At 52.2% G+C, this 141,307-nt stretch overlaps 4 protein-coding genes across 4 annotated transcripts; 1 reads left to right on the top strand and 3 right to left on the bottom strand.

The window, feature by feature from the left end:
* Positions 1 to 3,150: 3,150 nt before the first annotated feature.
* UBE2O (ubiquitin conjugating enzyme E2 O) lies at positions 3,151 to 63,742 on the bottom strand. Its single transcript, XM_054278982.1, has 18 exons — positions 63,360 to 63,742; positions 29,793 to 29,852; positions 24,636 to 24,746; positions 23,875 to 23,972; positions 22,370 to 22,433; positions 20,561 to 20,704; positions 19,837 to 19,946; positions 18,880 to 19,030; positions 17,640 to 18,145; positions 14,776 to 14,930; positions 13,786 to 13,898; positions 12,624 to 12,749; positions 11,541 to 11,630; positions 8,609 to 9,266; positions 7,635 to 7,771; positions 6,937 to 7,140; positions 6,227 to 6,284; positions 3,151 to 4,851 (listed from the first exon to the last, which is right to left on the bottom strand). The coding sequence occupies exons 1-18, from the start codon at positions 63,732 to 63,734 to the stop codon at positions 4,145 to 4,147; spliced, it is 3,867 nt and encodes a 1,288-aa protein (XP_054134957.1). The 5' UTR covers positions 63,735 to 63,742; the 3' UTR covers positions 3,151 to 4,144.
* A 12,203-nt stretch (positions 63,743 to 75,945) lies between these two features.
* Positions 75,946 to 78,285, top strand: AANAT (aralkylamine N-acetyltransferase). Its single transcript, XM_054278968.1, has 3 exons — positions 75,946 to 76,102; positions 76,876 to 77,030; positions 77,980 to 78,285. The coding sequence occupies exons 1-3, from the start codon at positions 75,946 to 75,948 to the stop codon at positions 78,283 to 78,285; spliced, it is 618 nt and encodes a 205-aa protein (XP_054134943.1).
* A 2,504-nt stretch (positions 78,286 to 80,789) lies between these two features.
* On the bottom strand, positions 80,790 to 90,122 carry RHBDF2 (rhomboid 5 homolog 2). The gene is given in 17 exon segments (XM_054278825.1): positions 80,790 to 81,209; positions 82,205 to 82,358; positions 82,959 to 83,059; positions 83,989 to 84,064; positions 84,269 to 84,363; positions 84,489 to 84,552; positions 84,970 to 85,070; positions 85,658 to 85,819; positions 86,139 to 86,213; positions 86,568 to 86,679; positions 86,805 to 87,008; positions 87,223 to 87,356; positions 87,677 to 87,802; positions 88,353 to 88,565; positions 88,637 to 88,829; positions 89,796 to 89,927; positions 89,929 to 90,122. Coding segments are annotated over 17 exon segments (2,556 nt in total).
* A 28,211-nt stretch (positions 90,123 to 118,333) lies between these two features.
* CYGB (cytoglobin) lies at positions 118,334 to 133,774 on the bottom strand. Its single transcript, XM_054278925.1, has 3 exons — positions 133,264 to 133,774; positions 121,875 to 122,106; positions 118,334 to 120,168 (listed from the first exon to the last, which is right to left on the bottom strand). Exons 1-3 carry the CDS (start codon positions 133,404 to 133,406, stop codon positions 120,004 to 120,006), a joined length of 540 nt encoding a protein of 179 aa, XP_054134900.1. The 5' UTR covers positions 133,407 to 133,774; the 3' UTR covers positions 118,334 to 120,003.
* Positions 133,775 to 141,307: the final 7,533 nt, after the last annotated feature.

Here is a 141,307-nt window from a genome sequence, read left to right on the forward strand (position 1 = left end):
CTCATTTTCAGCGCTCAAGTACAAAGCAGAAGAGTAAACAGTGGTGGCTGTTTGCATTTATTCAACTGCAAACGATGCAATTAGGATGGCAGATCGGGGAAAGAAGAGCGCGATTGTCCTTCCCCCATGGCCTCACTTGCTCATGCAGAGGAGCCCTGTTCCCGAGCCAGCAGGGCAGGCGGCAGCTGGGAACCACCTCCCAAAACGAAGTTATTTCTTATTTCCCCCGTGGCATGGGGCCAGGTGTAGGAACAGGCTGAGCAGTAACTCTGTAACGCTGCTGGAGGCAGAGCCGCGGCAGGGGATGCGCTCGGAGCTGTCGCTGTCGCTGTCACCGCGCACGGAGCAGCGGAGCGGAGCCGTTCGGGCTCACAGCCCCTGAAAGGCTCCCCGCAGGCTCCCCCGCGATCCGTGTGCCTCTGCAGCCGCGGGCTGGCCGGGATCGCCCTCGCCCTCCCTTTCCTGGGTTTCGCAGCCATCACCCATCTGCTTCCAAACCCTGCTGGACGGCAGGAACGGGCTCCTAGCGGGGACCCCGGCCCTCCTCCCGCACAGCCCCGCGCTCCCGGACCGAGGGAGGGGGCAGAGGGTGCTGAGAACAACCCCAGCACATCGGGGCACTGCCCGAGCCGGGCACTGGCACCTCGAGCTGCCCCTGCAGGGAGGGCACCCAGGGGGACAAAACCTAAGTCAGGATCCCGACTCCACATCTGCTCCAGATTCCAGCAGCACCCGGCAGTGCTGCGTCCAGCCCCATCCATCACAGCCTCACCTGTGTGCTGAGGTGAGGGCAGGGCAGGGCACAGCTCCCAGGGGCCCACAAAAGGTTTTCTTTTTGTCTGAGTCTGGCCATGAACACCGGGGGTACCAGAGCTGTGCTGGGACAGGCACTGAGCCACCAGCAGGCACCAGGCACCAGCAAGGAGCACAGAAAGAAAAAATCCCAGCCTGACAGATGTCCTCTGTACATCAGGGGCTTGGGGAGCATTTTATGGAGAGCCACAGAGCAGCCCCTCCCTGGCAGACCTGCCTGGATCCCTCTGGACTCACCGGCCTTGGCTTCAGCCAGCGGGATCCTGTCCAGCCCCGAGGCTGGCACAGGATGAGCCAGAGAGGGGCAAGTGCCAGGAGAGTGGCAGGGGGTGGTGGGGAAAGAAAGAGACAACTCACAGGTCTACTCACAGAGGCAAAATTTAATGGCAAGTCATCTTCCCTCCTTTATTACACCTTGGTTAGCCAAACAAAAAAAATCTGCAGGTAAAAAAAGTTTTAATGGTCACACAGCACTTTATACATATATCATAAGCAACCAAGCATCCACATCTGCACGTGAACGACACACCTCTAAGCATGGCCTCAATAGTCAGGTTTGTTTTTTTTATTCATTAAATACTGTACAGAATCAAGGCTACAAACTGATTTTGTAATGCTTCTTCCCCCTCCCCAGCACTTAAAACAGTTACAGGCTGCTCTCATTTGTACATCACACAGTCGTGTAGCCAGTTTTAAGGCTAACAATATGCATCATGCTTTGGCTTTTTTTGTGTGTTTTTAAATTTTTTTTTTAAGGTTTTAGCCTTTTAAATTTTGTTACCCTTAAATATTACATACATACACAAAAAATTACATAGCTGCAGTGTGCTCACCACCAACCTCATCACCCAGGAGCTTCACATTATCAAAAGCTTTAGAAAATTTGTAAACCTCTGTGCACGCTTGGGTTTAGGACAGCTGCAGAGAGCGAGCGGTGCCGGGGGGAGCAGTGTCCCCTTCCAAAGGCCAACATCCACCCCCTCAGAGGGAGCCCAGCCTGTGCAAAAGCTCTTGTGCAGGGTCAGAGACTTTTTGGGCAAAGGGGAGGACGTGGTGCCTGCCCTGTGAGATGAGAGCTGCAAAGTAAAGGAGGGGAAAAGGGGAACTCAACAGCTCCTCCATCCCCAGCGGGTTTCTCCCTCCCTCCATCCCTGGTGCTGTGGGTCACGGGGCAGCCACAGCCTGGCTCTGGGGACAGAGGGTGTCATTGTCTGGATCACAAACTGTGCTTGTGCCTGGAATCAGCCTCTGCCTGTTCTTCCCCTGCCCTGGAGCAGTGGCCTCCCCTCTTGCCCCCAGCCCTCCGAGACACAGTGCTCTGTTCAAAGGGATCCATTCACTCCCATCCTGGCTGCGGGCACAGCTCCAGCCTGCCCTGCCCCACCCACAGCTCCCAGCACCTCTCTGCTCCCCAAATCGGCACCTGCCCGACTTCCCACCAGCCAGGAGGGCTTGGGGAGCAGGGCTGGAGCTGCTGCAGATGATGCACCCACAGAGCAGTGGCTGGAGAGCTCTGCAGCCCAGGCCTTCATCACAGCCAAGCCCTGCATCCTCTGGAGCACCGGGAGAAGGACATGTCTTCCAAAACCCCAGTGGTGGATGGGGACACGAGAAGGGCTTTGTGCAACCAGCCCCTGGCTCAGGAGCACCATGGGGGCAGCAGGAAAGCACAGGGAGCTGGGGGTGGAGGGAGAGGGGTGGATTTGGGCTGTTGGGTGCAGCCCTTGGTGTTTCTGGGAGCAACAACACGTTTGGATTCTCCTGCTGTTCTCAGTTTCTAACCGCAGCCACAGTGAGCAAGAGCAAAAGCAAAGGAGAGCTTTGGCTCCATCCTTACCTCTGGCAGAGCCACAGCTCGGCCTGACTCCTCCCTGGGCAGCTGCAAGGACTCTCCCTGACACACCGTGCTCCCCATGGATGCTCCGTGGGTGCCTCTCCAGTGCCTGAGCACTGGGCAAAGGCAGCAGGGCTGGCGTGTGAGCACCCAGCTGCAAGGGAGGGTGTGTGCAGGCTGCACCAGAGGCCTCAGGAAGGGGACTTGAGCAGGGGACAGGCAAAACACACAGTCTCAAAGTGCTCATGGGCACCAGCTCAGGCTGCCAAACACAGGCTGCCCTCAGCAGAACACAGGCTGCCCTCAGCAGGTGTTTCCCTGAGTGTCCAGCAGCACCGTGGCTGGGAGTAGGGATGGGAAGTGCTGTGCCCACAGTGCTGCTGGCCACAACCAGGCCACCATGGGAAACAGCTGGCAAGGGAAGGAGCTGATAGCAGCCCAAAAGAGCTGCTGTAACAGCACAGGAACCAGCACAAACTGGTGCTGCCACAACAGGGCCTGGGGTGACCCTGAGCACCCGTGTGCAGCTGGAGAGGGAGCAGCAGCCACACCAGGCTCATCCAGATCTACAAGAGGCCCCAGGGTCACTCAGTGCTGCCTGCCCGCGTGAGGCCGGGATCCAGGGTGGGTGTAGTGCTGTGTGACAGCCGGGATGGCTGGAACAAAAGATACCTAAGCAATAACAAGGGCAGAACCCTGAATCCCATGTATTTCTAGAAGACAGGCATGCATGGTGGGGAAAGGGAAGTTTGCCTCACTCTGGAGAAAAAGAAGTGGGGATGGCTAGACTTGCCTCCAGGAGACTGACCTGGAAGTTGCAGAACTGCATGGAAATCTGCAGCATTCCCAGGGCAGCACAAGTGCCAGTGCAGAGCTCTGGCCCTGCCTACCAATCCCGACTGGAAGAACCTTGTAGCTATGGGTGAACAACTAAGACTAGAGCAACTCCGTATGGTGTAGACAACTCCAATGCAAACACAATCCAATGTCTAAGTACAGATAAGCTGGGGTAGACTTCATAGAACCCATGGGAACGCTGAGAAAAAGAAAAGACTGGGAGGGCATTGCCCTTCATTTCCAGAAACTACAGCAATCCCTTCTCCTGGCTGGAACCCCACCAGAACAAACTGCTGGGTGTAGCGCTGGGTGGGAAGAGTCCTTGTGTGGAAAGGTGCCCCAAGATGAAAGTGCAGAGGGAACGTGGCTGCAAGACTTGCTTCTGTGCAGGTCTCAAATCTTACCATTGCAGGGTCAAACTCGCAAGAAGAGCACGTACATGGGACAGGGGAAAGGAAGAGGGGTTGGGGGAAAAGAGTTATTCATGCTTAAACAACCTTTCCTCAGAGGAGCAGTCAGGCCTACCACCTTCTTTGGAACAAACCAAGCTGAGGAAGAAAAGCTGGAAGGAGAAGCCAGTTGATTGATAACAGCATTTGCCAATTTACTTTCTGCTGCTTTCCCTTCTCCCCTGCACCTGCCTGTCCCTAACCTGATGGTTTATTTGTCCTCTGTCCACTCTGGGATGTTGGCCCCTGCTAAGGCAGCCCGGTACTGCTGCAAGACACCGCGGATGCTTTTAATGAACCCCTTGGACAAAGGGAAGAGGGGAAACCCGATATCGGGGTAACCGCTCTTCTCCGGCAGGAAACTCCTGTAGCTCTTTCTCCTTTTCTTTGGTTTCACGCTGGGCTGCGAGGCCGAGTCCTGGGCAGCCTTCCCCTCGTCCGTTCGGTCTCTGGCCAGGTCCCTCCTGGCTTGGCCCGCGCTCTCCGAGTCTGACAACTGTTGGAGGTCGCCGGCGTCGGGCGTCTCGTCCGGCTCCTCCTTCGCGTCCGGCGCCGAGTCGGACAGTTCGGCGGCGCCGCCCTCGGCCAGCGCCCCCGCCGCGTCCCCGGGGCTCTCGGCGCTCGGCAGCGAGGCGCAATCCGCCCCGTTGGCCCGTTCGTGGCTGCGCTCCACCAGCTCGTTGGTCTCCAGCCAGGACTCGATGCGGGACACCAGGCGCCAGCCGTGGCAGCGGAAATGCTCGCGGATCTCGTGCTCGAAGACCTCGACGGGCCGGCGCAGCAGCTGCATCATGGACTGCACCACGCGGATCAGCGTCATCTCGTTGTAGCAGCGGCTGTTCTCGTAGCCCTCCTGCAGCCCCCGGTCGCTGTCGAAGCCGGCCTCGTTGTAGTAGGGCTCGTTCACCAGGATGAGACCTGCGGGAGAGCGGACGGCAAGGGGTTAAAGCGGGGACAGCATCGCCGTCCCCTGCCAGGCCTCTCCTGCCAAGGGGGTCAGGCACAGGCCAGGCTGAGCCCCCAGAAGGTGCAGGATGCAAAGGTCTGGTGTGATGTGGTAGGGAGTGGCATCTGTGTTCCTTGGCACAATGCAGAGGGCACACAACAGCTGAGGAGTTCAAAAGGGCAGGAAGGGAGAGGTTTCACAGCTCCTTTCACTTCCCTCCTGCAGAAAACCCCACAAACACAACAAAAGCTTTTATTTTCCTCCTCCTCTAAATCAGAACAAAGGCCAGACTGCATCAACAGGATTTGAGCTGGCCACGTTCTGCTCTGTCCAGCAAAGTCCCACCAGACATTACAGTTCTGAGACACAGAAGACTGTGACAAGCCACCTTTACCAAGATTTCTCCTGCTTACTTCTGGTCTAATGAAATTACAGGTATGTGGCAATAGCCCCAGCACTGCCAGGCTGCTGGCAGCCTGCCACAAGTTGCATTAGAGCCGGGGAGATCATGTGTCTCTCAAAACCCAGGCAGCAGGAAAGGAGATTTTCCCCTAACACCAAGTTGCTCCAGTAAAACATTTAGTATTTCATTTTCTAAATTTGGATCCTTGGCTTCGGAAACCAGAAAAGGCTTTTATTGTGGTGTCCTTCCCCCACAGGAGGATACAGGTGGACTGTGGGAGTTCAGAGGAGCAGGAGCAGCCTCCAGTCAGCAGGAACCCTTGCTCTGTGTCAAAGGTTTCTCATCACATGCCTGAGCTCCCTGCACAGAAAGTCACCCAGGAGGAATTTATGTGATTTAGTGTGTCTGCTCCCAAACTGGATGGGGCAGAGCAAAGCCCCATGGCAGGAAGCCCTGGGGCTCGTCTAGGCACACCCCTGATTATTCTCTGCTTTGGTAGGAGCATAAACACCAGCATCATGTGCAAAACATGTCCCAAGTAGGATGGGTGGTGACTCAGTGGGGATAAAAAAAAGTCCTGCAAAGGAGGCCCAGTTTGGCAACTTCAACTAACTTTGGTAACAGGCTGAGGACACGGTGGTTCACCTCCGTCAGCTCAGAGTAACAAAGCAGACAACTCTGTGCCTGGCTGCTGCAGTGAGAAAAGGGAAAGCATTGTGTCAGAGCCCTGGGATGCAGCCAGAGCTCTGGGCATGAGAAGAGCTGGCACCTGCTTCCACTGCTCAAGCAGAGAGATAAGGACACTGCTTTGTCCAGCAAGGTGAGACCAAAAGGCAGCACTGACCCAGCTGGGGTGGCAGATCCCAATTGTGTGCCCCCCATAAATCAACATCCCTTCCTCCCTCTGCCTTTTCCTGCCCCACAGGCTTGGCAGGAGTATTTACCTTGGATGGAGATGAGCACTTGAAGGAGACTGGATTTACTGGTCCACCTTTCTGTCCCCTGAAATGCAAACACAAATATGTTAAAGGACTGAAGCACCATCAGCTTGCTCTGTGACTACTGTCAGATGAAGTGAGGCCCCAGCTCTGCATTCCTGTTGCTGACATCCTGTGGCTCACAGCAGGAACAGGGAACTGACTCCATGAGCACGTGATGTGCTGCTGTCCCATCTCAACAACACATCTCCCCGTTATTTTTTTACCAGCACCACACCCCCTCAGGCCAGTTCTGTCTGGAACTGTGTAAACTTGCACACCAACCATCAGTTCCAACCCCTTCCCAGCTGCCCTGTCCTGCTCAAAACCTATTTCCCTGGCTCTGCTTATTCAAAGTCTCCAGCTGGACTTTGTACCGCATGATTTGTCCACAGTGTGGAAGACAGAGCCCCAACCCACAGGCACACCCCATGCTGGTGCTGGCATCTCTGCTATGGCTGGACTGACCACAGACTTCTCATTGAGGAGAGACAGTTGAGCCAAATACAGACCCAGAAAAAGCCAAACAACACCAGTTATCTGCTCCAGACACCTAAACCAGTGCCCAAAGCCCAGGCCACTCCAGCTCAAGCACCACCCAAGAGAGAAGTCTGGTAGGAAGTGACTTGCTCCAAAAGCAGCCCAGCACAAGCCCTGCTCCTCAGGGCCAGCATTACCTTGCCAATCCAGGTGCCCAGGAGGCTGACACACACTTTGCCATTGTCGTACAGGTTGGGGTTCAGCCTCCCACTGCACTGGGAGAGGTAGCGGAACAGGGGCGGCACGGCGGGGTAGATGTTGGGGAGCTGGATGTCGAACAGGAAGAGTCCATCTTCATAGGGTGTGCGTGTGGGCCCTTTGATAAGTGCTGAGAAGAGATCCTGTGGGGAGAGGCAGGAGGTCAGGCACTGGGAAACACCCTCTTACCCTGGCAGAGCTGTATTTACACACAGGGAGAGTGGGGATGTGATTGACTTGGCCCTTTCGAGTGTCAGGTCAAGCAACACATCTCAGGCACCTTCCCAGAAGTTGCACCCTGAGAGCAAAGTGAGCTTTGCAACTGAAACAGGGCTTCGAGGAGGGCCAAAAATGCCAAATTTACTCCCTGCTGACACAGCCCCTTGCTGGTTGCCTTCCCACTCAGCACCCAGAACAGGCTCCCTGCAATCAGCAGCTCCTTTTTTGCCACCCCGACTCAGGGAATGCAAAAGCAGCAAAAGCAGCCATTTTGGGTAATTACAGCCCTACTTCACATAATGCACACATTCCTGCAGCTCTAATGCAAAGGATTAGGGCTAAGCAGGCAATTCCAAAGACAGGGATCTGGATGCTGAGCCCAGCACCAGCACAGAGGCATCTGAGAGCTGGCACTTGCCATTCGATCCTCGAAGGTTTTCACCATGATGCCATCGGGCAGGGAGGTGGCCAGCAGAGCCATCTCCTTCCGCACCGTGCTGAAGAACTTCTTGGCTTCTGGGGGCTGGAACTCCATTTTCTTGAAGGCATGGGAGTCTGTGGGACAAAGAAGACAACAATTACAGCCTGACTTTGGAAACTGCCACAGGTTCCTCATGAAGGCAAATCTACCCATGTGTAATATGCATCAAGTGGAAGAGAGGAGTTCACTTGCTTTGGTGCTGAGCCAGGAGAGATGATTTCCCACACAGTGCAGCAACCACAACCTGCATCTCCTGTTCTCACTGTCCCACACAACACTGTCCCCTGTGCTCCGGCGAGGAAACCTGTCCCACAGCTGGGACAATCCCACAGAACAACGGCCCTGCCAAACCTAACACAGCTCCCCACTTTCCCTTGCCCACACCTGCAGCTTCACAACAGTCTGCTCACCTTTCCCACCCAGGCTGGAGCACCTTGGGTTCCACTGTCACCAATGTTTCACTCAGCCAGGTGCTTTTTTTAAAACTGGTGCCAGTGAATAAGGACACTCACTCACCAAGGACACCAGCTGGTTTTGTTCTGCTTCTCAACCAATTCAGTCTTGAAAAAAAAAGCCTGAACAAACCCTGCAACTTGCAAGGAAATGTCTGCAATGGAAAGCAACTGATGTCTGCAGCCCTCCAATGTTAGTCACCACCCTGGGAAAGAGGGAAGCACACTTCTGAGGCTTGGGAAGGTGCAGGAGTGCCTAGAGATGCTATCTAAAAGCCATGCTGAGGTCCCAGAACACACTGTGCAACAGCAGTTGGCTTAATTTCTCTTCTCTAGTTAATGAGCTATGAAAAGGACTAAGAAGAAGAGAGGATACAGAACCCAAAAGGTTTGAGGCAAAGGTTTTGGATAAAGAAACACTGCAGGAGAGCAGTGAAGGACTGAGTGTCCCACACCCACCTGGAGCATACTCCAACACAGAGAACACTTCTCCCTTGGCACTGGTGAAGGTGACTCCAGGCTTCCCTCCACTCTGCTGGCAGAGCACTGGGGTCTCACTGGGCCACTCTGACCTCACTGGTGTCTGTGCCTCTGCTTTTTCTTCCTTCTTCTCCGTCTCTACCATGGCTTCCATCTTTTCCTCCTCAGCAATAGCCACATTATCCAAGGTTTTCTTTAGATTTTCCTGCAGCTTTTTAATATCGTCCAAGAACTTCTTCTCTCGAGTGGGTTTCTCCAGTTCCACAGTTGGGGAGGTGGGAGAGCCAGTCAGCAGCTGCTCCACAGTCATATTTTTCAGGCTTTCCAAGATCTTGATGGCCTCCTTTAGTTCCCTGAAGCTCTTTGGGGCTCCATCCTTGCCAGCTTTTTCTGTAGCAAGATCTGCAACTGCCATAGCCACAGCTCCCTGGACTTGCTCTTCTACTTTTTTCACCTCCTCTGCTGCTGGTTCCTCAGGCTCAAAGTCCTCAATTTTTGGGTGGTCATCTTCCATGAGGCCATTATCTGTCTCCCAGCTGTCACTTTCATCCTCCCACTCTGAGGATGCCCCGCTGGTGCTGCCATCAACAGAATCATAGTCTGACTCCTCAATTTCTGATTCAATATTGTACAAGTGCTAAAGGAGAACAGAGTAACACGAGACTTAGGCTGAAGCACAGTTTTAGTTGTTTTTAAAATAAGTCATGAAAAAGGAGTTTCCATTTGGAATTGTTTGGGCTGTTTAAACCCATTCCATCTATACTGGCACAGATTATGAAACCACACAGTCCTATCCTCCACTTTTCCAACTATGCCATTGGGGGTAAAACTAGGGCAAGTTCTAGATGGGCTGCAGTCCTCCCACTGTCTGGGATCCTGCCCTGGAGAGCAGGCAGGTGCCCCACAGCTCCCTGGGTGCCCCAGGGTTTCAGAACACAGAGCTCAGAAGGTATTTGGTATCATGTGAGGAGTTGGTATTTCTGGTCCTGCTTCTGCACCAGCAACTGTGCTTGGCACAGAGCCCTGGTTTGGCTGCCTCCACACTCTGCCCTTCCACAGAGACAATGCTGGAACCAGGAACACATTCCTGTAGCAGCTCTCCCCTCCTGTAGCACACAATATTTGCCAAGAGAGCCTTGCTAGACTGCTTTAGCTGTTATATGTGGCTACTGCTTAAAATTCAGCTGGGACAATGGAGCCTCACCCAAGCTGCTGAATAAGCTCTTACATAAAATGCTCTCTTCCCTCTCACTACTGGAAGCTGAACACATCCCCACTCCATCCAGCCTCACCTCCTACAACTTGCTTTTGCACATGCTACGTCTCAGGAGGTCTCTCTGCAGAGGTTTACAGAGCTCCTCCAGCTTAAAGCACCAACACAGAACCAGGGGAGCAAGAACACTTTTACAGGGCTGTGCTTGCAGTGACAAGATAGAAGCATTTTATCCACAAGCTCCTGATACTTGAGTGACAGCCCAAGAATCCTCTTAATCTTGCAGCACACAACCCCAGAGGCTGAAGCACAGGGACCCTCAGTCATCCTGTCAAAGCCTTCAAGTGAACCAGCACTGTTGAGCCAGTCCTGTGCCACCCAGAGCCAGGCAGCCAGCAGAGGTTAGCTGGGTTCAACACAAGTGACTGCAGGCACCAAAAGCCATCAAAACTCACTGCCCTCAAAGCTAATCCAAATCTGAGTTGGAAAGTTAATTAGTCTGTTATGCCATCTTTATTTTTAGAGCTGTGAAAAAGCACCCAGACAGCTCGTCTCTGGGCACATGGTCAGGCATTGATAAATCATGGTTTTACCAACTGATAATTCACGCTCCTGACATTTCCCTAACTCCCATCATTACGCAGAGGAGCAGAATCGAAGGGACTGGCGTGACACAGCAGGAGCTGCTGCAGAGCACACTGCAGTGTGAGAACAGCCCTTTGTGGAGCAGGCATCAGACCTCTGATTGTGCCTGTGATCCAAGCACATGTGACAACGGGGAAGGGAGACAGCAGCCTGCTTTGTACGCCCCAGTCCCCTGCCACAGTGCAGGCATTGACTGTTCTACTGTAATTAATGCAGAGCTGCTTGCTTTAGAAAGGGATCTTGGTCAAGTGCATTGTACTTGCTAAGGCATCTCTGCAGTGGAGGCAGCGGCTGCTCTGGCAGGGACAGAATGGACTCTACAGATGTAGGTTGTCTTGTATTTTTAGGCTGTCTGCCTTCATTCCAGGCAACAAGGAGAGAAGACATGGGATGAAACTGTATGGGGAGTAGCAAGTACGAGTACAGGACATTACAACAAAAGCCTTAAAAGAACCCCAGACAAATGAGCAGGGAGCAGTGGATTAGCAGTGTGGCTGTATCTGTATTTTTCAGCTTGCATTCAACCCTTTCCCTCCCTGTCTGGGAGAAGATTTGAGTCTGATCCCTAGGTTAGCTAAGGTGACAATTTGTGGCTCTGGCCCAGCCTCTGGAGGAGTTTCTTTAGTGAAAACCCCACTATGGTGGTGTTTCACAAGAGAGACAGAACATGCAATCGTCTTTTGGCAGTGCCTTGGTTGGGCAATGCACAAACCTGGGCTCCAGTCAGAACCAATGATCCCTGAGCTCTGCCAAGCCCCAGGTGCCTGAGGCCAGGAGCAGGGCAGTGGGCAGAGCTTGTGAAGGCAAAGAGAGCCTGTCCAGGCTTTCCTAACCACTAGATTAGAGAGCACTTATGACCAACTGTCTGCCTCCTGATAAAAGGATTTTCCTGTGATAACAGAATTGGAAAGCCACCCTATCACATGGGACTGCACCAATCAGCAGAGCAAGAGTCCCTAACCCAGTGAATCTCTCTACACACAGCATTTAAATCTACATCTCATCACTCAGCTAAGAGTTACAGTGACACTGGGAGCTGGAACAGGACCTCACCTGAGGCAGAATGATAGTCTTGGAATTGTCAGCCCACACCACTTCCACCTTGCTGCTGACATCCACACGAGCCACCTGTCCGACAGAGGGCTGTGGAGACAAGAGTGCTTTGTCAGTCCCTTTTCCTCCCCAGGCACTTCAGTGCAAAGCAGGAAGGATTTGAGAAATACATTCCCCAGCTGGAGAACCACCTAGAGCAACACCTGCATCCTCCATACAGAAACCACACAACTCTGCCATGGACAGGGCTCCACAAGGAGCAGGAGTGCTGGTCTGGCAGGAGATCCTGGTATTTGACAGGACCAGCAGCCTTTCAGTGCCAGCAAGGAACAGGTCCTCCTTGGGATGGGGGTGCCCTCTAGTGGGGTGCCCTCAGCTCCCCCAACACCCAGCAGCAGGGGCTCCTCAGAGAGAGAGCACAGGCATGAACAAACAAGCCACAGTCTTGCAGGGCGTGCAGGCAAGGGACACCTCGCCCTGCAGCAGGTTATTTAGGTCAGCTGAGCAGGCTGGGATGTGTTTCATGCTGTAACAGCCGCACTACACTTTTTAACACGTTTTTAGGGCAGCAGGCTCAAAACACTCCAGAGGTGTTTTGTCTACAATATAAATTGTTCTTTCCTCCCCCAAGGAAATCAATCAGCTCAACAAAATTAACATGAACATAGCTCAGTCACCATAGCTGAACCCCAGTCTTCTGTTGCCAAGTGAAACAGGTTTCATGACAAATCCACCTCATGGTTGCTCAGGAGCCCACAGAATATCCTTTTATTACAAGTTACTCTGAAATCCTAAGCACGAGTTCTATGAAAAGCCCTCAGGCATATGTTCAGTCCTTGTCTCAGCTTCACTCTTGCTCTGCTGCAGAGTGCCATCAAGGCCAAAGCATTTCAAGGTTGCATCTCCACCAGCCAGAGCTCTGATGTGTTACTCATGACAGCAGGGGACACCAATACAAAATCAGGAAGCTAGGGAGGTTATTTAGGATGCCAACGCGGGGTCTAACACCTTCCTATCCACCTTTCCAAGTGTCCCCACCAGCACTGGTGACACAGTGGGCACAGCCCCGTGCCCAGGACCCACCTCGTCCTCCTTGGCGGCGGCGCCGTCGGAGTTGCCGATGCGGATGACGATGTCGGTGGTGCGGAAGCGGAAGTCGGGGTGGTCGGCGATGTCGTAGACGCTCACGTCCTCCTCCTCCCCGATCAGCTGCACCCACACACAGGGACAGGTCAGCCCCACAGGCTGCACTGACCCCCAGAGCACACCCTCAGCCCTGCAAAGCACTTGGTGGTTTGTTTGATCCCTTTTCGGCCTGCAAGGGGCTGCTGCTGCTGTCCTGCTTTGTCACCTCGTCCAGTGGATCAAGGCGCAACAATGAAAGGAAGCAGATATTCTCTCTCATCTGCTCACCCTCACTTTTACCTCAGGGTTCATGCCACCATGACAAGGAGATGTGCAACCACAGTGCTTTATTCCCTTCTCAACATCCAGATTTCTCAAAGCAGTTCTCAAGGGCCCAAAGGGCAAGAGCTTACTTTTGAAATTATCCAATGCAACAGGAAGTATATGACAAAAAACCCTGTCATTTAATGGGAAACATCTTTCCTTTGATTTCTCCTGGAGAAAGAGAGCTAGGAGCTCATGAATTATGAGATATAAGTGAAGCACAACCCTAGGCCAGACACATGTTCTGCTTCTGCATGTGAAGGGCCCTGCTCAGTTATGACAATGTGCTCTGGCAGGCCAAGACAAAGCAGTGTCGAGGCCCCCTCTGCATCTTGATAGACTACAGTCTGTCAAGACTCTGAAAAATACATTGCAGCATTCCTAAAAATCCCAGGAAAAAGGTTAACTGTGGGCAACAGTATCTGGCAGATGCAAACACAACAATGTGCAACAGATTGATCCTATTTTTATGAACCATGCAAAGACATGGGGAGGAAAAATTCTCATAGTGAACTCAAGAAATCAATTGTCTGTGACAACTTAAGCAAAAATATTCATCAATACCAGAACTTGATGATGCCATGGGATGTAAATTATCTGCCTGATCTTTGCCACCTCACAGGCATGTACAAATATGAAGTGACATCACCTCTAGCTAAGTCTCTCAGGTCCATAAGCATTGTTCCCTTCCTCAAGGACACACAATCAATGCAGAGCTGATTTCCAGGCTTATCTGTGTTTATCTGTGAGGCATGTGTTATTTTGTGGCTGCTTTCTCTTGGCTAGTTGCACTTACCTCCACATCATCTCCACTGGGTTTCAGCTTGAACCACTTCACCACACAGGTACGGCCGATGTGGTCCCCAGACTGCACCACTCCATACAAGCCAGGGTCCTGGGAGCTCTGAGCTTTTGGTCACAATGGCAGGGAAGAAAACAGACAAATCAGACAAAGGAGCACAGACTTTGCTCAGTGACTGAGGCTGTCAGCTCCTGGGCTCTCATGGCTAAAGCCTTCCACTTGTGAATGGCATGAGGAAAAACACTTCTTCCTACACAGTGAGAATTGTTGCCAAACTAGAATGGTAGAGCTGGAGCTGATGGGTAAGTTTAGTTTCCACAGACTACGTGCAACCCAGAAGACCAGTCAGACATTACTCATCAGAAATGGCCACATAAAACAGCCTCTATTTATGCTAAGCCAGATTTCCTGCTTCCCAACCTAAGTGTCTTCTGGTCCCCACTGCTGAGGGTCTACCCTTGCTAGAAAAGGAGCTGAGAGCCAGATGGTTTCATCAATATTTCATATCCAAAAGCTCCAAGTCTCCTTGAACTTGTCCTGTGGCCCTCACTAGCATCAGCAATTGGTTTGGTGAAGAAAAGGGATACAAGAAGAGGCCTCTGGATCCCAAAACTCAATGAAAAAAACATGAGGGTCATGATAAATCAGTCATACAGAGATAACAGCCTGAGGTAAGCTGCTTGTTTCTCCCCTCACTGTGGGACAGAGCTCAGAGCTGTTGGCCCTTTAAAGGTAGGCAACTCCTGCTCTGCAGAAATACTGAAAATCTTAGTTTGGATCCTTGGTATTTATTCTTTCCACATCCTTCCTGTTGTCATAGCTCAACTTTGGTATGTCAATAATGGTTCTCTGTTGCCATTCCCACCAAGTCAGCTGAGTCACTGCTGTCCCTGTCAGGTGCCCACCTAACAGCTACAGAGCAAATTAGGGGATCCAAACTGAACAATACTTTGTAATTAAGAGCATTGCTCTGACACCCAATACCTCTTTTGTCCACCACAAAATCTCCAGGGCAGAACTCGTTGTTGTCCAGGTGGTGGACAGGGATCAGCTCGTTGGAGCGGATGTTTGTCTCCACGGTGCCATCCTGCCACATCACATCAGCTGAAGTCATCGTGGTCACCACCTCCACAGCAACCCTGGCAGCACAAAAAGGCAATGAATTGGCAAAGGGAACATCAAGGATCAAGATGGACCTCAGCAACACAAAGGAACACAGATCAGCAGGCTGGGAAGGCAGTCAGAAAACCCTATGCAGGGCACATGGACACAGCTGCACAGCAGGCTTTGTTTTGATGGGCTCTCAACCCCTGCAGGAGTTACATTGCTGAAGGAGCACTGACTTTCCAGGGAGCTCCTGCTGAGTTCATTTTTATTCCTAAGGAGGCAAATTAACATCTACTAGCACCCACTTTCTGCCCCTGACAGGAGATTCAAATAGTTTGAAGCTTGAGATCTTCTCCACTGGAGCACCTTCTAGCTCTGAGGAGTCTTTGAAAGTAGAAGAATACATGAGTGGAAAGATAAATCATCACAGCCCTTCCAGAGAGGAAAAAAAAAACCAAAACAAAGGAAAGAGGCTACACATTGAATGTGAGTAAAGCAAAAGGATTTTGTTTAAAAGAGAAAAATGTCCTCCCCAGCTGTTCAAACACACATGTGTCTCTGCAGCTCAGAAATTAAACCCAAACACACCACAATGGACCACATGCTGGTTCTCTGCTGTGGGGCTTCACAGGGATGCTTGACAAGGCAAAGTGCTTGGGGCAGGAGGGGCAGCCTAGCTGGACACTCTTCTAATGAGCCCTCCACTAATTTCATGTCTCCTACAGAACAGAACAAACCAAACCTCATACTGGCTTTTAAATCTTCCCTTTACTTTGCTGGCCAGCCCTTCCAGAATAACACAAGTGCTGGATTTATGTTAGTTTCAGAACCAAATCAGAATGAAGATACAATAGGCAAATACAGCTGTTTGTCCCCAGCCCTGTTTTTATCAATGTCAGAGAAATATTTTTAAGTGGAAACAAGATGAAGTTTTAGCAGGGCCAGCACTTAACAACAGAAATTATCAGAGAAGGGTCTGTAACAGGCCAAGTGTGTGTGTGATACACAACAAGATGGTTTCTGTGTGACAGAGGACACGTCTGGGGGACAGAGGATGGCATGTGCAGCTGAGGATGGGAGTGGAAAGGCTGTGCAAGGAAATGAGGCACTCTTGTCTGCAATGGTGGCTCCAAACAAAAATCAAGACTTGGTGTTAATAAAAATCCTTATATATCCTCACTGAAAGATATCCAGCTGTCTGTGTGCTGCACAGAGAGCTGCAGCAGGTCACTCACTGATGGCAAAGCCACATGCTGAGCTGGCCCCTGCAGCCACACTGCCCAGGAGCTGCCACATCCCATGTGCATCACTGAGCGCAGGCAGCCCAGGCATTTCTCAGCAGTGCCTGGCAGAACATCTCTGATGACCAGAGAAACATGTCTGATTCCTCAGCACCCCAGAGGAACATTCAACAGCACTGGCCTCTCACACTGAGCTGTGCCCAGCTGCCCCATGTACCCATCACAGCATCAGCTGGGGGCTCTCAGTCTGTGCTCCTCTGACTCCTACTCTGTGCCATGGTTGTCTCTGCATCTCCTTGTGTTGAGCTGCCCTGATCAGCACTGGAATTTCCTGGGGTTGACACAGGGATTTCTCCCCTCTGCCTGGATGGTACAGGGAGCCACCAGGTGCCCTAGCTGAGCTCTCCTTAGAAAAACCTTGAATAAAACAGAGACACTAAGCGGGGGAGTGAGACATGAAGAGTGAACCGAGGATCTGTTCCCAGGAACTCTATCACACACTCCTGTTTTTTCTCACACTTGGATGCTGCTCTGCTGGGCTTTGTGACCTTCAAATCTAATTTCTCCAGAACTTACAAGGACTACAAGAAACACTCACAGGCAAGGCTAAATACCTACAAAAAATGCCAATGAAGTTCGTGACATTCTCAAACTAGTGAATCTCGTGAATAATCTCTGATAATGTCACTTTCCTGAGAGAATTCTCCCATGTTCTCTTGCATCAGTTGATGCAGAATCTGTACACAACTAAGCAGCCCAGGGAAGACAGGCAGACCACTTGTCAGATGTCCTTCCATCCCATGAAAACAGTTTAAACATTCTAAGTTAAAGGTAAAAGCTGCTGACATCCATTTTTGTCTAGAAATGGGCAGATATATGCAGTGCCCCCTCCCTCAAGCTACTGAAATAAATTCCTCCAAGGCTCTCAAGGAGTGAGTGCAATTTATTCATTAAACAATTCTAACATTGAGAAGTATACTGCTGGCAAAAATGGCAGATCTCTGCAGAGCAGGGCCAGGATAACAGAGCCCACAGCAGCACTACCCTTGCCAGCTCAGAGCTCTGTGCTGCTCTGGAGACAGCTCTCCAGGATAAGCTGTCCATTCCTAGCATGGTCTGTCCTCAGCCTCTCTGCAGAAGCTGCCAATAAGGTAACCAATTAGTGTCATGTTTAAGTTGTGTGATCTTTATTCACCTCCTTCCCTGCACAGAGAACCCAGCACAGCACAGATATGCTGTCCATGCCCTGAGGCACAGCTGAAATGGAATAGCATCAGTGTCAGGTCACATGGCCCCAGTTTCATCAGGAGCTGGACTGAGACCAAGCTGATTCCACACAGGCCACTGCACAGTCATCACAAGATAATTGCTGTCAGTTACTACCAAGCAGAGCCCAAACTCCCCATCGTCCTGCACCCGAGTTCAGGTGCTGCTTTACAGCTGAGCACTTGGGGAAAGGAGATTTTGGCAATTACAAATGGGTGTGGAAGTTCAGCTCACCTGTCTCCTGGCTTAAACTCTCGTGAAACCTTGGTCTTCTTCTTCTTGTGCTTCCTCTTCAAGTTTTTGATGGAAAGAGGGATGCTCTTCTTGCGGCAGGTGCCGCTGCCACTCTGGGACGAGGCAGTGGAGCTGGCAGAAGAGGTGACAGAACTGGTGTCATCAGTGTCATCAGCTGCCTCATCATCAGCATCCTGCTCCATGGACTGCAGCCTGTAGTCAGGCAGCCCTTCATCCTTCAGGAGAAACGGGGCCTGCTGCTGCTGCTGTGCTGCTGCTCCCTCTTTCTCCTTGCCTGTTTCTTCAGGCTGCTCCTCCTTTCTCTCCCCAGGACTTGGTGCACTGTTGGAAGAGTCATCCAGCTCACACTTGGATTCAGGCTTAAGCTCCTCTGATTTTTGGTCAGCAGCTGCAGCAGACTCTTTGTCAGGGGCTTCACCTGTGCCCTGAGACTCTGGGGAGCACGACATGATCTTCACAATCTGCTTCTTCAGCAGCCGCCTCACCTGGACAGAGCAGACGTGGGTCAGACCTGTGCCTGGGCACTCAGCAGCCTGGGGAATGCTCAGCTTTGTGCAGGAAAAACAGCACTCATGGGGCTCTGCAAATTTCACCTGCACCAGACTACTCTGCAAACCAGCAGCTCACAGTGCTCTGCTCAGGAGCAGCACTGCACTAGCCCACGTGAAGTGAGCTTTGCTCCTTCAGCTTATTTTAGGCATGTTTTGAACTTTTTTACCATGGAAGGTCACAAGTAAATCCATGTAACATGCACAGAGGTCACCATCTACACACTGATGACATCCTGTTATTCTAGGAACGCCATGGTTCTACAGCCAGCAGGTACAGACATGATTCATGTGGCCTAGGAAGCAAAAACAACTTCCTTGCTTCTCTGTAGCAAGGATTTAACCGAACATTTCAGCTCCATGAGAATGCTAAGGAAAACAACATGTTTTTAAATCCCAGCTGTCAGAGCACACTTGACCCCTGCAAGGTGCCATTTCTGTGCTGAGGCCCTGTTCGTGTTCTCTCAAGGTGCAGCTGCATGCTTCACCCAGAGCAGTCAGAGTGCTCCACAAGGTGACTTCCCTGCTGGCAACAACAAGCCATTACTCCTACAACCACTCCAGGAATCACATTTCAGACCACATGACTACCAGGAAGATGTCTGCTTTAAAAGCCACAGTGACCACAAATGCTTAGAGATGTCAATGCCTCCCTCGACCCCCCAACTCACCTTTTTGGCAACTGCTCCTTCACCCAGGACACAATTCCTCTCTGGACATTCACAGGTGATTTTTGCAGGTTCCACCTTGTCTGGGAACACGTAGAGGCACCTTTCCCCAAGCTGCCTTTGGGCATGGTCAAAGCAGCCCAGACGCTTCACCCTGGCAGAACAGGAGAGCCATGAGCACAGGACAGAAACAGAACCCAGCAGTGCCCAGGGCCCTGACAAGGCTTGGCACAGCCTCACACCAACAGTGCTGCTGCAGGGCTGGCACAGCACCACATCAAATCATTTCCAGGCATACAATTCTAAAGGAGAAGTGGGAATTCCACCAGGGATTGGGTGGGGATACAGAGGGTTTGGGTGGGACACAAAACACTCCTCTCCCTGTAGCTCCCCTCCTCCTCCCAGAGACAGCTGCCAAGAGACATTTGGGGCTTTTTGCTGTAATTTGAGAGTTGCTCCCCTCCAGTGCAGGAGCTCCAGGCAGGACCTACACTGACAGTGCTGCTGCTCATCTGACTTGTCTTTTGAGCTTTCCCAGTCCATTCCAGCAGCTGCAGCCTGCAGAGGGCACCAGTTACTGCCTCAGCACCAGCCCGGGCTGCAGCCGCACCCCTGAGCCCCAGCCCTGACACACACGGAGCTGCAGCCTGCTCCAGGAGTCCAAGGACAAGGGAAGAAGGAAGCTGCTGCCAGACACCACCCAGTGCACGTGTCAGCTGGAGAGAACTTGGCACTAGCAGGATGCTTGCCCTCGTGCTGGTAACTCAAGTGTCTGCTAAACTCATTTGGAAGTTCTCTCGTATTTTTAAATACGAGATTTAAATGCTCTGGGATATGCAGGCATGTAACATAGAAGAAAAAATCCTGCTGGAAACAGAAGCATTGTGTCCCTTCACCTGGTATCCACAGCCTGCAGGGCCTGAGTGCTGGGATTAACAAGGGGTTTCCAAGGGATCTCACCTGGACAGCTTATCCTGGCTGATTATTGAGGGAGGAGGGCTCACACTGTCAGTACCTCCAGGACAGAAGCTTTTAGTGATCCAAGTAACCTTTAGTTCTACCACCTGTACCTACAATGTAGTGATAGAAAAGGCAATTACACATTTCAGAGACTTTCCCAGACCCATATCTCAGATGTCAAAGTTTACACACAGGAAAGTGGCAAACCTGCTTTTATCATTTAATATGGGCAAGTGAAGTTTCACCCATCCAGGACAATCACAGTGCCCCCATAGCCTGACCCCTGACAACAGAGATTCTACAAATTTAACTTTAAGGAAAGACCAGTGGCTTGGGAAGGAAGCAGTCCAATGTCACAAAGAGATATGCTAATGGACTTGGAGCTGCTCCTTCTTTAAGCAAAGAATCAGCAATATTTCTCCTTTTTGGACAGCATACAACATTTAGTTTCAATAGAAGATGTGCTCCTACTGCCCTAATGATCAGCAGTACTGCCCTCTGAGTGTGCTGACACATGATCACTTTACAGGGTGCCAGCAGGGACCCTTGCTAGGATGCTCCAAAGTCCTGCCAGTCCCCAGTGAGAAATTTGTCACCTCAGAACAGCACAGGCACAGCACATTTGCTCTTGGGAGGTTACCATGGCAAGCTGACTCTGCTCCAAACAGCCAGCCAGGGACCATGCAGGCAGAAGGTGGCCATGTGTCAGGGTGTCAGTCCTTACCTCCTCCACCACCACTCTGAACTTGCTCTTTGTGCTCAGAACAGGCTTCACACCCGACAGCCACTGCACACTGGAGAACACTTTAGATGGCCCAATGAGGACTTGTCCAGGATAAAAGCCATATGAATCATCAAAGAAGAGACCCTGTGGGAGAAATAGAGGGGAGAAGTAAAGGACTCTAAGATTTAATATCCCAGCATTTCCCTTCCACCTTTTGTGGTCAGTAAAATTAACTATAAAGGTAAAGTCTGCAAGATGCCCATCTCCTGTATCTCATCCTTTCCTGAAGGCAACCCAACAATTCCTATAGCAACCTGCTGTGTCACACAGCCCACCAGGACCAGGACTTGGTGCAGGAGAAGCAAAGGGACTTGCAATAAACTAAAGATGCACATTTCCACACAGAGGTTCTCAGTAACAAGGTAGCCAAGGTCAGCAGGGCAAGGACATCTCTTTTTCATGCTCTAATTCAAGCACCTATATCTTTCAGAGGGAATGGATGTGTGCCTTCACTCCCCTGCTTGTCATATTTAGTGTGTAAGTATTATTCCTGTCTCAGGTGGATTAGTTAATATGACAGTTCTTTGAAAACAAAAACAGGACAGTAAACACAACAATTGCTTTCCTAGAGCTCCTTCCCACTGATACTGAGTTTCAGAGTGTGGGGGCGGACAGAGCAGTTTAGGGTAGATAAAACACTGAGCACAAAACTGCATCAAGTCTTGTAATTTGTCAGAAGGGATAAGAGCAGTGTGACAAGATCTAAGTCAGGTACCCAACTAACACACAGCAATTCTGAGCACAGGATCAAGAGTAGCACTGGAGACAGCTGATTCAGCCCAAACTGTGATTCCCCAGAGGGCTGTGTACACTTTCAAGGCAGCCTGACTCAAAACAAGCCATCTCAAAATTAGGTAACCACAAGCTAAATGTTGCTACAACATCCATTTAGTGAGCAGAAAACACACTGCAGAACCCAAAGTAGCAGAGGCTATTGGAGAATATCGAGTGACAGAGCACTCCTTTTCTGTACAGAACCAGAAAACCACAGCAGCACATCCTATTGAACTGCTATTCCATTTACTCTTCAACAAGCTGGCATCAAGTTTTAGCAGAAGTGCAGTTTTAGATCAAAGGGACCTTTGCTTTCAAGGCTGGGAAGGATAAGAGCTCAGTGCTTTGCTAGTTCCTAAGCATCACACGTCATCCTCTGTCATCTCCCAGCACTGCTGCCAGGAGTGCAGCAAGGCCCTCTGGAAGAACAAGCAGGCTGTCATCAGCCTTTGAAGGTGAGAGAGGTTAGATCCCATCACACAGCAAACTGTTTTACCCAAAAGCAAGCAAAACCTTCCCTGCCATGTGATTTGGAAAATGCCAGTGTGGCGGCAGGTCTCTGTTCAAAAAACACCACGGACTGCAGTAACAAGAGACATTACATTACATGACCTGAAAACCTGCTTCTAGCAGAACACCTGTTAAACAAAACCCCTTTTTCCAGAAGAGGAACAGTTTTTAAAAGCAGTAAATGGCGTAAGAGCCTTTAGAAGCATGTGCAGACAGAAGGAGCAGTGAGTGAACTGCCTTGACACCAGCCATCTGACAGTGTGTTACACAAGTTGTTTACAAAGAAACCACTTGGATGTATCAATTGTAATACCTCCTGAAACCCTGCTCGTGACTAACATCACCTTTAAACTGTTACTGGAAGTGATACATTCTTAGGATTAATAAATTCGTATGAATTTTGCCTTCTCCCTCCCTCCTGCACAAAAAGTTTCCAAGACAAAGTCAGGAGAGGCAGCAGCTCACCGAGTCACTGACGTGGGGACAAACATCATACAGCTTGGCTCCATCTTCTGTGCTCATGGAACACCTGGAAACAGACAGGAGACACAGGGTCACACTTCCAAAGCCACCCCAAAAGCAAACAGCACCCAAAGAACAGCCTGAGCACTTCTGGCCATGCACCCAGCAGTGTATCACTGAGCTTTTATGGGCCAGAGAAAAACTGGTCATGGACAAGCTGTAAAAGCATTAAAGGTATCTAAAGGTCCCATTCAACATGTAAAAAAGCAAGCTAAGTAACAGGCTGGGTGCTGGACAAGATCTCTCTGCTGCAGAGGTCCCATCTCTTACTCACACCATGTTGGGACTTAAAGGCAATTTGGGCACATTTCTTTTAGTAATTGCTTCATTTCCAGAGTAAGTTCTGGTGGCATTTCAAATGATTCATTAGGAAGAGGTTCTGCAAGCAGTCCCTCACTTTTACACAGCTGTGCAGGAGCTGTTACAAGATTCCAAGCAAAGTTTTAAATTGCACCAATAACTGCAGGCCTTACAGACAGATGTGTGGCTATTTTTCACTCCTAGTTTAACACAGGCCTAAGAACCTTCCAGCCTGGGTTAACCTCACAGTAACAGTCAAAACTCTCAGATGCATCCACCCACCAGTTATCTGCTACAGCTCCCACATTACTCACTTCTCTCAGACTCAGAGCTGGCTGTAGGGTTGGAGATTGGATTGTTGTGTTTTAAACATCAATGTCAACACTCAATTTACAAGACAGATGGGTTATTCCCCAGCTGCCAGGCCCATACACCTCTTGGCCCTCCACTGGCTCCTTCCTTCCCTTGCATCAAGAGTTTGTTGGATAAGACAGGCCTCAGTAACAGAGAATGTAGTGAATCCATAAGGTTAGCACACAAGTCACTGTCTCAGATGCAAGAGGAACAGAATTCAGATCCTTCTGCTGGCTTTGCAGAAATTTCATCACATATTTCTTTCAATATCTCTGGGTAAATCTTTCCCTAGACTTTGGATTGTGTTTTCATTTATAAAAAATTCAGTGAAAAAAGAAAGCTGTTCTATATTGGGTTGCTTTTTCATCTTTGATAAAAACCACAAGCCTGCAAATTTCCATCATTTCACAGAGCCTTTTTTAAGGTAAGAATTCTCCCTGCAGCTCAGTGAAGTTATGCTCTCCTACTGACAAATAGTCTGGAACAACTACCCATTTAAACAGCTACTTTTGCAGAGGAGAAGCACAGTTTAAAGTGTGCTTTAGTGCTGGAGCACTGATCTGCTGGGATTGAAAACTATTGCCACCTTTCAGGCTACAGCTTTTCCAGAGGGCTGTCAATGAATCTCAATGTTTTCAGAGAAAGAAGTATTCTTTTGCTCTACATCTGAAGATCATGCAAGCAGATAACTTATCACTTTGTAAATGAAGCCCAAACTGTTTCTTGTTCTCATAAAACAGATCAGGATTGTGAAAACCAGGGAGGACAGTCTTCCAAAGGAAGGAGAGAAGTACCTGGCTCCATTGGAGAGCTTGAGGATGACCTGGTTCTTCAAGTCATAGACCTTGCCCAGCCAGCAGTCATAGGCTATGTAGTCACCATACATGAAAGGCTGTGATGAAAACAGGAAACAAAACTTTTTAAGTAATTGTTGCAGCTGGAGCCAATTTTTATCACTAAGACTAATTTTTCATCCCAGAGGAGCTCATATCCTACTGTCTTCCTGCAGGCTGTGACTTGGGATGAGTTATGACATTCCTGCTCTTCACTCCCAAATTATCTTTATCTCAGAGGAAAAGCAATGATGAAATCCTATCCTACCTGGTCTCTGGAAACCAACTATACACTCAAAGAGAGAAACAGATATGTTTGAGACTGTTCCAGCTCAACAGAAACATGCTTGACTCATCTCAGCATTTTTGTAGCCTGTTTCAACAGCAGTGGTGTCACAGCTCAGCAGCTCTGGGCCATGGGCTGCCCTGGTCAGGCTGCCACACCAGCTTTCCACACTCAGTGCAGAAGTTCTCACATAATTTCATGTCAGTCTAGCTCTTCAAGAAAATTTGGTCTCAGCAATGTGATGAGAAACACAGAACAGATGGGGAGATGAGGAGATGCTGCATCATCTTCTGCTAGGGAGGTTTTTAAAATAAAACCAAACTGCAGATGCATCTTGCACAACATGGATGCTTCGCCTTCAAGAGAGACTTGAAGTGCAGCAGCATCCCTGCACCACCAGGCCCTGGCTCCCAGGGTATTTTGGCTGTGTTCTCACCCAGATATGCTGCAGGTCTTTGCTGTTGACAGGGTAAAGGATGCAGTTGGTTCCCACCAGCTTCACAGCACACTCGATGTTGACGTCAATTACGGTTCCACACTGACTGTCCTGAAAACACAAAAGGGAAAAAAGGTTTGTTACCTAGGGAAGGTCCTACATACAAATGTAACTGTTTTGTGTACAAGTCATAAATTCAGAGACAAACTTCAAGACTAAATCCCCTCTTACCCTTCAGGTCCTTGTTCTGCAGGGGAATTTCATACAACACTATGAGAGCTCGGAAGGTGAGATCACTATTACAGACCTGCAGTGTTTTCTTCCCAGGTAGAACCTGAAATAGATGCTAAAGCAGAGACTCCTACACCAGGTCAAATAAGACCATACTGTATCAGGTGATTAGTGTTTACTTGCTTTAAAATCTGCCTGGCTCACAGCTCTACAGGACCATTGTCAGGTATTGCCTTGAGTCAGCAAAGGCATGGGCAGATCAGCAAGAAAACAGAAATTCTTTAAAGCTGTCGTGACTTTAACTCACAATTCTGAAGGACATTATAAATAGTCTTTATTTTGTGTCATACTGAAAAAAAATCTGGCACCTGTGGTCAAATTTCAAGGTTTGCAGCCAGATAATTCACAGTTGGTCTAATTATAAGATGGTCTGTCATTATCTCCCTCACTTTTTAACGAAGTTTTAATCTTTTTTGTCCCCAAGAAAAGAAGGCATGCTGTCAGGAGCCTTCTGGGGGCAGCTTGGCAGGGAGCACACAATGTGCACGTTGCTCACACATATGGTGAGGGCCTGCAAGGAAGGGCTGCTAACCCAAACAGTGTCAAAGGCAGCAGCTGCCCTGGCCTCCTGACAGCTGGGACAATCAATAGTTTTATTTATTAAAGACCACAAGTCCATTATCAAAGCTGACTGAGGGCCAGCATGACAAATGCCCTGGTATGAGCTGTCCTTATCTCAAACATCAAGGTCTCTGCTCCAGCAGGACTTGAGCACAACACTCAAAGGGCTCATACCCTGTGAGAAGTGGATTTGTTTGCTCAGTTCTGTTCTTTCAACCAAGGGAAATGTTTAGTCAAGGCTGTCACTCAGAGCCCTGGGCAGCCCTTGTGGGAGTTCAGGAGTTTGCTGGTGCTCAACTCATTCAGTTTCACTTTCAGGACTGGCAGCTGGAGCAAAGACAGTGCAGGTGATTCCTGGACAGACTGCTCAGCCCTTCTGGATGGTTTGCTTTCCTTTCCACCTGCCTGCTGCTGGCTCTGTCCTCACCCACACCAGGGCCCTGCAGCCCTGAGGCTCCCAAGGCAATGGGATCAGGAGAGGGGGGCCAGCCCCAGCCAGAGCTGTGCCAGCAGGGCTGGCAGAGCCCAAAGCAGCAGGGGCTCAGTGCCTCCAGCTGCCCCACATATCACTGCCATGCCTTTCCAGAAGGGCTGCAGAGCAAAGGGAGCCTTTCCCAGCTTCAGCTCCATCACAACACACTGCAGCTAAGCCTGCTGCCTGCACAGGCTGCCAGCAAAGAGCCCAGCAGAGCTCTACCATCACTCTCACCTGAAAAGGGTTGGCCAGAATTACACTGGCTTCACAACAGCTACTGCCAGCACGATTTGAGCTGTGGGATGAGTGAGGCCAGCTCAGAAGTGGCACCTGCTCAACAAACCCACAGCTTCTGCAGGCTGCAGCACAGCCACCTGCCCTGCTTTTCCTCCAGAGTCAGCTAAAACAAGTATACCCACACCATCCTCTGGCTGTGCTTTGCAGTTCAGGCCCTGTGTTTTAGACTGTTTGTTAGTCAGAACCAAAAACCCCTCCAGAAACAAATTCCTTGCCCTACACTGCACATTTCAAAATTAATTTTTTTCCGTTATCAGCAGCCAACATGACAGCAGCTCTGAGACATGATACAATCCAACACCTGTGATTTCTGTGAATCATATTGTCTCCTGGTCTAAAATCCCTTTAATGGATGGTGAAAGTACAGCAAGCCATAAAACCAGGACTGGAGTGACTGATGTGCTCCAGCACCCTTCTGCCTGTTCTCTAAAAGAGTTTCCCCATGGAGAAGGCACCTGCACCACCCTAAAGGTGCCTCCCACCTAACACAGCTGGGTGCTACTAGTCATGGCCAAGAGCAACAGGTTTAGCTCAGCTTGCTTCTCCTTCCAGTTATAAAATGCTTGAGCAAGTACTGAGCCCTGTCTGTGGTTAAGAAAGCAAAGATCAATGCTATGAGCAGCCCCAGGACCTACAGGGCTGTCAAATCACAGCTCTCCTCCCTCACCTGCCACTGAACCTTCCTTTATTATGAGTTCACTTATTTCTCTGTCACATGAAACATCAGCCTGTGGCAGAGGATGCAGATTTGCAGGCTGAGAGGTTCTGCTGAATCACTCTGAGTTTATAGCAGTGCTCAGCAGTGCAGTCCCAGAGAGAGACATTGCCAACTTGTCCCATCTTCCAGGGCAGGTCCTCAGCTGGGCACAGCTCAAGCACACCCATCCTTTCATTAGCTGATCCCATTAAAGGAGGGGCCAAATGAAACGAGCTGACATTTCACAGCTCTGTTACAAAAAATCCATTTCCATCAATTCCAACAGCAGAACTGGAAAAGGGAGGTGACTGAACTGAGTGAGGAGAGCTGATGGGTTCAAGCCTCACTCACTCCACAACTGAGTGCACTCTCTAGACCTTGTTCCTGCTTCTTCTGGTACCCTGACATCATGCACCACACTGGAGATACTGAATATTTAAGCAGTGAATTGATTCCTTCTCCATCAGAGACAAGGCTTTAAGGCAGGCCAGCAAATTCCCATCCAAGAGCCCAGCAGCTCTGCAAACACAGCCATCAATCCCAGCCATCAATCCCACATCTTCCACCTCCCATCCTTCTACTATTCCCCTCAGCACTCTTTTCTAATAAGAGGATCTTTACACCACTCTTATTCCTTTGTTTAAAAGGAACAGCATAGCCCAGAATCCTTTGAAACAACAAATCCAGGTGTCTGACAGATTATAGATCTACTTCTTACCTTTTTCCCCAAATTAGCATATCACCTGGAAAAATTACCTCTGCCACTTCTGCTGCTTCTCATCCAGCTGGATTAGACTTTCAGGCCCAACTGCACTGAGTGAAAATGATCTCATTTGATGCATTTCCCCCAGAAGCAGTCTTTCCCCACACTCAGTGCTCAATGAGAAGCACATGGACTTTGAGTTAGCTCTCCTCTCTTGAGGAACAGAGGATTTTGAGTCCTTCTGGCTCAAGGTTAAAAACAAGCCCTAAGAGAGTGTCTTGAATACAGAATAAGTTCCACATTCTCCACTTGCCAGGCCAACTGGCACAGGGCAACCATCCCACACCCTGAATTTGGCAGGCTGACACTTGCAGGTTTTCTATTTTAAAAGCTCCTGTAATTTTTGGAATATATCTGTTAACAAGTGAAGGTTTTCTTTGGAATAAAGGGGGCTTATTATTTAATTTACCCCCACTAACATTTAGAAACATTTGAGGGTGAGGACATGTAAGTCCTCCTCAGATTTGTTACGCTTTTCAACAGAGAAGAAATTGAGTTATAATCTCACCATTCCATCAATTAAAAAAATGAAATTACTGGGCACAAGGGTCAAGCAAATACCATTATTTAAACATGCAAACCAACAAAAATGAATGTGCAAGACAACTGCTGGGTACATATCTACCAAAGCATGTGCAGCAAGCCAGGGGAGCCTATTTCTGCTCAAATGAGAATGGAAATTGCAAACAAAAGCAGCACATCCATGTTTGCCAAGAGGAGAACAACCTGCTGTCCTGAAAGCTTAAAATGACTTTAAGAAGCATTGGATAACAAACAGCTGAGAGAAAGGACTCAAAGCATCCCCCTGAGTGAGAAGAACATTCTCACAGCTCCAGCTGTGCCAGGTACAACACTGTTAACAGCCTATAATTCCAGTTTCTACCTGTTCATTGTTTTGGATGAGAACTCTTCCACAGAGCTGCAGTTTTAGAAAAAGATGTTGACTTCAAATTTCCACTTCAAACAATTAAATTTCTTAAGGAAATACTGCTTCAGCAATTTTCAAATTATTATTCAAGTTTCTCATTCCTTTTTTTTTTTCTTTGTAATATTCTGTGGAAAAGGGGGTGGGTTTACTTTTACTAATTGACAAAAACGGCTTTATTTAAAAATAACAAAAACCCAAACAAGGCAGACAGGTCAGAAAAGAGCCTTCTCTGTCCCTGTACCAGGCTGCACACCATGTGGTGCAACTGCAGCAGTTAGTGGCCAGCTGCTTCCTTCAGCACAGCCTTGGTAGCCACATTGCTGGAAGCAAGTCAAGAGAAGAAGAGGCAAACACATGGCAGGGCCATATGGCACAGGGTTAGAGGTTAGCTCTGAGCCACAGCAAGAAATTGCCAACCTTGCTGAGCTCCTAAAGAGTGCAAATCCCATCTGATCATCAATACTCAACAATCTCCCCAGTATTCCCTACACAAAACACAAATCCATACATCTCTGATAGGCACAAGTGCCATACAACTAGAACAGAGGGGCTGGGGCATAGAACAGCATGCAGAAAGAGCAAAGGGAACAATTATCAGCTGCTGTTTAAGAACCAGCTTGCTTTCTGTCAACCTAGCTGTGTTGGATTCTCCAGCAGTGTTTGGTTTGCTGAATTTCTGGGAGAAGCTGGAAAAGATGCTGCTTACTGTAGATTGAGAGGTGTGTCTGAAAATATTCCCTCCAAATTCTCTATCAGAGAAAACAGAGGCAAAGGCAAGCAGTGGAACTGGGACCTGCCCCCACTCCAACCTCCCTCGTACTGGGAGAGCAGGTCCACAGTCCCCACAACTCAGAATGGATGAATGTAAAACTTTAATATTGGCAGGGTAGACAGGCTTCTTGTCTCCTTCCCTGACCATGCCCAGGATTGCTTGCTCAGGAGACCTTTGCAGATATGCAACTGTAGAGAGCAGCTTAGCAGAATTCCATTTTCACTGGAGGCAGCTAAGTCCATCCAACACACTAAATATAGAACATGCTCAAAGCATTACTGTCCAGCTCCATTCAGGCAATTTGGCAAGTCCTAGAAATCCATGCAGCAGTATCACAATCAAAAAGGACAAAGGAAAAAAAAAAAGCACTTACACTGGAGCTCATGTGTCTGACCACATCTCGAGGGACCACTGAGCGATCTTCAAGTTTCAGCTAAGGAGAGAGAGAGGGAGAGAGATTGGCTTTAGTGCTGACCCCAGATGATATTCAGTCAGAAATAACATGACAAATACAAATGCACAGTATCCCAATCCTCCAGACTGAGGAGGATTGCAGTGGAGGATGCTGAGGCACTTCCACACACAGAGTTAATCCCCTTGGCACAGTTGCAAAATCCAGTTGACAGATCTGACATCAGCAAGCAGGGGATCCATCTATGACTGTGCTCTAAGTCAGCAGACACATCAAAAAGGGTGCAGACATTGACTCATTCATCCCCTCAAGTCTCCCTCTCCTCTTCCTCTGCCTGCACCACGCATTATTTCCTACCCACATCCAGTTTATGCAGCAGAGAAGACAGAAGAGGCACAAAGCAGCGCATCACATCACAGCTCTGTGTCTCATCCTGCACATTTTTCACCCAAGATACTCCCAAATATCTGTGGAAAGCCTGTTTGGCTTGGGACACAAACAAGGTCCTGTACAGTAAAAAGTCTTGGCTGGCAGGGAATAGGTGACAAATCCACTGCAGCAAGCACTTGTGTTGAAAAAACAGGAAAAGAAATGGCTGTTTCTGCACTTAGAAGCTCTCAGGTACATGCAGGTAACAAAACATCAATAAGACCAGGGATAAAAAAGCACTGCTTACTCCAGCTCCTGCTAAAGCACTTGCTGGCAAAGAGCTCATTCTGGTAACAAAGGATGTGGTTGGAACATCCTTATGTACCCACAGCTGACACAGACCTGAGGGCACCAGGAGGGCTCTTGGAAAGGGAATGGATCCCTTGATGGATCTCCAGTGATCAACCAAGTGTGTCCTTCCAAAAGTGGCCCTTCATCCAGCTGTTTCAGTGACCTCAAGACTCCTTGCAGGCTGTTCCATTAAGTGTTTTCAACAGCTTCAAACTACAAAATGCAGCTGCCATTGAACACACTGGAATGATACATGAGGGATGATGTCCTGCTGAGGCCACAAGGCTGAACTCCAATTTCAGGCTTGCTCAGCCTCCCAGTAACTCAGCTAAAATCTCCCTCTGCTGAGCAGGGAGAAGCCTCATCTGCATTTCAGTGGTCCAGAAGTTATTTGCATTGGTACATCACTCATTGCACACCCTGTGCTCTGGGAAGTGCCACATGAATGCACCATCAGGGACAGAGCCTCCACTTTCAGAACCAGCCTTGCCACTGCTGCTGCATTCCTGGCTTTCCTTGTTCATCCCAGCCTGAACTCCACTGTGCTCTGTCAGCATTTCATCCTAATCCACTCCCTAGCTTACAGCCTGCTTTGTTAAATTAGACAAATCTATAATCCAAGAACAGGAGCTGGAATTAAACCAAAGGACCTGAGCATTTATAATCTTCTTGACTGTGTGTTTCAGTAAGAGGGGAAGAGACCCAGCCAGGCAGGCTTTTAGACCCCACTTCTGGAGTCAGAACCACACTGGAGTGGCAAACCTGAAGCCCACAGCACATTTCCAGATTGTAGAAGTGTTTTCACTGCCTCCCACATCCCACTATGGTATATAGATAGACATCAATTTTTATACAGCTTTCTAAAATTATTTGTTAAAGTAAGTACTGTATAGGCAGCCTTTTAAAATCCAGAATTAGGCTGCAACATTTACATTCCAGTAAGTACTCAAGCATGAGCAGCAGTTTGGGTACTGTAACTGAAGTATTCTCACTGCACAGCTCCAAGTGTATGATGATACTTTAATTTCAAAATGCATTAGGGCTTAAATTGATGCATTATGTTTCAACACATCACTCAGCCACACTGTTCCTATGATGCAGCCTCTGAAGAACCCAGATCATGAAGATGATTTGATGTTACCCAGCAGCAGCAGCAGCAGCAATATCTTTGGGTTACTCAATGCTGGTAAATCCCAGAAGCTGTCAATCCACAGCATTCCCATTTTGTGATCATTCCTCAAGAATATAATCATACAAATTCTTCCCAAAGCAAAGCATAAAACTTCCTCTAGAGGGGAACTATATTTAACCTATTTTCAGGTCTCTTGGCTTTTAAAGGCAGCACTATTTTCAGCTTCATGTGCCAGACCCACCTGTCTCAGTGGCAAGAAAAAGCAAGCCCAGGAGCAGGCAGAAAGCCAGCATCAACAATAAATACTTCACAGGTCTATCATGTCACAAAAGACTCAAAACCCACAAGAAACCCAACCAGAGTGAGCTGGGATGGCTGCTGATGAACACAACAGTTCAATGATTCCTCCTGTCCTCTGTCACACCCAGAGCAATGTGACCATCAACTGATGGACAGCACTGAGGGAATTCTGTTGCACAAGCACTTTTAAATTAGGTCCTCACAGCTGCTATATTTACCTCTATGAGAGTGAGTATTAACATGGCAGGGTTTCTGTTCTAGCCATGTGCCTCAGTAATAGCCCCAAGAATGAGAAACAGCAGTTTCCCAGAGATGCTCTGAGGAATCCTATGCTCCTGTATTGCCAAGCTGAGCTCCCTCCTCAAGATGTGTTCTGTGTTGCTTTTTAAAAAATAAATTCACTACTACAAATGTTAAATAAGGCAAATCAAAGACACCCATCACTACACACACATTTTACCCTGGTGAAGAGGGTGACACACCCAGCCTGGGGTCGGTAATGTTCCTTAGGGCTTTAACTGCAAAAAAGTGGCAGAACAGCTCTGGCCCCCATTTATTTCCTTTGCTATTCAGGTGCTCCTGGTGCTCAGCACTGAATCAGTGCCTGAGCTCCATAGCAAATTTGCTCATCAAAAGGCAGCAGCTGCAATCTGGAGAACACCTGATACTTTAGCAGGGCTGATGATGCTCTCAAACCACACACAGCAGGAGGAGTACACAAATTCTGATTTTCTGCATAAAGAACAAGCACCAACAGGACCACATCCCCCTTCTCAGCTGAGTCATCTCACCTCAAACAAAATAAGGGAGCCATCAGGACTCACACCTGGAACTGGGCAGACTGGGAAAGGACAGACACTTCCACTGAGCATTAGCTCATTATGCCTTGGGAGCTTTCTGCTTTCATCCACTTGCCTAATTTTTTATTACAAACTTGTCAGTTGAAACAAAATCTTTGTGGTTTTGAGTTTTGTTTGTTTAAACTAACAGCAGAGGCTAAGAGAGATGTCTGTGACAGAAAACTGAATTCCCACTTTAGCAAACAATTTGGCAGTGAGGTGCAAACATCCCCAGGCAGGGGTGGGCTAAACTCCCACTGTAACTCTCTGGGTTTAATCTCTCAACTCCCTTGAACAAATGCAAGATTTGGTGCCAATTTTCCTCTCCAAGAGCTCCCTGCTGACAAGAGCTCAAACCCAGAACAATTTACTTTGATGATCTGGACTAGCCACAAATGCCAAATATTGTGGCAGGTAAATAAGCAACAATCACTTCTGAAGTTCAGGGGTAAACACTGTGGGAGTTGCTGGGATTGGTATAGGGACAAGCAGCCCTGGGTGGTGTGAATCCAAACAAACTGAGTACTGGAGATCCTCAGTAGTGGCTTAAATCCCTGGTCTCTCTGTGTATAACTAAAGCAGAGCTTTAAGTCAGTAATTAGCAATTTAGGTTTGTTTGTAACATCAGTGGTACCTCACAGCGGTGTCACCATCCCTCAGAATGTTTTATCCAACCCAGGAGAAAGGACAACTCATTCACACCTACTGCCAGCACGTCCCTTCCTTTGCTATCCCCACAGTTTCTTTTCTGCATGGGGCAGGAGTGCTGGTGTTTCACTTTAGGAGAAACAGAAGGTGGCAATTCTGCCTGCAAACAGCACTTTGGTTTTTTTTGTTACTGCCACATTGCACTGCAGGTAAACAACACTGTCACAGGAGGCAGGGACGAAAAAACTGTCTCAAGAGCAATGTGATCATCCAAACATCCCAAGAACAGAAGGTGGGGACAAATTTAAAGCCAGACAGGAGGCTGAATGCATCAACACACAGTCCTTGGTTGTTCAGCCTCAATCATGCCAGGACACACCTTCCTTCAGAGGGGCTGACTGCTGAGCTGCATTGCAGATCCATCCCACACTGGGGCACCAGGAAGGATGGGAGACCCTGGCACTGAGACTCAACACAGCCACACTCAGATGTGGGAGCACACCTTCCACCTGGATCAGTCCTGGCTTTACAGCTGCATTTCCTCAGCTGCCCAGCATCACAGAGCACCCTGATGCAGTACAGTGCCTGCCAATGCCAGCTCCCCCTATTACAGCTCATGCTTGGCCAGTGCTGTCTCAGATTCTGGAGCAGCTGAGGGAGCTCCTTTCCTCCTTTGGCCTTTACTTTGGCAAAACCCACAAATTTCCCAAGTCTTCTTCCTTCCATGCCCTCATGGGCTTCTCCACCACCTCCAACCCCACCATCTGCAGCAGCAGCAGCAGGACAATGCACAGATGTGCCTCAAATCTTCATAGGTATCCTGCCCTGAAGACTTAATATCACAAAGAAGTTCCAGCCTGAACAATAGCACACCTCTCATTTGGGTGAAAACCTGTAGGAACAGGTTTTGCACTTTCTGATGGTAAACTGATGTCCCTCTGTATTTTTTGTTGTTGATGGTAGTGGTTGGTTTTCTATTTTCTCTGCTCATTTCTTCTTCCTTTAACTTCAGGATCTTGAGTTTATTGGGTGTGTTCTACCTGCAAAGGGCTAGAGGTAGCTTCATTTCTTCCATAAATCACCATTAAAAGTCATTTCAGAGAAAGAGCTGAGGGAATATTGGACTTGGGAAATTTACTGACAGGGAACCAATCAGATGAGAAAAGCAGGCTCAGGGGGATCTCCTCCTTCTGTGCAACTCCCTGATAGAAGCTGTAGCCAGGTGGGGTCAGGCTCTTCTCCCAAGTAACAAGACAAGAGGAAGCAGCCTCACATTGTGCCAGGGGGGCTTCAGACTGGATATTAGGAAAATTTCTTCATCAAAAGGGCTGTCAAGCACTGGCACAGGGAAGGGGCAGAGTCACCATCCCTGGAGGGATTTGAAAGATGTGCAGCTGTAACACCTGGGGGTATCATTTACTGGTGGGTTTGGCAATGCTGAGTTAATGAGAACTCAAAGGTCTTTTCCAACCTGAAGAACTGCAGTGTCTGACCAATAAAGGATGACATTTGCTCAAGGGTGACAGTGTGATCCCACAGCCTCTGCCTCCAACGCAATCACTGTGGTGACAACATCACTTTCTATTCCAGACACATCCTGAATTTCATCCTCCAAAACAAGAGCTCTGGAAATAAGCTCTACAGATGGAGGAGAAAAAGCAGCACACACACATTGGTATCTGCTTATAAAAATGAGAATACAAGGCACCACAACAAAAAGGAGGAAAGCACAATGCTGGATGTGAAACTCTGTATGTTAACCTGAACTGCTGCTGATGGTTGAGATGTTCATCCAGCTGACTCAGAAGAGAATTTTCTGTTATGAAAGCTGCTTCTGCCTCCTGACTTAAACAAAGGTTTTAAACAAGGACTTGGATAGCAGTGGCCACCACAAGGACAGAGGCCAGGCTGTGACCTGCACAGAGCTGCCACTTCTGCTCACTCTGGGCTCCTTGCCCATCTCACAGGTCCCAACTCTCCCCTTGCACATCTTGTGGAACTGATCTCATTGCAAGCACTGCTCCCAGGCTCTGCACCTACAATTGTGTACAAAAAAAAAAAAAAAAAAGAAGAAATTACTTGCAATTTTGTGAAGCCTATTTTGAATTGTCTCAATGGGACCAAGAAAGAAAGTGTGAGGGGAAAAAATAATAATGCCCTTTTAGATGTATTATCATTTTCTGGCCTCCTTTCTAGTCAAGCCAAGGTTTTATCCATAGAAAACATGTCACACTTGTCTTTTTGTGACAATGGACAATAATTGTGATGGAGGAGACATGAACTGGGTACCTGATTTCTGTCCAACATCAACAGGTAGAACTTCAGACTCACACAGATGGAGCTTTTTTTAAAGTTGCACTGGAGACTTCTCCTAGCAAGTCAATATCTGAAACGTTCTGGAGTTAAAAAGTAATCCACTCCCTGGGACATTCCTGCAGGGAAACCAGGACTGTCACTGTCCTACAATCACCACATTAGCATTCTGTTTTGAATGGACAGCACCTACTTGAGAGCTTGGAAGTTGCCATGGAAACTTGGAACATCAATGCTCAGAAGAAGAAGAAACCCCACAGGTTAAGAGCAAAGTCCAGGGCAAGCAACCACTGCAGCAACAGGTAACAAGGCAAGACAGACCCCTCCAAACCTCAGCCCCACACCCCATAACCAGGTAAAGCTAAACCCAAATGCCTGGTGCTGGGAAAAGGTAAAACCTTGCTTCACTGAGCTAACAGAGACTCCTTGGAGGTATTTTGAAAGCCCTGGACAGCCTCTCAGCACCTGAAACAGACCAAAAACACCAAAAGCAAACAGATCCTTTCCTCCTCCAGTCCTGAAGCTGTGGATTGGAAATCTCACCAGATGCACTGGGTTGTGACTGGGACCAGTGCCAGGCTCTTACTGGAGGTTAAGAGGAAACTTCCTTACTACATGAAGCAGCTCCTGGCCACCACCAGCCCCAGGCACAAGGAGAAAACAGCAGCTCCAGAGCTGCCTTGGCCCTGGAAGGGCTCTGGGGTGGGTGCTCATGGAAATGGGCAGGAGGGAGCACAACTGGCAGCAGCCAACCCAACTCAGCATCCCCCAGCTCTTCTTTTTTAACTCCAAGGTCTGATTACACACCCAAACAGCTAAAACAGAAGTGTAGCAATCAACTCAACACAAGCTGTTTCTATTTTAAATCTAGATGAGGTGTCTAAAAAAGCAAGTCAGCTGTCCAAATATAGCATGGATACACCAAGTTAGATGACACAGGTGCAGAAATTCAATGACCCAGAAGATCTGAAGCCAAAATATTTTAATATCTTTTCAGTATCAACACATTACCAATGGCATCACATACTACTGTTGGAAAAATATGTTCCATATCCAAAGTTCACCTCCAGTGAAAGATTTGTGTTACATTGATCAGATTGCATTGCACATGAGCAGTTGTGAAAAACAAGGGGAGAAGGAAAAGCAACAGCAGAGAATTCCCTGGAAGCTCAGAGCTGATTCACACTGTGACATTTAAAGTGCCACATGCTGTTTCACTTCTAACTGGAGTTTTCCAGCCACACTGGGTTTTTATGGGAAAGAAAATGGGCAAATGGGACAGAAGAGAGACTACCAGAAACTTTAGACTCCTGAGAACTAAAATTCTACTACCCAGAACAGCTGAACAATGAGCTACACAATACAGAGGGTTATAAAAGCAACCCTTGAGGGATGCAGCTGCAAAAATATGAAAATAAATCTTTTGCACTGATTGGTACAAAAGTTCTGCCTGTGACACCTCCTGGCTACTCCTACATGGCAAGTAAAGTTGTCTGTGGCTCTTCCACACAAAAAATTCAAAGTCTCAGGAGGCTGTGGAGATTTCTGCATTACTTACAGAAGAACTAAATCCTCTGGGGCAAGGTCTAAACCTTCACCTGCACAAGTATTACATGTCAGAGTAGTTTGTGTGGTTCATAGCACAGAACTGAGCTGGTCACTGCTCTGCCACATAACTCACACCTTTAATTCACAGGATGGTTTGGGTTGGGAGAGACTTTAAAACCATCTCATTCCACCCCTGCCATGAGCAGGGACACCTTCCACTATCCCAGGTTGCTCCAAGCCCCGTCCAACCTGGCCATAAACACTTCCAGGGATGGGGCAGCCACAGCTTCTCTGGGCAACCTGTAGGCACATGGAGATTTTCACCTATTTCACTTTAGCATCAGTCTGCATTTGTATAATAGAATATATAATATATTCATATATATATATATAAAATTTATAATATATATCTAATATATATATATTAGATATACATACATATTTTTTATGTATCATGTATATTGCTTGTCATCGGAAAACACTCAAAGAACCACAAAAGGAGAAAATATTTAAGTTACTTAGGAACTGCATCAGGAGATTAAAATTTTGTTCAAACTGAACTAACTCTGAAGAGCCTTGAGTGACTGAGGAACACACAGTTCCTTTGGTTTGGTCAAAGCAAGGGAAGGACAGTGAGCAGGATCTTTGTTTCCTGTATCCTGTACAAGAGTCCAAAAGCTTGCTCATGAGGCTGTTTGGGCAGTGCAAAACACCCCTCTGTGAAAGGTCAGGTTGATGTTTAACTCCAGGTACACAAGGACAGCACAGGGGTAGGCAGTGGGGGTGCTAAAATGCTCCCCTGATCTGAAATAGATGTTTTAGAACATTTCACAGAGGCTAAGATGAAACCAAGACAGCTTTGCACCACAGCAGCTCTACCTGCAGGCAGTCCCCTGATCACAGATCACAAATCACAATTCCTTTGTTCATGCAAGCAGCAGCTCTGAATGTGCCAATCATCCAACATTCAGCACAAACTGAGATTCACCACTAAGCCAACCCCAAGCAGGGCCTGTTACCTGCAAACTACTCTGGATTGATTGTACAGTTTGAACATTTTTTTTTTCAGGAAACAAGAAAAAGGCATGGCCTAAAGCAGAATTTCCTAATTAGCTCATGAAGATTCCATCAGTGGTAGGGATGAACACAGCAATTTCCCAGCCCCAGGCCAGTACAAACTAAAACACACTTGTCTGTCACAAATCTCCAAGCCCCCTGCACTAAGAGAACATGATTTTTTATCTAATTAAACACAAATTGTACCCAGGGCTGCCAGAGCCAGGCAGCACCTGAGTAAACAACAGGAGAGTTGAGTTTGTGGCAGGCAGCAAAGAAGAGAAATCTCTGTGACACCCACAGGAGAGCAGGCAACCTGAAAAATGAGAGCCAGATCACTGCCTCCACATCACTGCTCCCTTCTGACACTGCCAGAGGTGCAGGGAGCCTTGGAACACAGCGGTTCAAAATCCAGCTGTGTCATTAGCTCTGATAATCTCCCAAGGCTGTGAAGCCTCCCTGGGGACCTGCAGCTCTTGTGAGACAAAGTGACAGCTCTGTAATTTGTCTTTATGATATATTATGGAGACACAGAAACCTGAAGTCACTCAGTTGAGTCTCTTCCAACTGCAGGCTGAAGCTTCCTGAGTCTCCCCTATTTTCACATTGATCCCAAATGGACTTGTAGCTACTTTTGTTCCTGTTCATATTCTGACCACAAAAGCTATTTTTATTTTTGTCTTCCACATTATTTTTGGATAATAAAGTACAAAATTCCTTCCACAGCAAAGTTCTGGTCTTTTAGACACAGCCAAACAATGCAGGATCTTCCCCTCCTCCCAACAAATATCACCTTTGAGCCTCCTGGCAGAAAGAAACTGAAATAATCTACTTTTCTTTGCCAAGAGGCAGAAATTAGTTGAAAAGCCTGAATAAATCAATGGATGAAACAAAATTTCACTGTAATTATAATGTGGGTAAATGCTGTGCTTTGGAGCAGAAGAATTTGGCTTTAACAGAAATCTTTTGCTAAGCAAAAGTAAACCTTCTACTTGGATTTCCCTTGTCCAAGAAATATATTTATTTTACTGACAACAAATCACTTCTGTGGTTCTGCATATTCACATGACATTTTGGAAAACACTACAACACAGATTCCCTGGCCCAGTGAACACACCATTCTGAAAAAGAAGCACAAGGCAGTAGTTCAAGGGAAGGGAGATAAGAGAACAGGAAGATTACTGGGTTGTTATTATTTACAGGAAAATAAGCAGGTTTGGGAGCATTTCCCAGAAGAGAGAATGTGCCTGGGAGAGAGGAGGATCCTGGAAGTAGACAAGCAAAGCTGCATAAACAAAAGCCACTCACAGCTTTTCAGTATCCTCAGCCTCACTTTTCTATCTGGTGTGTAAATGTCCAACACCACCACACACTCACATGGTGCCAGCCTGGCTTGGATACCTGAAAAAGGGGTAAAGCAGCAAAGGCAACCTGGTATCTAAAGAAAAATTACACAAGAGTTTGAATTTTGCCAACCTTGTCACCAAGTGCTGTTTGTTCAAACAGCACATTCCATATTCTCACTCCCATCAACCAATAACCAGGATTTTCATGTAGAACACAATCAAACCCTGTGTCTGCAAAAAGGTTTGCAAAACTTTAGAGGAAATAAAAATAATAAAATAATAAAATAAAAATAATTCAGAAAGTGTGAATATAATAATGCTCAGCATAAAGATATAGAAGGGTAAAGTTTAAAAGTACGTGGCTATGAATAGAAAATATGTAAAGATCTTTCAAGAGAAGATTTAGTGACTAGGAAGTCACTTAGAGTCCTACAGGGAATCTTTCAAGTATTTCCCCAGTTACAGGATTTAATCTAAATGTTGGATTTTAGTTCTTAGCAGCAGTTTTAAGTAAAAAATTATCACCCTTGTCAGTGTTTACAGTTCTTGCCTCATGCACTCAGTCTTCTTGTAGAGCAGTTCTGGGAACACCAAGTGTTAAACAGGAAAGACAAAAGGATCATGTGCAGGTGCAATGTCCCCAAAGCCCAGATTATCACAGGACACCCCCTCCCAGAACATCAAGTGTTTAACAGAAAAGACAAAAGGATCATGTGCAGGTCCCCAATGTCCCCAAAGCCCAGACTATCACAGAACACTCCCTCCCACCTGGTGACAGTGAGATGGCTGAGTAAGGCAATACTGCTCTGCTATCACCTCTGCCTGAGCGCTTGAGGAAAGCCTGACCAAGAGCAGGGCTCCAGCACCAGATGGCACTGTTACCTGAGGAAATCCACAGGAGAGCAGAGTTACAGGCACAGGAGAAGCTGGCTGAGAGCAGCAAGCAGCAAAGTGGACAGCACTGCTTCTCCATCAGCCAGCACTGCTCACAGGGACTGCTCAACACTGCTGCAGTAAAGCCTCACCTAAAATACAGATGAGAGGCAGCAACCCCCAGGAAGAAACTGCTGTGAGAACCCAGCAGCTCCACAGAGCCCCAAACCCCTCAAGTGTGACAAGAGGTGTCTGCCTCCAGCAGGACCTGAGGAATGGCTGCAGACCCTGGAGAACATCTGACCATGCAGGTGAAAGCAAAGGCTGTGCAGCTCCTCTGGCAGCATCTGAGAAGCTCTAAGGGAGATGCATTTCACTGCTAGAGGAAACTCCCCTGAGGAGCTCACATGGATGCTGACACACCCAGGGTGATAGGAAGAAGAGATTCCCATTTCAGTCTGGATTCCCAGCCCACTGTTTTAACTTTAAGCTGTGCTCCTCCTTGTGTGCAAAAATAGCCTGTCCAGTAGCTCTTTCATTTACCTGAAGCAAAAGAATTCTTTAAATTGCTGCCTTGGGAGGGAGATGGCAGTTAATATGCAACAGGTTTTCCAGGTTTTTGCTGGACCTGGGTGGATGGGGATGCCATCTGGACAGCATCAGCAGCACAGAAATTAGTCACTGGCCACTCTGAGCTGCATTTGGGGCACATGCCAGATCTGGAGGAAAGAGTGAGGCTGCTTAGACCCCCTCTGCCTTTCAGAGGACAAAGATGCTGTGAGGACATCTGTGTGACTCTTGCTGGCCAATTCACTCCTGAGGCACAACAGTGTACCTCACCTTTCTACATCTTTGAGAGGAGAAGTCAAGAGTATATCCATGAAAAATATTCCTTTGCTCCACATTCCTGAAGCAAAGCAGGGTGGGCTCTTTTGCTGAGCTAAACTGGACTCTGCTGGGTTGGTGGCAACTCTGTGCTAAGGCACAAAACATCCCCCTTCCCCTTTGCAATCAGGTCAGCAATGTGCAGGAGAAACTCCTCATTAGCCCACAGCAAAAAAATCCACCTTGCAAAAACTGCCAGGGAACAACAAGAGGGAGACATATCAACAGAAAATCACCGTGTCTGCTTTCCAGCTGGTTAGCTCATTTGCTGCTGCTGTGAATACAAACCAGCCATTTAAACTAGCTTCTAATTGTTCACAATTATTCTGACACAGCATAACCTGCAAGCAGGAAGATGTCAGGCAAGTAGGAGAGAAAGAATGGTTTCAGATGCCTTGACAAGATTCACATATTCATGCCTTGCAAGTCTCACAGCCTGCCATCTCCAGCAATGCTGCCTCTCTCACAGACCCCCCAGATGTACACTTAGCATTGCAGAGGAATGAGATAATCCACGCGTGTTCCTACACTTCAGGTTTCTACTTTTTCTTGCTCCCATTTTTGGACTGGTTCAAAAATTAAACCAATAATATTTTGGTCTAGCCCAGTCGTTCACAGTCTCTGCACATACAGGCAGTTTGAGCAACACTATTTATAAAGCTGCTTAAAATTCTGGCCACAGCCAGAGCTCTTTGATAGGATGTCAGCCATGCGACACCCGAACGTAGGAGGTTGACACAGGATGGTTAGTGTAATACAGCCCACTCTCCTTTCCCTCTCTTTCACCCAGAGCCTCCACTGCCACCCTCACAGGAGTCCCTTCCCCCCACAATTACTGCCATTTTCTCTCCTAGGAAAGATATTAGTGTGTTATCCTTAAATCCCTAGTGTGCCTGTTTTAGTTTACATGTGAGACTCAATGCAAGTCCAGTCTGCAGGTCAAATTACTGCAGGGGACTGAGTCCAGACATATCTTAAAGAAAAAATTCCCTCACATTCAGACCTGTTTGGATCCAGAGCTAGAGCATTGCCACAGAGCTAAAATACTCAAATAGGTCTAAGAACTTCAGCAAATTTAATAAACTTGAGCAAGAATATTTTATCAAGTACAGAATCTCCTAGAGGAGACAAAATAACCCTGAAAAGCAATGTATAAATAGCTGTAGCTGAAAGCACAGCAAATGCTGTGTCATGCCACATTCCCAAGTCAATCCCAGGCAGTGAGTGCATGAAGCTGCCCAGCCTCCCTTGCACCTTCTCTGAGGTTCACGCCTGCTCTGGAATCACAGCATCCCCCTGGAGAAATACTGCTGGATGATCTCACAGGCAGAACACACTCCCCAAGCACACTGCAGTGCCTCAGTGCTCTGTGACACAGGAGGAGCACTGCATGGACAGACAGAATGCCTGCAGCCCGGGGAGAGGAGGAATGCAGTGGATTCCAGAGGCAGATCAGGGCCTGGCTGGCTCAGCTAAGAAACACAGGATGCTCAGGCTGGCCTTGGGGGCAGTTTCCACAGCCAGTGATTAAGAGCACTCTGGGGACACTCCCATTTAGCTGACAAGGAAACCAGTTGTGCTGTCTCCTCATGGGGCCACAGCCAGGGCAGAGGTCTGGGGTCACCTCTCTCCCTCCTGGCACAGCAAAGGCAAACACTGCTTTAGAGGCACCATAGCCAATGCTTGCTCCAAAGGCTTCCTGTTAAATAACACTCCTTCTGAGACAGCTGCATCCACAGTTAAGTCATACAGTTCTTAAAAAAAATAAACAATCAATGCCTTTACATTCAGCTGAAGCAACCTCTGGGATGCTAGAGAGAATCCACCCCAAATTCAGTGCCAGTGTGGGTACCCCGTGCATGCATTTACTTGTGATAAACAGCAAAGCCACTCCCCCAGCTCACACTGCAGAAGAGTGTGTGAATGCTACTGGGACAATGCAGCACAATTGCATCATTGCCCAAAAAACCTCAGCTGCATTTTCTATTCACTGAAAGAGTTCCAGTTATCCCCCACATACATAAATGCTGTATTGGCCATTACAAAAAGGAGGAACAGCCCCTACTGAACACATACACCAAGCTACAAAAGCCCTGATATTTAATGACTGGATTTCTGCAACTCCTGCACTGTGACATCCCTTTCTGTGAGGGGTGGATCCACCACCTGCAGAAGGGCTGGGGGAAGACCAAAATATCTCCCAGCCACAGCAGGTTTAATTCACTGCCTTCTGCTTATACACTCCATAATACAAAAGCAACCAACCTTCAATTCCTTTCAAAAAATCTGAGAAAAATCTCAACAAGAACTGGTGACAGTTATGATACAATAGAGACAGAAATATTAAAGCCCTGCAGAGTTTGACTTAATAGCCCTGGAGCAAAGCCTTGTTTCTCTCCCCTTGCACAGGTAAGTCCACTGGACTGACTTTTTCCTCCTTCCCTTCTCAGCCAGGGCACAAAGCTTTCAACACCATCTTTAAAACTCATCAATGTCATCATAACAACACTCCTGTACCATTTTGCCTTCAGGTGTTTTCTCAGCTGACTTCTAAACCATTTACTGTAAGCTCTCCAGATTCTGCCAGCAGCCTGAGACAACACAGCATTTACCCAGCACAACATCCAACATCCACATGGAAACACCACTCTCCTCTCCACATTACTCTGCAGGTTCAGTTATTCAGCAGCATATTTGATGTGGCAATAATTCAAGTTTATAGCTCGGGGAATCTTCTTTTCTCCCCATCTCCTCCTTGGGAACTAAGCAACCAAGCAGCACATCCAGAGAGGGCTCACAGAACTCACCCAGCCCCTGGTGTCAGTAAACACTCACAGCAGTGGCACAGGAACCACAGGAGCAATCAAGCCAGATGTTCCCTGGTTTTGTACAGTGTACACACAGTTCCCATTCTAAACCTGCTCAAAGGTAGATTATCAAATTCTCCTCTACACATCTTTTAAGGCAAAATCCTTTCTATGTGCATTAATCCTTGCCAGTGTTGTTTTCCTCTGGACATAACATACAGACAGCCACAAAATTCCTGTAGGAATACATCTTTATGCTCCTCTGCTCTGCACAGGCTCTACAGCCCAACAGCTACAGAACAATCACAAATTACTGGGAAAAATGTCTCCCAGGATACTCAAATCCAGTTTTCAAGGAAGCCTTATGTGTTTAGGAGACCCAGCATCTGAAGAGTCCCCAGGGGAGTAACATACTTCTAGACCAACCAGGAAGCTGTGAAATATTCCATTTTTAACATGAGGAGTGTTTCTGAGAGACCTGGAACTGCCCCTTCACTAAAAACACTTCTGAAAGGTCACCTCTTACAGGCAAGCAAGGTGAGATTGATTGTTAGCAGAACTCACCTCAGAGCTGATTATTTCCCCATAAATGTCAAAGACTAAAGGCACAGGCTTTTCCAAACTGGAGTTTAAAACTGTTTTAAGGGATGCTTTGCTGCATCTTTCACCTTGCATATAGATCAGGAAGCTGCTCCTAGCAGGAAAATGTCTTGAGTGTCTTCATGGCACAATGTCACAAACATCACACAGTAACATCACCTGTAAGGTATTTCAGTGCAGAGCTGGCTAGAGAAGATGCTAAAACATGATTGGAGATGTCAAGTTTGACTTGGAAACTGTCAAATGTTTCACATTTACAAAGTGCATTTGTACCTACTGTCCTTCCCAGCCCTCCTTCAGATGTGCCAGCTCAGCCTAATGCCTGAGATGAGCCAAGGTCTTTCACCTAAAGCACCTTTCCTGCCTCTGAGGACTCTCTCAGGTGTAACCCAACTGGATGTGGGCAGCTCTGCTGAGATGCCCTTAGAGGGGTAAGTGCTCACTCCAGACAGCACAGGCAAAAAGCACCAAAAGCCTGTTTGCCCAAAGTCAGCAGCTCTACCACATGGCCAGGCAGTGAGAGGCTGTTTTTTCCCCTCCAAAAAAAGCATCCAGAGCATCTTTCAGAGCAGGGAGGTACCAGGTCCTAGCACAGATGCAATACAGAGTCTTGCACTGTACCTAACAGCAAATATCTTAACCAAGAAGAAAAAATGCTAAGGATAAAAGATAAAGCTAATCCATTACAAAGCCACTGATCCTTGTCCTGGCAGTGGCTTGACTCCAAGTGCATGCTTTGTACATCTGGATGCCTCTGCATCTACACATCAAACAATAAAAAACAGTCTGGTGAACAACTAATCAATAGTCTCCTCTGCAAAATAAATTTTACCTTCTTAAGCCACGCCTGTTACCCTTGACAGCAAGCCCCATATTTCCTGGAACTGCAATTCACTTGATGCCTACTTCCTAAAATTACCTTTTTTGAGGATATATTGCTGTGCACATACAGCAGATAAGTGGGTATTTTGCTTTAACACCAGATTGTTTTGTGCTGTACATACATAACAAGTTCTTTGCTTTAATGACTTCAGCTCTAAGAGAGGGATTTCAGCTCATCACAACCCCAGTGAAACACTGAGCCATAAACACAGGTAGAGCAGATTTGCAAACACTATAAAAACACCCTTGCAAGATGACTGAGAGGGCTCTGCTCCCCTGAGAGCTGGAAGAGAGCTCTGCCTCTTTCTCTTCTGAAAAATGGAGATTAACTGCTTTTATCTGCCTTTACCCAGCACTGACAAAATGCCTCAGTGAGGACTGTTCTGAACAGCCTTGAAACAGGGACAAAGCTGCAGGAAAGGAATGACTGGACAGCAGATTTCAGAGTTGCTGAAGTCACATGGCATGAACTGAACAGCATCAGCACAACAGCAAGCAGAACTGCTTTGAGGTGCTGAGCCCCAGCCATGTTCTGGGAAGGATCCATGGGTTGCTAAGCCTTAGGCTGCATTATATGGCCTGTCACTCCTAATTAAACACACAAACTAAGTTGCTCCTTAAAACTGCCCCTGCTCATTAATTGCCACTCTACACTGCTCAGATGTGGCAGGCTCCTGGGCAGGAGATGGAACCCCCAGCAGCAATTCCAGGCAAGTCACACGAGGCACTGCCAGAACACTCCTGCGCTTACAGCAGTGATTTTTACTTTAAAAGGTTGCTCAGCTTTGCAGGCATATGCAAGGTACTGTGCCATGAGGCACTGAAATGCAGCAGCACTGGGGTTGAACAATGGCACCTATGAAAAACCAGGTGCACAGTTACACTGGGGACAATTACACACCAAGAAAATGGCACTTCTCCCTGCAAGGGTGAACACTCTGCATATACTCAAGTATCTACTCGTGTACTCAAGACAGTGTCAAGATTTAAAAGTATGTTGAGTATACAGCAAAAAAAAAAAAAAACACAAAAGGGACACTTTTGCTAGGAATATGAAATGACCCACAAAATACAGAAAGCATCTAATGCAACAGAATCTTTACTGAGAAGTCCTCAACCATGATCATCTGCATAACAACCACCAGCCTGAGGCCTGCTGCTGACAGGCATTCCTCATCTTCCTGTCAGAAGTTTTTGGGGATACATCCCCTACCAGGTGTGCATTGGGTGGTCCCCTGCATGTTACAACACATACCTTTGCAACAGAGTCAAGCAGTGACCAGAGCACCTCCTCCTCCCCACACAGCCTCTTCATTCCTGCACAGGGATTCATCTCTCATCACCCCAGAGCTCCTGTGTGGCTCACACTGCCATGGATGCACTGTTACCTTTATCCTATCTGACACTCAGCAGGGCCTCACACCTCACTGCTCCTCCCCACCCTGGCCTCGGGCTCTGACACCACAGAACCATGATCTGGACAGGAAAACATGGCACACAGCAGGATCAACTGCTCAGGATGCCAACACTAAACCCTCAAGGATTTTAAGTGCCATGCCATTCAGTAAGGCTGAAGCTGCTGTTTAATTAGGCTTGTTTAATGAGTCATATTAAATAGCATATATATAACACCAGGTTTTCTATTTGTTCAAGGACCTCATGGGTTATTGTGGTGAAATGCTGCCACTACAATGGAGTAGCTTTTCATTTTATATACTTAACCATGACCTACATTCCTTTGCTCAGAGGATCCCCATCTCCAGAGGGAATGTGCCTCTAATCAGCTCCAGCATTTTTTCAGGGTTCAGCAGGGATGGATGGAGAGGCCTTATGTCTCTTCAGATAACACAGCTCACAGAAGCTCCACAAGAGAGTAAAAAAGCCACCAGATTCAAATAATTTCAAATAATGGCAGGCAGTACCTGCAACCTGGTTTGATGGGCACCCTCTGCTCCAGAGACCACTGGGATGGATGAACACCAAAGCCTCCACATGCCCTCAGTGAGCCTGGCCAGTTGCTTTACCTTGTTGGACAAGAGCTTGTCTCCTGGAGAAATTGCAGCCAAGATCAGATCTGAGGAGGAAGACAAATTCAGGAGGCAGCTTTGGGGCACTCAGCAAGCTCAACCCTTGTCTCCACAGAAAAGGAGCCTGTGAGCCATTAGTGAAGACAACAAAGAAAAGCAGACTTATGGGCTGCATTAAAATAAAAAAAAAAATTAAAAAGCAACAACTCACATGTAAGGATTATACCTAACTCTTGTGTCCAAAAAGTTACAGGAAATTCAAACTGCTATCAAGATCCAGCCTCTACTAATGCAGAGCTAGCAAAAACCAACCCCCCACAACACACACACCCAGCTCACCCTAAGAAAGTCCCCAAGAAACCAAAAATGAAACATGGAAAGTTCAAAAGAGAAATTAAAAGAGAATTGTGTAAAGAGAATTTAAAAAGAGAAAAGAGAATTTGTGTAAAGCTGCTCTGGGGCAGCACACCCAGGGAGCCAGGCCCATCCCTCAGAGCTGCAGCCTGAGCTGCTCAGAGCTTCCCCATGGCACACCAGGGACATGGACACAGCAGCTCACACTGAGGCCATCAGAATGCAAGAGGAACTGAGAAAAGGCAGAAAAAGCACTGACAGAGCAACACATCTCACTGCCACAGCCTTTGGAAAACACACATTTGAGCAGTGCATTCTCCCCATTGCAATTTGTTTCAGATATGTTTTTCAATCCCATGTTAATTTCAGACATTCAGAAACCCAACAAGCTGAATCTCACCATTTTTACAAGCTGAACCTCATCATTTTTCTGCCCTCTCCATCACCAGCACAAGTCCCTGGTCCCTCTGAAGGCTGCAGAGCAGGATACGCCCAGTGCTGCAAAGCTCAACACCACTGACAGCAGTAAAAATAACTCCTGCTTTGGTACACACCAAGCAGTTCAGAGCAGCAGATGCACACAGAATGTGCATACAATAAGCTGTCACAAAACAACAAGGATTATGGTGCACAGAAATAGGTCTCAGATTTAAACAGATATGAGATCACCAGGGGGCAGGGTAAGAAAATCACAGATGAAGAAAATCCCACGATTTTTCCTCTGGTTTGTGTCACTCCAAACAGAACAAACTAAGGAGAGATCAGGCTTAAAGTTCCTTGTAATTGGAAGGAAACAAGCACATCCTCTCCTTTTTAATGGTTTATAAACTCCTTCCTCTTTTCAGGCAGCTCTTCTGAGATGCTGGCTGGGAAATGTCAGTGAAAAGAACTTTGCAATAAGGCAGTGGTCAGGCAGGCCTGGCAGCCAGAGCACATCCAAACCCAGGCTCCCCAAGGCAGGACAGACCTGATCCTCCCTCTGCAGCAGGGCCCAGCACCACAGACACCATTTCTATGACATCCACCCCCTCACTGCAGCACCAGCATTTCTCAGGTTCCTGGTGCTGTTCAGCATCTCATCCACTCAAACTTCTACATCCTTGGGAGAAATGAAACAAATCTCCCAAACCCAGCTGTGTGCAAGCAGGCACCCTCACTCTGCACAGCATACATGCTGCTTCAGCCCCAAATTCAGAGCTCTTTACAGCTTTCAGTCTGGTCAGCAGACTAGGCTGAGACAGAGGGTAAGGCAAAAATAGGAACTACTAAAAATCCCTTATACAGAGGTGTGGTGCACTCTTGCCCATCAGTGCCACCACAGCCGTGCTCCAGATCCTTTTCAGGACCACATTGTCACCACAATGCCAATACCCACAGGCTCTTCACTAAAATCCTCCTTGACAGTCAAAAGCAGGGCAACAGGGATAACTTCCATGGGTTTTGGGTGTCCAGGTTCTCCAGATGGGTGCTCAGAAGCCTGAGTGTTAAAGCACTGAAGTGTCACACACCTTTTGAAATGGAACAGCCTGAAGATCTGATGTCTGCTTTAAAATCAAAGCCTGTAATTCAAAAGTCCCAAATCTATTTCATCCAGCAAAGATGTTTTCCATAAAGTAGCTTTTAAAAAAAGACATCAATGAAGTTTAAAAAGAAGCTGCTGCTCTCATCTCAAGACCAAGTGATGACTGGTAGAGTTCATCTCGAAAAATGATTGTAATAATGGCAATTTGCAATCAAACCCTACTTTTCTTCTACCACATGTACCACAAAGTTCAAGAAATACTTCAGGGCTGAATGGATGGATCAAGACAAACTAATTTTCCTTTTGCAGAACCCATCAGTGTCAGAGGTACAGTCTCACAAAACACTGCAGAGACAGCATGTGACAGATGAATATTCCACTGGGAGAGTCACCATGGCTCACTCCTTCAGAGGACTATTATAAAACCAGAACTGTGAAGATACTTAACAATCCACCAAAAAGCAGACTGCCAGATGTTACCAACTGTCTGGGCACCCAAACAACACTTCTTTTCATAACAATGGGGAGAAAATAACCCCTTGTGATGTGCAGAAAAGTAGGGAACTGAAAAAGTATAGAGTTTCCTGAAAAAAAATCCCTATGGTGGCAGAATAGGGTGGGATAAAACCAAGACAAACCTTACAGTGTAACATTTTAACAACAGCAGCTTTTGTGAATGGAGCACTGAGATGATTCAAGGAAGTATTAGAGTTTCAAAACACTTCAAGAGTAGCTGTGATCGATATCTATCTCACCATTACAACATCTCTTGGCAGAGACACTGCACGTTTCAATACACCCAGCAAAGACAATGCCTCTCTTGGCTCAGACACACACTCAACATGTCACTCAGATTTCACCCAAGTGACATTTCAGTAGCACCTGCCCCCAGTGAAAACAGCTATTTATAGCAAGGTGGGTGTTGAGAAGGGTGCTTTCTCCCATCACTTGAGGCCTGGGTGTAAATCACAGACTGCATGCTGTCATTCCTGATTAAAAGCTCTTCCTGGTCTCTAATGAAGATTTGCCACTTTGCTAAATCACACTGGAGCTGCAAGTGGCAGGTGCCTGGTTTTCTTGAAAGCAGAAGATTATCTCAAAGGCTCTGTGTGGATGAGACTAAGCTTAAGGTATGCACACAGCACATCCTCACCTTGCAATGCTCCTCCCAGAGCCTCATTTCCATGAGAACAGAAGAAACATCCTTTGTTTTACTCTTCTTCAGAACACAGACAATCCTGCTTCATTTTATACACCCTAAAGCAATGGGGGGGGGGGGTGGGGGGGGGGGGAAGGGGAAATGTTATTTTAGCTCACGTGCTAGAAAAAGGAAAACCAGCAGGAAAACCTAAAAGCTCAGCTCAACATCACTCCTCAATTCAGATGCAACACTCCCAGGCTACAAGGTCATAATTAACCAGTTTAGCATTTTGAGGATATCTAGGGATCTTTTTCTGATGAAACTGGAAAATTGAGAGAGCAAATGGATGCCCTGCCAGCCATCCAGACAGGGTAGGGACCACTCTCAAGAGCAATGAACATGCTATTGCCCTGAATAACTTAATTCTCAGAGAACAATGAAAATAGCAAAGGTAAGAGATGTGAAGACAAAGGCTCTTTGTGTCTCTCCAGGTGTGGAGAGAAAACTAAACCTAATAAAAGGGAGGAATACTTCAGGAGCTCTGAAGCAGCCAAATGGTATCAAAATCAAAGAAAGAGTTCTGAAAAAACAACCTGCTACAACAACAAACTTTTGTGTACAGCAGCAGCACCTGATCCTCTTACAGCACAGCAGGAACCAGCTGAGCCAAGAGCCCAGCAGCAAATAGTAAAGAGCCCTTTTGAAGTGAACTTGGAGACCCTGCCCAGGAAGGTTCTCCAGGTCCTCACTGTGAAATGAGGCTTGCCAGATGTTGCAGATTCTGGGTGATGGTACAGTATTCAGAGAATTGATGATGCATTGTTCTAAAGCACCATCCTATCTCTCATGTGCTACTAATTCTATGTATTACCTTACTTATCTCTGCTTAGTGTGAGTTTATTGCTTCAGAGAAAAATTACAAAGCTTATAGTTGAAATATTGGAATCAACTTACCAATTATTTAATAGTGTTTTAGACTTTGCCATTATCCCTAGCAACAGTTTGCAACTTGATGTTTTTTCCACCACACTCAGTTGAATACACAGGTTGGACAATGATGCTCTGAATATCATTTTGTCTCTAATCCTTGATCTTTTGTTTTAAGGTTTTATTCAATCCTTGCCAGCCCTGCAGATCACAGGCAGGCAACCTGAACTGTGCTAAAGCTGGGCTAAGTTAGCAGCACTAACAAGAACAACTGGCATTTCATAAAAATTTGATTTCATAATTTCCAAAACAACTCCCATGGACTCCTCAGCTCCTGGGGTGCTCAGTTTGCTGCCACTATTACAAATTCTTCCAGCACCAAGAAGCAGAAAGGAGACACACAGCAGAGTTCTAAGATTGCTTATAAATGCTTTTTTAGAATGGCTTGCTAGCCCAAACAGTACCAAGCAGCCACAAAGATCCCAGTTCTGGGAAAGAACTCTCCACCCCGAGTTTGCTGCCCTCAGCAGCACCAGAGCACAACACTCACTCAGAGACACAGGTGCAGGAGCACAGAGATGCGTTATGCCCTGCAAACACCACCTTGAAAGCTGATTTTTCAGTCCCTTCATTTCTCATCACAGCTCTCTTGACAGCAAGCACTTATCACTGCCAGATTAGAAGAGATTATCACAAGAGAAAGTTCAGGTTCTTTCAGACAGTAGGACAGTAAAGTGCACTCAATGGTTACTATCAGAGGTAGGGAGGGTGATGAGACCTCTCTACCCAACTGACCAAGGCCAAATGGTGCTTGTTAAATCAAATTAACAAACACTGCTTGTTAAATCCAACAGGCTGGGTTTCCAGCACTGTCAGTTTCCAATCTGGCGCAACCACTAAAAGGTAAAAAAAACTCCTTTTGCAGCTTCACTTTGGGAGCTCTCAGATAAGAGCATTTCCCTCAGAGCTGCCCTGCATGGCTGTGCATATGCTAATCAGAGACTGCTGGAGCTCAAGAGAAAGCAACTGTGGGGCACTAACAAAAGAAACCAAAGCATCCCTGAGAGGGAGACCCGAGGTGTGAACACTCTGCTGGGTTTGCACCCAGTGCCAATTAAGCAGCAGAGGACAGGAATTAGTGCAACACAAACACTCAGGCTGCATTCACTACACTAAAATAAGAGCAAATTCAAAGCACAATTATTTTAACCATTGTGCACAAGCAGATAGATTTCAAATGGTAGTCAATACCTGTGGATGGCAATTTGGTACTAAATTGTGTTACTGAGAATAGAAAAAAGAACACAGCACAATTAGGAGGGAGTCAGGAATTCAGCCTGGATTTCTTCCAAAGTTCAGAGTGTCAACACTGAAAAAAACCAGAAAGACTCTTCTAACTAAAGAGTTTACACATTCATTGAAGTGACAGAGTAATCACCATATTGGTGATATTTATTTTCCATAAATTAAATTTTCTCTAGGCTCTACAACAGAACAAGAAACAGGAGAGCAGATCACACAATATTCCTGTGAAATGCAAAGAGTGCCTGGTGTGGGAATTGTTTTCATCTAACACTTGGGCTCAGGAAAGAAAGATTAGCAGCATTCAACAAGGGACTTGAGGCTGATCAGGGCAGGCAGAGTGAACTCTGAAGAAGAAAGCCCAGTGTGAACTGGAGTAAGTGTGGACAAGGGTTGCACAAATAGTGGGGAAAGAGCCTCTCTGGGAAGGAAGTTGGGGATGTACAGTCTGAGGGCGAAAAGGGAGAAAATAATTGTGCTTCAGCACATAATAGCACATTTCTAAAGACAGGCAGCTATTTAGGAGTTACATTTGCTTTTTGCTGAAGGAGATGGGTGTAAGCTGTTTGCATGTTTATGCTAGAAATTACAGCTTTTCTCATGCAGACTGACACAGGTTCCTAATGCAAGGAATCAAAGCACAGAGCTAACTCTTTATAGAACTTTGCTGAGAGACAGAGCAGGCTGCTCCTGCAGTGGTGCCCTCAGCAGCACCAGCCCAGGCTGCTCACAGGGAGTTCCTGGCCAGCACACATTTTGTTACAATAAAGTCACCCCATACTTTGCTTTATCATTACAAGGCAGATTCCATTTGTGAACCAAATGCCATTTTTCTCCATCATGTACCAGCACAATCCCCATCATCACACAAAACAAAACAGAGGAAGTTTCTGGCCCCAGAGTCAAAAGCACCAAAAAGCCGAATCAGCTGTGCAAGTCAGATGTTGTGGCTGAAACAGTCACTGAGTCAATGACACACTCTGGATCTGCTTGTCCAATTTAACACAAAGTGAGATCCCACAACATTGACATGAGGGTGATAAAAACATCAGTTAATGAATTAAGAAAGCCATCATGAGGTTTCTTCCTAAACCAAGCAGCCAGGAATGCTGGTGTTTCCTGTGCAGTGCCACCTTCCCTGCTGGGGCATTCCACAGGGTGCTCTCTGTTTTCTTGTATTTCAGGAATGCACAGAGATGCACAGTTGAGGAAGTTCTGTGATTATGTACTACTACAACGAGGAAGAGCTTCCCAAGCTCTTTAACAGACACTTGAAATGTTGGCCAGACCACCCCTTACAGGAAGCAAATGAATCATCCACATCTGCAGACTTGAAGAAAAAACACAAAAGCAAGTTTTAAACAAAGGATGGAGATTGCTCCCTCTTCCCTGCTCCCACTTTCTGCTTTAAAGTGAACCCATGGACAGTTCACTTAGACAAGGCTGTACCACAGCATGGGAAATCATAAAAACTTCAACCTGCAGCACAAGGACAGAGAAAAGATTTCTGACAGAAGTTCCATGTGCTAAGGACAAAACAAATCTGAAGAGGAGATTCATGCTGTATCATTTCCAGCCAGTTATCCAACTGTGTAGTAACTCTAAATTTAGGAAATGTGGCTATTTTGTCTGAAGACTAATGTTGTTTCAAGGAACTTGGACTCAGAGGCTGAACGGAAGCATAAATATTACTTGCAATAGTCATGAGATTTATTCACTTGGATTTGATACTTAACCCACATTCCAAGAGGGGAAAAAACCCAAATTTCATCTTCAAAAGCAGACAGAAGGGCAAAGCCAAAGGACAAGCAGGGACTTGCTGGAAATGCCATCAACTCCCAACAAAAATATTAAGCAGTGCTCTGTGCACACTCACTCCAAATACTGAAAAGCAAAGATGTGAGGGCAGAGAGCAGAGGCAGCACTGGACTCTTGGGATGGGCAGAGCCCCTCACACTCTGACACCCCCAACCCCTGTCCAGCAGCAGGAAAGCAGAACAGCCATTTCAGTGCCATGAGGATAAATAAAATACAAAGGCTCCTGGGCACTACTCAAGCTCCAACTGTTTCTGTAAAGGTGCTGCCAACAATTTCACTGAGGACTGAGATCTAGGACCAGTTCTCTAGCAACACATCTTGAGCCAAGAGGTCTGAAACACCCACTTGATTCTAGAAACACCACCATCTAGAAACACCATTAACTTCAGAGTTAATCTTGGCTGTTCCTCACTGACTACACTTTTCATCCAGCCTTGCAAAACCCCCAACTCACTACATTTCCACCTAAGCTAACTTGTAAAGTACTGGGTTACTCAGTTTAGCTCCTCACATAAGTGAAACCAAATCAAACTTGAGTTACTCAGTGCCAAGTGGTGAGTTCCCAAGCATCCAATTTCACACACAGACCAAATAACCAATGTATTGTGGCTCTGCCTGAGAGTAATTTTCCCAGACAAATCTCTAGCTGTAACTACTCTGAGAAATGTCAAAAAGTTTTTCCACTGAGCAGCCAGGTCATGCTGTTTAGCCCTGGAAATGGTCAAATAGAGAAAGCACTGAGCACACAGCAGGAAAACACCACCTGGCAGCACTAATGCTGCCTGTCTTACCCAGAGTCACCTAAGGGGAGAGATTTTGTCACCTTTCCAACACCCACTGCCACATCAGAGCCCAGGAAATGCTTTGAAGATGAAAAGTGCTACTTATTTGCTAAGTATCCTTTATCAGCAGAAAAGCAGCACCGTTTTTTACACCCAAATGTTTCATATGTAAAGTTCTTTTATTTTCAAAGAAGTTCTATCCTTTCAAAAGTAGGTAAAAAATAAATCAGTCATGATGGAACTAATTCCAGCTCACCCTATTAGTGTATTTTACTAAGCAGAAGATTCATCATCCACTGACAAATGACAACTGTACCCAGTCACTTCCACAGGAATAAGGTACCAGAATTCCCAGCTCCAGGCTAAGAAAAATAGTTTAAAGCCTTAAGCTCCTCATCTTTCCAGCTGGTGATTAACAGCCCTCTTCACTTGTCTGTCTCCAAACCCCTCACAAGCAGAAAAGCTCAAGGTTTTACAGGCAGCACAAGAGCAAAGCACTGAGACTGTGTGTGATGTGTGCTGAATACAGAACCACACGGTACCACTGCTGCAGTTTCATTGTCCAAAACCAATCCTGCTCAATGGACCAAGGCTGTGGCTGTGCAGCTTCTCTTCAACTCAAGAGGCTGTAACCAGAGGCTGTGAAGTGATACCACTGCAAATGCAAGCTGAGCATGGTTTCCTTGTTCCTAATGTACTCCTGTGAATTTAATTTTTCCTGGCCTGGAAGCTACAGTGAGACACCAAGGGCTCCTGTGTCCTCTCCTGGCCTGCTCTGCTGCCAGTCCTTGGTGTCACCTCCTGCCCACATCCTTCACAGACAGCAGCAGCACCAGCTGTTGAGGAAAGAAACAGAAGTCATGATTTTAAACATAATGGCAAAAGCATGGAAAAAACCAGCTCTGCAATCTCAAAGAAGCCTACCTACCTAGAGCATCCAACATACATCATCAGGGAGCTGGTTGTTCAAACTCTTTGAAAAACTGGACAGGTTATTTATGGTGTAGCTTGATGTGTCCCACTTTCAAGATCTCGGCATATGTGCACAAAAAGCATTTTCTATCTTGGCTTCCACCTTGTATACCTAAGCAACCTGTATGGCAGCAGCTAACACAGCAAGCAAACCCAAAAATCCACCAAAACCACAGAGGCTCATTGAGATACTGGTCTAAGACACCACTTCCACACATTAACTATTCATTTGTTAAATTTTAGACCAGCAGGTCAGCAGATCCACACTCCCATCTCACAGCAGAGAAGCACCAATGCTATTTAGCTGAAGTCTTCCCAGTAACCTGAACTGAGCTGCAGCTCCCTGCAGTCAGAGCTTCTCTGGTGCAGCCTGCACCTGACTGATGGAGAGGGCTGAACAAAGCATAAAAGTGATGCCATGTCTTCAAAAAGCAATCCAAAACATGTACAGAGGCACAGATTTCTTAGCCTTCAAATCTGCCCACTCTCAACCCATGGTTTTGGCCTCGACCTACAGGTCATCCTGTGAGAGGAAGAAATTCCATCTGCAGGTACTTATTGGATCTGCCTCTCCATTAAGTTGCTCTAAATCCTAATACAATTAAGGGCAGAAAACAAAGACAACATCACCTGTCCTTCCCCTTACCTCTCCTGCACACACAAACATCCAACACAGTAACCAAATCCACATCCAGCACCACCATACTGGTTTCCATCTACATCACCCACAAAGATTTGAGCCCAGTAAATGTTCACAATTTCCTCTTGTGTTTCTTCCATGGCCTGGTCCAAGTGCTCCCAAACACAGGGCAGAAAGCACAGCAGACACATTACTCCAGCCCTTGCTTTTGGCCAGATGTGCAGTCAGACACATGGGAGGTAACAATAACCCTGAATGCACAGGAAGAGATGCTTTCCATCCAGAAACGTGTCTCCAACTGCACCAAGCTGGGCTGGGTGTACTTTGCAGCACCACAGGCACAGGATCTTCTGAAATTCAGTCAGCACAGACCAGAAACAGCATTAAAGCTAAAAAGACAACTGTCAACTTGAAACTCAGGCACATCTGAAAGTGCTGCAGCTATTACAGTAACCAGCAACCCCCAGCATCTTTACTGTCAAAGCCACATGCTGTTCATAGTATTTTATGTTTTTAATCACCCCTAACAATCATTGCCCCTCAAAGTTTCCTGCTCCCTTCACAGAAACATTTAACATTCAGAAAAACCCTATCCCAGTTCTAGGTAGGATATTGTCATTAAGAAAAACTCACTTTTGCTTCACTTCACAAATTCAAGTTAGCAGAATATTTTTGATTGTGACATAAATATGCACATTTCTATTGAGCAGCCTAAAAGCAAATGGAAGAAAGCCCAAACATTACCATGGTGCCTCCCTCCAGGTTTGTTTTTTTTTCCCCTAGGAGTCAGCATTCTCATACCTTGCCACAGGTCTAAAGGTCTCAGGAATGGGACACACCAGCTAGATAAGGCAGAGCCTGAGCTGAGTTACCAGTCAAGTTCTCTGGAGAAATATGTAAAACGCAGAAGCTGAGCCATCATCTCCCATCTCAGTTCCAGGAAAGTCAGGACTGCCAACCTCAAAAGGAAGCACAAGGATTTCAGCTCAAATGATCAGCTCCTGTGCTCAGGATGACCTAAACACAGGTCCCTTTGGGCAGAGACCCTGCACATGGTGGGAGGTAACAGCAGAATGGAAAAAATGAGGCAGGGTTTTCCTAAGTAGCATTTGAAGGTGTCATCACCTTCTGAGCCTTTGAAATCCCCCAAGCAATTAAACAGTCAAAGGAGGAGAGGCTTTTAGCTTTCCAAACACCAATTATTTCCCACACCAACACAGATGTTGAACATTAAAAATAATGCCTTTCCTCTGAAGAGAGGAGAGGAGCTAAGGACAGCTGCCATAGGCAAGCAAGACCTTGTCCCAAAAACCATTTGTCAAAGCTGCTGCTATTTAACTTCAATAAAGAATCTTCGGCCAAAAAAGAAACTTTATAAAAATTGCCTAAAGCCTCTTTTTTTTTGCCAAAGTCTGCACTAGAGCTGCATCACATCAGCAAATAAATGTGTATGAGAAAGCTGCAGCAGAATGTCTCACCCACACAGGTATTTCAGAGCCTGTCACAGGCATCGATTGATTCCTTCTAAAGCTTTTAGTGCACATTAGTTTGTTTACTAGTCCTAAAAGCATTACTAATTTAGTTTGGGGTTTTTTTAAGCACAGCAGCACACTGAAAGGGAGCACACCTTGGAAGAGAGCACATCACCAACACTGCTTGCTTGAGGACAGGCTTCACTCATTTTAAAAATAACACTCCTGTCTACATTTGGAATAATTATAATAAATGGCTTAGCCCAGATGGCCACTTTCAACTCCTGAATTACCAATTCACTCTGCACACAGTACACAGAGCAGTAACAATGTACAATATTTAGTACTCCTGAGACTTCCACGCTGTGAATTGTGCCGGATTCCACTTTTGCAGTAAAATATTAATGATGATCCCCAAGTCTAGATCACAAGAGCCAAACAAATCAAAGTAAAATGGGGAACTGACCCAAGGGTACCTAACCTTGCAATGGATACCCACAGGATGGAAAGGTCACACATTAATTGGTTCTATATTATGCAGAACTGCAAAAATTCCAGTAAGGCTTTTCTCTTCTGTCTCTAACAGCTACAAACATCAGGTGGTTTCAAAGAACCCCCCTGGGAGAGTAACTGAAATGTCAGATGCAAGAAGAGGGTTAGATACAGCTTCCTCACGCAGTAAAACCCTCTGTTAATAGTTTATGGGCATGGGATTTGTGTGCTGCAACAAAACCAGAGCTTGGCTTTATGGCCAGCATTTCCTCACAGCCCCAAAAAGGATCCTGCTCTCCCCCTTCAATGTACCCACACTGCACCACTGCACCTCCAGATGGCTGACACCTCAGCAGGTTTGAAGATTGAAGATTTTTAAGGCTGCTTTCATGCCTCAGTTGTAAATAAGTTGCAGAGTCACTAGCCAGGATTAACATCTGAAGGGCACACGCTGGGGCACAAGCCCCAGCAGTGAGGGCTCAGAGTGGCTCTGAATGGACAGAGGGAAAAACACAGACCTGGAGGATCTTCAGAAACTCCTCCTGTGACCTTGTATCAGATCCATGACCCATTATCTGAGGTCAGGAAATTCCAGGAGCAAAGGGTAGAAAAGAACAGAAGGTCTTTGTGGGATGAAGCAGAGCTGAATTCATGGAGAGCCTTTTGGAGATAACATCAGGTAATTTCCAGATAATGAGTTTATCAGCCACCACCTTATGTCTGAGGAGTTTGAATCTGTTTCCAAAGCAAAGCTGAATGAGGGAAGAGAGTCATCCAAACTAAATCATAATCTGGACTTTAGAAAAAAGGCTGCGAAAAACTTTTTTAAAATTGCACCTGGACTCTTAGAGCAAACCTGGGGTCCTGCAATGGTCCCTGCACATCACCCAGCACTGCCAGGGTATCCCAGCATCACACCAAGCCCTCACTCCCAGAGGGAGGCACAGGGAGCTCGGGAGGCCTGGCTGCCTGAAGGCCTTCAGATAAGGTGCTGAAACACAACACCTGCACTTTCCATTTCCCCCAGCTGCACAAGAGGCTGATCTGCCTTGCCCAGGCTTTATGAAAATGAAAGGTCACAGAGAGCTCTGAGGCTTTCAGGGGAGAGGCAGGAGGAAGGGCAGCACCATTTTAAATCCCCAGAACCTGACTAACACCTAGTATGTTCAAGCATTCCCATAAAGTTCCCAAAGGCAGCTCAAGTGTGCAGCAGGAATGCTGAATTACAGCAGAGAGATCCTGAAATTAAAATTCAGCTGGGTCCCAAGAACTCCTGATAATTTATTTAAAAAAGCATCAGGTGCTCACAGCAATTCAGTACTTCCAAACCTGCTTTCCAAATTACCTCCAGAGATATGGCTTTAATGACCCAGAGGAACTGCTCTGCAGATTTGTTGGGTCAGACAAGACATGGATGGCAAATATATTTGCAAAGGGAAGCTTTCTCCTTCCAGGTCTGCTTAGGTTTTACAACACTCAGCAACAGTGATTTCCCAGTGTCTTAAATAGGTGATATGGCCATGGAGAGCAGGAAAGGAACACTTGAAGCCAGAGAGAGAAATCCTGGCTCTTTTTATTCTCATCATTGTTATGCTGCTAATGACTATCAAAAGGGGAACCAAAGGCAGGAATGTGCTCACCTGCACAATTCTTGGAGGAGCTGGTGGGGCTTTTCACCAACTGCTAAGCTCTATCTCAAGAGAAAATTTCTATTACTGACTAATATCAGTAATTGTGTGCATTCTGCCACTTAAAAGATCTTCTGCCACTTGAAAGAGCAACAGCAAGTGTTGGACTTCCAGAAGCAACAGCAAAAATTACTGTCCAAGAAAAAACCCCAAACGGTCCAAGAAAATACAGGAAAGCTCAAGGATTATTAATTAGGTGCTTTTGACCTTTGCATTGCTTTTTGACCTTTGCACTGGAAGTCAAAGGTGCTGTTTCACTGGACTCAAAATTTCCAACAGCTTTAATTCTCCCTTGGTTACAACACTCACTCTATCCAATACACACACCAGAATTCCCAGATCCTGAAGCACCTGACAAACAGGAGGCAGACAGACAGACAGCCTTCTGTGTGGAATCAGGATCTGATTCACTAAATAGGCACAAAAGCCCTGGCCCCAAGAGCACCTTTATCCTCTGCCCTTTTCAGATTTAAGGGAAATAAAAGAGTGCAACAAGCATCCTCTGGAGCCCAGGGTTGAGCTGTCACCAGGACAGGTTAATGTTTTAGGGACATCAAACAAGACTCTCACAGCCAAAGATGCTAGAGGCAGGCACAGCCAAAGATGTACCAGCAGGCAACAGCACCAAAAAGCCAACAAACCTTAGAGCCAGGATAACCTTAAAATGCCTGTGGTTTGTGCCAGCAGGGACAATGACAAGCTTGTCAGGCTTACCTGGCTGGTTCTCACACATCAGTGGAACCCAAAAGAGGCTGGGTTAGCAGACAGCTAAAAAAACCCAATTATAACCACAAAACCATGATCAGTCCCACTGCATGTTTCCAGTGGCGTCAGGTTCGTTTTCAGCAACCCCAAACTGCAGTGCAGACTGTACACAATGCCTCTCCATTTGGTTAGTGGGCAGCTTTCCAGAAAAAAGAAAAAAAAAATCAATACAAGTACACCTAAATTTCTCTAGCACTCAGGAAACTTCTCCCCAGGGTCCATTACCCGAGTGGTAAAGGCACCTACACCAGAGCAGGAGCACTAAAAGGGAAAACAGACAGACTGTTTATTTACATAAGTGTCTTTGATTTCTGATCCTCCTCAGCCCAGCTTTTTCTAACACTGCAATGGGTGCAGCTATCAAGTGACTGAAGTCAGAGCTAACACTTCTGGATTTAGGAGCCCAACAGCACCAACTAAATCCGTGTTTACTCACCCAAATGGAAGTGGTTTTGTTTAGATGCTGAAAACCAAACTCAACTTGGGACAAATTTTTGCTGCAACAACACATGAAGATTTTACTGGAAGGTTGCAGTGATTGAATTATGGAGTTTTTCTAGAGAAAAGAGGTGGGTTTCTTTTTAAGGTAGAAACACATAACATGGCAGTATCTTTTCAGAATACCTGTTTTCGTTTTCCTTATCTCCAAGCAGTCACGTGTCTAATGACACTACCACCTAAATTTAGCTCATTCTGGAGCACTGGCAATCCTAGCGATGCCTTTAAGACTGCAACACACCTTTCTTCCTCCCAGTCTCGCCTCTCTCCTGCAGGTGTGGGGCTGTTTCTGGGCCAGCAAAGCAGACGGCTCTCCAGAAGCCTCCTGCTTCCCAGTGCCAGCCCAGAGGAGCAGGGGGAGCCTGCAGGGACAGTGCAGGCACTCGTTCTGCTCAGTGCAACGCCCATCCCTGGCAGCCCCTTTGTGCTCCATCACAGTGCCCCCCTCGCCCGCTTTTGTCTCGGAACTGTCAGTCAGCCTGGGCTGAAACCCCAGGCCACATCAACTTTGGCAAGTGGGGATAATAGTCCAAGGCCGACCTACACCTTGTGGCTCGGCAGATATAATTAAGATGCCACAGATTTACGTGCAGCTCATTAGCAAGGGGTAAATGCTCACGTAAACAAGGGCAGATCCAAACCGTGTTTGCTTCCTGCTGGAATCTTTATCCAGGGGTGGTTTCCCTGCTCAGCTGCTGACTCCCCTAGAACAGGCGGTGACGACACTGCTCAATAAAGGCTGAGACACTGGCCTACAACTCCAGAAGTGAGAGCTGACTGCAAGTTCGCTCAAATCACCTTCACAGGCCCGCTTCTTATATCAGCGAGCCCCAGCGCCTCACAGAGCAGCCGTGCTCTGCCATCAGCGCAAGGCAGCGGCAGCATCCATGCTGGGCTGCCAAGGGAGCGTGCAGAAGGGAAGGAACGGGATTTCACACCCCGGAGAACACCGAACACCGGCCCCTTCCCCGCCCCGGCTGCTCGCCGCACGGGCGGCCGTCACGGGGGAAACGGGGCAGCAACCTCCGCCTCGGGAGCCTCCAACGTCCCGAGCCCGCAGCCCCGCAGGCCGTGCAGGCCCTGCCCCGGGAGGCCTCCAAGGCGGCGCCCCGGTGCAACCGGCGGCAGCCCCCCGGGGAGGGCCCCGTGCCCGTGCAGGCCGCCTCCCGCCCCGGTTACCTTGGTCTCCTTGACGTGCTGCTTGATGCCCTCCGGGTACCACTGCACCCGCACGTAGCCCCGCCGCAGCGGGCTGGCGCGGCCCTCCTCCCCGCCGGCCCCGGGGCCTCCCGACTCGGAGCCGCCCGAGCTGGCGGCGCCGCCGGCCGCGGCCCCGCGCCCGCCTTCCTCAGAGTCCTCCTCCGAGTCCTCGCCGTGGATGAGGCGCACCAGGCCGAAGCGCACGGAGCCGCGGTAGCGGCCCGACACCAGGTCGTGGGAGAACAGGAGGCGCTGGGAGCCGCCCGGCGGGGCGGAGAGGGGCAGCGCGGCGGGGGGAGCCGGGGGTGCCGGTGCCGGCGGCGCCGGGGCCCCCTCCTCGGGCTGTTCCGCCATGGCGCCGGTGAGCGGGAGCGCGCGGCCGGCAGGAGGGGGAGGGCAGGGGAGGGGCGGCAAGTAACGGCCCAGGGGCGGGGCCAGGGGAGGACACGCCCATAGCGAGCACAGGCCACGCCCACAGAGGGCGGGGAGGGACCGGGGGCGGGACCGGGGCAGGGGCGGGGCAGGGGCGGGGCAGGGGCGGGGCCAGGGGGGCTGCGCTGCGTTACCGGCCCCGGGGCGGGGGGGCGGCACCGTCTGCTGATCGCCGGGAACGGGAGATTGCATCATCGCCCCCAGGGATGGGGGGGCTGCACCCTCCTCTGACCCCCCGGCGTGTGGGGCTGCTCTGCGTCATCCCTGAGGATTGGGGGGCACTGCATCATCATCCCCCGGTATGGGGGGCTGCATCCTCCTCTGACCCCCAGGGGTGTGGGGCTGCTCTGCATCATCCTCAAGGATGTGAGGGATTGCATCATCATCCCCAGGGATGGGGGGCTGCACAGCATCGTTCTCTGACTCCCAGGGGTGTGGGGCTGCTCTGCATCATCCCCACGGATGGGGAGGATTGCATCATCATCCCCAGGGATGGGGGGCTGCACTGCATCACCCTCTGATCCCCGGGTATGGGGGTCTCTGCTGCACCATCCCATGAACCCCAGCAATTGGGGGGAGGCTCCATTGCATCGTCCCCAGGGATGGAGAAACCTGCACTGCATCAACCCCTGGTCCCCGGAGATGGAGGGGCTGCACTGCATTGTCCCTGAGCCCCAGGGATGGGGGGACCCTGCACCATCCCCCAGTTCTCAGTCGCTGGGGGCTGCCCTGCATCCCCCCCTGCTCCCCTGTGCTGCTCACAGACCCCTCTGCCTGGCACAGCCGGGGCTCCATCCTGGCACTGGGCACTGCTCGAAGCTGGGAGCTGCTCTCCAGCTGCCATCAAAGCCTGCTCTCGCTTTTCATGGCTCCTAGAAGCCCTCATTAGGGTGTGCAAATGAGCAGAATATTTGGCTTCGTTGGCTCGAAGGATTTTTCCCCTCAGTCTGCAGAGATTTTGTAAACAGAAAAGTTTTTTTGAGCAGGTCCTGCTGCTCTGGCAGGCAAAGGACTAAGGGGATCCAAAATAGCCTTCACTGGCTATCTTTTACCACAGCACATCCTGCCTCTTCCCTCCCTAGACCTTCCTGCCTGTGCAGCGCTGGCTTGAATACCGAGAAAATGCCTGAAATCCTCGGCCTGATTTGTTCTCTTGCAGAAAAGACCCCAGGAGCAGCAGAGCAGGGTTTTCCCTCTCGTCCTCTCCCTCCCAGCCTGCTCTGCCTTGGCTGGATCAACCAGCTGGCTTTGGCCGATCCAAATCCACCCTCCAAGGTTTCTCCTCTTAGGAAAAGCAACCAGGACGAAGGTCTGCCTGTGCTCACCTCCTAAATTCTGGAAGCCTGTCCTCAAGATTGGGGTTTTCCAATCTTGCAAATGTGCCTAAAGCCCTGGGAAGCAGCTGAGAAGGGGCTGGGCAGGCAGAGTGTGGGTGATGGGCGAGCTCTGCACAGCTCCTCACTACCCTGGGTGAGGCTGGCAGGGCAGCAGGATGCTCAGAGAGATGGAGAGGTACAAACTGCCCCTGTCCTGCCTCCAAACCAGGGAGGGAACCCCTCCATCCCCTGTCTGCGCCCAGGCCAGCCTCCAGCCCAGCATTTAATCACTCCCCACAGCATCCTGTTAATGAGAAAGGCAGAGTGTTAATGTGATTCCTCGCTGGAGCAGTTTTGGCTTCAACCCCAGGGATAAGAAACAGAATAGAGCTAAAAGGGACCATTGGGTGGCTAAATAGCAGCATGGCCCACAGGGAAAGGCAGTTTAAATATCCACTCAGTGCTGCTGTGGGATTGCAGCTGCTTCCAGGGATGTGCTCCTGGGAATACAGAGCTGCATCCGCATGCCCTGACCTCTGTGGGCAAGCTGGAGGGCTGATAGGCAGCATCCAGAGCATGGGTGCCTCTGTATTTCACCCTCTGGATTTCACCCTGAGGATTTCACCCTCTGGATTTCACCCTCTGAGCATCGCTGTGCTAGAGGGGAGAGTGTGACACATCCCCCCAGAACATTCATCCAGCCCACCTGGAGCTGTGGACAAGGTTCCAACCCCTCTCCCTCTGCAGCCAGGGAGAATTGTGCCTTTGTGGAAGCAGAATCAGGCCTTTCTCAAAGGCAGAAAGTGCCCTTTGGCTTCATTTACTCTGATGCCATGTCTCCTCGAGGTTTCAAAGCAGAGCTTTATCCAGCACAGCGATGCTCCTCATCATCTCCTTAATGTACATTGCAACAGCCACTAATAAAATATAGATACAGTAATGGGCACAATCATGTGTGGAGATGGAAACTGTCCCTCTTCAGGGCTATTATGTGCTGAAGAGCAGTGGTGGGGTTTCAGGTAGCCACGAACAGCCAGGAAAACAATCACATTATACCCCTGACCGGGCTCACGGCAGGGGGACTGTAATGGGGACACGTCAGGGCTGTTTGCTCGTTAGCTGGGTGTGTTTTTGCACTCTGATCCCTGCTGGAGCTCTGATATGCTTCCATCAGGAAGTGCCACTGAAGGAGGACTGATTGCTTTTTTTAGGGCACAGCAGCCCAGGGCCTTGGCTGTCACAGCACTGACGGCCTGCAGATTTTACAGTGCCTGGGTGTCAAAATGAGCCTCTCCCGTTTAACATCACTATCCAGATGTCCACTGAGGCACTGTTGGGATCTCTCTAGCTGGTCAGAGTGACCCCAAGAAAAGTTGGAAAGTCTTTTTTCCCCAGCCTGGCGCTTGAAGGAGGAGTCAGGGCTCTTCAGTTCTCGGTCTCAAGGTTGTTTATTGTATCTTATCTGTGAAATTCTTTCTCCTGTCCTGCTGAGGTCTGCTCAACAAGACAGTCAGAGGCATTTTGCCTGCCTCTGGGGTGGTGTTATAATAAAAACTACATGTACAATGTTTACAATTACTTCCCAATACCTATCACCTATGTTAGACAGTGAGCTTCTGCTCTAGACCAATCTGTGAGTGCCAACATCACAGCAGAAGATGGAGGCCAAGGAGAAGAAGGAGAAAGGCAGGACATGCCCAGATCTCTCCATCTTGCCCCCTGAACCCCCATACCAGAAACCCCAAAATCTACTTTTTCACCTCGTGATAAATTCACTATCATTCTACTTAATTTGTCATGGCTTGATGATCTTCATCTAAGGTTGGTAACTTGCTACACGAGTCATAATCAAACCCACAGGCATTTTGGGCTCTGTGCCAGGGTCTCCGAGCCCCCTGGCAGGGGTCCTGGCTGCTCAGGACAGCCAGAGGGATGGCTGTCCTGAGAAGGCACCTCTGCAAGTCCACACCACCCAGCAAAACACGCAAAGTGCCACATGCCAAGCAGCCTCGCTGCCCAGTGTAGGGACAATTCTTGCTGGGGAGGCTGTTTTGGGAAGGGATGGCCTTTACTCTGCAGGAGAACATCCTCCCTGGAACCAAGCTGTGCCTGTGATCTAACCACCTTATGGCACATGGGTTAGATCACCAGCATCTCCCTGCTGAGCTACTGCTGCCCAGAGGGTGCGTGACAATGCCCAGAGGGTGCCAAAATGCCCAGAGGGTGCCAAGATGCCCAGCAGGTGCTGGGATACCCAGGATAGCCCCTATCTATCTATCTATCTATCTATCTATCTATCTATCGCTCAAAAGCAAGCCCTGCCCTTCCTCCCTGGGTGTCACCCAGGCTCTCTTTGCTCAGGGTTGGAGGGGCAGGTTCTGAGGTGCCCACAGGGTGCTGGGGGGGCTGCCAGGTACTGGAGGTACCCAAGGATACAGGGAGGCGTGGCAGTGCCAAGGATGCCAGCAGGGCACCAGGATGTCTGCGGGGTGCTGGGGATGCCCACAGGGCCTGGAATGCCCGCTGGGTGCCGGGATGTGCCCTGGGGATCCCGGAGGGTGCCAGGTGCCCGCTCGGTGCCCGCTCGGTGCCGGCGCCGGGCGGCGGCCGGCGGGGCTCTGGTGCCACCTCGTGGGCTGTCGCCTCCCGACAGTGCGGCGACACCGGCCCGGGGCTCCCCAGGGCAGCAGCGCCGCTCGGAGCCCCGCGGCCGGGCTGAGGGCTCCTCGCTCGGGTGCAGGTGAGCGCTGAACCCTCCATGCTCAGGTACAGGTGAGCGCTGAACCCTCCACGCTCAGCCTTCAGGTGCAGGTGAGCGCTGAACCCTCCATGCTCAGGTACAGGTGAGCGCTGAACCCTCCATGCTCAGCTTTCAGGTGCAGGTGAGCGCTGAACCCTCCATGCTCAGCCCTCAGGTGCAGGTGAGCGCTGGATCTCCCCTGTTGGTGCTCAGGTGCAGGTGAGCACTGAACCCCCCCTGCTCAGTACAGGTGCAGGTGAGCACTGAACCCCCCCCTGCTCCATGCTCACGTGCAGGTGAGCTCTCCACCCCCCCCTCCTCCTCTCTGCAGCCCCTCCTTGGCCAATCCTCCCCTTTTGCTTTGCAGAGGCACAGAGTTCCTGTCCTTTCCCTGCTGGGAAGAGCTGGTGCCTTCAGGAAAGGCCTTTCAGAGCAGCTGGTGTCACAGGGAATGCATGCAGACCCTCCCCCAGGGAGAGCTGGGGGTTTATCTTCATCATCACGCAGACAGACAGCTCAGCAGGAGTCCCCGTGCCCCCATTGACATCAGGGAACAGAAATGTGAGCGAGTGATGCAGCATATGGCAATCCCTCATCCTGTCTCTGTGATCCCAGAGAGCCTCTGGAGGCTGGCTGGGCAGGGAAGGAGATGCTCTGTGAAATCCCTTCCACCTCAAGGCATTCCGTGATCCTGCAGGAATCGTGATCACCCAGCCCTTCCCCCCGTGGCTGTGCTGCCCTGGCCAAACACTGCTACAGAGAACCCAGAGCAGCATCACCTTGTGCATGAACAGCTCCATGTGAGCACGATCCTCCTCCTCTCTCCCTTTTCACTGAGACCTAGAGCTCAGAACTCCCCCAATGGCCTTGCTCCAGGCTCAGCCTTACCCTCCAGGGTTTTTCTTCCCCGTGGGTGGCATCTGGTCGCCACCATGTCCAGGGGTCACCCTGGCTCCCAGCAGCATGCGCCAGGGTTAGGGCTGGGGACAGGACAGATCCTGTGAGCAGCAGGATGCCCCCAAAATTGCCAGGCTGCTGGAACCTCCTCTTCCCAAAGCCACACTGGCTCCAAACTGCTTGGAGGGCTGGGTCTGGAGGGTGGGGCTGCCACTGCTGGGCTCCTTTCCCACCTGCCCAGCCCTCTCCTCCCAGAGAGGCTCCTGCAGCCCCCCCTGACCCCCTTCCCCCAGCACTGTGCCACGAGTGGCTGTGACCTAGTTACAAACCCAGCTCACAGACAGGAGAGCAGGTTAATCAGCAGCACTGCTGTGCTCAGGGAGGGACTACAGAGGTCCTGGCTGGCACCTGGCACCTGTCTCCTGCTTTTGGCTAAAAGCATCTGCCAGACTTGTTTGTTCTCCTTCCTCAAAGGTAGAAAAGCAGCAAGATACACCAGGCCTGCAAAGGTGTGACGGTGTTCATGGGGGTCTGGGGATGAGGGAAGAGATGAGGATCTGACTCCATGTTTCAGAAGGCTCAATTTATTATTTTATGATATATATTATATTGAAACTGTACTAAAAGGATAGAAGAAAGGATTTCATCAGAAGGCTGGCTAAGAATAGAAAAAGAAAGAATGATAACAAAGGCTTGTGGCTCAGACAGAAAGTCTGAGCCAGCTGGGCTGTGATTGGCCATTAATTAGAAACAACCACATGAGACCAATCACAGATGCACCTGTTGCATTCCACAGCAGCAGATAACCATTGTTTACATTTTGTTCCTGAGGCCTCCAGCTTCTCAGGAGGAAAAATCCTAAGGAAAGGATTTTTCATAAAATGTAGCTGTAACACAAAGGCACGTATTTACTGCAGGTCAAAGCCACAGTTCAAAGCCTGTTCACCTAACCATTGCTGAGAACCCAAAAAAGCTGTGAGTATCATCCCTTCAGCCTTTCATCCCTTCCCCAGCTCCCTGAGAGTGTCGGTGGGGAGAATCAGTCCCACCACTGATGGGCCAAAGGGAATATGCCAAAGGGAAGACATACACATGTATATTTGCATGTTATTAATATTATAGATACACATATATAAACACCTCAGAGCACAGAGCAGAAGTGGCCCCTCCAGGGCCTGTTTAGAGCCCTGTGTTGATATTTTGAAGGAGCAGCAGCTGGCAGGTTCCTAAACCACGATGTCCTGCTCCAGAGGAAGGACTGGGACCATGCTGGCTCCTCAGGAGCTGCTGGTGAATTCAAACCACTCCTGGCAGCTGGAGAGGGAGCACTGAGGGATAGAAACAGCAGGTGGGCAACGTGGCAAGCGCTGGGAATAGTGAGTATGTCCAAAGAGCCACGTCCTGCTGGGAAGTTACAGCAACAACAAGCACCAGCACTGAGTGATGGAAAGGAACGAGGTGAGGGAGAAGGAAATCAGAGCCCCCAGCTGACCCTGCAGCAATGCCAAAGTGCAGAGCCCCGCTGCTAGGTCATTGCCAGGACAAAAGCATCACTCCTTTGGAAAAGTGGGTCCCGATGGCCGAGCCAGAGGAAGGCGCCGAACAGGGATGTAAACAGCGCCCAGCCAGGGAATTATGCAATTACGTGAGTCTGAGGGAGAAACCTCTCCAGCGGCGTCACACGGCGAAGGATCCCGGTGCCATCTGCATCCCGTGAGGGCAGACCCTGCCTCACAGCCGGGGCTGCAGACACCGCAAGCCGCTTAATGCGCTGAGCGCCGGGATAACGGGGCTCGGCGGGGCTGAGGAGCCGCTGAGCTGCCCGTGCACGGCTCCGCTCCCAGTCCCGGCGCAGGGAGGGGGGCGAGCCGGGATTCATCTGCCTCCCACATGCGGCCCCTCGCAGCCAGCCCTGCCCGGCGATTATCGCTGCCTTCCCCCGCGCGTTCTGCAGCAGAGGGACCGGCCCGGCTGCGGGGCCGCAGCGATGCTCGGGGCTCTTTGAAGATGCTGAGAGAGCTGCTAAATATGCAAATCTGGGCGCACTGCTGTGGCTCTAATTTAATGGAGCTGTTGACCCTCCGCAGCTGTGTGGGAGCAGGAAGAGGCAGGCTGTGGAATGCGGCATCCCTGATTGACTATTCCAGCCACGGGCCAGCCCCTGCTCTGCTGGGCTGCTTTAATGGCTGGGACTTGCTCCAAAATGCCATTTCTGAAAAGCAAAAAGATGCTGGGTCATATTTCTGTTTCGATTCAATGAAAAAGCTTAAAAGAGAGAGATAAGGGCGTAGCTCCAGGTCATTTTGCCCATGGCTGGAAGCTAAAGCAGGTCCGGAGCTGCCCGGGAAATGTCTCCAGTGGAGCAAAACCAGCTCTGCCTCCTGCTCCAGGCTTCTTTCAGGGCTGCATCTGGTTCCCAGTGATAATGATGATGCCAACATCGTGCTCCTGCCTGGGATAATCTCCCTTTTGTTACACGTGCCCTGATGGGGACAAACATTGCTGGTTCTGCCTGTCCAGTTTCTTATGTAACAGCTCCCAGGGACAGAGGGCTGCGTGGGGGAGACATGCTTGGTTTATGGAATAAGCTCCTTGGGCAAGAAAGCTTAGATCTGATTCCCCATCCTACAAGGAGTCAGCTGAGAAACTCCCCCCTGCTCGTGCCCAAGCAATGATCATGCCTGGCACAACCAGCAGCCTCCCCATCCTTCCCCAAACAAAACTCATCCACTCTGATGCTGCTGGGGAGGTCAGGGTCAGAACAGGACAGTGCTCCCTTCCCTGGCTGTCCCCTGCTCTCCCTGCCCAGCCCACAGAGCAATCAGCTAAATGCTTTATCCCTCTGCAGCCAGTCACGCCAGGGGAAAAAAATTAAAAAAAAAAAAAAAAAAAGAAAAGAAAGAAAGAAGCCTGAAGTGATCCCTTTGCTGGCCTGACACCCTAAAGCCTCTCACCTCTCCCCATCTTTCATCAGAGTTCTAAACTCCTTAGGATGTCATCACGTGCTCCATAAATAACAAATATATAAAAGCAGGGGCTGTGGAGGATGCAGCAGACAGAGGAGGGGAGGCAAAGCCCCGGATCCTCCTCTCCACCAGCGCTGAGACAGCACCAGGCGGGCAGGGAGCGGCTCAGCACCCCTGGCTGGTAAGCACCCACATTCCTGTCACATCCCGGGGACACTGCCAGCCTCGGGGACAGCTCCTGGTGCCCCGGGCACTGCGGCTGGCTCCTGTGTCCCAGGATGGGGGAATTTCCCCAGAGGGGTGGGGGGCTGGTGTGCAGCATTTGGCTTGCTGAGGAGTGGTTTAGGCACAGGCAAGGGTGGGACTCTCATCCCAGCCCCTGTCTCACCCCTACACTTCCAATACATGCTTCCAAAATCCAGCTGCAGGGACTCTCCTCACTGAAACCCTCCCTGTTCTGGATGTGGGGAGGGCTTGAGCTCTTTTGCACAGAGTATTTGATTTTAAGACTGTGTGAATAACTCTGTACTGTCAACTAATTTTAAAAAAATCCATCTCCAAATCCAGGCAGACAATTCACAACTTAGTAAAAGATGTTGCCAGAGGGGTTCTGTGCACCTCCCTGTTTATTTTCCTGTGAGCATCTCTCTGTACCGTGGGGATGCTCTGATCTCTGGTGCACAAACACAAATGATGGCAGGAAAAATTTACAGAGCAAGCTCTTGGTTCACTGCTATGACCCGCAGACATGGTGGGCTCATCTCAGACAGGCCTGGCAAGGAGTCACAGCACAAAATTCAGCCTGGGATATAAGAGAAATCAAAAAATACAGGAGGCTTTGCTGGAGCATCAGAGAACAGGTGAGCTATGGAGAGAGAATGTTCCTCATTGCTGTTTCTCACTTACTCTGGGACCTGGGCAGAGTTTCCTTCACTTCTGCAGGTCTGATGCTTCCCATGGTCCCCCCACGGCTGTGCAGGGCTCGTGGTTTCTCCAGGGTTAGGGAGCACTGTTGGTTCCTCTGTGCTCTGGTTCTATGTAACCCTCCCTCCTCAGAAGACCTTCAACTCCTCAGGGAGCTGAGAAGCAAAGCAAGAAGTTCATTTCCAGAAAACAAACATAAATACAACAGCCCTTCAGCTGTGTAACCTGGTTTGCCAGGAATAACATGCTGGAGGGGAAAAAACACAAGGAAAACAAGCAAGGAGCAACCTTTCCCCTTCCCTGGCTACTGCTCCCGGGTGTTGCTGGCTGGAGTCTCAGGCAATTCCTAAAAATAGCTGGAGGGACCTGATTGCCCTTTCCCAGTTTTCTCTGATGGAATTGCAGCAGCCACTTAAACAGGAGGTTTTGAACCTCCAGCTCTGTGGATGTCCCTGTAGGGACTTCCTGGGACTCAGTTGTTTCCAGCCTCCATATGCTCTGGGATAAAGATTTGGACAGTGAGCACTGGATGGCGGCTGTTGGAGAGCAAACACCCCTGAGGAACCGGGGCTGGTCCCTTCTCCCTGCAGGGGGGTGAGCTGCATGACCTTTACCAGCCCTTTCCAACCCAAACCGTGCTGTGATTCCACGATCCAGCTCCATAATCCCCATGGGAACTGAAATGCTGGCCCTGCCTGAGGCCATATTCAGCTGCCCTCTCCGCCCTGCCACCCCCGCACAGCCATCCCAGCCTGATCCAGCTGGGATCTCCTCCTCAGCATCCCCAGAACTCACCCCAGGCACTCAGCACCCCCAGGATCAAACCACCACTGCTCATTTTCAAACCCCCACTGCATTTTCAGGGTCCCCTGAGCTTGCCCTCTTGCCTACTCTGGGATTTATTCATGCAGATGAGTCCCTAATCCAATTAGTGGGACGAGGAGTTCCAGAAGGTTTGACAATAAGCTCTGTGAACATCAGACCCGCTCCCCCAGCACCCCACTCTCCCTGCCAGCTCACCCTGCTTTAGGAGCATGAACCACCCATTCCCAGCATGGCTTCAGTCAGTCTTTGGTGGCTGGAATGAGCACTGGGGATGCTCAATAATTCCCCTGCCAAGGAAACCCTGTGTCCCTGATGGATCTGATCCCTCAGATACACACCCACAGCCAAACCAGCCATTCATTGAAAACAAATCCTGACCACCCTGTCTCACCTCAGGCTGGATAACACTGGCATTTCAAGCATCCAGCCCTTGGCATTTCAGGATGGAAAATTCCCAGCTTGTGCCAGTTGTGGCCTGTGCAATGTTTGTGCTGGTAATGCTTTTGTTTCCATAAATCCTATTAGCTGGAGGCAAGCCTATAATTAGCAGGGAAAGCCGGCACCTCTGAAACAATAATCAAAAATGACCTGGCTTTGCTCTGGCTTCGCTGGAAATTGCTTGCATATTGCTCTGAGTTTGGATGGATGGTTGAATGGGTGGCTCTGAAAGCCATTCCCACTATTTCTGTCTGCAGGATGTGTGTGCTTAGTGAAATTATTCACCCAGTTTGTGCTTCTCTCTGGGTTTATTGACTCGGTTCACTCACACGTGAAAGCAGGGGCAGATTGGAGCCACAGGCTCTGATCCAGGTCAAGGGATTTGTCTGGGCTGTGCAGGATGGGTGCTGCCAGATGACCTGGGGTGCTGGTGACCCTCTTGAGGGAACCCATGTGGAAGGTGGAGTGTCCTGGAGTGGGGTCAGCTACCCAAAGCTGCTGGGGCAGGGGGCAAAGCCTGAGGGCACCTCACCAGGGAGGACAGCCAAGGCCTTCAGCCTCAGTCACCTGCCAGGGACCTACCTCTGTGGGCATGGACATGACCTGAGAAGCCAACAGAGGTGAAGCTGTGTCACTCACCTGCTCAGTGAGTCAGAGAAGGGGGTAAATCCTGCCAGATTGTGTCACTTACCTGCACAGTGGGTCAGAGAAGGGGTAAATCCTGCCAGATTGGGTCACTCACCTGCACAGTGGGTCAGAGAAGGGGTAAATCCTGTCAGATTGTGTCACTTACCTGCACAGTGAGTCAGAGAAGGGGTAAATCCTGCCAGATTGGGTCACTCACCTGCACAGTGGGTCAGAGAAGGGGTAAATCCTGTCAGATTGTGTCACTCACCTGCTCAGTGGGTCAGAGAAGGGGTAAATCCTGCCAGATTGTGTCACTTACCTGCTCAGTGGGTCAGAGAAGGGGTAAATCCTGCCAGCTTGTGCTTTGGAGGAGATGGCTCAGGCTGCCTGATGTGTGTCCCTGTCAGGGCACCTCTGTGACCTCCTGCTCCAGCACAGCTGTGCTGTTCCACAAACACCAGAGCATCGCAGGGAACTTTCACACAGATAGATGCTTGTTTTCCAGCTCTTGGCTTCCTGCAGGCACATCCCACCCTGCCTGGCCCCAGGGCAGCAGCTCCAGAGTTCTCCTGCCCTGATGCTGTCACAGGCTGGGCAATGTTGGGCAGGATGCTCAGCCCCCCACCTGCTCCAGCTCTAGCAGCTCTGTCCCCTCTCCTTGCTCTGTGCCACCACCTGGATGACTGTGCTCTGTCCCCCTGGTCCCTGGGCTTTGCTCACAGCCAGTGCCAGCCCCCTGTGTCCCAGCTCACAGTGAGGGCAGCTGGGCCACTGGGGGTGGTTACAGGGCTTGCAAGGGTCTTCAGGGTGAAGAGAATCTTGACTTCTTGTTCAGAAGGCTTGATTTATTGTTTTATTATATATATTACATTATGACTATACTACAAAGAATAGAAGGAAAGTTCTCAGAAGGCTAGCTAAGCTAAGAATAGAAAATGAATGAATAAACAAAGGTCTGTGTCCCGGCAGAAAGCAAGAACAGCTCTGCCGTGAGTGGTCAGTAAATCCAAACATCCACCCGAGACCAATCACAGATTCACCTGTTGCATTCCACAGCAGCAGATAACCCTTGTTTACATTTTGTTCCTGAGGCCTCTCAGCTTCTCAGAGGGGAGAAAAATCTTAAAGAAAAGATTTTAATGAAAAGATGTCTGTGACAGGGGGTGGCTATTTGCCGTATACACAAACAGGCAAAGGGGGGCAAGCAGCCTAATCCTGTCTGTGAACAACAGGTACCTCTGCTGGCTAACGGTGCTGGAGGAGCTCGGCTGGAATAAAGGGTGCGGGAGCCGGCGGGGGCTGCGCTGAAGCGAGGGAGCGGCGGGAAGCCGGGCAGGAGGAGCAGGAGGAGCAGCAGGAGCAGGAGGAAGAGGAGGATCGGAGGATCGGAGGAGCGGAGGATGCCGGCGCTGAGCGCGTTGCCGTTCCTGAAGCCAGCCCAGCTGCGCTCGCCCCGCAGCCCGCCCGGGGGCCAGCGCCGGCACACGCTGCCCGCCAGCGAGTTCCGCTGCCTCGGGCCCGGCGACGCCGCCAGCGTGTTCGAGATCGAGCGCGAAGGTACCGGAGATCCCGTCTGCTGCATCCCCCGCGATCTGCTCCCAGCCTCTTGTGCTCCTTGTAGCCGTGGATTCCCCTGTGGGGGCCCTCGTGGGCCTGGCTTGGGGCCACCACGGGCTCCCTGATGGGGTGGAGGGATTGGGGTTAATGAGCTGGAGAAGCACGGCCCCAGCCCACCCTTGTAGGAGCCCAAAACAACCCTGTGAAAGACAGGATAGCAAAAGGGGAAGTGGGAGGAAGGACACCACGCTCTGCCTCCTCCTGCACAGGGGCACTTTGAGGTGCCACTCTGGCAACATTTCCCCATTTCCTCCACCATAGCTTCCCTCACCCAACCCATTTCTCCCTCCTCTCCAAGGGCAAGGACAGCCAGGGAGATGCTGAGAGATGCTCAATTCATCACCTGCTGCTGTAGCTCTGGAGCCAGCAGAATCAGGAGCTGGTCACTGGGCCATGGGGAAACTCACCTAGCCCATTTCTCCCTTCTCTCCAAGGGCAAGGACAGCCAGGGAGATGCTGAGAGGGAGGGCTCAATTCAGCACCTGCAGAGTCAGGAGCTGGTCACTGGGCCATGGGAAACTGCCTCTGGGAAGCAGAACTGCTCCCTGGGACCCTTTGTGTCCCTCAGACCTCCTTTAGACCCAGCAGGCAGCAGGACACATGCCATCTCTCCCCACCACATCCCACTTTCCCTCCCCCGCGTCAGTGCTGGGAGTGTTTCTGGGTCGGGTGTGCTTTGTGTCTGTCACTGTGGTCACCACTGCCCCCTCCAGCCTTTATTTCGGTTTCTGGGGACTGTCCCCTGCACCTGGATGAGATCCGACACTTCCTGAACCTGTGCCCGGAGCTGTCCCTCGGCTGGTTTGAGGAAGGGCGGCTCGTGGCCTTCATCATCGGCTCCCTCTGGGACCAGGAGAGGCTCAGCCAGGTATGACCCAGTCCTTCCCCCTCGGGCACCACCAGGGAGGGCACCAGCTGGTGTGAGGGGAGCAATCCAGGGCACCTTGGGGCACCTCAGCCTCAGGGGAGAAGGGGCAAATGCAGCCTCAGGTGATTCAGTGAAGGGTGGGATAAAGGCAGGGGTGACTCTGCCCTCAGGCAGGATCAGGAGGCTCCATGGATCCAAGGGTTTGGCTTCTCCTTCTGCCTGAGACCCTCCAAGCCCCGTCTCCTCCCAGGGAAGGGTTTGAGTGAGCCAGCAGGGCTCCAGCCCTGCCAGAGCCTCGGGACCAGGAGAAGCTCTCTGGGGTCCTGAGGCTACTCCCAAAATCTTCTCCCAGACTAACTGCTAAAGGGCTGCTCTGGTAGAAATGAACATTCTCATTAATTAATTTCAACCACGCTGTTAAAAAATATGCTAAGTAATTCCCCTCAACATTCATTTTAAAATTAAAAACTCTCTGAGGATGATGGGGGGAGGCGAACAGGCACGGGGAGGATGAGGACTCTGGTTATTTGGGTATTGGAATAAATACCAATATAGCTGGACAGGACATGCCTGGGCTTGTCTGGGCCTTGCTGCTTGACCAAAGTCGGCAACTGTGGTGGTTTCACCTCAGAGACACTTTAGGCTATCTGATGCTGCAGCTGGGTGCTTGAGGCAAGTCCAGGTATGCAAGAGCTCAGGTTTACCTCTGGTGGAGAAGCTTTAAGGCGATGGTGAAGGAAAGGAGTCAGTTCTGATGGAGGGTTTGGATCCAGAGCTTTATTCTGGCCCACAGGCCTCTGAATGCAGCACCAGCTCCAACAGAACTCCAACAGAACGATGAGGGGAGGTGAACAGGCACGGGGAGGATGCTGACCCTGGTTCTTTGGGGTGGGGAATAAGAAGCAGGATGGGACCCTGTGCCCCTGCTGAGCCCTGTTTCCCCCGGCAGGCAGCCCTGACCCTGCACAAGCCACAGGGCTCGGCCGTGCACATCCACGTGCTGGCCGTGCACCGCACCGTGCGCCAGCAGGGCAAGGGCTCCATCCTGATGTGGCGCTACCTGCAGCACCTGCGCTGCCTGCCCTGCGCCCGCCGCGCCCTACTCATGTGCCAGCCCTTCCTCGTGCCCTTCTACCAGAAGTGCGGCTTCCAGGCGCTGGGGCCCTGCCAGGTGACCGTGGGGGACCTGGCCTTCGTGGAGATGCAGCACGCCGTGTGCGGCCATGCCTTCATGCGCAGGAACAGCGGCTGCTGAGGGGAGCTGCCGCCCCTCTCCATGCCCACATCCATCATCCCCAGCTGGCCCTGGATACACCTGCTCCCTCTGCCACATCTGCCTTGCAGCCACGCCAGCCTGGCCCCATCCCATCCCTGCAGGGCTGGGCACAGGAGCTCCTGCCGGGTCCTGCTGGAAGCATCAGCTCCCTGGGCTCTGCTTGAGCCAGGGATGGGCACAGGAATTCCTGCTGGATCCTGCTGGAAGCATCAGCTCCCTGAGCTGGGCACAGGAATTCCTGCTGGATCCTGCTCGATCCATCAGCTCCCTGGGCTCTGCTTGAGCTGCCCTGGCCATGAGCCCCCTGGGATGGGAAGGCTTTGCCCTGGGAATGGCTGGGGGCTCTGCTGGTCTGAGGACACTTCCACCCACCATGGTTTGCTGAGACACCCAGAAGAGCCCCTGCAAACACGTGCCCCAGCCTGGCACCCCTCCCACCATCACCAGCACCAGGAGTGGAGCACACCATGGCCAAGCCCTCCCTGAGCAGCCCCCAGGCCAGGCAGGGGCCGTGGCAGCCACCCCCTGCCCACACATATCCTTCCCAGCCCACAGCCACCCTGAGCTGCACATTGCAGAGCCTCCCCAGGGAACCAGCCCAAACCATTTGGTCCTCCCTGTCCCAGACCCACAGGACAAGCCTTTTGCAAACAATGCAGGTTGTTGGAAAGCAGCAAATAAAGATGTGGTGGTGATTTTCTATACAGCCCATGTGTGTTCCTGCCCTGCTTTGATCATGATCTCACAACAATGGCCTGAGGGAGGGCACCAGCTGGTGTGAGGGGAGCAATCCAGGGCACCTTGGGGCACCTCAGCCTCAGGGGAGAAGGGGCAAATGCAGCCTCAGGTGATCCAGTGAAGGGTGGGATAAAGGCAGGGGTGACTCTGCCCTCAGGCAGGATCAGGAGGCTCCATGGATCCAAGGGTTTGGCTTCTCCTTCTGCCTGAGACCTCCAAACCCTGTCTCCTCCCAGGGAAGGGTTTGAGTGACTCCTCAGGGCACCAGCCCAGCTTGTCCTCCCTCCCTGCCACACCGGCCATCATCAGAACAACCAGAACCCCCCAAAAGTGCTGCTTCCCCACGCCCAAGAAGGGAGGAGAGACCTTGTGCATCTCATTAAATACAGGTAGAAATTTATTAAGGATGCGGGGAACCCACAGCTTTTTAAAAAAGTATTAAAAAGAGACAAATGAGGTGAAGTGTCTGTCTTTGGCTGGAGCAGCAACTGGAGGGACAGAGTGGGGCTGGAAACTGGCCCAGGGTGGAGGGAGGGATGCAGGGATGGATGCAGATGCTCCTGGGCTCACTCAGTGGTTGTGGAGTGGGAACCAGGCTCTCAGCCCTTGAATATTCATCCCAGGACATCCTAACTGGGGCATCCCCCACTTAAAAGCACTGAGGCCTCCAGCACCAAAGCAACACATCTCAGGGGAGAGACAGCCTGGCACCAGCCTGGGTCCAAACCAGCCCAGAGGGGTCACCTGGACCCCAGGAAGGACCTGCCTTCGTGCCACGGCCGGTGGTGAGGAGGAGGAGGAGATGCTGGGGAGAGCAGCCGGGGCTGGGCAGCCTTGGGCAGGGAGAGGGGAGGTGACAGCCCCATCCTGCACTTCCACACCTGAGCAGCACCTCTGGAGCAAGGAAGGAAGGGCTGCCTGGGTCTCCGTGCTTTGGAAAAGGGAAAGAGGAACCAGCAGGGACTCAAGACAGAAGGTGGGAGCACTGACAGCTTCCTGAGAGGGCTGTGGGCTCAACAAGCAGCCACAGGAGCCCCCCAGGGGGATTTTCTCCATGTCTGCCTCCCACCATGGCACTATAAATACAGTCCCTGCCACTCCTCCCCTTCCAAAAGGAGAATTTCACTGAAATAAGGGAAGGAAAAGCCCCCTGCCCCAAGTCCTGCCTCTCCATCCAGTAAGGAGCCAGGCGGGAAGGCACAACCCTCCTTGGGGACCTCAGGGGGAACAGGACTGAAAAATATCTTTAAAGCTCAGCCCTGAACATCTTGGAGCCACGACAGAGACTCCAGAGAGCCCAAAAGGGGGAAACCCTGGGCCTAAAGAGCTGCGGATAAAAAAAGTGCCCCTGCAAAAAGGGGGTTGTGTTCACAGTATGAGCTGCAGCACTGCAGGGCACCGAGGTGGGACGGGGCCCCAGGCAGGCAGGGACACAGGCTGGAGACTTCAGCAACTTCACCCCAGGACTGGCAGTGCAGCCTGGCCACGGATACACCAAAATCCAGCCTCCCTCAGCCCTTTCCCCACACAGGCAGCAGCCAGAGTCCGTCCCCAGGCCAGTTGCGGCTTTCCAGCATCAGGAGGGAGCCCCAAAGGGGATCAAGGCAGGGCTGGCTCAGCCCTACATCCCCAGCACTGAGCAAGGGCTACCCCAAACCCTCCCTCCCTGAGGATGGAGCCATGCCCAGAGTCTGCCCCATCCTGGAGCAGCTGGGCAGCACCCGCCCCATGGGAACATGGCAGGGTCAGTGCAGGACCTGCTCCAGCTCGTACTTCTCGCAGAACTTGCTGGTGAAGGGCAGGCAGGTGAGGTACTCCACCCAGCGCCAGTTGACGGGGTACACGTAGAGCCACACCACCAGCGAGGCAAAGAGCCCCAGGAAGACCAGCAGGGACACGATGATCATGGCGCGCTTGCGCAGCTTGTCCACCGTGCCGAAGGTGATGTAGGGCAGGAAGGCGAAGGACAGCAGCAGCCCGCTCAGGAAACCAAACAGGTGGGCAATGTTGTCGATCCAGGGCAAGAGGCCACAGATGAAGAGGAAGAGGACGATGCCGAAGAGGTTGAGGAAGGCTTTCCAGGGTTTCTCCAGCACTTGCCAGCTTTGGAAGAGCTCCACGAAGAGGCAGGCCAGCAAGCCGAACTGGGAGCCGGCAGGGCCCACCTGCAGGGAAACGAGGGCTGGGCTCTGTGTCACCCCAGACACACCCCGTGTCCCCTCTCTGTGTCACCCCAGACACACCCCGTGTCCCCCAGGGATCACCTCCACCCCTAGCAAAGAACATTTGGACCCAGTGTGCCTGTGCAGGGTCCTGCATGGGGCTCAGGGGTGGGAGCCTGTCACAGACATCTTTTATGAAAAATCCTTTCCTTAGGATTTTTCGCTCCTGAGAAGCTGAGAGACCTCAGGAACAAAATGTAAACAATGATTATCTGCTGCTGTGAAATGCAACAGGTGCATCTGTGATTGGTCTCATGGGGTTGTTTCTAATTTATGGCCAATCACAGTCAGCTGGCTCGGGCTCTCTGTCCAAGTCACAAGCTTTTGTTATCATTCTTTGTTTTGCTATTCTTACCTAGCCTTCTGATTAAATCCTTTCTTCTATTGTTTTAGTATAGTTTTAATATAATATATATCATAAAATAATAAATCAAGCCTTCTGAAACATGGAGCCAGATCCTCGTCTCTTCCCTCATCCTCAGACCCCTGCGAACACTGTCACAGGAGCCCTGGCACAGGAGGATGAGGAGGGGAGCAGGGTGGTGCTGTTTTGGCAGAGCTGACACTTTCTGTGACTCAGCATCACCCCCTGGCAGACCCCAGCCCCATCCTGGCACACCTGTGTGGGGATTAGGGCCCTTGGCATGATCTCATTTAAAGGCTGACAGGGTCTGGCTGGCAGCAGATTAGCCATCTGCCTGCCCAGGGACCCCGCACGCTCACGGACACGTGGTGACATGTGACACACGTGGCATGTGCCAACACCACACGTGGGGCAGGGACACCCCCTCCTCCTCTCCCTGCAGCAAACCCTGCCAGGGGGTGACAATCTGTGCTCCAGCCCCTTCCCCAAACCTCTGCCCAGGATGGGCATGGAGAGGGGCGTCCTTTGGTCCCTGGGAGCGCACAAGATTTGGGACAGACCCCCAAACCCTCACCTCTGCCCTGTAGGGTAGGAAGATGGCACTGGCCAGGTTGCCCGTGATGCCACTGAGGATGAAGATGATGGAGATGCGGTGCCAGCCCGCCAGCTTCTCCAGGTCCCGCAGCACTGTCATCTGGAATGTCACCGACACCAGGCAGTGGATGATGCTGGGGGAGAGGCCCTGGGTTAGAGACCCTGCCCAGCCTCCCACCCAGTGCCCCAGGGCATGACACAGCTCACACAACACCCCTGTTGCAGACATCTTTAATGGAAAATCCTTTCCTTAGGAATTTTCCTCCTGAGAAGCTGAGAGGCCTCAGGAACAAAATGTAAACAATGATTATCTGCTGCTGTGGAATGCAACAGGTGCATCTGTGATTGGTCCATGTTGGATGTTTATAATTAATGGCCAATCACAGCCCAGCTGACTCGGAGAGAGAGTCTGAGACAGCTGCCTTTGTTATCATTTTTTCCTTCCTATTCTATTCTTAGCTTAGCTAGGCTTCTGATGAAACCTTTTCTTCTATTCTTTTAGTATAGTTTTAATGTAATATATATCATAATACAATAAATCAAGCCTTCTGAGACATAGAGTCAGATCTCTGTCTCTTGCCTCATTAGAAAACCCCTGTGAACACGGTCACACACCCCCACTGAAGGCACTGTCACAGTCTGGGAGTGCCCTTCCCTCCTCTCTCCCAGCCCATCCCAATGGGCACTCCAGTGCCCAGTTCCCCCATCCCTGGGGATGTGGGGCTGTGGCTCACCCGGCGTGCAGGAACAGGGACAGCCACAGGCGGTAGAACTGGTCAGGGACCTCCGGGTTCAGGAAGGGCAGGAGCCCACAGACCTCGTCCAGGCAGTGCACCTGCAAAGGCAGCGGGGTGGTCCCCAGAGCCACAGGGAGCAGGGGATGGGTCACAGGGATGGGATGCCAATGATGCCATGTGGCAGCTGTGAGGGGATTCTGGATGGTGTGGGGCACCCACATTGCCCTGGCGCTGGTAAAGGTGCCTCCTGCCCCACACCAGCAAGGTGGGTGTCGCAGACAACTTTTACAGAAAATCCTTTCTTTAGGATTTTTCCTCCTGAGAGGCTGAGAGGCCTCAGGAACAAAATGTAAACATTGGTTATCTGCTGCTGTGAGATGCAACAGGAGCATCTGTGATTGGCTCATGTTAGTTTGTTTGTAATTAATGGCCAATCACAGTCAGCTGGCTTGGACTCTCTGTCCAAGATGAAGCCTTTGTTATCATTCTTTGCTATTCTATTCTCAGCTAGCCTTCTGATAAGATCCTTTTCTCCTATTCTTTTAGTACAGTTTTAATGTAATATATATCATAAAATAATAAATCAAGCCTTCTGAAACATGGAGTCAGATCCTCGTCTCTTCCCTGACCCAAGAACCCCTGTGATCACCGTCACAGGTGGGCACAGCAGCAGGAGCTTGGCCAACAGCTGGGCAAGGCCCTGAACTTTGCATCATTCCTGCTCACACCCATCCCAACCATGTCCCATTCCTGGTAGGACACTCTGAAGCCCTTTGACATCAGCAAGGCTGCCAGCATTGCACCCCACACACCCTGCCAGCATCCCCCATGTACCCCACACGCCCTGCTAGCATCCCCCATGCACCCCACACGCCCTGCCAGCATCCCCCATGTACCCCACACGCCCTGCTAGCATCCCCCCATGCACCCCACACGCCCTGCCAGCATCCCCCATGTACCCCACACGCCCTGCTAGCATCCCCCCATGTACCCCACACGCCCTGCATGCCTCCCTGGCCCTGCTCACCTGCGAGCAGAGTGTTGCCTCCTCGTGGAAGTAGCCGTGCATGAAGTCGCAGTACTCCCGCGTGGTGATCTCACAGCTGCCAGGGGCAGGAGGGGCTCATGGGGACAGGGCACACTCAGGACACCCCTGAGCATCCCCCTCTGCCCCCAGCCTGCTGCCACTGTGCTTCCCACCCCCCAAGGCTCTGTAATCCCCCCCCTCAGGCACAGCTCTGGACACTGATGGACAGCACGAGGCAGGAGTGCAGGGGGGGGCCAGGCCGGGTGCCCCCTTTGCCCACCTGCCCTTGGTGCCGATGCAACAGGGCCTGCCCTTGATCTCGCAGTCCAGGTGGGCCAAGCCCGTGTGGTTGGTTTTGGTCTCGTAGGTGCAGATCTAGGAGCAGGGGGGAAAGGAGCCCTGGTCAGAGCCCGGCCCCAGGCTGTCCCTGCAGAGCCCTGCTGGGCTCATTGGCACTGCCACCGTGGAGCCCGCAGCTGATGGTGGCACCGGGCTCTTACCGGCCACTTGGTGATGTCGTCTGGCCACACGTGGGGTGGGTTGGACGCAGGCTCCTCACACGTCCTGGCAGGAGGAGGGGGGTGAGTCGGGTGGGTGCCCCCAACACATCCCCCTGCAGACCCTCAGGCACAGCTCTGGGACCTGCCTGGATCCTGCCCGCCCATGGGTGCCCCACAACACCCCACAGCAGCTCCTTCTGCAGGTGAGCCCCACAGAACTCAGGGCTGTTGCACAACCATGCCCATGGATGTTCCCATCCCTGAACAACACAACAGCATCACCTGCTCCCTATGTTAAAGACAGGCCCTGCCTCAGTTTCCCCACTGATTCCCTCTTCTTTATCACTCTCCTAGTGTGCAAAAACCTCCCATCCCCTCAGAAAACAGGAATCAAGGTAGCCCAGCTGAAAGGCAGCCCCTTCTGCCGTGTCCCACACACAGCCAGGTGACAGGGTCACCTCCACCCAGCTGCTACGTCTACCTGGGGTCCTGGTGACACACAGCCCCCGAGGTCCTCTTCTCTCCCGAGCCCATGGCTGGTGCATTGCTGCCTGGCCACTTGATGAACGTTGCCAGTGTCTCCTGCAGGGAACGTGGAGACACTGAGGATGCAGCAGGGAATGCATGGCTCTGATAAGTGGTCTCCTCGAGCCAGGTCTCATAAGCTCTTGGAAATCTATATCACACCCAAGATAGCTCAGCTACCTTAGAAGGCATAAAATCAGCAGGATGGCTTCTGTAGCAGTGTTGGAAAAAGACAAATTTTAATAAAAGGCAAAATAACAAAACTCTTTACAGAGAAAAAATGAGCCCAGTGCAAGAGGTTCTTGCTCCTGGTAAAACACCTCACAAAAGCCATTAGTTTCTTTGTTCCCTCCTTTTTCTAGTAAATTGCTTAGGCAGGACTTTTTGCCTCCTGTCCAATTGGCTATCCTTAAGTTTGAGGTGAAGCCCCAAAGGTCTTATGAGGTGTCTTTTTACCTAATCGAGGACAGAAACTTCTGGGCTTTTTTCCTTTTTAAAAAGACAAAGGCCAGTTTGGTCTCTCCATCAACAGGGGGCACATTCCTACAGGGCTCTGACCGCACCTGCATCCTGCCCAGGGGCAGAGCAGGGCTGAGATGGTTTCCCCCGGGATCCCCAGCCCTTCCCGGGGCAGGGGCACGCACCGAGCAGTCCTGGGGCAGGGTCTGGATGCAGCCGGAGTTGTCGTTCTGCACGCAGCAGCCGGAGCTCCGCTCGCGGTCCCGCTCGCGCTGGATCAGCCGCTCCACCTGCCGGTCCTTGCGGATGCACGGCGAGAACTTGGCGCCCAGGTGGATCAGGTCGATCTGGCAGGGAGATGCCAGCAAAGGGGATTTGTCTGTGCACCTCCCTTCGCTCCAGCTATCCCCAGGGAGAGTTTGGCAGGAGCAGGGGGTCTCCAAGGGAATAGACAAAGATGTCTGTCATCCCAGTGGAGGGAAGGCAGGACTCTGTGATGCCACATGTCCCAGTGGGATGGGAGCATGGGACAGCAGGCTAGAGTGAGGAAGTCAAGCTGTGCCCCCCTGAGAAGAGGAGCACTGCAGAGAACCACCTCAGATCAGGGCAGGGGAAGCAGAGGGCAGAGCCTGGGACCAGGGGCCAAGGGTCTGGCAGGATCCTTACCGAGCTAGGCCCAATCCAGAAGTTTTCCTGCTGGATGTACTTGACACTCTCATAGACACCCTTGTTCCTCAGCACCTGCCAAGAGAGGCCAGGGTCAGCTCCCACTGAAGGGATGAGTGCTGAGGGGAGGGGGCACCCCTGTCTCCCTCCACTCAAAAGGGGCTGAGCAGCCCCTCCATCTGAAGGGAAGGGCTGTGGGTCCCACCAGCAAGGCAGGAGAGGGAACAGCTCTGCTCCCACCACATATTCTGCTGCAACATGGTGCTGCTCATCCCCTTGCCCCGGCCATATCACAGAGCCTCTCAAATGCTGGCTCCCAGTGTCCCATGGTGTCAAGCTCCCACAAGATATTCCCAGTCCTTGCAGGGAGCACGACACCATGGGACCCTGGTGGTTACAGCCCTCCTGAAGGACGGCTCTCAAACTTACTAACTCTGTCGTCACGTGCTGGGCGAAGCCGATGGGGGCGATGCCGTAGGTGCCGATGACCAGCAGGGTGATGAGAATGTGCACAAAGGTGATCCAGTATGTGAAATACGGCCTGGAGGGGACATGACCCAAAGCTGGAGCTGGTCAAAGATCTCCGGGCGAAGGGACACTGCAGTCCCCAAGCACTGAGGGGGACACACATCCGAGTGGGGCGTCCCTGCCGTCGGCGCCCCTCACCGGTGGCTGTCGGTGATCTCCAGCTGGGACTGCACGATGCTGCTCAGGCTGCGCCGGTACGTCCTGTTGAGCCACTTGCCCACCACGCCCAGCCCGTAGTAGCGTTTCTTGCGGTCGAAGGCGAAGTGCTTCACCTTGGAGGCGATGCGCCTGCCCCGCCGCGGAGCCGCGCCCGGCACCGAGGCCAGCCGGGCACCCTCCCGCCTGGCCAGAGAGGAGAAACCCATCACACCTCCCAAAGGAACAGCTGAGAAACACCCCACGGCCAGAGCTATGCCCTGAGCTGGGGCTCTGAGCACCTCCTGGCTCCCAGGATCGTCATGGAAGTGCCCGGTGCTCACGGCTGGGGACACTGTCCTGCCTGCAGCAGGCACCTGGGCAGCCTTGGGGGCAAGGCCTGCTGAGGGTTGGTACTCACGGGGTGGGCTGCTCCACCTCAGGGGACACCCTGGCTTCCTCTGCCACCTGGTGCATGCGTAGGTACGTGGCTGAGAGAGGAGGCGACTCAAAGACGTCATCGGGCATGGAGTACGTCTCATCGTGCATGTCCATCTGGAAAGGGGATGGATTGTGTCCTTGGATATGGGTGATGGATCAGAAACTGACTGAGCCCACACCCCCTGACTGAGCATCCCCCCGGCCAGGGGGAGTGGGTGATCTCCAATGACACCCCACTAATGACACATCACAGGGTGTGAAATGTGCCCAGATGGCAACAAGGGCCATCACCAGGGCTGGGGCACAGCAGCCACTGATGCCTCTGTCACTGCTGGGTGGAGTGCCAACACAGGGATCCTCGTGAGAGCCCTCCTCCACACCGAGCCCCCTGTGCAGGGCCCCAGCTCCAGCAGCCAGCATGGAAAGGTGCTTGCCTTACTGAAGAAGGACGAGTCCAGGGTATCAGCAGCATCCACCATGTCCTCGTCCATGAAGCTGGGGTACAGGAAGCTCCTCTTGCTCCTCTGCTTGGGAGCCAGTGGCTCCAGGACAGAGCGCCCCTTCGGCAGCACAAGCAATTGAAGGTGAGCAACCAGAAGCCCTCAGTTTTTGCAGCACTGAGGGTTTCTCAGATCTTCCCTCTCCAACGCCAAGTGGCAAAGATTAAATCCCAATCAGCCACCATACCCCCTTGTGTGGGGAGGAAACGGCAGAAGATGCTGCCTTTAGCCCCTCAGAATCCACACTGGACCATGGCCACGTTAGTCAGCATGACAAGTGACCTCTGAATTCATCTGGTCTCATACCCACAAACCCATCCCCAAGATTTGCCCTGGGCTCCTCAGAACCAAGAAAATTGCTGCAGAGGTTTCATTGCCCCTAAGCAACGGAACCCAAAAGTTGTTTCTTTCTCAGATTGCCCAATTTCCACCAAAACTTCTACTTTTAAGTAGCGCTCAGGTTTAAAAAACCAACCTCCCCCCTCAAACCCACCCTGGAGAGAGAGAGCAGTCTCCATGCACAGCAAACAGACAACAAAGACGATGGGTGAAGGACAGAACTGAAACCCAGCTTAGGAAGGTGATCCCCCCTCACACTCCCAGAACTCACACGCAGGAGGGCTGCGGCCGCCTTGAAGCTCATGTGGGCCACAGACTCCCTCTTCCTGCGCGGCAGGCGGCCGTAGCCCGAGCGGATGCTGTTGAAGGACGCCAAGGACACCACGCCGGGGGTGAGCGGGGGCAGCACGTGGTGGGGCGTGTGGGGACGGTCGGTGTCGTCGGGGTGGCGGAAGGGACGGCCCCTGGCCAGCGGGTCCACGATCTGCGGGAGGGAAGAGCTGTCAGCGCTGGGAGAGCAAGGCTGGCAGGGGGACCCCTCACCCCGAGCTCTACCTTGGGCATCTTGGCGGGCTTGGGTGACTCGGTGGCTTGGAAGGAGGGCACCTCCTGGCTGGGCAGCTCCATGTCGCGATAGGCGGGCTTCAGCTTGCCGTACCTCATGCTGCAGTGCTGCAGGCTCTTGCGCTGCCACTGCTGCCGCTTGCCCTCCCAGTCACCGCTGACACCGAACCACTGCGCCGTGCCCCTGCACACGGGGTGGGCACAGCTGTCACGCAGCTGGCCCCACACCACGCACCACCATTGCACCCAGCCATCCCCTCTGCAAGGTGTGCACATCTGTCACACAGCTGGCCCCACACCACCCACCACCATTGCACCCAGCCATCCCCTCTGCAGGGTAGGCACATCATGTACCACCATTGCACCCAGCCATCCCCTCTGCAAGGTGTGCACATCTGTCACACAGCTGGCCCCACACCATGAACCACCATTCCACCCAGCCATCCCCTCTGGCAGGCAGTTGGGCTTGGAGTGTCTCAGCCTGGCCCACAGCAGGGCAGTTCTGACCTGGCCATGGGTCAAAGGTGAGAGGAATAATAGATTTGTCTTTACAAACCAGTTGTGGGTCTGCTGGTGGATAAAACTAGCACTGGGAGATAAAAGAAACCATGGGTAGGATTCCACTGATTGATGAATGGAAAAAGATATTTGCTTTTACAAATAACCTTTAGGTTTGCTGATAAATAAAATTAGACACTGAGAGATGAAAGAAACAACGGGGAAGAAAAACCCCTAAATTCTGTAAGAATTAAAAATTAAAAGGGAGGGTTATGCATTAGAGGGGAATCTTCAGTATTAGGTGTTTTGGGAAGTCTGAACCTCTCAAGTACCTCAGAAATGGGGAAAGAGAGAAGGGAAATTGGGATAAAAAGGAGGCTGCGTCCTCCAAAAACTTGAGAGACCCCAGGGGAATGCCCCATGGCCTCTCCCTTTATTCAAATCAAGCCAGAAAGAACTCATCTGTCTCCTTTTTGGCCATAAACCTCTGGTGCTTGTGGATTAATTTTCTTAACAAAGGGATGTGGCGGAAAGCGATTCTTGCACTCCCTACTGAGACAAAACCCTCCAGCCCCACCCCAAATGCTCTGGCAGCACCCACAGTGTCCCCTGTGAGTGATCCAGCCCCGGCTGGAGCCCAGCCCGCGCTCACTTGCGGATGCTCTGCGACAGGGATGTCTGCCGGCGGAAGCCGGGCCGGCGCTCCGGGCGCGGCTCCTGCAGGCTCTTGCTCTTGCGGTACACGGGCACCTTGTGGGGCTGCAAGGCAGAGCAGGGGGGCATCAGGGACACGGTGGCACCTGGCAGCCCCCCAGGCCCGGCGTGGCATGGGCACAGCTGCAGCACTCACCTCCTTGCGGGCGCCATCCTCCTCGGTCTCGCGGGGCGGGATGACGATGGACAGGTTCGGGGGCTTCTTGCTCTGCAGGCGGCTGCTGCTGCTGGAGCGGCTGCCCCCGTTCTTGTCCCCGGCCGACATCTCCGGCTGGGGCTGGCTGGCAGGCTGGCAGAGTGCAGGGGGTCAGCACAGGGGGACAGGGATTCCCCCAGGAGCTTGTGTGTGAGGAAAGGCTCAGTGAGAGATGGGGCCTCGTCAGTGGGACGTCACCAGACTGAGCGCCCTGAGTGCTGTGCTGGTGAGACCTGGCCACCATGAACCCATCATGGACCCAAAACCCACATCCCAGCCCTGAGTTTGGGTGGGTAGCAAGGCTTGCATTAACCACTCACTGCCAGCCCCCCAGGAACCACCAACACCTGCTGGGAGCAGGGCAGGGATGACAGCAGTGACCAGGTCAGAGCATCCCCATCATCCCAGCACATCCCAGTGGGACACACAGGCTTCACACCCCGTCTGGACGGGCCTGACCATGTGCCTTGGAAACATGGGGGATCCCAGCAAGCCCTGCCAGGCCCGTGGCACACAGCTGCCGCACAGGGAACACCAGCACTCCCAGTTTGGCAAGGGAGCCAAGGGGACACAGCAGGGGATGCGTGCAAGGAGCTCCTCTTGCCTGGGCAGGGAGGGAAGGAAGGGGATGCACAAGGCCTGAAAACACCTGATCCACTTCCCCACATGCACCACAGCTCCCACGTGGACCTGTCACATGTTGGGGTGCCCCATGAAGGGGACATGCAGGACATTCCCCTCTGGCACGTGCATGCACACGCCAGGCTGGGACACTGAATCCTCCCTGGCACCATGTGCAAGGAGAGGGAAGCTTAACAGCCAAGACGTGGTTAATTCCTCAAGAAATCCCCTCCCAAGGGTCCCTGCAGCCAGCTCTACCAGGCAGGGCTTGCTTTGCAGGGAAAGTAATTCCATCAAAGTGCAAGAGAACAAGTCCCAGATCCTATTAGGGACTACAAGGGCAATCAAATGGGAGGCACAGTCCTCTCTGACCTCTTCTGCTTGCCCATGTGCCAGTGCCCAGGGACTCACACAGGTCTCACAAGCATCTCTTGTCCCCCAGGACAGCCATGGCCATGGGAATGGTGTCACTTGCCACGTTTGCACAGTGCCACTGGCTGCAAAATGCCAGCTTGATCCACAGGCCTGGCTCCTCTCCCTGCCCAAGATCCCAATGACCAGACTCCTCCAGCTCTGCTCCCCTTAGGCAACATCACTTGAGCAAGCAGATGAGTGACTGAGATCCCACCAACCCCTTCTGCAACAGGATCCATTGGCAGCCCATTCCCCCAGCAAGAGCCAGGGACAGGGACACTTTTGCAGCTCCCTTGGCATTTGGAGTCCTGAACACAACCCTGCCCTTAGCCCACACCACAAGTAAAGTCTGGCTTAAGCAGCATGGGCTGCCCGAGGCATCAGCTTCACGGGGATGCAGGAGTCCAGAACCAGCTCCCCAAGGAGGGGACAGCGTGGAGTGGGCAGCACTGGCAGGAATTGCTGCCTCCATCAGCCCCTGGGCCAGGTGATAATCTGCTCCTGCATTAAAATGGGTGCTGGGCTCCCTCTCCAGCACCAAAGCTGGGAGCAATCAACTCCCATATTTCTCCTGGGGGTTCAGCCAGTGCTGCTCCCCACGAGAGTCTCCTCACCTCATAAGAGTGACAGGGATCCTGTGCAGTGATGGCAAACACCCACAGCAGCCTTCCTCTGCCTCTGTCCTTCACGCGTGGGAGCCCAGGACACGGCCGAATTCCTCCTGGGGGGAGAAGCTGGGGTGAAAAACCACTCATGGGCAAGCAGGCAAGGGCTGCAGGAGCATCCTGGCAGAGGGAGAGCTGAGCTCAGTGCTGCCCAGACCCTGCGGACGGGGCTGCAGCTGGCTGCACACCAGGGACAGGGATCAGCCACTGGCACAGCAGGAGGAGGAGGAGAAGCCCCCATTTACAGCAGTGCTCCATGGCAGGGAATGGCATGGGGCAGGCAGGGAGTTTTGGAGTTTTCCCCTGCTGCTGCTTTCCTGTCTCTGGGGAAGCAAGACACCCAGGAAGGGCAGGCAGGGACTGTGAGTGCCTCACTGGGTATTTCATAGCTGCTGAACTGGGAGAGTGCCAGCCCCAGCAAGTAAAACTTTCCATCCCATTGGTGAGCTGGAGGCTCTGTTTGTTTTCCTCCCAGGGCAGCCAGCAGTGAGCCCGAGATGGCAGCTGCTCTGGAGAGCTGGGAATGGGAATACACTGGGCTCAGAGCAACCCCTGGGGCACCCTCATCCTCCTCCAGCTCTGGGGAATGGCTCTGAGTGGTAAGAAGCACAGAAATTGGAGCCAAATTCTTACACTCCCATCCCAAAATCCCATCTTCAGTTGCTCCCGTTGTAGGAGCATTGGGGGGTAGGATGGTGGGGATGGATGGAGACGAGAGGTCTCTGCAGCCAGGGCTGGAACTTGGGGTTCATTGCAAAGGGCCTGGGTGCAGGGCCCTGCTGGGAGCTGCCAAACACAGCTCAGGACAGGCTGAGAGAAGAGAGGGGGAGAGAGGATGAGAGGGTAAGAGGGTAATAGGGTAAGAGAGCAAAAGCATAAGAGTAAAAGGGTAAGAGAATAAACAGGGTAAGAGAGTGAGGTTCCCATTACAATACAATCAATCTTCTTCTGTGCTGAATATTCTAATTCTCACAAACCAATCTAGTACAATACACAAATCCTATAGCATTTACATACAGCCTATAAGAATCATTACATTACCATACTGTGTTACATTTTAAACCCTAAAAACTCCTCTTGGGGCCCCTTCTGCCAAGCTGTAGGGTCTGCTCTGACCCTTGGGCCTGTCTGCAAGCAGAGGGTGTTGTTCCATCAAAAGGGGATTACCTTCAGCTGGCCACACCATTGTTTTCCAGTTGTTCAGTAACTGAGGTATCTCAAAGCTTGCTTTCATTTCAATCTCACTCTCACTTTCCATATTCTCAAAATCTTTTGCCAGGCAATGATATTTATAAGGCTTTCCTGTTTCATCTCCCCCAACACCCATCACACCCCGGACAGCCCCAGATCTCTGTGCTTCCCAGCAAAGCAGGCTTGCAGCATGTCTAAAATCCCGGCCTGGCTTCCCCCCAGCTCCCCAGGCAGAGGGTGGAGGGCTGGGCTGGCCTCTCCCGAGGTGACTCAGGCCAGGGGAGCTGGCACAGCCTGCCTGGCACCTGCTGTCCCGTCACGGTCACGCGGCCGCAGCGCCGGTCACGGCTCCGTGCCCTGGCACTCCTGGCATTGAGAGGGAGGGGCAGGAGGGCAGCGGCCCCCAAGGGCTCAAGGCTGCTTTGCCACACAGCAGCCACCCCCTGAGCACAGATCCTGAGCCACAAGAGCCTTACCCCGTGCCAGGCAGAGAAATCCCCAGGGGACGGTGCTGGGAAGGAGTTTACCAGCTCACCACGTGCCTGGTGCTGGTGCCCAAGGCCTCTGGAGCTGGCATGCTCAGTGTGGGAATGGGCCAGGCAGTGCCTCCATCCACAGACAGCCTGCCCCAGGCTGGGCCCTCCAGATCCCCTGGGGTCCCCAAGCTTGTCCCTCCAGGTCCCCCAGGGTCCCAGGTCTCCAAGCTTGCCCCTCCAGGTCCCCTGAGGTCCCAGGTCCCCAGGCTTGTCCCTCCAGGTCCCCTGAGGTCCCAGGTCTCCAAGCTTGTCCCTCCAGGTCCCCTGGGCTCCCAGGTCTCTGTCACCCCCCAGTCCCATGGTGGGCTCTGCCATCAGGAGCACGGCTCCCTGCCCGGCAGCCCTGGCATCAGCCACCCCATCACAGGGCACAGCTCAGCTGTGGGTGCCCAGGGAGCCTCAGCCCAGCCCTTGGACACTCAGGGTGCACGTGGTGGCTTTGTCCTGGGACAGAAGAAGGAAGTGAGAGGCGACGTGCGGAGCTGGCACAGGGGATGGCTGAGCATGGCCCTGCTCTGGGGACAAGGCAGGTCACAGCATGTCCTGAGCTTGGTAGGAGCTGTGCTTTGGGCTGGAAGAAGGGTCCTGGGGCAGCACATTGTCACTTTAGGCTGGAAAAAATCTCCATGCACTGGGGCTGCTGCCATTGTTGGAGTGATAAATGGGCAGGGCATGGAGGGAGGAACACCAGGTCTGGTTGGTGAGAAGAGATCCCTCACTGTCACCATCTCCCCTCCCAAAGCTCTTGACCACTAAAAGTCACCAAAGCCTGACATCCAGCAGTGAGGGACACAGCCTGTGTGAGGGTCCCACCCCTTCCCAAGAGGGCAGATGTGCTGGCATCACTGGGGATGAGCTTTCAACCAAAAAAGGCACAAGGAGGGTGACCAGGGCTGGCTCCCAGCCTCAGGGTGAATCACAACAAGCACTGACCAGAGGAAGCACAGCAAGGAAGAAAGTGATGGGAAAAATTGTGTGGTTCAAACAAAGCGTCAGGCAGGACATGCTGGGATGGTCCAAGCAACACAAAAGGAGCATCAGCAAGGCCAGGTGAGCAGAGCTGGGACAGCCAAGCACAGCCAAGGCACAAGACAGCAGAGACAACCCTGCAGAGCAGCCCTGGCTGGAGTTCTGCTGCCATTGATAAAGCACTCCCCTCCCAAAAAGATGATTACACACATGCTTGGGCACACAAAGACATTTACTCATATTTCTTCTCCCAGATACAAAAAGAGAGAGAGACTGAAATCTGTATGCATGCAAATATCAAGGAAAAGATAATAAAAAGCCAGAAGGTCCTCACAGTCAGAATTCATGTATGTATGGAAAAGTATGCTAAGTTGTTCTTATACATCACATTTGTAAGGTTTCATCTTCTCCAGACTACTGATATTCTGGTTAATAACACCCTAAATTTCCAGATCTTTCCAAGTGTGGAATATGGATGCTTGGAGAAGGACCAGGATCTCTCTCCCTGCCTCTGTTGGCACTGAGGGAAGGGACATTCCTGCAATAACACTGTCTGCATCCGCTGCAGCTCACCTGGAGGACAAAGCAGCTGTGAGGCACCCAAGGGTGTGGGGCAGGGACCCCATCATCACCCTGAGCATGAGGAGCCCCAGCTCTTCCTCTGCACAGGGCAGGGAGCAAGGGGCCAGCAGTGCCACAGAGCCCCAAACACCCCCCAGCCTCTGCTGGCACCCAAGAGCCCATCAGGCAGAGCTGCTGCTGCCCATAAATGATTCATGAGCATCCTCTCTCAAGGCTGGAGCCACGTTAAAAGGTGCTCCCAGTTATTAAGAGCTCCAGAAAGGAAACTCAATTTGTGCAGCTGCTCTGAGCATCGAGCTGCGGTGGGCTCACACCCCAGCAGAGACCCAGCACCTTTCAAAAAGCTTTTTTGCCATTTTGCAGTCTCAAGTTTCAGGGCTGGAGAAAAGGAGCCAAAGCACAAACAGCTTTTGAAATAAAAGCATATTATTATTGGAGAAAAAAAGAAAAACACTATTTTTTCCCCACGTGTCCCAATCCTGTCACAAGGGAACTGGATGGCAAAACTGTGAGGTTTTCAGGGTTTTGCTCTGAGTCTTGAGAGAGGCCCCCTGTGTTCAGAGGGGATGGTTGGCTGCCCTCTCCCTTATCACTGAGCCACACAGTCAGCATGGACACCCACAGGGGCTGAAATGCACCCCTCCCTGCTGGCTGGGGCAGGAAGATGGGTATGGATGAGTGCTGGGATCCTGCCTGATCCCCAGGGCGTGCAGGCAGCCAGCAGCACCTCACCCACAGCACCATCAGAACATCCTCTCCCATTCTCCTCTGCCAGGAAGGACATTGGGCAATGGCAGCAGGTTTGTTGGGCTGGGAGCAGGGCACGCCCCAGGAGGAAGGAAAGCAGCTGGGGAGACAGCATGGTGGGGCTGCTGATAAGGAGAGCCCTGCACGGGGACATGGGGACACAGGGACACGGCAGACTGGGCTGGGCTTCCCTGCTGCAAGGCCTGGAGAGGCAGGAATGTGGCCCTGGGCTCCCTGGCAGGGAGGGTGATGCCATCCCCATGCATGGAGAGGGAAGGATTTGCCTGCAGTGCCTGGGAACGGGTGGAAAAGCCACGTGGAGGATTTCCCACAGCCCATTTCCCATTCTCATTAATGTTTTTACCAGAACAAAAACCCCCAGCCAGCCCAGCAGACAAAGGCTTCCCAACCTGCTGGGCTGGGGTCCCTCTGTGCCACCCACCCCTTGTGTCCCCACGCCCCCTCCCAGCACAACAGCCCCAAGCAGGCAGCACAAACCATTCCCTGCTTCCTGCAGAGGTGCTGGGAGCTGCTGGAGTGGCTGTGGCTGCACAAGGGGACCCCCAGCCCACCGGCCCCTTCCTCAGCTGGAGCTCAAGCCAAGTGAGGAAGACACACGTGGAGATTTTGGGTCACCCCAGAGGCTTTGGGGACAGCAAAGGGCCAAAGTCTCCCCCAGCAGCTCCACTGGTGAACGTGCAGAGGGGTCACAGGCACACAAGGAAAGCTCTTTTCCATTTTCCCCCAGCCTACCAGGATTGATTTAACTTGGTTTTACCTAAGAACTGATTAATTACTCAAATCTACTCCAATTCCTTATTAGCTGGGCTTAAACACAGAGTGCACAGACATGATGGTGCAAGTGTTTCAGCCCTGGCTGCAGCTTCTGGAAGGGCTCCCAGGTTGATGTTCACCCAAGGGAAGGGGACAGCCTGCCTGCAGCCACGTGCCTGCCATCCCCACGCTGCAGGTCATTCTGAGCTCACTCCCACTTCCCTCCTGGAAGCAAAATTCCTTGTATAAAAGGTCAGTGGGGCTGGAGGGGACACTCCTCCCTCTGGTTCTCTGCTGAGCACTCATTCCTCCAGCAGCTCTCGGTGCCAGGGTTGCCTTGCAGGCTTTCCCAGTCCCTGGTGCCTGTTCAGAGCACACCAAGGCACCAGAGCAGCTCAGGCCTGGCACAAATGCCCCACATTTACAGAGGGTTTCCCTGCCCTGGGCTCTGGCCATCCCCACGCTGTGTGGGAGGAGGTGCTGAGCCCTGTGCAGGAATTTGGCTCAGCCCAGGGATGAGATGAGCCCTGGGCTGGAGCCCCCCTTGCCTGCAGCTCCCTATCTGTGGGAACAGACTCCTTATCTCAACACAGCCATTCCAAGGCTTTTACAAAGTGCTGCTCGCCCTGACAGGCCCTGTGCAAAGGGGGAGCCCTGGGTGGACACCAGCAGCCTCCTCCTTTCCCACTCCAGGGCCAGCAAAAGGGAAAAGGACCTTGTGGTGTCCCTTTGGGCTGTCATGGTGCCACCTCTGCTGGCAGGGGGCTGTCCCCAAACACCCCATTCAGTGTCAGTGCTCCTGGCCCTGGGACAGCTGGGGGAAGCTGCTCCTCCCTCCTCCCAGCCAGCAGCAGCCGAGCGTGGGTGGGCCACTCCTCAGCTTCCTTCCTTCCCCTCCGGATTGCAGGAGGGCTGCACAGCACCCAGACCTGCACCCTGCAGGGAAAGCCTGGCTGGGAACAGCTCAATCCATCCAGCACAGGGAATTCCTGCAGGGAAAGCCTGGCTGGGAACAGCTCATCCCACCCAGCACAGGGAGTTCCTGCACACGTGTAGGAGCGTTGTGGGGTGGGACAGTCAGGGATGGATGGAGATGAGAGATCTCTGCAGCCAGGGCTGGAACTTGGGGTTCATTGCAAAGGGCCTGGGTGCAGGGCCCTGCTGGGAGCTGCCAGCCACAGCTCAGAGCAGGCCCAAAGAGGAGCCCCAAAGAGAGAGAACAAAGAATAAAGGCAAGAGGGAAAGAGAGCGAGGTTCCCATTACAATACAATAAATCTTCTTCTGTGTTGAATATTCTGATTCTCACTAACCAATCCAGTACAACATACAAATCCTACAGCATTTCCATACAGCCTATAAGAATCACTACATCACCATACTGGGTTACATTTTAAACCCTAAAAACTCCTCTTTGGGCCCCTTCTGCCAAGCTGGCAGGGTCTGCTCCGACCCTTGGGCCTGTCTGTTGTTCCATCAAAAGGGGATTACCTTCAGCTGGCCACACCATTGTTTTCCAGTTCAGTAACTGAGGGATCCCAAAGTTTGCTTTCATTTCAATCTCACTTATAGTTTCCATATTCTCCAAATCTTTTGCCAGACAATCATATTTATAAGGCTTTCCTGTTTCATCTCCCCCAACACACAGGGAATCCCTCACTCACTGAAACCTGTGCACTGTGATGCTCTTCCCGCCACAGCCTCTCCATGGACCTGTGCCAGCCAGGCACTTTGCAGCCTCTCAGCTGCCCAGAGCTGGAGATGGGGTCTCCTCAGCCTTCTCCATGCTCCTCCTGCCTGCTGTCCCACCCCTGGGATGCTGCTCCACACAGCTCACAGGGGCTGGAGATGCTGCTTTTGAAGGAGCCAGCTCTGTGTCCTCCCCAGGAGAGCCTGGACTGGGTTAAGTCACCGTGTACAAGAGGTGACTGGCTATGGGATCACCCTTGGAAAAGCTGTGTGACAGCAGCACAGCCCTGCTCATTCCATGGAGGAGCTGAGGCTGGGCAGGACACACCAACACCGAGCACTGGGGATCCCCCTGGCTGCCCTTGGGCTCACAGGTGGCAGACAGGATGTCACTCCCAGCCCTGCCTGGCATTCCCAGGAATTCCCCCATAGGAATAACTCCACCAGGCCCCCAGCACAAGATGCAGCATGACACATGGGGAGTGAAGGGGGTGTGGGAGGAGGCACTGGCACACTGGGCATCTTGGGGGGCACCAGCCACACCTCTTCTGCCCCAGGTGGGTCTCTCAGACCAGAGGAATGTCACTTTTAAGCAATAAATCAATAAAACACAAACCAACAGAGCTGTTGAAGGATGCCTGGGAGCTGCAGCAGCTGGGAAAGGTGCCTGGAGATGGGAGGGATGGGGGGGACCACACATCACCCATCTGAATGGCTCCTCACAGGGCTGGGCATTCAGCACAGAGCCCATCTGCCCTCCACACTGGTGGGTTCCTTCCTCCCACCCAATGTCAGCAGCTTGAGAAAAGGCCAGGGAGCATCCCTGGGCACAGTCCTGCTCCCTCCTGTCCCACATCCCCACTGCAGCATCAAGGGGGTTGGTTTATACCTCACTCCCCCTGCCCCCAGGCACAGCCACAGCGTCAGCCCTGCTCTTGTGCTGCACAAACTGTCCGCGAGGTGACAAGCTGTGGTTTCACTGGACACCTCTGTGCTTTGTGGCATTTCACAAGTGGGGAAACTGAGGCACTGCACTACAGAAAGGCTCCCTGCCTGCTCCCCCTGCAGGGAGCTGGTTCCTTCTCCATCTAAGCCCACACAGCTCTCCCAGTTTTAAGTTCCTGGAGAACAAGGGTGGAGGAGGAAGCCCTCACATGCAAACCCCATAAATATTTGCTGCCCTGCCCTCCCAGAGCAATTATTTGGGGGTTTCCTCAGTTCTGTTCTCAGCTAACATGACCAGTGCCCTGCAGTGCTTGACCTTGGAGTGCGAGTCCCCACGGATGAGGGGACACAGGGTCCTGTGTGGTGGGCAAGCAGAGGCCAGGGCTGGCCTGGGGTCCTCCCTGGGTCCATTCTCCACCCTAAATGCCTCATGAAGAAAGCAACCACCAAACAACTGCTTTTTTGTTGGGTTTAAGTAAGAGGGATTAAGCACCAGTGCCAAGGGTTTCCTGCATACCCACCAGCACACACAGAGCTCTCCAGGCCGATTTGGAGGCCAGGAAATGACCATCACTCAAAGCACTGCACACCCCCAAATGACCAAACTCCTGGATGCCTGTAATCAACAGGGACTGTGCCCACCCCCGCTGGGAGCTGGCTGTGTTATCAGACATCTCAGGACAGCAGAAACCGAAAGTCATTAGGCAAAAAGCTCCTCCAGAGGGGGAGAGTTCATGATCCCAGCACTTGTGGGCTCATAGAGGTTTAAGTAATTAATTTTCAGCTTTAATTAATTGACTCCTTCAGTGCTGAGCCCCTGTCAGCACCGAGCCTGCACTCGCTCCTCCGGGTCAGGTCCCTGCAGGACTCTCAATGCCCACGGGAAATGTGGAAATGCCTCACGAAACCCCACGTTGGTCTGGGCAGCTCTGCCACCTCCCCACCAGCTGGTTCTCCATCACCTGTCTCCTACTTCCCTTGGCAATGAGCTCTGTTCTGATTGCTGGCTTGTGCCAGGGGCTGTTTTCAGCTCAGGAACAACCTCAGGGAAGGAATAAGGATGTATTGGGGGGATCCTAAGGGAAGGAATAAGGATGTATTGGGGGGATCCTAAGGGAAGGAATAAGGATGTATTTGGGGGATCCTAAGGGAAGGAATAAGGATGTATTTGGGGGATCCTAAGGGAAGGAATAGGGATGTATTGGGGGGATCCTAAGGGAAGGAATAAGGATGTATTTGGGGGATCCTAAGGGAAGGAATAAGGATGTATTTGGGGGAATAAGGATGTATTGGGGGGATCCTAAGGGAAGGAATAAGGATGTATTTGGGGGAATAAGGATGTATTGGGGGGATCCTAAGGGAAGGAATAAGGAAGTATTTGGGGGATCCCTCAGCTTCACTGTAAGAGCTAAACAGGAGCAGCATCCAAGAACAAAACATAGAACAAGAGGACAGCTGCTCTTTCATCCCAGCCCACATTGCCCAGGTCCCCCAGCGCATCCCGGTGAGTGCATTCCCCCCGAGGTCCCCCCCCTCAGGGCCACCCAGCAGTGCCCTCCCCACCGCATTCACGCCCCCCTGCTCCGCATCCCCATCTCGGAGCTGCTCTCCCGGCATCCCCAGGCATCCTTTGTTCCTCCCCCCGCTCCGCTTCGCTCCGGCAGCGCCGCTCTCACACCCAGCGCTCACACATGGCAGAGACAACCCCGGGCTCGGCCCCGTCTCGCAGAATTTACATCAGGGCTCTGTTGTGGTGTCAAACCCCACTCTGTGGTTTGCCCTTTCTCACTCCGGGGCTTGCAGCACCTCCAGGTGTCCCAGCGCAGCTGCAGCGGTGCCAGAGAACAGCCACGAAGGGAAGTGGCGGATGGTCACCTGCTCTATAGCTGATCACGCCATGAACTGTGAAGGAGCTGGGAAGGGCAGAGCCCAGGGAGCCACATGTGAAGCCAGAGCTGACCAGGGTAGCACAGGCAGAGGCAGCTCTGGTTTCTCCCAGGCTCAGCTGCGGCTGAACCCTCCAGCTCGTTTTGGAGATGGGACGATTCCAAACTGGTTATTTCCCACTTGGGAAAAAGGCAGGAGCCAAAGGATGCTGCTTCAGAGGGCACCACGGAGTGAGCTGAGTGGAGGCATTTCCTCGCTCACAGCCCTGGCACTGGGGTGGGGAGCTCTCCCCAGTTCCCCAGCTGGGCTGGAGGCTGTGTGCCCAGGGCAGCAGCAGCAGCAGCAGCACCATGAGTTCACCCTGGAAATCCCCGGGAGCAGCCATCCAGGGGCTGGGAACGTGCAGGAGGAGAATGTCCTGGCTCCTCGTGGCACGGATGACGCCACGCTGGGGAAGAAGGCGGACACTTCCTCTTGCCACAGGGACCCGGCGGTGACATTGCAGCCTCTCGGGTCCCCTTCCCCCTGCAGGACGGGGCCCGGGGGCTGAGAGAGAACTGCAGGGTCTCAGATCACCGTGGGCACCACGGCCTGGAAGGATGGTCTCTGCCCAGTCCTGCTGGCCTGGTATCAAGGCAGGGCAGGATGGGGCAGAGCTCAGCCTCACCCCTCTATCCCAAACCTGGAGGATCAACAGCAAAAATCTGACTGAAATACCCACGCACAGCATCCCTGTGCTCCCGGCGGGATGTACACACGGACGGAGCATGACCCGAGCCCTGCTCTGTAAGGATTTCGTTCGCCTGCGAAGCGCTGGTGGCAGCACTCGGCACTCCAGGCAGCACGTGGGAGCGTCCCAGAGCCCGCAACCAAACCCCAGAGCAGCGACAACAACAAAGCCCGGGCGGCCGGGGGGCAGGAGGATGCCCGGGCTCCGGACCGGCCCCTCCGCCGCCCCCCTGCCCGAGGGGCGCTGCCAGCCCCGCTCACCTGGGCGGGGGGAAAAGCAGCAAACACAAACACAAAGCACCCGCCCGCCCGCCTGGTTATCGGCGCCAGAAAGTAGGTTAGAGCTTGCCTGCCTGCCTCGGCAGCGGGCAGGGTTTTCTCTCCGGCCGGGTCACCCCGCCGGGACACGCACCCACTTCCCCCTGTGATGGAGAGGAGGAGGAGGAGGAAGAGCCCGGCGCCGCCACCCGTCCGGATGCCCGCGCTGGAGGCGCCGGGCAGGGCGCGGGGCACGGCCCCGGGCAGGGGGATGCGCGCAGAGCCCCCCGCCCCGCGAAGCGAGCGGGGTGGGACGGGGCAGCCCCCAGGCAGCCCCGCGGAGCCGGGCCGGGCCGGGCCGGGCCGGGCGGGAGGCGCGGGGCGGAGGAGGAAGCTGGCGGGACGCGGCGCTCACAAAGCAGCAACAAACCGGGCGGTCACGGAGCGGAGCGGCGAGGAGGCACCGGGACCCCCGCCCCGCTCTGCTCTGCTCCCCTGCTGGCCCCGCTCACCTCGCTCCCGTCCTGCCCCCGGTGCCACTCCCGGTGCCGGTGCCGGTCCCGCGGCAGCGCCGCCGCCTCCACCTGGGCCGGGCGGGGCTGGGGGCGGGCCCGGGGCGGGGCTCGGCGGGGGCGGAGCCCGGGGCGGGGTCTCTGCCTGGGGTCTCCGCCCGCGCCCCGGCCGGGGTTCCCCCGGTCCCGCCGGGCCCCGGCACCATCCACGGGAATCCCCCATGGGAATGAGCCCCTGCTGGGAGCTGGGAGCCGGCACCGCCAGGACCGGGCGCTATCGGAACCAGCCACCGTAAGAACTGGGCACTGCTAGGACTGGGCACTATTAGGACTAGGCACTATTAAGACTAGTCACTGTTAGAACGGGCCGCTGTTAGGACTGGTAGTAATGACCATTCCTAATACTAGGAACGGTCACTATTAGGACTGGTCAGTATTAGAACTGGTCACCATTAGGACTGGGCATTATAGGGACCAGCCGCCGTAAGAACTGGTCACTGTTAGGACTGGATGCTATTAGGACCAGGCACTATTAGGACTGGTAACCATTAGAAATGGTCATTACTAGGAATGGTCACTATTAGGACTGGGCATTATTGGGACCAGCCACCATAAGAACTGGTCACTGTTAGGACTGGATGCTATTAGGACCAGGCACTATTAGGACTGGTCACTATTAGAACTGGCCGCTATTAGGATCCGTTAGTATTGGGACTTGTAACCACTAGGAATAGTCAATACTAGGAACAGCCACTATTAGGACTGGCCAGCATTAGAACTGATCAGCATTAGGACTGAGCATTATTGGGATCAGCCACTATAAGAACTAGGCACTATTAGGACCAGGCACTATTAGGACTGGTCACTATTAGAACTGGCTGCTATTAGGACCCATTACTATTAGAACTTGTAACCATTAGGAATGGTCACTATTAGGACTGGTCAGCATTAGGACTGGGCATTATTGGGATCAGCCACTATAAAAACTAGGCACTATTAGGACTGGTCGCTATTAGGACCGGTCACTGTTAGGATCAGCCACTTTTAGGACTGATCATTCTTACAACCAGTCACCATCAGGACTGGTCACTATCAGAACTCTCAGTATTAGGACCGGTCATTATTAGGACAATCACTGGTAGAGCTGGCCACCGTAAGGGCTCTAAGGGATGCCCCCTGACCCCACACCCCAGCAGTGGGCACTGCAAGGTGCAGGCAGGGATGGGCTGGCACAGCTCCGGTCTCGGTGGGCACTGTGGGGTGCAGGCAGGGATGGGCTGGCACAGCCCCGGGCTCGGTGGGCACTCTGGGGTGCGGGCAGGGATGGGCTGGCACAGCCCCACAGGCTCGGTGGGCACTCTGGGGTGCGGGCAGGGATGGGCTGGCACAACCCCATGGCTCGGTGGGCACTCCGGGGTGCGGGCAGGGATGGGCTGGCACAGCCCCGGGCTCAGTGGGCACTGCAAGGTGCAGGCAGGGATGGGCTGGCACAGCCCCGGGCTCAGTGGGCACTGCGGGATGCAGACAGGGATGGGCTGGCACAGCCCCGGGCTCAGTGGGCACTGCGGGATGCAGACAGGGCAGGGTGGCACAGCCCTGTGGCTCGGCGGGCCCGGGCATGTCCCGCCCAGCCGGGCTGGGGCAGCGGGCAGCGGGGCCGGTCCTGTCGGCTTTCACAGCCTGACTCACCCGGGGCTGGCCAGCTCAGCCCCTCGGGAGCTGCACCTGCTCCATCACCATCAGCGCTAGGCTGTTCTTTTTCCACAACAGCCTCACTTCAGCTCCCTCCATCGCTGAGGGGGACCCTTGGTGCTGGCAGGATGTAGGGGCTGAGGAGACACCTTTGCAGATCGAGTTTGGCACGGTTTTGTTGCTGAGGAGTCTATACAGGACAATATGCCCTGGATTTTGCCACAAAATAAATTCTCGATTCACAGCTAGCTACTGGTTCCACGCTGAATTTACAGCTGGGACCAGGCAGGATGAGGAATGTTACGCCTTGCTGTCCAAAACTACAATTTCCCCTTACATTTCTTTTCCCTGCACACCCCGCCTGCATTCACTGGTGCCTGTTTGGGCGCTGAGCTCGTGCTCTCATCAGCCCTCTCGGCCTTCCACGGCTTCACGCTCAGCAAATCTGAGTTCCTGGTGGAAGGGAGGGAGGGTGGGGAAGCTTTTGGCTGCTGCCGGCTCCTTTGAAGGCGTGGCTGGGAGCGGGTGGAGCAGGGAGAGCCGGGCAGGTGCCAGGGTGGGCGTCTGGGCACACACAGCCCGACGCGAGGTGTTCCCTGCCCGTGACTCAGGGGTGAGCAAAGGGTGAGGTGCAGGTGGCAAGCAGGGACCTGTGCCAAGGTGCCAGGTCTTCTCCTGGCATTTGGGAAGGGACACAGCAGCCTTTGGGTGGGATAAACAATGGCTGTCACTGCTGTGCCCCTTCCTGCATCCTGCTCCAAGCTTGTATCCTGTGGGATGTGTCTTTCCATGGAGGAGCCAGGAGGGATGGCAAAGCCCACGGAGGGGAGGAGAGGAGGGTGACTGCCACCTGTGCCAGCCCTGCTGAGCATTGGGCAATAAGGAAGCAAAAGAAATGACTGAAAAACCCCAAGGCAGCGAGCACAGGGTGTTGCGTCACTGCTGGGGAGACGCTCTGCAGAGCACTTCCCTTTGTGGAGCAAACAGCTCCATGGCCTGGCCACAACTGCTCTGGCTGGTCTGTGCTCCAAGGAAAGCAGGGAGGGGACACGGCAGTGTGTGTCCCAGGGTTGGGAGACCATCCTGTGCAGGGTGATGTGCTGGGCCCAGAGCTGGGATATCTCTCAGCAAGAGATTTTCCTCCCTCCTATGCCATGAAACACTCCAGTGTGGGATCTGTCCCCACAGCCCAGAGCCAGCAAGGTGCTGCTGCTCGCTGCCCACCCAAGGCTGGCAGGGGCTGCTGCTGGGGCAGGTCCTGTCCCTGGGTGTGGAGGAGCACTGCAGGAATTCTGAGCAGCATCAGGCTTCTCTAGAAACCACAGCAGGAAGGGTTTCAGGGGATTTAAAAGAGGATTTTCAGGGGCAAACTGAGCCCCGCTTTCCTTGGCCTTGTGTCCTGCAACAACAGATGGGATTTGTGGTCCCTTCCAGCCCAAACCACCCTGTGATTCTATTGCTGTTCTGATATGGTGTAGGAAGGTAGGGCAGCTGGTTTTTCCTCCCAAGGATGCTGCTGAACAAACCCAGGGGCCAGTGAGGCTGTGACGTGGGGCATCAACCCCGTTGTTGTGTTTTGGGAGAGCTGATGGAGCCGAGAGGCTCCTGCTCCCCGAAAAGGAGCTCTGCATCCTGTGGGTTTGATCTTCCCTCTCAACAGAAACAGAAAAGCCAGGGCTGGAGGACACAGGTGGAAAGGGCCAGTATTATGGGATGTGCTGGAACTGGATGGAGCTGGGGAATGGTGTTTTATGTGGGCCTCCACCAGCAGAGGAGCTCCTGGAGCTTGGCATCAGCTCCAGTGACTTTTCAGAGGAAGTGTCATGAGGATGCTTGGGACAAAAGATCCCAGTTTCCACAGCCTCAGAGTTTTTGTGTTGTAAAAACAGCACACTCCCATCCCAAGGCTGCAGTCCAATATTTTCTTGTCTTTCCAACTTCTTCCTTAAATCTCCAGGATTCTTTCCTCCATTATTGGCTCTTTATGAACCCCCATATGGATGTGAGACCCCTCTGCTTGCCTTGAGTTGCTCCCACACGAAGGCAGATGGGTTTGGTTTGTGTCCCCACAGCCCCTCCGGACACCTGGTCCCCCCCATCCCTTCATCCCCTGATCTCTGGGGACACAATCTGGGGGTGCAAACCTGCACAGAGGGGGCAGACCTTGCCCCATGCCTCCCCCTGGTTCTGACCCTCCATGTCCCACCCCCACCATGTCCCACTGTAGCCACATTTTACAGAGAAAAGCAAGGCACAACTTCCCAAGGATATTTCTAGCATTCACATTCTCTGAACCTCAGAGAAACAAAAAACAATTCTTATCTCATTTACTGTTCCTGTGTTTTAGAACAAGTAGAATGCATTGAGGATTATTTACCTCAAGGAATGTGCTTAATTAGATTCTAATGTGAGTGTTTTAATTCATTAACCAATTGAATCCACGTGTGTGTGTGTGTGTTGTGACTGTCGGCTAGCAGTCACAAAATTCTGTACAATTGAGTCGAGTGCTTGTACAAATTCAGTTTAGATGTAATGCAGTATTATTTAGAATAATATAGTATAGCGTAATAATAATATGCTATAGTATATAGTATATTTATTATGCTATAATATCGTGTAATAAAGTAATAATAATATATGATATGATATAATATAATATAATATAATATAATATAATATGACATAATATAATATGATATAATATAACATAACATAATATAACATAGCATAACATAATATATAATATATAATATATAATATATAATATATAATATATAATATGTAATATATAATAGATTATAGATTATAGATTATAGTATAATAAAGTAATTAATTAGCCTTCTGGTACCCATAGAGTCAGACACATAATTTCTCCCCGGGGGCAGTGCCAGCAGCTGGATGAACAGCTGGATGAGGCGCTGGATGAGCCGCGCTGCTGTTCCCGCTGCGAACGGCAGAGGCCAGCCCGTGGCCGCGCTCCGAGCGGGATGCAAGGCATGGAATGGATGGAAACTGCTCCAGCAGCAGCAGGGGATGCTCGGCCTCTGCCATCGCTCCCTTCCCTCTCACCTCCTTCCCTCCAGTGCCACTCCAGGTGTCGCAGCTGCCACCCCTGCCCAGCTCCTGGTGGCTCCTGGTGCATCATGCACTGACAGAAGTTTTTCCTGCTGGGCAAACTGGGAGCTCAGGTCTGGTTCTGGGAGGACAGAGCACAAAGAAAGCCCCTCTAAGGTCTCCCCACCGGCATCACAGGGGTGGTGGCAGTGGTGCCACCCATCTGTATGACAGTGGTGTCACCTGTCTGTATGGCAGTGGTGTCACCCGGCTGTGTGGCAGTGGTGCCACCTGTCTGTATGGCAGTGGTGCCACCCGGCTGTGTGGCAGTGGTGGCACCCAGCTGTGTGGCAGTGGTGGCACCCAGCTGTGTGGCACCCAGCTGTGTGGCAGTGGTGTCACCTGGCTGTGTGGCAGTGGTGTCACCTGTCTGTATGACAGTGGTGCCACCCACTGTGTGGCAGTGGTGTTACTTGGCTGTATGACAGTGATGTCACCTGGCTGTATGGCAGTGGTGTCACCTGGCTGTGTGGCAGTGGTGTCACCTGGCTTGGTGGCACATGGAGCTTGTGGTGTCATTCTCACCTGCCTCAGCCATCGAGGGGCTGGGACATGGGGACCAGCACCCACTGCCCACCATGCCATGCTCTGCAGCTGTCCCATGCCCTGGCACCCCAGCAGGGATGGGGATGCTCCTGCTTACCCCAAGTTCCCAGCCTGGGCAACTGGGGCACCCCAACACCCATCCCCAGAGCCACTGTTACCCTCAGATCCTCGCTGAGCCACCCTAAGCTGCAGATATCAGTGGGAAAATTTGTATATTTACCCTTTTCAAGCACTGCCTCCTCCTGCCCTCTGGGCCTCCCTCCCTCCCTCTTCGGCCAGCCTGCAGTGGGAAAGCATTAAGAAATAAAACAATATCAAATGTAATCAAAGGCAGGCTGGTGGGAGTTTGTCTTCTGGGGTTTCCTCCTCTCTTATTGCTTTCTCAAAGAATAAACTCTTGGGAGGACTCTGGAGTGATTTAGTGGAGCAGGAAAGGTCAGGAGGCTGGGAGCTGCCTGCTCCCTCAACTCAGCAAATTCTGTGACTCTGTGAAATAACCTAGCATAGTCCAGCCTTGGGAATTTTCCTTCTAGTGAGTGCTCAGTCAGAGTCAAAGCTGGGAACAGCCTGGCTCTGTGGGGAGCTGTTTGTGCCCGCGGCTGTGGGGCTGGGCCAGCGGGAGCTGCTGGCAGCGGCGCTGGGGCAGAGGATGCTCCAAGGATGCCCTGGAGAGGAGGAGGAGGAAGAGGAGGAGGAGGAGGAGGGATCCAAGTGTGTCACAGACATCTTTTCATAAAAATCCTTTCTTTAGGATTTTTCCTCTTTCTGAGAAGCTGTGGCCTCAGCAACAAAATGTAAACAATGGTTATCTGCTGCTGTGGAATGCAACAGGTGCATCTGTGATTGGTCTCGGGTAAATGTTTGAATTTACTGACCACTCAGCAGAGCTGGGTCTCACTCTCTGCTGAGACACAGAACTTTGTTATTCATTCCTTTCTCTCTATTCTTTTCAGTATAGTCATAATGTAATATATATAATAAAATAATAAATCAAGCCTTCTGAACATGAAGTCAGCATTCTCACCTCTCTCTTCATCCTGCAACCCTTGCAAGCCCTGTAACACAAGTGGGTGAGTTCACAGCGGCGCGGAGGAAGCGCTGACCTTTGCAAAGCGATCCTCCTCGCCCACTGCTATTTATCCAGCGTTCCCAGGGCTCTCCGGCTGGCGTGCGGGGCTCGCCGGGGCCGGGCTGGCTGGGCAGAGGCTGCAGAGCCGTGTTCGCCTGCATTCACCGCCGTGTTCGCCTGCATTCACCCCCCGAGAGCCTCCCCGCTGCCGAGCCCAGCCTCACCCAGCAGCTGGGCCGGGCAGAGGCAGAGCTCCATCAGCCCGGGGAGCCAGGGGGGCTCAGTATCCCAGGGGAAATGGGGGTTTGGTAGAGAGCAAGGCTGGGCTGCCAGGACAGGCACTTGCCCTGTGCATTGTCAGCAGCCCCACGTGTCTGCTGGAACCCCCTCTCTCCACGGGAACCTGTAGGCACAACACCTCTGCAGACACCCCAAGCTGTTGGGGAAGATGAAACAGGAAAGCCTTATAAATATGGTTGCTTGGCAAAAGATTTTGAGAATATAGAAACTATAAGCGAGATTGAAATGAAAGCAAGCTTTGAGATACCTCAGTTGCTGAACAAGTGGAAAACAATGGTGTGGCCAGCTGAAGGTAATCCCCTTTTGATGGAACAACACCCTCTGCTTGCAGACAGGCCCAAGGGTCAGAGCACACCCTACAGCTTGGCAGAAGGGGCACAAAGAGGAGTTTTTAGGGTTTAAAATGTAACACAGTATGGTAATGTAATGATTCTAATAGGCTGTATGGAATTGCTATAGGATTTGTACCTTGTACTAAATTGGTTAGTGAGGATCAGAATATTCAACACAGAAAAAGATTTATTGTATCATAACAGGAACTTTCCCTCTTGCCTTTTACTCTCTTGCCCCTCTTAGCTCTTACCCCTTTTACTGTCTTGCCCTTCTACTCTCTCACCCTCTCATCCTCTCTCCCCCTCTCTTCTCTCAGCCTGCCCTGAGCTGTGGCTGGCAGCTCCCAGCAGGGCCCTGCACCCAGGCCCTTTGCAATAAACCCCAAATTCCAGACCTGGCTGCAGAGATCTCTCATCTCTGTCCATCCCCACCATCCTGTCAATCCTACACCAAGCCTTTCTCTCATCACCCCAAACCCTCTGCCAGCCCCTGATCCAAAAGGGAGCCATGGCACAGGTTGTTCTCTGTATGGAGCAGAGAGCAACCACAGTCTCACTGATCTCTTCCTCAGCCACCACCATGAGGATTATTTTTAAATTAGGTTCCCCAAACTGACAGTATCATTTCCAGGATCTGCTTCCTGCATTTTGCACCCTCCCTTCACCTCTCCACCTGGTGTGGATGTCAGCCAGTGCCCTGGCAGATGCAGGCCAGGGACTACATTTTATGTAGGTACATTTAAAATAGAAAAAAAAAAAATTAAATCCTGAGTATAATCATAATTTGCTGGCTGCAGAGCCCTGAGTGGTGCAGCTCTTGGCAGACAGATGGGGCATGGGTTTCCTAAGTTCAAAATAAATCAATTTATCTTCCTGTGCACTGCCTGGCTTTTAGTCCAGCCAATCCTCTACCAAGAAAACAATGAAAATAAGTGAAAGCATTTGTGGTTATTTATTTAAATATCCAAAGAAAGTAAATGAAAACCACACTATTCCTTAGAAAAGTATCCTCAAACCAAATCCCTCTGCTGTATAAATATAAACTATAGCAATGTGGCAAAGCTCGATGGTTATTATAATTCAGGACCTGTTTGAAACATCAACGGGGCAGTTTTCCAAAGCTTTCCCTTAGAGAAAATACATTTGTCAATTCATGAAAAGGATTTGCAATAAACAGCAGCGACAGTCCCACCTATTTTGGGCTGGGAATCTCCTCAGCAGCAAAGTCCTTGGGTGATCTCTTGGCGAGGGATGGGGAGATGTTGGGAAGGATGAAAGTCTGACAAGGAAGTCTCACAGATATGGATGCTTGGCAGAAAGATTTTTAAATGTAGAGTCTGATGAAGGAATAGAGATGGAAGCAAGTTTTGATATAGAAGAAAAGAATTGCTGAGCCAGTCTTACTGGATAACCAAGGAGGCAAAGGGTATGTTGGTTAGAAGGGGTTTTTATGATTTAGAGCAAAGGATAAACCCACCCCAAACAAGAAGATGTTTGTACCAAGCAGAAAGATAGCACAGGCAAACAAGGCAGCAAAGTTGCAAGTAGAAAAAAGGTCTCAGAATTTTCCACTGCAAGAAAACTGAAAACCAACTTCTAGCTTAAACTGGAATGTACTGACTTTTAGTGACTGGAGAACAGTAACATGAATATGGTAATTATAGTAGTTATGATAGGCTATAGGTAAAAGTTAAGGTATAGATTGGTTCTACTGTATTAAGATGCTCAGCAAAGAAAAGTATAAAATGCAATGTAACCAAACCCAAAGGGTGTCCTGGCCTGCCTGCAGCTGGAGCTGAGAGCTGTAGGCACAGCTCTGTCACCCACGACCCTGGACTGCTGTGGCATCCTGGATACAATAAACTGCATTTTGGAGAGCTGCCTGGAGTCCTGCATCCCTCATTTCAGCTCTTACAGTGGCGCCCAACGTGGGGCACCATTAGTACGAGCCTGAATGAGGGATGCAGGACTCCAGGCCTGCCTGCAGCTGGAGCTGACAGCTGTGGGCACAGCTCTGTCACCCACGACCCTGGACTGCTGTGACCTCTTGGATGGAATAAACTGCCTTTTGGAGAGCTTCCTGGAGTCCCGCATGTCTCATTTAGGCTCTTACAGGGATATTCAGCCAGAATGTGTTTTTTGGTGTTTTTTTCCCCAAGGAGAGGGCAGTGGGTGCTCATCAGAGCGGGGCTGGCAGTGGCCCCTGGGCCAGGGGGGAGCAGGGGGTGCTCCTGTCTGTGCATGGTGCCACCTCTCAAGGTTCAGGCATCCGGAGCATCCCAGTGCCCTTGGCGCTGCTTCCTCCGGGGGTCCAGAGGGGAATTAGGCTGGGCTGGGGGCTGCGGGCCATGGCCTCACCCCACCGTGTCCCTGGCACTGCGGGGACAGCTCCTGAGCGTGGGGAAAGCGTGGTTTCCCAATCCTTCCCCTCCCTGCAACACTCCTGCTGCTGCTGCTGGTCCTCTCCCCATCCTCCCTCTGCCCCCGGCTTTGCTCTCTCTCAAGAGTGCCTGTGAGAAGAGAAACCCGGCTGTAAATTACCCAGGAGGATTTTGCAGTCTGAGATGTGCACTCCCCCCTTTCTCCCCCCCTTGCAGCGCTGTTATTTCATCTCGGCTGCCAAACTGCCGGGAATTAATCCCGGCCGGCGCTGACAGCGTTTACATCCCGCGCCGCTCAGATAAACCATATCAGCCGTGGCAGCTGAAGAGGAGCCGGCCGCGGAAGGAAGGGCTGGCTCCTGCTCAGTGTCAGCCCCTCTGGCCTGCCAGGGTGTTTTCCTGCCTTTATTCTTCTACCCGAGGGCTTTGCTCAGAGCGAGGAGCCACCAAAACGCCCCCGCTGGTGAGGGTGGCCGTGGTGGGGTTCAAACAGGGAAACCTGGAGCTGCTGGCTCTTATCCTGGTGCAGATAACACAGAGGAAGAAGGGACATGTCCTTCAAGCTGGTGGGAATCTGCAAGCTCTGTCTCATCCTTCACCCCGTGCCACCCCCACACCCACTTCTCCTTACTGCCAGCTTCCATGGGATGGGGTTTCATAGGAATTTCAATTAATTTGAAAGGAAATTCCTTAAAAAAGGAGTTTCAACAGTGTAGTTATTGCATGTTCTCTTTCCCAATCTGCCCTCCGCAGCTGCGTTCCTGCCTGTCCCTCACAGTGACCCCCTGGCCCTGCCCTCAGCTGTCACCAGGTGTATCCAGCAGGATACAGACACACGGTGCAGAGGTGTCACCTCTGATCCCAGAATGCCTGTCTGATCCCAGTCTGTCACCTCTGATCCACCAGTATGGTGGGGCCACCATTCCCCAGCTTGTGACAGGCCTTGGGCAGGAGCACTGGGCCCCATGGCCACTGGTGTGGATGGAGAGGTTTTCCTGGAGCTGGAGCAGGGCAGGGGGACCAGGAGCACACCCTGGGCCATGCCTCAGCTGTCAATTCATCTTTCCCTCCATCTCCCAGCCCACAAAACACCACTGGGGCCACCAAGGTGCTTTCTCAGAGCTGAATCTCCACCATCTCCCTTGCACAACGGGTGGTTCCTGGACAGCAGCATCCACAGGCTGGTGCACTTGGGAACAAGGTGGGTTTGGCACTCCATGAGCACAGGGCAGTGAGGGTGTGAGCCCATTGTCCCCTGGGCCGATTTTCTGGTGTGGTGTGAGCCTCAGGCTCCTTTTCCAGCAGCACTCACAGAGCTCTGGTGAGGCCACAGGCTCTGGGTCAGGGTGTGATCGTCACAGGCACCCTGACGTGACAGGATCTGGGGGTAAATATTAGTATGAAGTGAAGGGCTGTGTACATATTTTCTCCCTGCAAGGTAATGCTGAAATTCCCTGCTCCTTTTCAACAAGCTGTTAGAAAAAACAGCCCCATTTTAGCACCCTCTGGCCACTGCTGGGCCTGGCCACTCTCAGCTCAGTGTGCAAAGGTCTGGGAGCTCTGGGTGCCCACTGCAGCCTCCCCACTGCAGAGCTGACTCCTTCTGCTTGTGCTTCCCCAGCTGATGGCTCCCATCTGGAGCAGAGCAGTGTGCAGGCTTTGCTGACTGCTCACTTCTGCCTGGAAGCATGTACAGGATGTGGCAGAGACTCCAAGGATGGCTTATTAATCACATTAACAGCACCAAGTGGTTTTTTGCCCCACAAGAAAAGACACAGCAGGAGAAGACAGATTGAACCAGGCACTTATTCCCCTCCCCACATTCTCTGTGGCCACGGCTGGGTTTAGTTTTGTGGAGCTGTAGGGAAAGAAAAAGGTTCCTCTTGCAAGGCCACACTTCTAATTGTGGCTTGGGGACTCCAGAGTAGCTCAAGTGCCTGCCCATGCAAAACTGCACCACTCAACTGCTGTTTTTTTTCCAGCATGTGGGGCTGGAGAGCAGCATTGTTGCCCTCAGCCCAAATGGAGAAGTTGGCACCAGGCTCCCCAAGACCCTGAGCAGCCTCCAAGGCACCAATCTCTGCCCTCCTCCCTCTCAGAACAGTGTCCCCCCAGGCTCAGTCCAAAACTGGGATTGCTCCCCTTGAAATTGTTTGTGGCAAGGTGCTGCTGTTTTCTACCACCCTGGTGGGATGGGTTTTCCCACCCCTGGAAGACTGGGATTCAGGGTAAAGAGGAGCACAATAAACAGGATTGCTGGAATTTGTTTTCCAAGCCTTGGATCCCACGGCAACAGAGTTTATGGGACCACAGCACGAGTCTGTCTGTCTGTCTGTCTGTCTGTCTGTCTGTCCATCCTCTGCCAGCAACTTTGGGAAGGCTGGCCAGTGTCAGCTGAACTTGAGAGGGGCTGTTTTGCAAACGAGGGAGCTGGAGAGACCCACGGGGGCAAACCACAAAGTGACCCAACCCCTCTGGGACCCATCCCCTGCAACGTGACCCAGCCTCAGAGAGGGGCAGGGGAGCCACCAGGGGCTGGGACGTGGAAAACTGAGCTGCTGCTGCTGCTCAGGGAGCTGTTTGTTATTTTTACAGGCTGGGAACAGGCTCACAGCCCTCGGTGGTCGTGGCTGCTGCACGTTGTGGCCATCAGTGAGCACTTTGGACTGGCTGGGCTGCCAAAGGCACAGGAATGGCTCCTGATCCAGGAGAGACCCTGCTGGTTTGTACCTGGAAGCCAAGTGAAGAGCCTGGAGGGGGGCAAACCCTTCCCTCCCTGTTGGGGAAGATGAAACAGGAAAGCCTTATAAATATGATTGTCTGGCAAAAGATTTTGAGCATATGGAAACTATAAGTGAGATTGAAATGAAAGCAAGCTTTGAGATACCTCAGTTACTGAACAACTGGAAAACAATGGTGTGGCTGTGCTGAAGGTAATCCCCTTTTGATGGAACAACACCCTCTCTTGCAGGCAGGTCCAAGGGTCAGAGCACACCCTACAGCTTGGCAGAAGGGGCCCAAAGAGGAGTTTTTAGGGTTTAAAATGTAACACAGTATGGTAATGTATTGATTCTTATAGGCTGTATGTAAATGCTGTAGGATTTGTATGTTGTACTAGATTGGTTAGTGAGAATGAGAATATTCAGCACAGAAGAAGATTTATTGTATTGTAATGGGATCTTCGCTCTCTTACCCCGTTTATTCTCTTACCCCTTTTACTGTCTTATGCCTTTGCTTTCTTACTCTCTTACCCTCTCACCCTCTCTCCCCCTCTCTTCTCTCGGGCCTGCTCTGAGCTGTGGCTGGCAGCTCCCAGCAGGGCCCTGCACCCAGGCCCTTTGCAATAAACCCCAAATTCCAGACCTGGCTGCAGAGATGTCTCGTCTCCAACCATCCCCACCATCCTACCCCTCAATGCTCCAACACCTCCCCACAGGAGTGCACTGCTGAGATACCTCCAGCCACCTCTGCCACCCTTGCTGGGCACATTCACTCCCTTTGCTGCTGCTTTCCTGCCCAAAAACTCCCTCAGAGTGAGCAGGAACCCTCACGACAACGGGGCAGCCCTCAACACCCCTCATCTTCCCATCAGAAAGAAACCAAGCAGAGCTGGAGAGGGGTTTCATTGATTTATCCACTGAAGATACAAGTTTCAGTTTAATAACACCATTTTGTCCGGTTACAAACATACTAAAAACCTACAAAAAGAAAAAAACCAAAGTTACACCCATAAACACGGAAGGCAGGTATAAAACCAGCACGGAAGCGCTGAGGAACACGAACATGAACAGGATCTGCAGCAGGAACAGGAGAGACACAGGGTTACATCAGACCACACTCATGGCTGTGGGGCACGCTGGGGCTGGGGCAGACACACCAACACTGAGAGACAACTTCAGCTATGGAAAATAACTGGCAGCCTGGCACAGAGGTCAGGCCAGGCGGGTGGATTTGGCCCTCCCTTTCCCTCAGCTGGTCCAAGGTCAGCGTGTGGGTTTCCCTCTGATCCCTGTGCCTGGCATTGGTGGTGCTGGCCCCAGATCCCCACAGCAGGGCAGCTTCCCCAGGGCAGCTTCCCCATGAGTTCTGGCACCAGAGTCCAGCCAGGTGAAATCTGGTCCCCATTGAAGTGTCTGAGCATCCCCTCAGACCCTGGGGGGACACTGTGACCTCTCTCCTGGGACAAAGGGGCAGAGTTGTGAGAGGGTCCCCTGGGAGAGCCCAGGCTGCCCTGGGGATTTGTCACCCCCAAGAGAAGATGAGGGTGGTGGCACGAGGCCCATAAGGATTCTGGTGGTGTTGGGGGATGTCTGCAGAGCTAAACCTGCCACGAATGTTGGCCATGGAGGGGGACAGGGTGGGTGGGTCTGTGCCCCATCCCAGCCCAGTGCCCCCATTTCCCCAGGGCTCAGGTCCCTCTGAGCAAACACTGAGCTGCAGGGAGGGCACAGGAGCTGGCTGATGGGAGCAGCGCTGCCAGAGAGAGCCAGGACGAGGGGCTCAAGGGGGACACCAAATCCCCCCTCACTCAGCATTTCCCCACCTCTGGCAGGGGGCACAGAGGCTTTCCCACCTGGATCACAGCTCCAGGCCCAGCCCTGATGATAATGCCAAGGTGCTGGCAGTGCCAGGGGCTGGCTGGGTCTGGGGGTGCAGGGCAGAGACCAGCTGGGCCCAGCATGTGCTGGCAGCGACGCCCTGAGCCTCAGCTTCTCACCTGTGAGCCCTGGGGAAAGGAGTTTGAGAGCTGGTCCCCACCAAGGAGAGCAAAGCTCGGCCTAAGTGTGCCCCCAGCTCGGCCTAAGCGTGCCCTCAGCTCGGCCTAAGCATGCCCTTAGCTCGGCCTAAGCGTGCCCTCAGCTCGGCCTAAGCGTGCCCCCAGCTCGGCCTAAGCGTGCCAGGAGTGAAAGGCCAAGCCCCAGAGAGCAAGACCTGAACAAAAGGGGACAAGGGGTCCCCAATCAGCTGTGGTGGGACTGGGGGAGCAGTGGGTGGCAGTGACAGGGAATGGCTGTGCATGGGGGTGTGTGTGTGCCAGAGAGCCATGCACAGAGCCAGGACATGCCCCCCCTCCCTTGCTGCTCTGCCACACGGCATTTATCAGCCCTGTCACTCTGGAATGGCGCTTTTCCCTCGCTCTGTTGATCTTTATCTCTCCCCAGATGAGGACGGTGCTGGGTTTCAGCAGAGCAGAGAGGGGGCGTTCGTTTCATCTCCATCTCCTCCTCCCCTCCCGAGCCCTGCCCCGCCGCCCTCCTGCTCCGTGTCACTTCCTAGCAAGCTGATAAAAATAAAAATAAACGTGGTTTTGTTTGCCTCTACTGGAGTGGGCTGCGATTTGGCTGATCGGGGGTGCTCCTCGAGGGACAGCAGCTGCACACATCTGGATCTGCTTTAGGAAAAAGTGCCTGGAAAAAGCCCCAAGCCCAGCACACGCACACGTGGTGCAGGAGGCCGTGGGTCAGCTTTTCTGGGGATGTAAAAAAAGAAAGGAGAAACCAAAGCACTGTTGAATGGGGAGGTGGGGGGACCTCCCTGCTGCTGCCCCCCAAAAGCCAAGGCACAAGGGTAGGTTGGGTATGAACATGGAGAATTTCCAGATGCTCCAAAGTGGCTTCTCTGCAGACTGGGAGCCCAGTTTTGGTTGTGGGAAGGGAGGGGAAGGGTTTGCGCTGCAAAAATAAAATTCCCACCTGGAGATTATTAACCTCAAAGGTCAATGTGCAAAATTTTGTCTAAAGATGAAACATCCCTGTACAGAAACACCCCTGGCCCAGCATGTGCAGAGCACAGGGAGTGCATGAACTGCTCAGAAATGTGTGCTGCTGGCCTCCAGGCCTTGGCAGGAGCCAGCAGAACTCGTGAGTGCCGTGGTGTGCTCACACACAGACATCACCTAACAGTCTTGATCCAAGGGATCCCTCCCAGCCCTGCACTGGAGGGGAGTCAATGGCTGAGCAGGCTTCTCCCATCCGTCCCCACCCAGGCAGCAGCAGCTGTTTGAGGACTGAGCGGCCTCTGTAACAGCCCAGAGTGAGCTGGAGCTGCAGCCATGGGCACCTCCACCAGGGCAGGCTGTGGGCTGGATTCTGGGCATGCTGGCTCTGACAGCCCCACGAGCAAAGCAGCATCACTTGTCACCCTGTGCCTGTCCCTTCCTTTCACACCCCCTGGACCCTGCCATGACCAGGACAGCTGTGCCCAGCTGTTGGTGCCACCCAGGAGTCGCCATTGCCCCAGGCCCCGTTGCTCCTCTCCATCAGTGTCACTGTGGGATGCAGGAAGGAAAGGACTGCAAGGCCAGAGTGGCTGCAGTGACATTGTTGGAGTCCTGGGGCTGTTTTGAGACACAATAAACCTGTTCTGTTCCTGGGGATGGTGAAAGCACAGGTGAGCCAAGCAGGAGGTTCTGTCTGTCTGTCTGCTCTGGAGGAGGGAGGTCAGCCTGGGGCAGTGACCCACGGTGAGGGATGGCCCCAGGGTGGCTGTGGGGATGCCAGGTGGAGCTCTGGGCTGGCTGCCTGTCCAGCTGGCACCAGGAGAGGAGCTGGGCTCTCTCAGGAGCTGCCAGCTCTCCAGGACAGCGGTGGAGCCAGGCCAGAGGGAATCTCAGAAGGGAACCCTCCTCCCACTGCCACAGATAACACTGCCCTTAATGCCTGAGCTCTAAAAATAGCACAGGCCTTCAGGGAAATATTGGGTGCCAAGGATTCCAAAGCTTCCCAGCACATCTGGCATTTCATCCTCAATCCTTTGCCATTCAGTTCCCAGAAATGTTACGAATCCAACCACATGTGGGCAGAAGGACACGGGGCTGCTCCTCCTCCTCCTTTTTTCATATCTGCAGGGGAAACTGAGGCACAACCAGGCAGACTGACCCAGAGGTTCAGGAGGAGTTGGTGTTGGAGGAGGGATGAGCGCTCCAAGGCCTGCAGCCACGTTTGGGGGGTGGGAGAAGCCTCTGTCAGGCACAGGCAGGAGCACTGCTGTCCCCAGGAGGGACTCAGCTCCTGCATGGGCTGATTTCTACCAGGCACTTTGTTTGGAGGAGCCCAGTCTCACCATGAGGACAGGAATATGTACAAGGTATTTATGGATGTTAACAGAGAAGGGACCTTTCCTCATAACCAGAATCCCTCCTGATGTGTCTGTGCCATCTTTCCTCCTCCTAATCACAGCCTGACCCCTGTTCTCACTGAGAGGACAGACAGACCGACACACAGCAGCTCCCAGGGCACACCATGCTCCATCCAAACCCCTCCTCAGGGAGCTGTGGGGGGACTCACCAGCTCCTCACCTGTGGCACAGGGATCCCACCCACACACCATGCTCTGAGCCATGAGGGATCCCCAAAGGGGATCCCCCTCCTTCCCCTCTCTGGGGCTGTGGGGCAGCTTCTCTCCCAGCCCAGAGGGGCTGCAGCAGCCAGCCCAGGACAGGGACTGTGGGTGACTGCACAGGTGAGCTCTGCTGCCCACCTGGAGCACCCAGAGAGGCTCTGGCTGTCAGCCCTGCCAGGTGACACACAAAGTGCAAAGCAAAGCAAAGTTCTCGGTGCAGTCAGGGGCTCCAGGTTTAGCCAGGGGCCTCACGTGGAAAATGAGGGTTGTGTTGTTCATCAGTGAATGGGGCATCAGCACTTGTGCAAGGGGCTTTGAGATGGTGCAAGTGAGGTGCAGGATTTGGGAGGTGGTGATGGACAGGCCAGGACAGGAAGATGGAGCCAACAACAAAAGCTCTCCCCTCACCCTCTGCATCCCCTTCCAGCGTCCCCTGCAACTGCTTCACCCCGACCCACCCACACCCTTCATGGTTCTGTGGCTTTTTTTGGCTTGTTTAGTTTGTTTTTAAACCCCATGGAGATCAAATTGTGACTTGGCAGCTGACAGAACTGGCCCTGCTGGGCTCCCCAAACCGAGCAAAGATCTTGAGAGGAGACCAGAGTGAAGTCCTGGGGTGAGCAAAGCCCTCCCTGCCCCTCTGGTGGCCCCCTGGGCGCTCACAGGGTGGCAGTGGGGTACTGAGCCCAGCCTGCCTCCTTGTAGGCTGCTGTCACATGGGTGCAGATGAGGGTCTTCATCTTGGTCCAGGCTCCGTGTGCCTCGGGGGTGAAGTCGTTGGGGTATTCCTCAGCAATCACCTCCAGCATCACACCAGTGAGTTTCTGAGGGGAGGCACACAGCAAGGAAGGGGTTAATAACTCTCCAGGGAGCTGCTCACAGCAAGTTTGGCTTTTTCCTACAAAACCACTTGAATCCTGCTGCTGTCTGCAGGACACAGATGTGCTGGAGGTCTATGACAGCCCTGGCAGCAGCCAGGACAGGCAGCAGAGCAGAGAGCTGCTGGCAGGCTGAGGCATCTCCCCAGTCTGGGCACCCCAAATTATTCACAGAATCACAGAATATTCCAGGCTGGAAGGGACCCATGAGCATCATCAAGCCCAGCTCTTGAGTGAAATGGGGATCAAACCTGTGATCTTGGGGTTATGATTCCCATCAGAAAGAAGCCAAGCAGAGCTGGAGGGGGGCTAATTAGCCAACTAATTGAGTCCCTGCTATCGTGCCTAATTTCTAGAAGGGGGACACAGCCACAAACATGGGCACAGCCAGGTGGCCTTCCCTGGGCAGGGGGGGCACTGGGTGCTCTGGCACTGGCTCTGTGTGGGCAGGGTGGTCTCCACAGCCTTCCTGAGGCTCTCCCTCACACCCGGCCAAGGCCAGGCAGCACCAGCTCACACAGCTCCTGCTCCCTGCCCCGTTCCTGCAGCAGCCCCAAGGTTATTTTGCTCCTATCTGTCACAGACATGTTTTATGAAAAATCCTTTCCTTAGGATTTTTCCTCCTGAGAATCTGAGAGAGCTCAGGAACAAAATGTAAACATTGATTATCTGCTGCTGTGGAATGCAACAGGTGGGTCTGTGATTGGTCTCATGTGGTTGTTTCTAATTAATGGTCAATCACAGTCAGCTGGCTTGGACAGAGAGTCCAAGCCACAAACCTTTGTTCTCATTCCTTCTTATTCTATTCTTGGCTAACTGTTGAAGATTGCAATGCAGGATGTTTTCCATTACCATCTGCATGGCAGATTACCTTTGTCAAGTGGGCAGTTTGCCTTATCTCTCTCTTTGAGTGACCACAATCACTCCTCCCTCGGGAGGGGACATCTGCTGATAACAGCTATTGACTGTCACTGCATGTCTGATAAGAACTACAGCATCCCATTGGGAGATGTGAGCCCAGAGGGAGGAGCCAAGCATTCCTACCTGGATATAATCTGGAGATTCTGGAACACCAGCACAGCTTCTGCACTGGATTCCCCAGAGGAGCAGCAGCTGCCTCTTCCACTGGATCTTCAGAGGAAGAATACATCCTTCTCTACAGGATCCCTGCTCCAGCAGAACCACCCCTGACACTGCAGGAGGGCTGAGCCACAATTCCAATGGGACTGCTGCCAACACCCTGACCCACAGGGTGTCAGGTTGGGTTCTGACTCTGGCAGTGTTGTTCTAGTGTACTGCATTGTTTATTTTATCCTTTTATTTTTTTCCTTTCCCTATTAAAGAACTGTTATTTCCTGCTCCCATATTTTTTGCCTGATAGCCCCTTAATTTAAAATTTATAGCAATTGGGAGGGGTGGGGAGGGTTTATATTCTCCATTTCAGGGGAGGCTCCTGCCTTCCTTAGCAGACACCTCTTTCCAAACCAAGACACTAGCCTTCTGATGAAATAATTTCTTCTATTCTTTTAGTATAGTTTTAATGTAATATGTATCATAAAATAATAAATCAAGCCTTCTGAAACATGCAGTCAGATCCTCGTCTCTTCCCTCAACCTCAGACCCCTGTGAACACCGTCATACCTATCCTTTACCTTAAAGTAGATGGGCTCCACTTTGTGCTTGAGGGCATGGGCCTTGCCCACCAGGGCCAGCACAGAGGAGACCTTTTCAGCATCGTTGAGGTTCTCCACCACGGTGTTGATGGCCCCCATGACCCTCCGGGCGTGCTTGCGCAGCTGCAGGCTCCTCTCCATCTCCAGAGGGTCCTCCATGTGCTTGAACTGGCTGAAGTACTGCTTGGCCGAGGGGAAGTTCACAAAAAACCTTCCGGAAAGAGCAGACATGAAATGCCATCAGCAGGGGGAGAGCAGGCTGAGGGGTTAAAGCAAAGCACAGGGGATGGAGGTGGTGGAATCCATCCCCTGTGTCTCACACAGCCAGGGCTGATTTTTCTATCAAATTCCCCAGGAGCTGCAGCATTCAGCTGTCTGAAAACAAGAAGGTTGATGCCTTTTCCCCAAACCCCATCTGCTACAAGGTCATCACAGCTGGATATTCATCCTCAAAGCAGAAGCAAGACTGAGTTCTTGATGCCCAGACATGCCACCCAGGCGTGCCAGATGCTGGATATGTGCCCACATATATCAGAACAGCACATCCTGCCTCAGAGAGCTGGAGATGAGCATGAAAACCTCTCTTTATCCCATCCAGCCTCTCCTTGCCCCTCTTCCTTGCCCCCATGGGCTTTATTTCTGCATTGCCACCCAGAACAGTCTCCCCTTGTCCACCTTTCATGGATCAGCCCCACCAGAGTGTCCAGCAGGACCTAAGGCCTGAGCTGATGTCACTGCTCATTTGGGACATTTTTCCCAGCACAAGGATACCCCAAAAACTCATCAGCCCCTCTGTGGGGAGGGCTGGGGACCCTCTTTTCTGCAGGACTAAATCAACCCCAATGAAATGCAGCTGAAAGAAATGAAGTTGTGGTCACAGTTGATGTGCTGAGCTCCCCAGGGAGGCAGAGGGCTGGAGGGGACAGGGAATTGAAGGGCGCAAGGTAACAGGGACCAGGGCTGGAGCCACCAATGCCAACAGCACCCATGCCAGGACTGCAGCTGGGGCTGACACCTGACTCACATAAACCACCCCTTCCACTGAGTTTCTGCAGGAGAGAACCACATCAGTGCTGGTTCCCCTCTGTCACCCAGCCCCCTCCCTCCTACAGGGCTCTCCCTGGCTCCTGGGCTGCTGGAGGATGCTCAGGAGGCAGCACAGTGCTCCCAGGCTGTCCCCATCATCCCTGGCTCCAGGCAGACTCCCTGCTCCCCTCCCCAACCCCGTTCCCAAGCACCATCCCAAACCACGGGAGCCTGAACCCATCCCACCTCTCTCTCCAACCATCACTCCTTCTCTCCAGAACCAGGTGGGATCCTCTTCCCCACTCACCACTCAGTGAATAATCACAATATTGAGTACCAGGCTCCTTTACCAGTTTGTTATCCTCCTTTTCCCCCTCCCTCCCTTCCTTCCCCCGCTCCCTTGGCTTGTGAAAGCTTGGGGGCATTGCCAAGGAAGCGGCTGAAGCTGTGCCTGGAGTGCACCACGGCTCCTGCTGCTTCCCCAGGCAGCTGGGATTCATCAGATGGCCCAAAATAGGTTTTGGAGGTGTGAAGAATGTGTGGCAGAAAGGGTGGGGGAGGAAGGAAGGTGGAAGGGGGAGATGAGGTGTTGCTTTTGAAACCCAGAGGGGACCCATGACAAAACTCCTCTTGTTGTCGTGCAGCCTCCTCCCCACAGCACAGCTCCTCCTGACACATCTGGTCCCTGTCGGCAGAAATCACTCCCAGGCCTGGCTGTCTCCAGCTCCTGATGCCACAGAGATGCTCAGTCCTTCAGCCCAGAGCTGTCAGAGAGGTGCTGGGGGATGGAGCTGGCCGGGCCTTCACAGATAACATCATCCCAGCATCTCAGACTTCTGCTGTCCCGTGCATTTCCCCACAGAAGGGCAAATGTTCCTCTCTGTTTCAATGGAACCATTTTTTCCAGCTGGACTCAGCATCCTTCAGTCCCCATCTCATCCCTCCCCACCTCTATTCAAGGTGTTGCAGCTGCAGCCACCCAGAAAAGCCCTCCAGCTCCAGCAGGGCTCATCCTGTGGGTTTGACCATCCCTTGGTGGATCTTCCCCTTTCAAAGGCTGCCCCCAGGCACTGGGAGCCAGAGATGGCCCTGGGAGCCAGGGATGGCCCTGGGAGTGGGACCTGCTGCCCCAGGCAGGGAATGGAGGCTCCAGCTGCTCCCTGCATGCCTCAGCCTCTGCACCCCAAACCCACGGGAAGCTCCCTGAAAAGCTGTGTTTAATCTCAGCTGAAGGGCAGCATCTTCCCAAGGCATGGGAAACGAGTTGAGAAAAATTCCTGGTCTGAACCACAAAGGGAATAGCCAGGGGGGACTGAGCTCTGCACCATGAGGATTCACAGTTTGTCCCCAACAAGAGTAGGGCCAAAAAGAGACCCTGGGACCATCACCTCCACCTCTCCCCACTTTGGCCAGCTCTGCTGGGAGCAAAGCCTGGTTCAACCATCAAAATACCCCAACCTGTATGAAACCAGACCAATGAAACATCCAAATACTTGATTTCCAACCTGTCCCTGCTTTGCAGACCCGCAGGCTGATGCCCCTGAGGGAGCTGAGCCCAGCAGCTTTCCCAGGGGATGTAAAACCAGCAAACCCTCAGCTCATGTGTTCAATCCTGTGTCTGCTGGATTTCTTTGGTGGAGAACTGAAACAGAGGAGCCCAAAACAACTTCAGGAGCAAACCTATGGATGACCAGAGACCTGCAGCCACCTCTCCTTGGAGAGCAGCAGGCGCCTGCAGCAAGAACTTCAGCCTGGAGCAAATATTTGAGCTGTCAAAGCACAGAGAAGAGGGAAGGAGGCTCACTCAGTGGTAGTTGTTAATAAACAGAGAAGATTAATTTAACACAAAGGTTAAATATAACCAGAGGAAAAGAGGGGGAAAAAAAAGAAATAAAATACTCCAACAATAGTGAGTTAGAAGAGGTGTCTGGTGGGGTTTTTCCATCTGCAGAAAATTTGGAGAGTTCAAACCTCTCGGGCTCTGGAAGGGTTTTGGATCATTATGTGTGCGTGTGTGTGGTTTGGGCTTTTTTTCCTCCATCAGAGTCATTAAAAGATGATATTTACCATTGCATATCACACAAAATGATGATTGATAGGAACCAGATGCCTGCATACCGATCTCATTAAATTTCTTTTTAAGCGATTCCATTCTCCACCCGCTAATTTGTACTCTGCCAGCTACATCTGGACCCAGAGGACAGGATGTCAGGATTGCTTTTCCTCTCTCTTTTGCCCTTGTAACAACTTTAAGGACACAACCATTCCCAGTAGCAGAGCCAAAGGAAATAATTAAGGTGCAAACCCACTGCAGTTACTGGAAACCTGTTTTCTGTTAGGGAGGAGAGGCATCTCCTCCATCTCCCCCAGCTTCCTCCCTCTCCCCAGAGTATACAGAGCAAATCCTGCATGGAGGAAACCTCCAAGCCCAGCTGGAAAGAGGACGCCTGGGTGCTGCCTGGTCCCCCCAGGCACCTGAATCCTTGCTGCTTCACTTCCCCTGTTTGCAAACTGTGGGGTGAAAATGCTCATGAGCCCTCAGATCTGCTGGGAGGCTTCAGCAGAATCATTTAGGTTGGAAGAGGCCTTCAGGATCACCAAGTCCAGCTCTTAACCCAGCCCTGCCAAGCCCACCACTAAAGCACATCCCCAAGTGCCACATCTCCACATCTCCTGAATCCCTCCAGGGTTGGTGACTCAACCTACCAATGCTTTCATGTTTTCTCTCGCCTCGTCCCTCTACGTGGGAGACACTCTAAGGCAGCCTGGAGCCTCTGTGTCCCTTTCAAACCTCTCCTTCCAGCTCCTCTCTGGGGTGCCCACAAAGCAGCTGATAATGGGTAGGCAGGTGCTGTGTGCTGCTGCTATTTATTATTATGCTGAGGGCTGGCTCACTGCTTTGCCTGCATGTTCCCCCTGCTCCTCCCAGCCACCTGTAGCCCATCATCCCCTTTTCAGGCTGATGGGTTTACGCAGCCCAGGGTGAGGAAGGTCTCAGCCATGTCAATTCTACAGCTCAGCAAGGCAGAAAAAGGCAAATCCAGTGAGTAGGAAGAGGATGGTGCCTGCCTGCTGCTGTGTCCTCTCTCTGAAAGCTCCTGGACAGGTGGGGATGGTGGTGGGAAACATCTCCAGCTCTGCCACGGGAGGGCTGGAGGGAAAAGGGCCAAGTCCCCCTCCACACACTAATGCTAAATTCAAATTCTTCTGCAGCTGAGAGAAAGGTGTAGCTGGCCTTGCTCCAGGTGAAGCCCACACCCCACTGCAGAGCCTTGGGAGCAGAATCCAGCACAGCACTGAACCCTGCTCAGAGGCTGTGCTGCCCCAGGGCCCAAGGCACAGGGACCAGGACACCCCAGGGAGGCTGGGAGCAGATTCCTCAGCAAAGATTCCACCAAATACACTTGGACATGAGCTAGAAACCCCCGGGGCAGGTCCTGCTCACTTCTGTGTGCACAGCTCACACCTCCAAGTCCTCATTGCTGTTGTTTTTCCCTACCCCACGTGAGGACTCAGCCCAAGCACAGATGAACCTTTAGGGCAGGGATAAGGACGTCTTTCACAGGAGAAGTGAATTAACAGCACCAAAGTGGCTTCCCCACCGGTCTCTGGAGACCTGCCTCCCTTGGAGCTGGAAGAACACCCCTGGCTGGGTACAGAGGGGGGTAAGACCCATGCACAAGGACGTGGTCCACGTTCCACTCACACTGTGAGCCTGCGTGTGGCTTCACCACCTCTCCCCTCAGCTCGGGCAGGATGGGCAGCCAGCTGGCACTCAGCGTTCCCCAGGCGCCCTGCCAGCCTGCCCGGGGCTGTGCTGGCATTTCCCTGCCCTTCATGAGCCCCGAGGCTCCGCCACAGCCTCGTTAACGGGGCCGGCCGGGGATCGGCCCTCCCCGCCTGCCCTGGAGGGGAATTGTCACGGCTGGGACCGACCCATCCTGAGCCACAGCCAGGGAAACTGCCCGGGCACACTGCTCACCCCCTGAGCCTTTGCTTGCCTTGGTCACGGATGTCCTGGTGGGTGCTGAGTGGGGTTTTTTACCCCCATGTGCCTTGGAAGTGGTGCAAGGGCAGCACGGGGACAGGGGACATGGGGAAGGCTCTGGATATCCCAAGAGCTGCTGGCAGGTTGTGCCACATTTCTTTCATTATCCAACCCAAACTTCTGTCATTCATATCAATAAATCCCCCCTCTAGCAAACCACCCATTGCTCCAAGCACTACCCCCTGAACCTGACCATGAACTTAAACTTCTTTGACCAATTTTCAAGCCCATCCCTCCTAGGAATCCCACTAATCCTCATCTCAATAACATTCCCAGCTCTCCTACTACCATCCTTGGCCATGGGGAAGGCTCTGGATATGCCAAGAGCTGCTGGCAGTGCCAAGGTTGTGCCACAGGGATCCCCTCACAGCTGCCTTGGGAGCTGTGCTCAGAGACAACGCAGCCGTAGGACAAGGGGCTGTTTTGAGACTGAGCTTGTTAAACCCTCACTCGCCCCCTCAGTGCTCATGGAGTGGTTGTTAGCTGGGAAATGTCCCTTGTGCGCGCCTGTGTCCCTCTCTGGCTCTCCTTGTCCCCACAAAAACATCCCCCAAAACATCTTTCACCGCCATTCGTGAGTGTGGGACAGGGACACTGCTGCTGGTCTCCACTGGGCCCTTGGCAAGGAGAGATTTTGCATCTCCCTGAGCCACTGTGCCCTGAAATGTGTCCTTCATCAGCCTGTCCCCATGGACGCCTCCACAAAACACATGTTGGCTTTGAGGGCAGCTGCAAAATCGCTTCTTTAAATGCCATTTTTGGGTAGATTCAACCCATACTTTTTTGATTCAGCTGGAAAAAAAAAAAAAAAAGGTTTTCTGCATTGCCAGACTCATTAGTCAGATTTTTTTGCTATTTTAACCTAGAACTCACAATAACATCTGGCATCCAAGGAGTGCTTTCATATTTTAAAGCTCTCTGCAAAGTGTCTGAGTCCAGGTGTGTTTGCTCAGACTAAGCAGCAACCAAAATCCAAAATCCAGGGGCCTGATCCTGCATTGGCAAACCTTTTGCTTCCCCTCCTACCCCTCTTGAGGGGGAAAGAGCACATCAGGAGCAATGGAGAAGGTGGAAATTTGGAAAGGTGATGGCTCTGAAGTGCAGACAGAGGGAACAGAGGGATGGAGAAGACCTGTGGAGGTGGCACAGCCTGTGGTGGCTGGGCAAGCTCGCCTTGCATGCACTTGGCATGGCATCACCATTGGTCCAGATTCTCCTGGGATCTATAGGAGCTATCCCTGGGTTTTATCCCCTCTGGAATCCATCAAGTTCTGTGCTCTCACATCTGTGCCTGTGGTACGTGTGTGTGGGTGTGGGAGCAGGCTGAGCTCTCAGCCCTGGCTGCTGGGATTAGCTGGGCTCTGCAAAGCACAGAGGGTCCCAAACCCCCTCTGAGGCTCACCCCAGGCTGCTCTCAGCCCCTGTGTGCTGTGGAGGGCTGAGCCACCCCTGGGTGTTGGCATTGTCCAGCCCTGTGTCACAGTATTGGCAATAAACTATTGGAAGGAGAAAAGGGGGACCCTGGGGAGGGACAACCACAGGCTGAGGGCTCCTGCACTGCACAGCGGGCTCTGAAGGCTGCCGTGGGAGCGCTGTGCTGAGGGAGGGGTCAAAAAGGACTCATCACTGCATAACAGATGGGGAAACTGAGGCACAGCAACGACCCCAGGGGCATGGGGAGGCTACGGGGGAGCTTCAGCCCAGGGCTGCCAGCCAGTCCACTTGGGAACCACTCAGAAGGAGGCAGAGCCCCAGGTGAGCAGCTCCTGCTCCTGCTCCTGCTCCTGGCTCCAGCCCCAGTTCCAGCTCCAGCTCCTGCTGCAGGTGAGCATCCCCAGCTCCAGCTCCAGCTCCATCCCAGCTCCATCGCCATCGCCATCCCCAGCTCCAGCTCCAGCTCCAGCCCCAGCTCCATCGCCATCCCCAGCCCCATCTCCAGCCCCAGCTCCATCCCCAGCCCCATCTCCATCTCCAGCTCCAGCTCCAGCCCCAGCCCCAGCTCCATCTCCAGCCCCAGCCCCATCTCCAGCTCCAGCCCCAGCTCCATCCCCAGCCCCATCTCCATCTCCAGCTCCAGCTCCAGCCCCAGCCCCAGCTCCATCTCCAGCTCCAGCCCCAGCCCCAGCTCCAGCTCCAGCTCCAGCCCCAGCCCCAGCTCCATCTCCAGCCCCAGCCCCAGCCCCAGCTCCATCTCCAGCCCCAGCCCCATCTCCAGTCCCAGCCCCAGCTCCAGGTGAGCATTTTCAGCTCCAGCTCCAGCCCCAGCTCCATCCCCAATCCCAGCCCCAGCCCCAGCTCTATTCCCAATCCCAGCCCCAGCTCCAGCCCCAGCCCCAGCTCCATCTCAGCCCCAGCCCCAGGTGAGCATCCCCATCCCCATCTCCAGCTCCAGCTCCAGCCCCAGCCCCAGCCCAGCTCCAGCCCCAATTCCAGCTCCAGTCCCAGCCCCAGGTGAGCGTCCCCAGCCCAGCTCCAGCTCCATCCCCAGCCCCAGCCCAGCTCCAGCCCCAATTCCAGCTCCAGTCCCAGCCCCAGGTGAGCATCCCCAGCCCAGCTCCAGCTCCAGCCCAGCTCCACCTCCAGCCCCAGCCCCAGCAAGGGTTAAGGCCGCTGTGAGATGGAGCCTGCAGAGGCCCCAGAGCTCCCGGGGAGGAGGAAGATGAGCGTGGCGAGGAGCCTCTGCTTCCTCCGGGGCGAGGCTCCCCACCGAGGAAATTGTCAATTAGCGACAGCGTTTGAAGCACAGAGCGCAGATTCCCAGGATCCGGTGGCTGCTCAGCCACAGACCCCATTATCCCTGTTTGTGTCCCCCGGGCTCCCAGAGCTCTGTGGGATCAGGGACTCGTCGTGCTAGGGCAGGGCCCCGGGGTTTGCTGTGGGTTCAAGCACCAGCAGCAGCCACGAGGGATGGGAACATGATGCCCAGCTCTGTGCCTCAGTTTCCCCACCTGCAAAGCATGGAAAGGCTGGGGGTGGAGGGGTGGGATGCTGGCTGGGGACAGAGGGAGCTGGGCTGGGTTCCTGCAGGATGGCAGCGCTGCAGATCCCCCATCACTGCCTTGGGTGGGCATTGCCCCCGTGCCTCCATCCTCAGAGCACAGGATCAGGCCCCCGATTCAGTTCAGGAGTGCTGCAACCCCCCAGCCCTTCCCACAGGGGAAAACGCAATTCCCTGCCCTGAAGGGATGGAGAGGGGATGGAGCAGGTAAGCAGGAGCAGACCCTCGGCCCCCAGGCACAGCCAGGTCCCTGGTCACAACCCCAGCCACAAGTGCTGACAGATTTGCCTGCTCTCACCACTCTGCCCATGGGGGCTGCACTGAAAGGGCTCCACAGCCACGCATCCCCTTCCTTCTCCCTGGCCACACCTGTGCCAACCCCTTTCTGCCTCAGTTTCCCTCGCGAGGTGAGCAGGAGCACCAGGCTGGCTCTGGTGAGGCAGAGGCTGCTGGGGCAGCTTCCAGCCCCTGTTGTACCCACCCAAAATGTTCTGGGCGGGTCACCTCGCACCGACCCCTCCCCAGCCCCGACCTCTGGAGCTGCTGAATCACGGCCCGGGCTCCCGGCGGCCCCCACGCGTGACCCACTTCCACCGCGGCTCTGCCAGCTGTGAGCGCAGCTGGGGCAGCGGCAGCGCGGGCTCCCGGGCCCGGCCAGGGCTGCCCTGAGCTCCCATCCCTCTGTTCCCCTACCCGGCCAGGGCTGTCCTGCTTTCCGTGCCCCTGCCAGGGCTGTCCTGCTCCCCCATCCCTGAGCTCCCATCCCCGACCAGGGCTATTCTGCACTCCCAGCCCTGCTTTCCCAGCCCTGCTCTCCCATCCCGGCCAGGGTTTTTCCATCCGTGCTTTCCCATCCCCGTGCTCCCATCCCCGGCCAGGGCTGCTCTGCTTTCCCATCCCTGCTCTCCCATCCCTGCTTTCCGTGCCCCGGCCAGGGCTGCTCTGCTCTCCCATCCCCGTGCTCCCATCCCCGGCCAGGGCTGCCCTGCTTCCCCATCCCTGCTTCCCCATCCCTGCTCTCCCATCCCCGTCCAGGGCTCCCCTGTTTTCCCATCCCTGCTCTCCCATCCCTGCTTTCCCATCCCTGTTTTCCCATCCCTGCTCTCCCAGCCCTGCTCTCCCAGCCCTGGTGAGGGCTGCCCTGCTTTCGGCCTCCACGTGCTTCTTCCCCAGGGAGCTCAGGTGCAGCCCAGAGCTCACAGGGGGCTCAGAGCAGCGGTGCCAAAAGCTCTCTGGGGACAGGGATTGTCACCGTGGGGACACAAACCCGCTGTGCCGTGCGGATCTGCGGCTCCAGCCGGCGCTGCTGGAGGGGATGGTTCCTCTCCCAAATGGCATCACTATGCACAAGGCCAGACCTCACTTTAAGCATCCCAGGGAAGCTCTGGCTGAGGAAGCAGGTGGTGGGTTTAGCTGGGATGTGCAGGGCACGTGCCATGACTAAGGATGGAAAGGCTCCCAAAGAGCCAGGGTTCACCCTAGCAGGCAATTCTGTCCTGCCCTGTTGTCACAGCAGGAGAAAGCCTTCACCACAGTGCACAACTCTGCCTGCATTAAAAAAACCCCAAACTGCACCAAAAACTTCTGCTGGGAAAGTTTGACTTGAGACCAGACCTCGGCCACCCCGTCCCCACTGCCACACCTCGATTCTCCTCACGCCCAGCCCTGCCCCAACAAGCACCATGAGGACTCCAAAAGCAATGAGCTGCCCTGGGTGAATCCCCCATGGCATTGCCATGAGTCCCTGGGTGCCAGCCACGGGCACAGAGCCACTCTCCCTGTGTCAGTGGGCAGTGGGCACCTGGAAGGGCTGGCAGATGGGGCCGTGGCATGACCCAGCTGCTGGGCAAGGGGCTGGCCATGCATGGCTGGTGGCCAAGCCATGAGCTGAACCTGGTGAGATGGGGCTGAGAGGAATCTTATAACCCCCAGATTGCTGCAATTTCTGCTTCAGAGCCAGCCTAGATAGGTTTGGTGTCCCAGCCATGGAGCTGTCACCCCTCCTGACTGCCCTGACTGCCTACACAGACTGGGGGCCACGGGAGAATGGGCTCAGCCATCAGCTGGCTCTGAGAGAAGGAAATGTTTGTGCAGGAGGTGGAGAGGGGGCTCCAGTGTCATTTTGGAATCTGCAGAGGGGTCTTGGTAAGAAAATTCCATTGCAGTGCTGGCATGAGCCTGGAGGGGAACTGGCTCTGCTCATTGTGATGTCCAGGGAGTCTCTGCTCCCTGCAGACCCTGTGGGCTCAGAGCTTTAGCTCAGTCAACTGGAAAACTTTCAGATTATTATTAATGAACAGCACATCCTTCCAAGGGGTTCCCTGCACACCCACAGTACCCTGGTGCAGGAGAAAAGGGGGAAGACCCAACCCATTCCTGGGGTGCCTGGTTTTGGTCCAGGTGGGGTCTGACCAGGGACATCCCAGCATTCCTGACCCCAGGGATGAGCAGTGTGGCTCTGGACAGGATCTTTGCTGATTGCCATTTGGCCATTGCAGGCATCTCACCTGCCCCTCTCCTTGCCATCCTCAATAAGGGAAACAGTTGGTGCCATACGCCACTGATACCCCAAACTCCCAGTGCCTGTGGGATTCCCACTTGGCTCTTTCCCGGTGTACCTGGGTATGGTTTTACTCCCAGACAACACAAGAACCCCCACCTCCAGAGCATCTCCCCTGCTCTGGCTGCAGGTGCAGAGCTCTGAGCTGCTCTCTGTGCCCCGCTGCCCTCGGGAGACGCTCCGCACCCCCCTCGGGGGCTGCTGTCCCCCCCTGCCCCTCTCCCGCCCGTGCCCCCCGCCTCCCTTCCCAACTTCACTGCTCTCCTTCCCGCCGACGCTGCCGCCGGAGGGACAGATGGTGCCCTGGGAGACACACCTGCTTGGCTTTTACCTTGGCTCCCAACTCGCATTATTTCACCCGCCAGCCTGCTCCGGACCGGGGGGAGCCAAGAACCGCGGAGCCCCGACCCGCCCGCAGCGGGACTGAGCTGCCCCCGCCTCCGCCGCCCCCCGGCCCCGGGATAAGGTGACCTCAGCACGGAGCATCCCCCCAAAGCCCCCGGCAAGGCTGCCCTGCTCCCCCCGGCTCAAAGGTGTGGGAATCGAGGAGCGCTGCGAATCCCTCCCTGCTCCCAGGCAGCAAATACACCCAGCCAGCTCCCCACTCGCTGTCATTCATCTCCACTCAGTTCTATATATTGTTCTGCCTCTTTCTGAGCTATATAGAGATTCAGTTGGATTTGCTGCTTCCCTTTTTTTTTTTTTCTTTTTTTTTTGGTTTTTTTTTTTTAAATACCTGATGAGTATGGAGACCCCAACGTCCTCGCAGTTTGCATATACTCTGCTCCATATCTCTTGAATAACCTTTTTTTCTGCGTCTGAAATTTCTTCACTTCTTTCCCATCTCTCAATCTCCATTTCTCCCTGGACTTTCTCCATGAAAAACAGCCGGCAGGATCCTCCGGGAAGCCAGGAGGAGATAAAGAGAGATGTGTGTGAGCGGGTATATCCTGCGAGAGGAGAGACAAGGTGTTTGCTCGGCGGCTCTGCGACGTGTGGATGTGTGTGTGAGTGTGTGAGTGTGTGTGTGAGTGTGTGTGTGTGTGAGTGCAGCTGCTGTCAGCGTGTTTGGATGTGGAATTTCAAGAATATCCCGGAGGAATGATGCGTGCGATTAGATGTGAGATCTCCTAGTGCTGTCCATGGCTGTAGTTAGCTTCAGCTCGCCTCGGATGTGTGTGGCTGACTGATGAGGAACTGCCTAAAAGTAAAATATTCAAAGGCATTGCAAGACCAGCCTCTTCACCAATGTGTGAACGTGAGCTCACTTTCTCCCTCTCTCCTCCTCTCTCCCACTCCTCCCTCCTTTCCTTTTTTTTTTTTTTTTCCTCCCTGAAAGGGAGGGATGAGAGAGATGTTCTGGGCAATATCAGGACGGGGCTGGCGGGGGGGGGAGGTAGTGCTGGAAGTTTTTTTCCCAGCCCTTTGTAAACAGCTCAGAGGAAATTCAGAATCCAGAGTGCTGAGTTAAAGTTAGCCCAAGTGCTGGCTGTGCCCCGGCTCTGCTCTTTGCACTCCCTGATTTTGCAGGAGGTGATGTTTGGAAGGACAGACCCCTCACCTCCAATTCTTGGGCTGAGAAGAGATTTGGGTCGAGAGGGGATCTCTCTGCCCCCCAAAAGAGATCATGGTCTGTCCCACGGGGACTTTTTTTAATGCTGAGATTTTGCTCTCCCTTCTCGTGGCACGACCCAGCTGAAAGGGATGCAGAGTTGAGGCACTGGTGAAATGAAGGCATTATTGTGGATTGCGTGGCTCCTGGCAGCGCCTTGGCAGGGAACACCTCCACTCCAGGCTTCCCGCCGCCTCCGTGGGTGTGATTTTGGGGCTGCTTTTTACCCAGATGCCATTCCCAGCTCGCTGGCAATCCGGCACGTTAAACCCACAGCACAGCCCATCAGCACAGAGAGCAGGAGAATCCTCCAGGGACTTGTAATAACCGCGAGTGCTCCGGGGGGATCAGAGAGCGGAGCTGCGGGTGTGCCCTGCACACCCTGCCAGGACAGACGGGCAGACAGACGGACAGACAGGCTGTGAGTGCCGCTCTGGCAGCCTGGGGGGTGGCTGAGCCCCTTGAGGAGCTGCAGCTTTGTTATTGCAGAGCTGTCGAGGCTCTTTTGCTGTATTTCTCCTCCAAACCAGCCTTGGCCACCTCCCCATTAGCAGCCGCCAGACTGGTGGTGTCAGCAGATTTGCTCTTGCAGAGCTGATGGGAGCTGGTGGAGAACGTGCTGCCCACAGATCCCACACTGTGGATCCCTCAGGGAACACGTCCTGGGACAGACTGGGAGCTCCACGCAGCCTTGAACCCCTTGGTTCGAGAGCAAAGCTCAGCTGGGAGTGCTGACAGGGTGACAACAGAGCAGTGTGACCAACCCAACCCTGCCAGAGGTCAGGAATCGTTCGATAGCTCCACCAGCAGCTGCTGAATCATCAGATTTTCACCACGTTTGCATTTGCCTTTTGCCCATTAGCCACTGGGATGAACAGCCCTGAGCCCCAGCTCAAATAATGTCACCAGGTAGTCACCAGGCAGCAGAGAAATCCCTCTGGACATGGGATGGCACAGCTGAGCTTATCGCCTTCCCTTGAGGTGCAGGGGAAGAGCTGCTTTAGACCTGGCTTAAACCCAGAGAGACCCAGCTTAAACCCTGAGCAAAATTGCAGCGCAGTGCAAAGGGAAAAAATGCTCTTTCAAAAAATGAAAAAATCAAATACTAACCAATGTGAACACTGGGGGGATAATCTGGGTCAAGTTTTGGTTATCACTTGCGGTGTGTTTAAAGAAAAGAAATCTTTGAGCTTTTGTACCTGGTGTCTTAGTCCACCCTGTGCTCAGAGCCTGGCACGTGGTGCCTGGGTGCAGCAGGAGCTTTTCCTCACTCCCTGGCACCAGGAGTCAAAATGTCTGGGCTCAGAAGTCTCAATTTAAATATATTGGAAAGCATTAGAAAAGTAAGTGAGAAATCCCCCAGCCTTTTCCAGGTTTCTGCCTCCCTCCCTGGGCTCACCACGTCTGGCCCTGGCCAGAGCCCGGCCCTGCCCTCCTGCTCCACCAAGGAGGTGGGGAGTGAAGGAGTGGTGATTCTCCACTGCCTCCAAACCCCAGCCCATGCCAGAAGCCCTGCATTTGTGCCTCTGGTCCCAGAGGTGGGCCATAAATCAAGGGCAGGAGTGCGGCGCACGCTGTCACTGCCGGCCGTGGTTTCCATGGTTTCTCATGACTGTTGCTCTCCAGGGCTTGGGGTTAGGAGGCGACTCCTTCCACAAGGAGAGAGATGCTGCCCCGACACCACTGCAGCCTGCTGGCCCCAGGGGAGCTCAGCTGAGCCTGCTGCCCACACAGGGCACTCCAGGGAGGGGCACAGAGAGCTCTGTCCCCATGGCCGCTGCGGACACTGAGGTGGGGTCAGCCTGCATGATCCATGCTGAGGAAATCAATCCATCTCTCTCAGATCCTGATTCAACACCCTCATCTCCCCTCACCAGCTAAGCATCATGGCCCTCCTGCTTCCCATCTCCTTGCTGTGGGCCTGTCCCCGTGATGGGGTGGCACTGTGGTGCCCTGTCCCTGCTGAGCCTCAGCCTGCTTCTCACAGAGCTTCTGCACAGCAGGAAGAGGTGAAGTGCTTGTTCCAGCCATCCTCCATGGCAGCTGCAGAGGGTGAGGATGGGTTTCCAGGCCCTCCAAGCCTCTGCTTGTGGCATGCCATGTTCCTGAGGGGTCTGTACCCACCTGCTGATGGCTTCTCCCACTCCTCCCCTGCCCTCCCACGTTGCCTCTCCTCCTCTCATGCGCTGGGTGCAATGAGAAATGTACTTGGCTCCTAATCCTTGAGTGGGAGGTAAAGGCAAAAAATCCCAAGACTTCAGCTCCACAGCGTGTGGGATGTGGATGATGGCAGATCCCCACCTTTGACTTCTCCACTGTCTCTGGGGTGAAGGCAGACACCCCAAATCCAGACCTTTGGGTCTGAGTCCACCCTTCGTGGTGCTTGGGGACGGCCTTGTCATTTGTTTCCTGGAGAATACCAGGCCACTTCTTGTGCCCCTTGCAGCGTCAGCTCCCTGGGGCCTTCTGAGAGACACCATTACTTGGGGGGGTCCCAGGAGACACCCCATGAGATCCAGCAGGGAGTGCTTTGGGAAGGAGCTGCAGGAGCTGCCCCAAGGCCTTGGTGCTGCTGGGATTCCAGTGGTGCAGTGAGAATCCCTCTCCAGACCCTCAAGACACCAATCTGGCCAGAGCAGGAGCAGTCCTGGGATTCTGGGTGCAATAAGGCTGAAGGCACCAACTCCTCCTTCATTCTCCTCCCAGAGCCATTCTGGGCTGCTGACCTGGAGATGCTGGATTGTCACCCTGACCTTTGCTGGTTGCCAGCCCAGCTCACCCAGCTCAGCAGGCCAGGCCTCTCTCTCCCCTTTCTAATCCAGCCCTGCTGCCAGCTGCAGTGTCCCAGCCTGAAAAGGAATAGCAAGACTCCAGGAAACAGCTTTGCAGTGCTGCTACCCAGGGAGAGAAGGATTTAGCCTAAAGCCTGTACAAATGCTCTGTGCTTATTGCAGGTTTCCTTCCCCCAGCTTCTCTCATCCCAGGAGATCTGTGTGCAATCCCGCTGCTCCAGCTCTGTGCTGGCAGTACCTGTGGCCTCAGCATCTCTGCAGGGTCAGGATGGAGGCAAAAGGGGCTGCAGGCAGCAGGACACCCCCAGATCCAGCTGGGGTGGGATTGCTGCCTGAATCTCCATCCCAAGGTGGGGTGATCCCAGTTTAATCATGCAGTCATTGTCCCCATGGCTGGAAGGCTTGGTCACCAATTTGCTCAGAAAGACATGAAGTACTGAGAAACTGGGATTTCCCCAGTTCCATGTCTGCAGCTTGGCTGGCAGGAGATGTGCCACAGAGTGACAATGAGGGAGCTGCTGTCCCCTCCCAGCTCTGTGACACCTGGGCTGTGGTGAGGAGCAGACATTCCTGACTGATGGAATCCAGGCTGCGGGAGGTGCTGCTGGAGCTGTGGGGAATCTGCTGAAACCAAACCAGCCCAGATGCTCCTTCCTACATGGGAACAGAGCTCCTCTGCTCCGGGCTCCCAGTGCAGCAAATGTGGCTTTGTGCAGACTGAGGTGCCACCAGAGCAAACCTCCCTGAGGGACCCCCAAGCTCCCAGTGGGACCCTGTGGCCACTCCAGCCTCAGTTCACAGCCCATGTGTGGGAGCAGGAAGGTGTGGGGTGCTGGGGACTGGGACAGCAGCAGCACTGAGGTGATGCCTGGGAAGGGACAATGGGCTGGAGACCCTGGGCAGCAGCAGGCAGGGTGTGATGGGGACAGCACAACCTCCCCATGACCTTAAACCTTATGAAATTTTTCTGGTTTCCTTCCCCAAAAATCCCCACCAACCCACACAACCTAAAAATCCCCAAGGATTAGGAAATCCAGGGCAGTAGGAAGAAAGGAGCCCTGGGAGAGGGGCTGGTGCTGCCCAGGGCTCTGTCAGAACAGGGCAGGGCAGGGTGAGACAACCCTGGAGAACACTTCCAACCCAGATTAACCTGTTCCTGGACTAGGAATGTTGCAAAAACTCCCAGTTCCATACTGGGATTTGGAAGAAACTGAAACCTTGTGATGCAACTGGGAGAGATGAAGCAAGAGACACTCAGGAAGCAGATGACAGATCCAGCACCACAGGGCTTCATGAACAAGGCATTAGCCAGCTGGTAAATCTCCCCAGATCCTGAACAGCCCCCGGTGTCCCCCCCAGTGCCCAGCTCTTCCCCCCTGAGCACAGCCCCTGTCACAGCCAGAGCCTTCAGGAGTAAGCAAGAGTGACAGGGTTATTGGCAAACAAGTTGACATTTCCAAACTGATTCTCTTTGCTGCTCTTTTCCTTCCTGAAGCTGGTCTGAGCATGGCAGGGGTTGCTTAGGAAAGCCAATAAGCTAATATATTCATATCATCTCACATTTGGTGCCAGGACATGAAGTAAACACCATCAGGGACTTCGCTCTGGTTCAAAGACAAGCCGTGATTCTTATTCTGATCACATCATCCCTGCTCCTCGTACAGCTCCATTGATTCATATCTTAACAAGAAAAGCCTTCAAAACCCATTGTCTGCCCCGTCATTCCAGCCCTGCTCTCAAGGGCCAGGCCAAGAAGCATTAACTAATCTGCTCACATTACCTTGCCTTTGAACCAAGCACCTCTCAGCATCAATCAAGAGTGTTTGGAGGTGATACAATCCCGCACAGGGGGCGAGTGCTGGCTGCCAAGGTCACCCAATGACCTCAGTGCCAGAGTTAATTGATTCTAGAAGATGTGTTTGGCATTGCAGAGGTCACCCAAGTGGGGTGCAGGGGCCAGCACTCAGGCATTGCCCCCTGCAGCAGGCTGGGCACCCAGGGCTCGAGCAGTGCCCTGTTTTATTAGGGAGGGCTGTGTGCTTATAAACAAATCCCTGAAGGAGAAAACTCGGGGTCTCAGGCAGCATCTGGGGTGCAAGAATGGGGACTTTGCTGGTGTCAGCCTGCAGAGGAGAGTCTACAAGCAGCAATGGATTCCTGCGTGGAGTCCTCGCAGGGGTTACAAAAGCCCAGCTGCCGATTGCCAGGGAAAGGCAGGTCCTTCCTTCAGCCTGCTGGGGCTCAGCTCAGCCAGCAGCCGCTGTTTGTTTGGCTCCAGTGAGCTCCCAGCACAGCAGGACGTGCTCCTGGGGGCTCAGCGTGCTCGGGGGTGGCTGGCAGGGACTCGGGGCTCGGCCACCCCCCGTGCCTTGCGCAAGGCAGCCCCGCTCCTCCGGCCGCCTGACTTACACTCAGGAAGGAATTAGTCACTCCTGTCTCCATCTGGCTGCAGGACACACTTGGGATGTTTCTTCCACGGCTCTCACAAAGGTTTCCCATCCTGCTGGTGCCAGTAAGGAGGTCAGATCCATCCCCTTTGCTCCCGCCGACCCCAGGTTCAGGAATGGGGGCTGTTTACTGCATTGCCTTAGAGGAATTTGGTTTTTCTGACGTTTCAAGAGCTGCTTGAGGCTGTTGTTTTCAGGGCTTGGAGTACTTTGAGAGGACATGTCCACCAGGAGAGAATTAACCACAGCTGTCCCAGGCCCCTGCCATGGCTGGGCTCAGGGGGCATCTCTGGCCCTGGCTGGATGGGGATGGAAAGCCAGGCCTCCTGGAAAGCTCAGTTTTGCTTTCTTTCAGACTCAAGCACTCAATGAACCCAGACCCTTCCAGGTTGCTTGGATTTGGTTCTGGTTTCAAAACCCTTTTGCAGGAGGAAGCTGTTTTCTGCCTGAGTTATGGGAATGCCCAGACTGGGGCTTTTCTCAGCTGCCCTTATGAGACCAATGTCAGCCCCTGTCATTGGGAAGGATGGACATGCCCCAAATCATTGGGATGGATTGACATGTCCCAAAATGTCCCTGGATGGACATTTGGCCCTGGGGCCAAAATGCAACTGGGCATGGGGAGAGCCCTCGGGGTTGTGTGCACAGCCCCAAAGGGAGACACATCCCAACACTGATGAGCACCAGTGTTGGACTCCGTGGATCAGAGCCCATGCCATGGTGTCCATGTGGGACAGGCAGTGCTGGGGGTGGGGGCAGAGAGCGTTCCCTGCAGGACCCTCATGGTAAAACCCCAGCTGGGGGCAAAACCCCACAGCCACAGCTGTCTGCAGCTCCCTGCCTGCTCTGGGGCTCTTCTCCAGGTCAGCACCATCACCACCACCAAGCCCCATGTGTGTGCCCACAGATCTGCATGGCACACACAGCTGTCTTCCCCCTGTCCCTCCTGCAGAGGGGCTTTGCCAGTTGTTCTCTTTAACCTAAACCCACAAAGTCACTCCAGAACATGCTTTGTAAAGGGCTGAGCTGGGACAAGATGTTTGAAGGAAATTCACTGCCCATGGAGCTCAGAGTGTAGGGAAAGGCTTCCCTGGCAGGAGAATGGGATGGGCAAGGAGGTCTGGGGGAGAGCACAGGGCCAGGGCAGCTCTGTGAAGAGAAGTGAGTGTGCTGCTGAGCTATGGGAGAGCAGGGAGGAGGAGGCAAACCCTGCCTGGGTGAGGGAAGGATGCAGACAAGGTCTTGGGATCAGCTGGCTGAGACGAGTCCACAGGGAATTACAGCAGGTCTGAGCCTGTCAGATTACTGGAGCCGGGGAGGGGGGGACGGGTTGAGGCAGGTCTGGCAGGAGGAGGGATGGAGGAGCTGGAGGGAAAGAGAGGAGCAGGGCAAGGTAGGCACAGATGGGAAGATGAAACAGGAAAACCTTATAAATATGATTGCCTGGCAAAAGATTTTGAGCATATGGAAACTATAAGCAAGATTAAAATGAAAGCAAGCTTTGAGATACCTTAGTTACTGAACAACTGGAACACAATGGTGTGGCCAGCTGAAGTTGATCCCCTTTTGATGGAACAACACCCTCTGCTTACAGACAGGCCCAAGGGTCAGAGCAGACCCTACAGCTTGGCAGAAGGGGCCCAAAGAGGAGTTTTTAGGGTTTAAAATGTAACACAGTATGGTAATGTAGTGATTCTTATAGGCTGTATGCAAATGCTATAGGATTTGTATATTGTATTGGATTGGTTAGTGAGAATCAGAATATTCAACACAGAAGAAGATTTATTGTATTGTAACGGGAACTTTGCTCTCTTTCCCTCTTGCTTTTATTCTTTGCTCTCTCTTCTCTCTCTTTGGGGCTCCTCTTTGGGCCTGCTCTGAGCTGTGCCTGGCAGCTCCCAGCAGGGCCCTGCACCCAGGCCCTTTGCA

The sequence above is a fragment of the Melozone crissalis genome, unplaced genomic scaffold (genome assembly GCF_028551555.1).
Source record: "Melozone crissalis strain CALT ecotype California unplaced genomic scaffold, PUWL_Pcris_2 ptg000026l_1, whole genome shotgun sequence".
Lineage (NCBI taxonomy): Eukaryota > Metazoa > Chordata > Aves > Passeriformes > Passerellidae > Melozone > Melozone crissalis.

Excerpts from the sequence above, each read along its gene's own strand:
- UBE2O (XM_054278982.1), bottom strand. The coding sequence starts at position 63,734 with ATGGCGGAACAGCCCGAGGAGGGGGCCCCGGCGCCGCCGGCACCGGCA. Across the intron at positions 20,705-22,369 it reads GTCCCCACGTCAGTGACTCG|GGTCTCTTCTTTGATGATTC; the intron begins GTGAGCTGCTGC and ends TTTCTCCCACAG. Across the intron at positions 6,285-6,936 it reads TGGGCACCTGGATTGGCAAG|GGGACAGAAAGGTGGACCAG; the intron begins GTAATGCTGGCC and ends TTTGCATTTCAG.
- AANAT (XM_054278968.1), top strand. The coding sequence starts at position 75,946 with ATGCCGGCGCTGAGCGCGTTGCCGTTCCTGAAGCCAGCCCAGCTGCGC. Across the intron at positions 76,103-76,875 it reads GTTCGAGATCGAGCGCGAAG|CCTTTATTTCGGTTTCTGGG; the intron begins GTACCGGAGATC and ends TGCCCCCTCCAG. Across the intron at positions 77,031-77,979 it reads ACCAGGAGAGGCTCAGCCAG|GCAGCCCTGACCCTGCACAA; the intron begins GTATGACCCAGT and ends TTCCCCCGGCAG.
- CYGB (XM_054278925.1), bottom strand. The coding sequence starts at position 133,406 with ATGGAGAAAGTCCAGGGAGAAATGGAGATTGAGAGATGGGAAAGAAGT. Across the intron at positions 122,107-133,263 it reads GGGGTCTCCATACTCATCAG|GTTTTTTGTGAACTTCCCCT; the intron begins GTATTTAAAAAA and ends TCTTTCCGGAAG. Across the intron at positions 120,169-121,874 it reads TGGAGCCCATCTACTTTAAG|AAACTCACTGGTGTGATGCT; the intron begins GTAAAGGATAGG and ends GCCTCCCCTCAG.